Genomic DNA, 140,032 nt, shown 5'->3' on the forward strand with positions numbered 1-140,032 from the left:
ACCTGATTCTTAGGAATCGGATTCCAGGTCTTCCTCAGTGGAGAGGGGGAGTCCCTGCTACTAATGCCAAGGGTTGCATGTAACTCAGACGACCTTTCCATTACAGTCAGTGCTATCTGCAGGGGATTGATTCCAGGATGGGATCCCAAAATTCACTAATGGTGTATTTCCATACAACCTACATACTTAAGGTCATCTCTGAATGACTAATGTGACCTAATCCAGTGCACATGCTATGTTTTATACTGTAGTCTAATCACTTCTTGGCCTTTTGGCTAAGATTGAGTGTGTATACTCTATAAAATGACGTGTTCAGTACAGGGGCCATTTTTGATCCATAGTTGGTTACGTCTGTAGATGCACAGTGTGGACGTTTGGAAAGTGGACTGCTCTTGGAGGATGGTGGCCATATCCAAGAGTCATAGTCTCTGTAGGGAGACCAGACGCAAACCAATCAGCAGACCTTGGCCTGTGGGCCCTAATGGTGTATATCAGCTCCCATATCTCTACTTTCTAACAAGGAAGTAAGGGTTCAGCGATTGTGCTGCCTGCCTGCCTGTGGTCACACCTGACTGGTAGAGGCAAGGTTTTGAACCTAGAAGGTAACGGTGAGCCAGCCCTGCTACCGCCTAGAACACGAGGTGCTTGTGATTGTCCAGCGCCCTGCTCAGACCAGCGGTTCCCATTTCTTCCTCTGAGCTGATTTGATGCCCTATTCAGAGATTCTCGATCTCTGATGGTCTTTTTCTGAAGAGCAACGAAAATCTCCCTATACTAACAGTTCAAGTGACATTGGAAATCTTAGCTGGATCCATGTGAAGCAGATGCAGAGGCGATCACGCCTCTTTGCTCTCTGCGTTTGGGAAGATGTTGACCTTACCAGGTCCGGATAAGGGCTGGGAGCTTGGGAAGGAATAGGCTGTAATCTGGCTGGCATTTGACCTGTAGCTGGGGTTCTGTGAATGAGTGGGCAGAGGAGAGCTGGGGCTTGGAATCCAGACGGGTAGGGATAGGTTGGTTCTTGCTCAGGCTCTGCTCCCTGGCACCTCAGCTTGTGTTGGATCCAAACTCCATACTTGTCTTGCTTCTGACATTCTGGACTCCTCATAACGCTAGCATCTGGAAATGCTAGATGCTGGCTTGGGGTGTGCCCCTTAGCTAGTTGCTGGGGCCTCACCAAACCTGTCAGACTCCTCCCAAATTCGTTCCCACCACACTCCCTTCTTTGCTTGTGTAATCTGCTACCTTCATGATATGCCCTTAATCTTCCAGTAGCTGAAGATTTAGGTAGGAGGGGCCAAATTGGCAAAGTGGGTTTAGGTTTGAAGGGAAGGCCTAAGAAGGCCAACTGTTAAGGTGGGGTTTACTGGGTGGGCCATTGCTTAGGCAGTAGCAGGCCTGGAGACCCACGTGGGACTGGGTGGGTCTGCCTGGGGAGGGGGCAGGGACCCCCACCTCCTAGTCTCTAGGCCTGCAGGAAGAATGACTCATCTGCACATCCTGCCTTCTGTGCCTCTGGCCCTGGTGGTTTTGGTGCAGAGCGAGGGTGGCCAGGTTGTTGGATGAGGCCAGACCTGTACTTGGGGGAGGGCCAGTACCCATAAACTGGAGAGGATGGGGTTATGGCTTCATGATGCCTGGGTTATTGGCCACTAAAGGGGTGGGGGGTGAGGTAGGAGGGCCTCTGCCTTGCCATGGTGGGCAGGGAAGAGGTTAACAGTGGGAGCTGCTTGTGGCAGATGGGGGGCAGGAAAGAAGGGAAGCACATCTGGAGTTTGTTCTGTCCCCGCCCTGCCCCGGGGAGGCCTGAGTCACTGTACTGCCAGCTCAGTGCGCAGCCCTCATCCTGCTGGGGCCCCGCGCTGCAGCCTGGCTTTTCCCTGCAGCCTGGCTTTTCCCTGCCACAGCCAATTGGAGCCTGCATCACTGGACGCCTCCGGTTGCTGGGCAGTTTTCCTTGTCTGCCAGGGACGCTTGTGCCACCGGAGCACTACCCAGAGCTGGTGTCTTCATGCCCCAGGGAGGCTGGGGGTCAAGGCCGGGAAGAGGGGGGCTTGTTGGCTGAGAAGGGTGTGATCTCGGAAAATGGGTCGATTGAGAGGAGTCTTCACTTGCAGGCAAACCCTCAGAGCCTCCACAGAGGAGGGCTGAAACTTCGAAGTAGGAGGGGTCTGGGGCCCCTAGCTCAGTTGACTTCAATAAAATTCAGAGCCTGGAGTGTGAATGGGAAGGGCTGAGACTTGCTGTAGTTTGTAGATAAACCAGTAGATGCTGGTTATAGGCAGCTATTTATTTTAGCTTTGTTGGCACTTCTGCTTAAGTCACTTATTAAGAAGTTGAAAGCCTTTAAAGTTCTTCCAAGAAAGACCTGGAATTGTCTTCATGTCCTGCTTTGAGCTGGAGCTGGACAGCTGCTGTTCTCCCCGGGTCAGCCCCATCCCACCAGCTGCCCACATGCCCCAAATGTGCCACTTCCCCTTTTAAAGGTGGGGGGAGGGTCTAGAATGTTAGAGGGAGCGGAGTGAAGTGCTTTGGAGGCCCCACCCCATCATTTCTGAAATTAATACTGCAGTTTTCATAGCAACTGGCACTGTGTTTGCAGAACCCAGAACTTTCCCTGTGCACACGTCAGATGGAGTTTTCTGCGTGACTGTAGTTTTCTGGGCTCCCTCAGCTAGTATGGCAACAGGCCTGTAACTCCCCCACGTCACTGTAGTCCGCTGTGTACTTGTAGCTCTGGGGGTCCCCACCCTGTTCTCTTCTTCCCCCATAAAGCTGTGGAGCTAAAATATTGGCGCTCCTGAAAGGTTAGAGAAACTGTGCCACCTGCCCTTGTCTGTTTGCTCTGATCAGTCTGGCGTGGCTCCCGGAGCTGGCCGTCGTCTTACTCCAGTGGAATTGCTGGGATGTCCCAGTGCCCCAGCACCCAAGCAAGGGCTGGGTGGAGTGGGCATCATGGGCTTGCTGGAGACCAGCACTTGAATCCCTTGAGTCTCAGCAGAGGACGAATACCTTGGCCAGGTGATGCTGGTGTAGTGTGACCGTGGACTTTTTCAGTGCTGCAGCCCCCCCTCCCCACTTTGTTTTCCCGATTTCCTCAGAATTCCAAGGGAGTCTGTTGACTCTACCTTTTTTTACACAATGGGCAGTGTGCAGATCAGGGGCTGGATGGTCAGCCAGTTCAGGGTTATTTCTGATAGGATCTCCCCTGGAATGCGCCTCTACTTCCAGCTGCCCCCACCCCTCTGCAGCAGGAGCAGCTGTCATGTGAGGGCCTCTCCGCTGGCTCAGCCCTTTTGCAATCATCTGGCTGGCTCTGCTGGGATGGGGGTGGACACGAGGATGGGCAGAGCCAAGGGGTAATTGAGGGGACATGGCAGGGTATGGGGAGCTGCTGAAGCGCGAGGAGAGCTATGGTGCTGAGCGAGCGAGCGAGCGAGCGAGTGAGCGAGCGTGAGGGAAGAAGCATTGCCAGGGTCAGGTAGGAGGAGTGGAAGCAGCTGAGCAGGCCAGGGAGTCAGGGCCCCCATCACAGGAAGTGAGATTGGCAGCTTGCGAGGTGTAGGGGAGTTGGTGATAGCGGGGCCCCTGCCAGTCATTTTTCACGATCCACATTGCCCTTGACTCACAGGGAAAGCCACAGGGTGCTTTCCGGCCAGTCCTCCTCCATGTGAGACCTGAGTCACTGAGTTGCCAGGGTGTTGGCTGCCCCATGGTGACAGTGCCTGTGCCCTGCCCTGCCCCACCCCACCCCCTCCCACTGTTAGGACAGAGGTTAGGGACACACCCCTTTTATAGCGCTCTCTTCAATAGTGACTTTGACTCAGACTTAACAGAATGTACCTCGTGCAAGGACTGCCCGAGACTCTGTCAAGTTCTCTGTTCCACGTGGGAGCAAGCTGGAACCCAGAGAGGGGAAGTGACTTATCAAGGGTGCATCCAAGACTTTCCACTGTTCTTGCAGCCACTCCCTGAGTCACAGAGTCATGGAAACCAGCAGCTTTCTCTGAAAAGCTTAGGAGTCAGTGTGGTGGCCTCAGCACAGAAGGTTTTGGAGGGCGGGGAGAGGGTGGCACGGGGAGGCTTCCAGCAGCCCAGAGGAGCTCTGTGGTCAGAAGCGGAGACGTGGAGGAGCCCCGGGCAGGGTCAGCTGCAAGCAGTCCAAATCCTGGGGCGGGCAGAGGGCACAGGACTTCGAGTGACAGGAACCTCAACTATGTGGTGACTCAGGCTCTGGGCAGCCTAGGCCCTTCCTTCCCTGCTTAGCCCGAGCTTGGGCTGAACCTGGGGAAGTGTGAGAGCTGCAGAGGGGAGGGAGGCCCGTCTTCCCTTCCCCTGGGGGCACTGGAGTTGCAGGGACGGTTGGGAGGAAAAAGCAGATTCCAAGAAAGGGGCGAGGAGGCCGGTGTTCCTCGCATTCTGGGCCCCTCCCTCCTGCTCCCCGCGGGGAGGGGAGCTGGCTGCTCCCTTCATTCCAGCTCCCTCCCTCGGCCGCTGTTTACAGCTCTGCCCGCCCAGTCCCCAGTTTAGTTCTGAGCTCTTCTGTTTTTTCTCTCTCCCTCCCTCCCCTCCCAGCCGCGTGCATGCAGTCCAGTTTTGCCGTTTCTTTTCCTTAATGTCAGGTTCACCTCTCCTCCTGTGTTCCTGCTCCCACAGTGTCCCAATACGCGCCCTCACTGCTACTTGGAATCCAGCATGGCCCTGGGGCCACCCGCTCTCCTCTCCTGACCGATTTCCATTCCTTTCTCTGGCCTAGGCAGTCTTCCCTTGCCTTTTTCCTCCCAGACTTTCTGCTCTGGAGACAGAGCCTTGGGTCTCTCCTTCTGTAACCAGCTTTAACTTGGGTTCTGCTTGGGCCTGAAGATTCCATTAGGATTTAGCGTCATGGGAGTTTCCTGATGTCACAGCTGTCTGATCTGTTACTCAGATCAGGAACTCCTGATCTGAAGTTTCAGGTTTAAACGTGGGCCAGGATTTGAGCAGAACTGGGGAAGGCTGATTTTACTTGACTTCTTAGAGTTAGGGGGTTGGGGTTTGAGAATTGCTTAGGAAGTAATGTTTGCATTCCAGAATCACCCAACAGGTTTGCTATTTGACTGAGAAAGATGACAGATTAGGAAGTGCTGAAGGGAGTGGAGAAGGACCTGTTTGGCAGGGATGCTAAGCCCAGGGCAGGTGGGTGTATGGGGTTGGGAGGTGAGGTCTCTGATTCCTGGGGAAGGAGTGTGCTTCTAAAGAGAGAGCAAACACACACATAAACACACACACGCACACACCACTGACGCACACGTTGCTTCCTTTCTGGGATCAGAGTTTAAAGAACGATTACCCTCTGATCCGCCAGCCTCTTTCCTTCCCTGCAACATGCTGGTTTCAGAAAAGAGGTCGGCCTAGAAAGAACGGGAAGGGGAATCCCCTGGCCAGGGCCCTGCCCACAGAGCTCCCCTCCGTGGTTACCATGGAAACACGCATAATAGGAACAAAACAGAGACGTGTTGCCTGGCAACAGAGCAGCCCAAGGTTCACTGCACACACAATCCTACAGGGAACCCCCCTCCCCCGGGAGGGGAGGGAGTGTCGCCTCTGGGGAAGCTGGGGGATCCCGAGGATGACAGTCCTAGAACTCACTTAGCTTTGCCAGGGAGTCTGGAGGGCTGTGGTGTGGCACAGCTCTGAAGGCGGCAGGAAGACCTGCCTTCTCCCTGATAGTCACCTTATTTTGACAAAGGCGCCTGAAATCTTTGAGATGATAGGTTTTGCTTGCAATGCTGGGATATAGGGTGTGTGTGTGTGTGTGTTTGGGGGAGGTGGCAGTGTAGAAGACCTAGTAGAAAAAATAGCTTCCAGTTTTCTCACAGCACAGGAGCCAAAGAGCTCAGAGGACAAAGTAAAGGGAGTATCAGAGACCCTTCCTTCTGGGAAGAGCAAAGATTCTTGCCGGGTTCTCTATGAGCCCTAGCACCATCACAGCTCCCCCACCCAGTGCTGGACACACACAAAATGTTTGTACAGTTGCCTGGGAGATCTACAGGTAGGGGAATTGCTCCCTGGGGGTTGAGAGCCCTGGGGGAAGATATGACATCAAGAGTGACAGGTTGCATCTGAGCTCACTCAGCCGTGAAGACAGACTGCTGTGTGCCAGCCACTGCTGTAGGCTTGCAGAGGGCAAATGCCCCTGCCTTCACGGAGCTTAAATGCTAGTGGGAGCTCTGACTCCTGCTTCTCCAAGTTTTATAACTTTAGGTTGATCGCTAAGCCTTATTGCCAGCCTCCCTCCCAGGGTGTGTGAGATTAATGAGCTGACATAAAAGTCCCTGCTGCTAGGTTAGACACAATCACTATGAAGGGAGCTTTGGGGGGTGGGTGAGGAGGGCTTCAGTGCTAGGCACAAGAAGAAGGGTTGGCAGTAGCTTCCAAAAGTGTGTATGCTTGCACTTACACCTTGACAACTGCTAAAAGTATTCCACTTCCGCGCGCTGAGGACGCTGATCTAGGAAGCTCCACCTCTGATAGTAGCCAGCATAAACATGGATTTTAAAAAATTGTAAAAATTATATTTATTAAGTTAGATTGTTGGAGAGAGAGAGAGAGAAAGAGAGAGAGGGAGAGAGAGGCTATCTGCTGGTTCACTCCCCAAATGCCGATGAGAGCAGAGGCTGGGCCAGGCTGAAGCCAGGAGTCTGGAACTTGGTCTGGGTCGCCCCCATGGGTGGCAGGAACTCAAGTACTTGAGCCATCAGAAGGTGCACAACAGCAGGAAGCTGGAAGGGGGAGTGAATCCAGGGATTCCCATACGGGCTGCAGGCGTCCCAAGCTGACTCTTAATTGCTACACCAGTGCCCACCTACGATCCCGGGGGGTTAGGGGGCAGGGTGGCGGTTACTCCTTCTCTAACCTCCTAGCCTGGAATGGAGAGGAGCCAGCCTGCAGAACCACATGCACTAAGTGATCCTGACACATTATTCCCCCCCGAATGAAGTACCTGCACAGTGATCCCTGCTCTGAAGCTGCTCTCCAGACCAGCCTCACCCTCCTGCCTTCTTCCCTGTTGACCAAGAGGGTGGCCAGAACAAACAATGGAGCAGATAAGTTGGCTCTGAGCCCAGGACTGCTCACCTCTGCTCTTTAGCTCCCGAGGGCCTGCTGGGGCTGGGGTGAAGGCACAATGTCCGTGCTCTCAGCTTCTCTGTTTCCTTTTCCTCCCTCCAACCTGTGTTTTCATGGCGTATGTCCCACCAGAGCTATCTTTCTGAAAACTTAGATGTCAATCAACTCCTATTTTCATATACACTGAGAACACTTGCTCTTTCAAGGGGTCAAAAAAAAGTTAAAAACATTTTGGCAAACTGTTAAAAACGGTTACTTCGGGAAGGGAGAGGGACTGGGGTATGGAAGGATGTGGATGTCACTTTATTATTCTTTTTGTATTGTTTACATTCTTCACCATATGGAGGTATTGATTTTATTTAAATGTCAACAGAGATTATCTGCCTTGTAGGATTACAGGCCACTTTATCTTAATCTATATTTAAAGAGCCGAAGCAGAAGCAATGTTATTTAAAATAAAATGTAAAAAGCCAGGGGCTGGCGCTGTGGTGCAGTGGGTTAAAGCCACAGCCTGCAGCACGGGTGTCTCATATGGGCATCAGTCCATATGAGAGAGTCCCAGCTGCTCTATTTCCGATCCAACTCCCTGCTAATGCTCCTGGAAAGGCAATGGAGGACGGTCCAAGTGCTTGGGCCCCTGCACCCATGTGGGAGACCTGGAAGAAGCTCCTAGCTTCCATGTGGCCCAGTCCAGTTATTGTGGCCATTTGGGGAGTGAACCAGTGGATGGGAGATCTCTCTGTTTCTCCTCCTCTCTGTAACTCTGCCTTTTACCTGTGTGTGTGTGTATGTGTGTGTGTGAGAGAGAGAGACATAGAGAGAGGTAGAGACAAGGAGAATGCTGGTGGCCGGATCTGCCTCGCCTGTGTGTCTGCATGTCTGTGCCTGTCTGAATGTCTATACAGTGTCTCCACCTTTCTGTGTCCATTACATGAGTGCCTGCATGTCTGTCTGTAGCGCCTCTTGCTGTCTCTTCCCTCCCCCCCAGGGCCTGTACCCTGTGCGGGTAACTGGACCTGGACACAGCCCCCAGGGCTGGCAGAAGAGCTGGTTGACTGCCGGGTATTTTTAGCTTGTAAACATGTTTGCCATTTCAGAGGACAGGGCCAAGCTGGTCTCAGCCCCAGCCCACTCCTGATTCTGCAGAGAGAAAGGCGCTTTGGCCTGCGCCAGGCCTTCTCAGCCCTCCAGCCTAAGAGAAGGAAGGGAAACTGTCTTGGAGTGGGCAGTGGGTGGCCACCTAGAAGGGCAGGATAAGAGGAGTCACTGGGGGGAAGAGGAGGGGGGTGTAGCTTGCACCCCATCATTAAGCATTTAATAAGATCTCCGTGTAGTTAGAAGTGGCTGTGGGAATTGGTTGTAAACTGGGAAACAGAGCCCTGCAAGTGAGGAGGTGGAGGAGGAGCTCAGAGAGGGGCTCCAGCAGGACGGGAGTTGGGGCCGAGGGAAAGCTGTGGCTCTGACTCCCGGCCTTGGGAGGGGGGTGTCTGGAGTGGAAGGTGGGCAGCCGGGGCCTCCTCCAGGGGCTGCCGGCCTGACTCCCGCGAGTCGCTGCAATGCCCCGGTGACCCTAAGCCCTGGAAGTGGGGCCCGCGGCTCTAAGCTGATTCTTGCCCCCCACCCCGAAAGAGAGAACGCGAGAAATGGGCGCGGGGCACGGAGCTCAGGAGCCAGGAGAGGAAGCGCAGTTCCCTGAGTAGAGTCCTAAAACGTCCGCGTCAGGCCGTGGGCCGCGGCTGCACCTCCAAGGTCCCAGGCGCTCTCAGCCCCTCCTGTGAAATGGGCTGATTCCCAGTTCCAGCTGTGAGGATGAGCCTCGGGGAGCTTCCAGGAGTTTCGCACCGATGAAATCACACCCTGCACACATTGGAGGGTGGGTCGCGGCAGCGGGCGAGGGGCGCGATGAGGGAGGAGCCGACGCCCCTTGTCCCCGAGCCCCTTGGCGAACCCGCAGCAGCCCACTGCCGGGTCTCTGCACTGTTGGCCCCACTCGCTCGTCCCAGACCCGTTCGGGCCCCGCCCGGCCCCGCCCTCTCCCCACAGCTCCGGGCAGACCCGCCCGCTGGAGCCGGAGTTACAAGAGCCGCCTCCGCGCGCGGGGGCCCGGCCACTCGGAGCAGCTCTGCCGCGGGGACTGCACCGCCCGCCCTGCCGGACCCGCCCCGACCGGGGCTCGCCGCCGCCAGCAGCCGCAGCACCGCGACCTCGCGCCCCGCGCCGGCTATGGCTGTGCCCTGGGGCTGAGCGCACAGGTAGGGGCTCGGGACGCACCGTGGCGCGATCGGGGGTCGGGGCACGAGGACGTGCGAGGGAGGTGGGTTGCGGGGCGGGCTTGGGCGAGGCGCGTGGGTGTGTGTGCGTGGGGACGGCGCTGTGAGGCTCCAGACAGTTTGGGGCAAGCTGGGCCGCCCAAGGCCTCCCGGGGAGGCAGCGCGTCGCGCCTGGGGAGCGGAGCTCTCGCCTCCGGAGTTGGGGCGCAAGTTGAGCAAAGTTGGGAAAATTGCTCTCAAGTGCGCTTTGCTCCGCTGCGAATTTCGCTCGAGAGCAGACTGTTGGCCCCCCGCTGCATCGCCGGGCGCCCGGCTCCTGGCCTGGGTGTGTGTGTGTGTGTTGTGTGTGTGTGGGGGGGTCCCCGTCCCACACCCTCACTCCTTGGGGCGGTGGCTCCGTGCGCCGCTCCGTTCCTGTGCCTTGTTTACTGGAGAAGTTTCCGAGCTCGCCGCCGCAGCCCCCGGCCCCTCCCCGGCGTCCACGCCCGCGCCCCTGCCGCTGTCCTTCCGTGCTCCCGCACCTCCGCCCGGGCCTCGCGTCCCGAGTCCTCCCGGCCCCACCCGCTTCTGCGCCCGCCGGCCTCTCCCTTTCTCGCTCCTGGCAGCCCCCTCAGCCCCCTCCAGCTGCCCCGCCCTACTCTTGCCCCTCCGCGCTCCCCGCTCCAGAGAACTCCCTTCTTCCTCCAGGGCCGCCGAGCCTGGAAGTTCGTAGCGCGCCTCCCTGCGGGTTGGGTGGGAGTGGGGGTGGGGGCCATAATTAGGGAGATTCCTGCACTGGGGTGGGCGGGGAGGGGGGCTGTGCAGCCCTCAGGACCACCCCTTCCCCTCCAGAGGCGGCACTTTCTCCTCCACCCAACTCCCAAACCCGTCCGGGCGGGATGGCCCCCGCCCCAGCGCCTGGCCCGGCGCCAGCAGCCTGAGGAATGTGGTGGTTGGAGCCGGTGACTAATTCAAACCAGAACTCGGGGGGAGTGGTGAGGGGCAAAGGGGAGGGGGAAGGGGGCCGTGTGTGGGCGGTGGGGGGCAGGAGCCGGACTCGGCGTCGGAGGAGGTCTTAGCTCCCCTCCCTGGAACCGTGCGCCCAGTAGGTGCGCTCCAGGAGTGAGCGCGGGGCAGCGCGGTCCCGCGGCGGGCTGGAAAGGCAGCGTGCTTAGGGTGTGTGCAGAGAACGGAGTTATGTAAGGCTCTCAGGCAGGGAGGGGTGTGCAGCGTGCGGGGCTGGGCGCCCCCTGCAGTGCCAGCGCCGTGGGTGGGGGCGCAGCCCGTAGTGGCGCCTACCAGGAGAGCTTTGAGGGGCCCGGAGCAGGGCTGGCCGCGCCCCTCGTGGGAGGGGGCGGTCAGGGGTCCGGGGGACTTCGCAGCCCTGAGCCCCGACGGCCAGGTGGTGGCCGGCTCTGGCACGTCTCTGCACAGGGCGTGGCGCTGGCCGCAGGGAGGGTAGGGCGAGGTGTTTGGGAGCAGATTTGCGGGAAGGCAGCGTGGGAGCCTCCCACGGACGTGGGGTCCTTAGAGAACGACCCGGAGAGCTACCCCCGTAGGGGGCTCCCAATAATTGGCTTGGAAACTCTCTCCTCCGTTAAAATCCACCCTCTGGCTGCAGGGACCCTCTTCACTGGCAGCCCTTGGCCGAGCACGTGATAGGAGCTGGGGTTGACTTTGTGGGATCCGTGATCCAGGGGGAGGTCGTGGCAATAGGGGAGTATCGGGTGGTGGGGGAGGGAGGGAGAGACTCACGGTGTCCTGGGGTGTGTGTGTGTGTGTGTGTGTGCGAGGGGCTCAGCATCTACAGCGGTGTGATTGAGAGGAGTAGATCGCCCCTTGGTCCCCGCCCCAGTGAAGGAAATCCGCGGGGTAGGGTGTGGCACTAACGCTTTCAGAAGCTGAATGGGGAAGCTTCCTTCTCTTCTTAGGGACTGCAGGGCTGGGGCTGCCCAGAGTAGGTAGAATGTGCAGAGCGGGGAGTAGAGGCGAGCACCGGTTTTAAGGGCTCGGAGTCATGAGCTGTGAGGTGAGGAGGGTGGAGGGGAGCCCTGAGCTGTGCTGGTGGAGGCCTGGGGGTCTCAGGGACAGGAGGTTGGACAGTGGCTGAGCCCCTCTGGGAGGCTGTTGTTCCTAAGAGGTTCTGCATGGGGACCTCACTCACAGAACTAGGACACCTGGAGATCCTCCCGGCTCTGAATCAGGGCTCCAGGTCTGGACAGCTTGAAGAGCTGACCCCACAGAGCCGAGGATACAGTCTCAGGCCCAAGGTGGGACGGGAGAGGGGAGGGAGGAGGCCAGCACTGGTCAGGGCAGGGCATGGACTGGGAGTGGGTGGGGTCGGGGTCTCCCAGTTTCCCTGCCATCACCAGGCTGGATTCCTTTCGCTCAACTTGGAATTGGCTGGCCGACCTGGGCGAGCAGGCGCCTGTGCCTGCGAGCTGCTTTGAGGGGTTGGGGCAAAGCCTGGGGGCGGAAGGGTGTGTGGGGCACTGGGGCGTGGTCACCACCTTCTGTAGAACTTGGGAACCGCCTGGGGTCAGACGGGGAGGAAGACTGGGAGAGCTCGTCCGACTCCTGTTGGGAGCTTTGCCTGGGCTCTCTCTTCTGCTACTCCCTGACACCCCTGAGGTTCTGTCCCCAGGCTGGGCTGACCACGCGCTTGTGCATACTTAGTTTGAGGAAGGGGGGTGGCTTCAGAATGTGCCACTTCCCTTGGGCAGTGGCAGTGGCTCTGTCTGGGTTTCTCTGTCCCCTACTCCCCTTGCCCCCAGCTTCATCCAGGCTCCCTGGGAGCTGGTGTTTTCTGTGGGCTCCTACCTTCCAGCTGGACTCCCAAGCCTCCCCGGAGCATGGACAGCTTCCCCTGCATGGCTGGGCTGTGCCCAAGTGTATGTGTGTGTGTAGGGGGGTGGGGAACAGGTGGGTGGCTACAGCAAGACTTTGCAGGAATGTGTGTATACATTTTGATGAGATTACTTGCCTCGGTTCCCACTGGGGCTATGGCTGTGCTGACCTGTCAGTGCTGGGATCGCTGGTCTGTGTTGGCCTTGGGCCCCCGTGACTGACGGTGTCACAGCCTCTGTGTCTCTGAGTGAGGTGTGTGTCATCACAGGTGAGAGTGTTCCCATGCTGGCTGTGCATGGGGGTCCCTGCATTGCGGTGGGCCTGGCTCTGTCACCTCTGCCTGTTGTTGCAAGGGTGCTGGTGGTGGAAATTTCATGCAAGTGTCAGGAGCCAGTAAGGAAGCTCCAAAGTAGGTTTCTCGATCCTGGACAGGTCTGGGCCCTGGAGTTTGTGTGCAGAGGCCGGAGACAGAGCAAGGACAGCCCTGGGAACACAGGCCTGGCTGAGCGAGGCACTGCACACGGCCTGTCTGGGAGGGGCATCCTGCCCGGTCCCCGGGGGCCGGAGCGGAGGTTCTGGGGGAAGGGGAAGTGCCTGGAGCTGATCCCGGCTACGTGTCCCGGCTGTGCTGGGGGGCGGCACTTTGGCGGCTGAGCCCCGGCGGCCTGGCCCTGCGCCCCTGCACTGGCGTGGCCTGCCCGCTGGGGGGAGCGCGCACGGCGCCCTCTCGGAGGCGGCTGTGGGTGGGGCCTCCGGGCAGCTCCCCAGCTGCTATCAACGCCTCAGGTTAGGACCCCGTGGTTACTCCCCCCTTTCAGCTGAGGAGGCTGCCACCCTCAGAGGTGGCGTCCTGATGTCAGTGGTCCCGAGTGCTGTGTGGCCACGGGTGGGGACTTCCCACCGGGAGAAGGTCGTGCTGTCCCCAGGTTCCTGTCGGGAGGAGGGGGGACAGTCCCTCTTGCTCAGGAGTAGAGGAGGGAATCCCCCTCCCTCCTGGAAATGAGAACTTGGGTGTTTTGGGGCTTGGAGCTCTCTGGGTGAGAAGGAGGAAGCTGTGTGTAGCCAGGGTGGAGATGTGGAGAAAGAGAAAGTGACCAACCGGCAGGGGCTGCCCTTGGAGGGGGCTGCCCTGGAGGTCGCAAACCCCAGCTCTGGGGTGAGGGGCTGTGGAAAGAGCAAGGCTGCAGAGGAAAAAGTTCCTCCTGGTGGGAGCTGTGGGCTGGACCAGCACCTGCCTCCCTCAAGGGCAGGGAGCAGGGAGCAGGGAGCCCACGGCTTGGGCAGGTGCACACACAGAGATGGAGGCACAGCCTCTGGGACTCAGGTCCCAGGTCGAGGGGCCTTGTGACAGGCATGTGCTGTGCACTGGTAAAGGCTGGGGCGGCGGGCCTGCTCTGGGCTGACCCCCGAGGTCTCTGTGTGCCCGCAGCGTGTGTGTGAGTGTGTGTCCCTGTGTGGCTTCCTGTCCTGCAGCGTGTTCTCCCTGGTAATTCTACTCTCTGTCCCCCTTGCTCCCACCACAGAGGTAGGAAGTGCCTCCTTGGAATGCACGGGATGGGTTTGTAAAAGCTCTCAATGCCTCTTAGGTTCCATCAGCTGCCCTTTTCCAAACGGAAGTCTGGCAACTGCATCCTTGGGGTCCGTTGGTGGCTTAGGTCCGGGAAGAGATGGCACCCCTGTATTTCTCCTTGTTTCTCTGGGGTGAGGGTCACCTGCCAGCCCCCAGGTAGTGACAGTGCTTGCCTCGCCCTGCCAGATGAGTGCCTGCCTCTAGAGTCTGGTGTGCATGGAGCCCCAGAAGGGGACGACTGTGTCCCACCTGCTGGGGTGCAAGCAAAATCTAGGGGAGAGCTGGGTTCTGTGCAGCTCGAAGTCCCCAAGGACATGGCCTCAGTGAACCCCAGAACCAAAAGGCCTCTCAGATGCAGGGGCCAGGATGCCTAGGACTGTGCTTTCTGGGTCTGCTCTCCCCAAGCGGGCCTGGGGGAAGGGAGGCTCAGAGTCTGCCCCATCTCCCCCCCCCCGGGGGGGGGCGGTTTCCGTCCCCAGTGCAAATCTCACTTCTGCGTATCTCCCTTGTGCATCTCCCTCTGTGGTTTCTCGTGGGTCTCAGCCTGTGTCCGTCTTCACTGGTGGCTCCATTCCTCTACCTGGGTGAAGACTGTTGGTCCTGGAGACACAGAACTCCGGACTTGCATAGTAACTCAGTTTCACACTCAGGCAAGGGTCTTTTCTTCATGACTTTAAAGTCAGGATTGAATTTTTTTTTTAAAGATTTATTTTATTTATTTAAAAGACAGAGTTACAGAGAGAGGTAGAGCCAGAGAGAGAGAGAGAGAGAGAGAGAGAGAGATCTTTTATCCGTTGGTTCACTCCCCAGATGACCGCAACGTCCAGAGCTGAGCTGATCCAAAGCCAGGAGCCAGGAGCTTCTTCCAGGTCTCCCACTCGGGTGCAGGGGCCCAAGGACTTGGGTCATCTTCTGTTGCATTCCCAGGCCATAGCAGAGAGCTTCATCAGAATTGGAGCAGCTGGGACTCGAACCTGCGTCCATATGGGATGCCAGCACTGCAGGCTGGGGCTTTAACCTGCTGCACCACAGCGCCAGCCACAGGATATGAATTCTTGTCACGCAGGGTTGCTGGGGTGTTGCATGAGACCCCAGGCATGGGCTGCTGGCAGCATGGTCTCTGGTACACACACAGCAGCGAATTCTGTCTCTTTCTACGTGGCGGGAGCTTCCATTGAATGTGGAGCTTCCCCTTGCTCGTTGCCGCCTGCTCGGTGTTTATGAGAGGCCAAGCTTGCTGTGCTGGGTGTGTCTCTGTTCTTTGTATATCTGACTCCTCCTGCTTATTCGAGTTTCGGGCTTTCCCCCCTGCTGGAGGTTTTAACTTTGGGATGAGTCATTTCATTCTTGGGGTGGGACTGCCTCTCTGTGGCGCTGTGTGTGTGGTGGGCCGGTTGACTTGTGTATGTGCCGCTGTGGACGGGTGATCCTCCCTCGGAGTGCTGCCTCCTGTGTCCAGCCTGCGCTGGGTGATGCACGCTTGTGTGCCCCTCTGCTGTGTAGCTGGTGTTCAGGCTTGGTGTGTTGAAGCACTGAGGCCCACGGCGAGTGTCTATCAGTTTCTGTCATCTTGACACTGACGCTGGCAGCAAGGCAGTCTTTAGCTGTTGCAGCAGCCAGCCTGGGCCCCCTCCCTGGTTGCCATCGTGTTGGCTCTGGGGTCAGAGGAGAGCCCTGTTTCCTGAGAGCAGTGGAGGAAGGATGACCCTTTGGAGGAGGTCACCCCTGGCAGAGGCCTGGCAGAGACCCACCTTCCTGGGACAAGGCGTCTCCGGGATCTGCTTGGCATTGCCCTCAGTCCACAGGGGTAGGCCTGGGAAGAGCCCTGTTGCCCTGCACATCCTCTGTGGTTTCCAACTGCAGGGTGGCCAGTTCTTCTGGCTTGAACCACACTCTGTGCCGAAGCCTCGGACACGCGTGCCCGCAGCTTTGGAGCTGGAGTAGCCTTACCGTCTCCCTCTTGTCCTGTAGCCTTTGGCTTCTCCGCTCCGGCTCTGCTCCTTCCTGTGGTGACATGAGCCAGTATCCGGTGGGCTGTGGTAGTAGCAGCTAGGAGAGCCCCAGCACTCCCGTTCTCACTTTCCTGGGCATGCAGTGCTGTCCCAGAGCACGGTCTGCGGTGGGGGGGATCTCTCTCTCTGTGCTGTCTGGTATGGAAGCCAGCAGGCACACGCGGCTGAAATGCGGCTAGTGCAATCAGTGAACCGACATTTCAATGTAATGTAGATGAAAGAGCCACATGTAGTGCGTCCATCGGCCGGCATCTAGCCCTGAAGGCTTGTGCTACTCGGCTGGGCCGAGCAGCATTATTGCCGGTGCCAAAGACCCTCCGTTGGGCGGTAGCAGGACAGAGTCTTCTGCCTCTGGGAAGCTTGGTTGAACCTAAGGAAGGAAAGACCACCGGGCTTGGACCAGGCTCCGGGGCAAAGGAGAGGCTGAGGGCTGGGACCCAGAAGCCCTGCCACTATGGCTTCCTTTGCCACTGCCTTCTATATCCCCACACCTGTGCTAGGAGTGGAAGTGCCCAGATCAGATGAGAAGGGAGTGGTGTTTGGCTGTGCCAGGATGACGGGATCAGAGCCAGAGCAGGCAAGGGGCTTGGCAGCCTCACCTGGCCGGGATGCCATCGAGAGGCCGGCCAGGACCGGTCTGCAGCCTGGCTTGGGTCTACCAGCTCTTGAGAGGGAGGCCGAAGGGAGCCCCGGCCCCTCTTGCCCCTGGGGGTCTGGTCCTGGAGGCACTGTGTGGGCCTCTGGTTCTAGGCGTGATCCTCTGCATGTCTAGAGCTGCTGCGGCAGCGGCTGTGACTCACCGGGGAAGGGGGGAGGGTGGGGCCGACGTGTGGGCGAGGGTGAGCTGGCTGCTCGCTGCCCTCCGCTGACTGCTGCTGCTGGCTCAGCACCAGGATGCTGGGCTTAGAATAGAGGCCCTGCTCAAGGAGGAAGAAGGGTGCCAAGGCCATCTGCAGGGCTGGCTTCAGTTCCTTGTGAGAACCTGGGCTGGAGACGGTTTTCCGTCCGTGCCTCCGCCTCGCTCCGTAGCTGGCTTCTTAGAACTGGACTCTGGGAGAAGGTGCCGCTCGAGTCCTCGCTTCGCTGTGTCACCTTGGGAAGGGTCACCGTGACTAACACATCGGCCCCTGCCTGCTCGGAAGGGAGCTGGTGCTTCCTCACCCCTGTGCCAACAGCCCGGTCACCCCTGTGAACACCTGCGGCGCTTGGTACATAGCGAAGCGATGAGTTGGTCAAATGGAGAACAGGTGTTGAGGGCTGGGGTCTGTGTGTTTATCTCTCGTCTGTGTTGTCATCTGTCTCGGACGGGAACAGCTGAGTGCCTTGAATTTCCAGGAGTCACAGACCTGTCTTGGGGGGGGGCAAAAGCTAACACCTGCCAGGCCCCGTTCATATTTCATCCCCCCAGAAGTCTCCCAAGCCTTCTGGAACATTCAGAGGCTACATTGGTCACCCCCAGAGCACCTTACTCATAGTTCATATCCGGGGCGGGATCTAGGTTTTAACTCTCCCTCTCGTGCATGTGGCAGACAGTTGGGTCAGTTTGAGAGGACCCGGCGTGGCTGGAATCAGCACCAGCCTCAGTGCTGGACGTGCAGGAGGCCAGCAGGACACCCGTTTTGTTGACCAGTTGCCTGAGGCCTGGACGTAAACAACTGCAGGGCGGGGTTTGGGTGAGGCTCCCCCAACCGCTGTGATTTATAGCATCCTCCACACAACTCCACAGACTTGCTTCGGGTGGCTGCCGCCGCCATTTTGTGTGGGTGGCTGCAGGCCGGGCCGTATCCGGAGCCCTGCCTGCCGTCTTCCCAGGGCGCCTCTGCAGCTGATGGCTCATCCTGTGACCAGAGGGCATCCTCACCTATGGGGACCTGGCTCAGGGCCCGGTGTGGGCAGCCAGATGCGCCTTGACTCACTGCACGCCCGAGGCGGGCGGGCTCAGCTGTACTCTGGCCTCTTGGACTCGGGCTGATGGCTGGTGTGTGTGGGGGCTTCTTTTGTTCTGGTTGCAGCTGGCGGCAGGGCTCCCCCTGGTCCTGAGGACCCCTGTTGTCGCAGGGAGGAGGGCTTGTGATCGGCAGCAGACCTGACATGGCGCAGGGCACAGAGTCACTGACACAGGTCTGAGCCTGGTATGGTCGCTCTCTTACTGTGGACCCTGGGCAGGTTGGCCTATCAGAGGCTCAGTCTGTCTGTCTGTGAAATGGGGCGGTCATATCCTTCTCCCAGAGCTGCCGTGGAGAAGCTAAGCAGGGCGTGTATGCTGTGGGGTGCCTGTGTGCCAGCTAAGTGCTTTTTGGCCAGGGTCCCACTGCAAGGAGGGTGCAGAGCTGGCCAGGGTTTCAGGTTGCAGCTGGTTGATGGGGTGTGGAGCTCGCCCACTGTCAAGTGCGAGCATCGAGCATCATCGTTGTGAACTTTCCCCTAGGCTGTGTGACCGAGACTCCCGAAGACAAGAGTGACTGAGAGGAAGAGGAGGAGGGGCGGGCTCCCGGCAAGGCATTCGCTCCTGAGCAGAGTCCTGCAAAGGTCAGTGGCGGGGGGCAGGGGTTGGGGCTGGGGTGCAGAATGGGGTCGGAGAGACACCAGGCCCCAGGCCAGAACGGATGGGTGGGGCCTGGTTGTCGCCTCATCATCTCGGCATGCCTTGGAGGGGCTTCTGCAGTGGGGAGGCAAGCTGGTGCTGCAGGGGCAGTGGCACCAGAGAGAGTGCCCCCCCTCCCTGGACGTTCCAAGCACCAGTGATCCTTGGCTTGCTTTTTCTTAAAAAAAATTTTTTTTTTTTTTTGGATAGGCAGAGTGGACAGTGAGAGAGAGAGAGAGAGACAGAGAGAATAAATTTTTATTTATATATTTTCATTTATTTGAAAGGCAGAACCAAAACGAGCCAGAGCCAGAGCTTCCATCTGCTGGTTTTCCCTCCAGATGCCTGGAACAGCCTCTAGGCTGGGCCTGGCTGAACCCAGGAGCTAGGGGCTCCATTCTGGTACCTGTATTCAGTGGCAGGGACCCAAGTACTTGAGGAGCCACTACTGCTGCCTCCCAGGGTGTGCCTTAGCAGGAACCGGAAGTGGAGCCTGGCTTTCTTATCTCCCACCTGAACTCTGTTTCCTCACTGCGTCCCAGATGGAGAAGGAGGAGGAGACAACCCGGGAGCTGCTGCTGCCCAACTGGCAGGGCAGCGGCTCCCACGGGCTGACCATCGCCCAGAGGGACGACGGCGTCTTTGTGCAGGAAGTGATGCAGAACTCCCCTGCGGCCCGCACTGGGGTGGTCAAGGAGGGTGAGTCACCCCGGGTGCAGAGCGGGCACCGGGTTAGTGGGGGTGTGTGGGGGGGTGTTGCCAGGAAGGGAAGGGAGCAGGGAAGCAGGCAGAAGTGTGTGAGCAGCTGTGGCAGGCCTGGCCCCAGCAGCCCGAACCCTGGTCCTGCCCTCCCTTGCTCACCCCGTGTCCCTTGCTTCTGCTCCTTGGGGGAGGCAGGCCTGTGGGGTAGTGGAAATCTAGTCCTTAGCTCTGGCTTCCCCACCCACCAGCTTTGCAGTATTGGGCCAGTTAGTTGGCCTTTCTATTTTAAAGATTTTATTTATTTGAGAGGCAGAGTTACAGATAGGAGAGAGGGAGAGACACAGAGAGGTCTTCCATCTGCTGGTTCACTCCCCAAATGTCCACAATGGCCAGAGCTGAGCCCACCCAAAGCCAGGAGCCAGGAGCCTCTTCCAGGTCTTCCACGTGGGTGCAGGGGCCCAAGCATGTAAGAAGATAGTCACATCTTCCACTGCCTCCCAGGCCATAGCTGGATTGGAAGAGGAGCAGCCAGGACTTGAACTGGCACCCATATGGGATGCTGGCACTGCAGGCAGAGGCTTAGCCCACTATGCCGCAGTGCCAGCCCCTAGTTCACCTTTCTGAGCCCCATTTGCCTCATCAGTGCAATGGGTATAACATGCTGGTCTTGCAGGGTGGTTGTGAGGGTTAAATGCACATCCATTTAAGTGCCTGGCAGGTGATGGCTGTGGTGTGGCTTTGCTCTGAAACTCAAGGTCTTACCTGCTTCTGGCTCCTTCCTGCTCAGGGGACCAGATTGTGGGGGCCACCATCTACTTTGACAACCTGCAGTCGGGTGAGGTCACCCAGCTGCTGAACACCATGGGGCACCACACTGTTGGCTTGAAGCTGCACCGCAAGGGGGATCGCTCCCCTGAGCCTGGCCAGACCTGGACGCACGAAGTTTTCAGCTCCCGCAGCTCCGAGGTGGTTCTGGTGAGTACCTGGCGGCGGGTCAGTGCCCCGGGTGTCCCTGTCCACAGCGGCTTCCTGTCTGCCTCCTGGGCCTCTCTTTCGATTCTTGCCCCTCCTTTCCCCTCCCTGCATGCTCTGGCGCCCTCGGCCAGCCTGCTGCTTCCTTCTGACGTGTGACTCACGTGTGGCATGTGGTTGAGGCTGCTCGGTCTCTTGAGAGTGCCTGCCGTGCACCACCACGAGAGCTGACTCTTGCAGTCTGGGCCAAGAAGCTCGGGGAGTTGGCTGCTTTGCAAGAATCTTTGACGTGATCTCACAGGTGCCCGCCTTTGCCCCGCAGACGCCGTGTTCTCTTTGAGAAGCCTGAGCTCCTTCTGTGAGGCACAGGCTGGGCAGCAGGTGCCTGCAGGGACGCTGCTGTGCCTGTACAGATGGCTTGTTGATCGAACAAAGATGGGTCCTCCAAGTGCAAGTGTTAGCACAGCACTTGGGCTTTCTGGTGTGCAGGGGCCCCTGGGAGGCCCCTCTTGGTTAAACATGCAAACCATTGAGTTGAGAATTGCTGCGCTGGAGGGTCTGGCTGGAGTGCCCATGCAGCAGGCTGGTTTGATTTCTCTGTGATGGATTGTAAATCCTTCTCCCAGGCTGCACAGTCTAGGAGTCTACACTGCCATGCTCTCTCCAACCAGAATGTCCCCCAGACAATTTGTTTTCCTCCTGTGATGTGGCTGTCAGCCCCTGTCTTCCATCCCGTGTGCCTTTCCCCAGGAGGCTCCCTGGACCTCTCTCTGTGATGGTCCTGGCTTCTTTGGGAACCAGGCAGCCGTGTTGTCGGCTGGGCTGTGGCCGGGCGTCTGGTGACTCAGGCAGACTCTGCTGCAACCTGTGCCGGGCCTGTCTTTCTGCAGAGCGGGGATGATGAAGAGTACCAGCGCATCTACACCACCAAGATCAAGCCTCGGCTCAAGTCGGAGGATGGCGTGGAAGGGGACCTGGGAGAGACCCAGAGCCGTACCATCACAGTGACCAGAAGGGTCACGGCCTACACTGTGGATGTGACCAGCCGCGAAGGAGCCAAGGACCTCGACATCAGCAGCCCTGAATTCATGGTCAAGATTCCGAGGCATGAACTGACTGAAATCTCCAATGTGGACGTGGAGACCCAGCCAGGGAAGACAGTGATCAGACTGCCCTCGGGCTCAGGGGCCGTCTCTCCAACCGCAGGCTCTGCTGTGGACATCCGAGCAGGTTCTGTGTGCACTTCAGGACCAGAGCACTCGAAGCTCCAGGTCACCGTGCCTGGGATAAAGGTGGGGAGTCCGGGTGTCAGTGTTAGCGCGAAGGGCTTAGACTTGGGTGGCAAAGGAGGGGTCCAAGTTCCAGGTGTGGACGTTTCGTCTTCTGTTGGGGGTGGGGCAGTAGAGGTGCAGGGCCCTTCCCTCGAGAGCAGTGACGGTGGGAAAATTAAAATCCCCACCATGAAGGTGCCAAAATTTGCTGTCTCGACAGGGCCTGAGGGCCATGCACCAGAGGCAGGGCTGAGTGTCTCTGCCCCTGAATTCTCTGTGGGGCACAAGGGCGGCAGACTAGGCTCGACCATTGGCGGGAACATCCAGACCCCGCAGCTAGAAGTCAGTGCCAATATTGAGGGGCTAGAGGGGAAACTGGAGGCCCCCCAGATCACTGGGCCGTCCCTTGAGGGTGACACAAGCCTGAAAGGTGCCAAGCCACAGGGGAGCATAAGGGTGGATGCCTCTGCTCCCCAGATCGAAGGCTATCTTTCTGGCCCCAGTGTGGGAGTTCCAGTCCCTGACCTTGATGTTCATGGGCCTGGGGGCAAACTAAATGTGCCCAAGATGAAAGTCCCCAAGTTCTCTGCATCGGGCTCAATGGGAGAGGGAGCTGGCATGGATGTGACAATGCCCACAGGTGAGATGACTCTCCCTGGGGTCTCTGGCGAGGTCAGCCTGCCCGAGATTGCTACTGGTGGTCTAGAAGGGAAAGTGAAAGGTGCCAAAGTCAAGACTCCTGAACTGATTGTTCAGAAGCCAAAAATCTCTATGCAGGATGTGGATCTGAACCTTGGGTCCCCTAAAGCGAAAGGAGACGTGAAGGTGTGTGCTCCTGGAGTGCAAGGCGATGTGAAAGGCCCTCAGGTGGCTGTTAAAGGCTCCAAAATGGACATAGAGATGCCAAACCTAGAGGGGACCTGGACAGGCCCCAAGCTTGGCAGTCCTTCTGGGAAAACAGGAAGCTATGGGATCTCTATGGCAGATGTAGACCTAAATGTGGCTGCACCTAAAATAAAAGGGGGTGTAGATGTCACGCTCCCCAAAGTGGAAGGGAAAGTCAAAGGCCCTGGTGTTGACATCAAAGGCCCCAGAGTAGATATCAGTGACCCAGATGCAGAAGGTCACGGGCCAGAATGGAACCTGAAAATGCCCAAGTTCAGCACTCCAGGGGTCAAAGGGGAAAGCCCAGCTGTACATGTGGCTCTACCCAAGGGAGATGTCAGTGTTTCAGGGCCCAAGGTCAGTGTGGAAGCCCCAGATGTCAATGTGGAGGGTCTGGGGGGCCAACTTAAAGGCCCTGATATTCAGCTGCCTGCAGTGAGCATCAAGTCACCAAAGATCTCCGTGCCTGATGTAGATTTGCATGCTAAAGGACCAGAGGTTAAGGGGGAGTGGGATGTAACAGTTCCAAAGCTTGAAGGGGAGCTAAAAGGCCCCAAAGTGGACATTGCTGCCCCAGATGTGGATGTTCATGGCCCGGACTGGCATCTGAAGATGCCCAAGATGAAGATGCCCAAATTCAGTGTGCCAGGGTTCAAAGCAGAGGGCCCAGAGGTGGATGTGAACCTGCCCAAGGCCGATGTCAACATTTCTGCGCCCAAGGTAGATGTGCATGCTCCGGACATGAGCATTGAGGGACCAGAAGGGAAGTTGAAAGGGCCCAAGTTTAAGATGCCTGACATGAATATCAAAGCCCCAAAGATCTCTGTGCCAGATGTGGACTTACATCTGAAAGGCCCTCACGTCAAGGGAGAATATGATGTCACGACGCCAAAGGTTCAAAGTGAGATTAAAGTTCCTGATGTTGAACTTAAAAGTGCCAGAGTGGACATTGAGGCTCCAGATGTAGATGTCCAAGGCCCAGACTGGCACCTGAAGATGCCCAAGATGAAAACGCCCAAGTTCAGCACGCCTGATGTGGATGTGAATCTGCCCAAGGCCGACATGGACGTCTCAGGACCCAGGGTAGATGTTGAAATTCCAGATGTGAATGTTGAAGGACCTGAAGGAAAGCTTAAGGGCCCCAAGTTTAAGATGCCTGAGATGAATATCAAGGCCCCTAAAATCTCCATGCCTGATGTGGATTTGCATATGAAAGGTCCCAAGGTAAAGGGTGAATACGATGTGACGGTGCCAAAGGTGGAAGGGGACCTGAAAGGCCCAAAAGTAGACGTCAGTGCCCCAGATGTTGAAGTTCATGGGCCTGATTGGAATCTGAAAATGCCAAAAATTAAAATGCCCAAATTTAGCATGCCTAGCCTCAAAGGAGAGGGCCCAGAATTGGATGTGAACCTGCCCAAAGCTGATGTGGACATTTCTGCACCAAAGGTAGATCTTAGTGCTCCTGATCTGAGTCTTGAAGGACCAGAAGGGAAGCTGAAGGGCCCCAAGTTTAAGATGCCTGAGATGCACTTCAAGGCCCCCAAGATCTCCATGCCTGATGTTGACATGGATCTTAAAGGACCCAAAATGAAAGGAAGTCTTGATGTGTCTGCACCAAAAGTAGAAGCTGAGATGAAAGTTCCAGATGTGGACATCAGAGGTCCTAAGGTGGACATTAAAGCCCCACATATGGAAGGTCAGGGTCCAGACTGGAGCCTAAAGATGCCCAAGATGAAAATGCCCAAGTTCACCATGCCCAGCCTCAAAGCAGAGGGCCCAGAAGTGGATGTGAACTTGCCCAAGGCCGACATTGATGTGTCTGCACCCAAAGTGGACATAGAAGCCCCAGATGTGAGTTTGGAGGGTCCAGAAGGGAAGCTGAAGGGCCCCAAATTCAAGATGCCTGAAATGCACTTCAAGGCCCCCAAGGTCTCCATGCCTGATGTGGACTTAAACTTGAAAGGCCCCAAAGTCAAAGGGGATATGGAAGTGTCTGTGCCCAAGGTCGAAGGGGAAATGAAAGTGCCAGATGTTGACATCAAAGCACCCAAGGTGAGCATTGATGCCCCAGATGTGGATGTTCAGGGGCCAGACTGGCACCTGAAGATGCCCAAGATGAAAATGCCCAAGTTCAGCATGCCTGGGTTCAAGGCAGAGGGCCCAGAAGTGGACGTGAACCTGCCCAAGGCTGACATTGATGTGTCTGCACCCAAGGTTGACATTGAAGGCCCTGATGTGAGTTTGGAGGGTCCAGAAGGGAAGCTGAAGGGCCCCAAATTTAAGATGCCTGAGATGCATTTCAAGACTCCCAAGGTCTCCATGCCTGATGCTGACCTGAATCTTAAGGGCCCCAAACTAAAGGGAGATGTGGATGTATCTTTGCCTAAGGTAGAAAGTGAAATAAAAGTGCCAGATATAGATATTAAAGGGCCCAAGGTTGAAGTTGGTGCCCCAGATGTGGATGCTCATGGCCCAGACTGGCACCTGAAGATGCCCAAGATGAAAATGCCCAAGTTCAGCATGCCTGGGTTCAAGGCAGAGGGCCCAGAAGTGGATGTGAACCTGCCCAAGGCTGACATTGATGTCTCAGGCCCCAAGGTGGATGTGGAAGTTCCAGATGTGAATATTGAAGGTCCAGATGTGAAAGTTAAAGGTCCCAAATTTAAGATGCCAGAAATGAATATAAAGCCTCAGAAGATCTCCATGCCAGATGTTGGTTTGCATTTGAAAGGTCCTAAAGTGAAAGGAGATTATGATGTTGCAGTTCCAAAAGTAGAAGGAGAGATAAAAGCTCCTGATGTTGACATCAAAGGTCCCAAAGTAGACATGAATGCACCAGAGGTTCATGGCCCAGACTGGCACCTGAAGATGCCGAAGGTGAAAATGCCCAAGTTCAGCATGCCTGGGTTCAAAGGGGAGAGCCCAGAAGTGGATGTGAACCTGCCCAAGGCCGACATTGACGTCTCTGGACCCAAGGTGGATGTGGACATTGAAGCTCCAGAGGGGAAAATAAAGGGCCCCAAGTTCAGGATGCCAAGCATGAATATACAGACACACAAAATCTCTATGCCTGATGTTGGGCTTAATCTGAAAGCCCCTAAACTGAAAACTGGTGTAGATGTTTCCCTTCCCAAAGTGGAAGGGGAATTGAAAGGCCCTCAAATTGATGTGAAAGCACCCAAAATGGATGTGGATGTTGGTGATATTGATCTTGAATGTCCTGATGCAAAGCTGAAAGGCTCCAAATTCAAGATGCCTGAGATGCATTTCAAGACCCCCAAGATCTCCATGCCTGATGTGGACTTAAACCTGAAAGGCCCCAAAGTCAAAGGGGATATGGAAGTGTCTGTGCCCAAGGTCGAAGGTGAAATGAAAGTGCCAGATGTTGACATCAAAGCACCCAAAGTGGGCATTGATGTCCCAGATGTGGATGTTCAGGGGCCAGACTGGCACCTGAAGATGCCCAAGATGAAAATGCCCAAGTTCAGCATGCCTGGGTTCAAAGCAGAGGGCCCAGAAGTGGATGTGAACCTGCCCAAGGCTGACATTGATGTGTCTGCACCCAAGGTTGACATTGAAGGCCCTGATGTGAGCATTGAGGGTCCAGAAGGGAAGCTGAAGGGCCCCAAATTTAAGATGCCTGAGATGCATTTTAAGTCTCCCAAGATCTCCATGCCCGATGTGGACTTAAACCTGAAAGGCCCCAAAGTCAAAGGGGAAATGGATGTGTCTGTGCCAAAACTTGAAGGAGATTTGAAGGGCCCCAGTGTGGATGTGACAATGCCTGATGTTGATCTTGAATGTCCTGATGCAAAGCTGAAAGGCCCCAAATTCAAGATGCCTGAGATGCATTTTAAGTCTCCCAAGATCTCCATGCCCGATGTGGACTTAAACCTGAAAGGCCCCAAAGTCAAAGGGAGTGTGGATGTGTCTGTGCCAAAACTCGAAGGAGATTTGAAAGGCCCCAGTGTGGATGTGACGATGCCTGATGTTGATCTTGAATGTCCTGATGCAAAGCTGAAAGGCCCCAAATTCAAGATGCCTGAGATGCATTTTAAGTCTCCCAAGATCTCCATGCCCGATGTGGACTTAAACCTGAAAGGCCCCAAAGTCAAAGGGAGTGTGGATGTGTCTGTGCCAAAACTCGAAGGAGATTTGAAAGGCCCCAGTGTGGATGTGACGATGCCTGATGTTGATCTTGAATGTCCTGATGCAAAGCTGAAAGGCCCCAAATTCAAGATGCCTGAGATGCATTTCAAGACCCCCAAGATCTCCATGCCCGATGTGGACTTAAACCTGAAAGGCCCCAAAGTCAAAGGGGATATGGATGTGTCCATGCCCAAGGTCGAAGGTGAAATAAAAGTGCCAGATGTTGACATCAAAGCACCCAAAGTGGGCATTGATGTCCCAGATGTGGATGTTCAGGGGCCAGATTGGCACCTGAAGATGCCCAAGATGAAAATGCCCAAGTTCAGCATGCCTGGGTTCAAAGCAGAGGGCCCAGAAGTGGACATGAACCTGCCCAAGGCTGACATTGATGTGTCTGCACCCAAGGTTGACATTGAAGCCCCAGATGTGAGTTTGGAGGGTCCAGAAGGGAAGCTGAAGGGCCCCAAATTTAAGATGCCTGAGATGCATTTCAAGACCCCCAAGATCTCCATGCCTGATGTGGACTTAAACCTGAAAGGCCCCAAAGTCAAAGGGAGTATGGATGTGTCTGTGCCAAAACTCGAAGGAGATTTGAAAGGCCCCAGTGTGGATGTGACGATGCCTGATGTTGATCTTGAATGTCCTGATGCAAAGCTGAAAGGCCCCAAATTCAAGATGCCTGAGATGCATTTCAAGACCCCCAAGATCTCCATGCCTGATGTGGACTTAAACTTGAAAGGCCCCAAAGTCAAAGGGGATATGGATGTGTCCATGCCCAAGGTCGAAGGTGAAATGAAAGTGCCAGATGTTGACATCAAAGCACCCAAGGTGAGCATTGATGCCCCAGATGTGGATGTTCAGGGGCCAGACTGGCACCTGAAGATGCCCAAGATGAAAATGCCCAAGTTCAGCATGCCTGGGTTCAAAGCAGAGGGCCCAGAAGTGGACGTGAACCTGCCCAAGGCTGACATTGATGTGTCTGCACCCAAGGTTGACATTGAAGGCCCTGATGTGAGCATTGAGGGTCCAGAAGGGAAGCTGAAGGGCCCTAAATTCAAGATGCCTGAAATGCATTTTCATGCTCCCAAGATCTCTATGCCTGATGTTGATTTCAACTTAAAGGGGCCTAAAATCAAAGGGGATGTTGATGTTTCTGCCCCAAAGTTGCAGGGTGAGTTAAAAGGTCCAGAGATGGATGTCAAGGGCCCAAAATTGGATGTTGAGAAGCCAGAAATATCTGTGGAAGGCCCAGAAGGCAAGTGGAAAAGTCCCAAGTTCAAGATGCCAGACATGCACTTTAAAGCTCCTAAAATCTCAATGCCAGACATTGATCTACACTTAAAGAGTCCCAAGATAAAGGGAGATGTAGATGTAGATGTTCCCAAGTTAGAAGCAGACCTCAAAAGTTCACATGTGGACATCAGTGGACCAGACATTGACATTGAAGGGCCAGAGGGAAAATTGAAAGGTCCCAAATTCAAGATGCCAGATATGCATTTCAAAGCTCCCAATATTTCTATGCCTGATGTTGATCTAAGTCTGAAAGGACCAAAAATCAAAGGGGATGTGGATGTGTCTGTGCCTGAGGTAGAAAGTAAAATTAAAGTACCAGATGTGGACATCAAGGGCCCCAAAGTTGATGTAAAAGCCCCTGATGTTCATGGCCCAGATTGGCACCTGAAGATGCCTAAGGTGAAAATGCCCAAGTTCAGCATGCCTGGGTTCAAAGCAGAGGGCCCAGAAGTGGACGTGAACCTGCCCAAGGCCGACATTGACGTCTCTGGACCCAAGGTGGACATTGAAGGCCCTGATGTGAGCATTGAAGGGCCAGAAGGAAAGCTGAAAGGTCCCAAGTTCAAGATGCCCGAGATGAACATCAAAGCCCCCAAGATCTCCATGCCTGACTTTGACTTAAATCTGAAAGGCCCCAAAGTGAAGGGGGATGTGGATGTGTCTCTTCCCAAAGTGGAAGGTGAGATTAAGGCTCCTGAAGTTGATCTCAAAGGCCCCAAAGTGGACATTGATGCCCCAGATGTGGATGTTCATGGCCCAGACTGGCACCTGAAGATGCCGAAGGTGAAAATGCCCAAGTTCAGCATGCCTGGGTTCAAGGCAGAGGGCCCAGAAGTGGATGTGAACCTGCCCAAAGCTGACATTGATGTCTCTGTACCCAAGGTGGACATTGAAGGCCCTGATGTGAGCATTGAAGGGCCAGAAGGAAAGCTGAAAGGTCCCAAGTTCAAGATGCCTGAGATGAACATCAAAGCCCCCAAGATCTCCATGCCTGATGTTGACTTAAATCTGAAAGGCCCCAAGGTGAAGGGGGATGTGGATGTGTCTCTGCCCAAAGTGGAAGGTGAGATTAAAGCTCCTGAAGTTGATCTCAAAGGCCCCAAAGTGGACATTGATGCCCCAGATGTGGATGTTCATGGCCCAGACTGGCACCTGAAGATGCCCAAGATAAAAATGCCCAAGTTCAGCATGCCTGGGTTCAAGGCAGAGGGCCCAGAAGTGGACGTGAACCTGCCCAAGGCTGACATTGACGTCTCTGTACCCAAGGTGGACATTGAAGGCCCTGATGTGAGCATTGAAGGGCCAGAAGGAAAGCTGAAAGGTCCCAAGTTCAAGATGCCTGAGATGAACATCAAAGCCCCCAAGATCTCCATGCCTGACTTTGACTTAAATCTGAAAGGTCCCAAAGTGAAGGGGGATGTGGATGTGTCTCTTCCCAAAGTGGAAGGTGAGATTAAGGCTCCTGAAGTTGATCTCAAAGGCCCCAAAGTGGACATTGATGCCCCAGATGTGGATGTTCATGGCCCAGACTGGCACCTGAAGATGCCGAAGGTGAAAATGCCCAAGTTCAGCATGCCTGGGTTCAAGGCAGAGGGCCCAGAAGTGGATGTGAACCTGCCCAAAGCTGACATTGATGTCTCTGTACCCAAGGTGGACATTGAAGGCCCTGATGTGAGCATTGAAGGGCCAGAAGGAAAGCCGAAAGGTCCCAAGTTCAAGATGCCTGAGATGAACATCAAAGCCCCCAAGATCTCCATGCCTGATGTTGACTTAAATCTGAAAGGTCCCAAAGTGAAGGGGGATGTGGATGTGTCTCTTCCCAAAGTAGAAGGTGAGATTAAGGCTCCCGAAGTTGATCTCAAAGGCCCCAAAGTGGACATTGATGCCCCAGATGTGGATGTTCATGGTCCAGATTGGCACCTAAAGATGCCTAAGGTGAAAATGCCCAAGTTCAGCATGCCTGGGTTCAAGGCAGAGGGCCCAGAAGTGGACGTGAACCTGCCCAAAGCTGACATTGACGTCTCTGTACCTAAAGTGGACATTGATGTTCCAGATGTGAATATCGAAGGTCCTGATGCGAAAATGAAGGGCCCCAAGTTCAAGATGCCTGAGATGAACATCAAGACTCCAAAGATTTCAATGCCAGATTTGGATATTAATCTCAAAGCCCCTAAAATGAAAGGGGAGGTAGATGTTTCGCCTCCAAGTATAGAAGCTGACTTAAAAGGAGCTACAGTTGACATTAAGGGCCCAAAGATAGATGTAGATGCTCCAGATATTGATGTTCATGGCCCAGAGGGCAAGTTAAAAGGTCCAAAACTCAAAATGCCTGAAATGCATGTAAACATGCCCAAGATCTCCATGCCAGAAATTGACTTGAATTTGAAAGGCTCAAAACTGAAGGGAGATGTTGATATTGCTGGTCCAAAATTGGAAGGTGACATCAAAGCTCCAAAATTGGATGTAAAGGGTCCAGAGGTGGACATTTCTGGCCCCAAGATGAATATTGAAGGCAAGTCAAAGAAATCACGTTTTAAGCTTCCCAAATTTAATTTTTCAGGCTCCAAAGTTCAGACACCTGAAATGGATGTCAAAGTTAAAAAGCCAGACATTGATGTAACAGGTCCAAAAGTTGATCTTAATGCTCCTGATGTTGAGGTCCAAGGAAAAGTGAAAGGATCCAAGTTTAAAATGCCTTTCCTGAGTATTTCATCTCCCAAAGTTTCTATGCCTGATGTGGAGCTAAATTTGAAAGGTCCTAAAGTCAAAGGAGATTTCGATGTTGCAGGTCCTAATTTAGAAGGTGATTTTAAAGGTCCCAAAGTGGACATTAAGGCACCAGAAGTCCATCTTAATGCACCTGATGTAGATGTTCATGGTCCAGACTGGAATGTGAAAATGCCCAAGATGAAGATGCCAAAGTTCAGTGTGCCTGGTGTAAAAGCTGAAGGGCCAGAAGTAGCTGTGGATCTACCCAAAGGAGACATCAACATAGAAGGTCCCAGTGTGAACATGGAGGGCCCAGAAGTCAATGTGGAAGGTCCGGAGGGAGGCCTAAAAGGTCCTAAATTCAAGGTACCTGACATGAATATCAAAGCTCCTAAGATCTCAATGCCTGACATTAACTTAAACCTTAAGAGTCCCAAGGTGAAAGGTGATGTAGATGTTTCCCTTCCTAAACTTGAAGGGGATCTCAAAGGACCAGAGCTTGATGTCAAAGGCCCAAAAGTGGACATTGATGCCCCAGATATGGAGGTTCATGGACCAGACTGGCACTTGAAGATGCCCAAGGTGAAAATGCCCAAGTTCAGCATGCCTGGGTTCAAAGCAGAGGGCCCAGAAGTGGATGTGAACCTGCCCAAAGCTGACATTGATGTCTCTGCACCCAAGGTGGACATTGATGTTCCAGATGTGAATATCGAAGGTCCTGATGCGAAAGTGAAGGGCCCCAAGTTCAAGATGCCTGAGATGAACATCAAAGCTCCTAAGATTTCCATGCCTGACTTTGACCTGAACTTGAAGGGTCCAAAAATGAAGGGTGATGTGGATGTGTCCTTGCCAAAAGTGGAAGGTGATCTAAAGGGTCCTGAGGTAGACATTAAGGGCCCCAAAGTAGACATTGAGACTCCTGACATTAACATTGAAGGTCCAGAGGGAAAATTGAAAGGGCCCAAATTTAAGATGCCAGAGATGCACCTAAAGGCTCCCAAGATCTCCATGCCTGATGTTGATCTTAACCTAAAAGGCCCCAAAGTGAAGGGGGACGTGGATGTATCTCTGCCCAAAGTGGAGGGTGACCTCACAGGCCCAGAAGTTGACATCAAGGGCCCAAAAATGGAAATTGACGCCCCAGATGTAGATGTTCATGGCCCAGACTGGCACCTGAAGATGCCCAAGATAAAAATGCCCAAGTTCAGCATGCCTGGGTTCAAAGCAGAGGGCCCAGAAGTGGATGTGAACCTGCCCAAAGCTGACATTGATGTCTCTGGACCCAAGGTGGACATTGAAGGCCCTGATGTGAGCATTGAAGGGCCAGAAGGAAAGCTGAAAGGTCCCAAGTTCAAGATGCCTGAGATGAACATCAAAGCCCCCAAGATCTCCATGCCTGACTTTGACTTAAATCTGAAAGGTCCCAAAGTGAAGGGGGATGTAGATGTGTCTCTTCCCAAAGTGGAAGGTGAGATTAAAGCTCCTGAAGTTGATCTCAAAGGCCCCAAAGTGGACATTGATGCCCCAGATGTGGATGTTCATGGCCCAGATTGGCACCTGAAGATGCCGAAGGTGAAAATGCCCAAGTTCAGCATGCCTGGGTTCAAGGCAGAGGGCCCAGAAGTGGATGTGAACCTGCCCAAGGCTGACATTGATGTCTCTGGACCAAAGGTGGACATTGAAACTCCTGACATTGACATTCATGGTCCCGAAGGAAAGCTGAAGGGACCTAAGTTTAAAATGCCTGATCTACATCTCAAGGCTCCCAAGATCTCCATGCCTGATGTTGATCTGAATCTGAAGGGTCCCAAGGTGAAGGGGGATGTGGATGTGTCTCTGCCCAAAGTGGAGGGTGACCTCACAGGCCCAGAAGTTGACATCAAGGGTCCCAAAGTGGACGTCAGTGCTCCAGATGTGGATGTTCATGGCCCAGACTGGCACCTGAAGATGCCGAAGGTGAAAATGCCCAAGTTCAGCATGCCTGGGTTCAAAGCAGAGGGCCCAGAAGTGGATGTGAACTTGCCCAAAGCCGACATTGACGTCTCTGTACCCAAGGTGGACATTGAAGGCCCTGATGTGAGCATTGAAGGGCCAGAAGGAAAGCTGAAAGGTCCCAAGTTCAAGATGCCTGAGATGAACATCAAAGCCCCCAAGATCTCCATGCCTGACTTTGACTTAAATCTGAAAGGTCCCAAAGTGAAGGGGGATGTGGATGTGTCTCTGCCCAAAGTGGAAGGTGAGATTAAGGCTCCTGAAGTTGATCTCAAAGGCCCCAAAGTGGACATTGATGCCCCAGATGTGGATGTTCATGGTCCAGACTGGCACCTGAAGATGCCAAAGGTGAAAATGCCCAAGTTCAGCATGCCTGGGTTCAAGGCAGAGGGCCCAGAAGTGGACGTGAACCTGCCCAAGGCTGACATTGATGTCTCTGTACCCAAGGTGGACATCGAAGGCCCTGATGTGAGCATTGAAGGGCCAGAAGGAAAGCTGAAGGGACCTAAGTTTAAAATGCCTGATCTACATCTCAAGGCTCCTAAGATCTCCATGCCTGATGTTGACTTAAATCTGAAAGGTCCCAAAGTGAAGGGGGATGTGGATGTATCTATTCCCAAAGTGGAAGGTGGGATTAAAGCTCCCGAAGTTGATCTCAAAGGCCCCAAAGTGGACATTGATGCCCCAGATGTAGATGTTCATGGCCCAGACTGGCACCTGAAGATGCCCAAGATAAAAATGCCCAAGATCAGCATGCCTGGGTTCAAGGCAGAGGGCCCAGAAGTGGACGTGAACCTGCCCAAAGCCGACATTGACGTCTCTGTACCCAAGGTGGACATTGAAGGCCCTGATGTGAGCATTGAAGGGCCAGAAGGAAAGCTGAAAGGTCCCAAGTTCAAGATGCCTGAGATGAACATCAAAGCCCCCAAGATCTCCATGCCTGACTTTGACTTAAATCTGAAAGGTCCCAAAGTGAAGGGGGATGTGGATGTGTCTCTGCCCAAAGTGGAAGGTGACCTCAAGGGTCCTGAAATTGACATCAAAGGCCCAAATGTGGACATTGACACTCCTGATGTCAGTATTGAAGGCCCAGAAGGAAAACTGAAGGGGCCTAAGTTTAAGATGCCTGAGATGCACATCAAAGCTCCCAAGATTTCTATGCCTGACTTTGACTTAAATCTTAAAGGGCCAAAGGTAAAGGGAGATGTGGACCTTTCACTGCCCAAGGTAGAAGGTGATTTGAAAGGGCCGGAGTTGGACATTGAAGGTCCTGAAGGGAAACTGAAAGGTCCCAAATTTAAGATGCCTGATGTTCATTTTAAAACCCCACAAATCTCCATGGGTGACATTGATTTGAACTTGAAAGGACCTAAGGTGAAAGGAGATTTTGATGTTTCTACTCCCAAGCTGGAAGGAGATATTAAAGGCCCCAAAGTGGATGTTAAAGTTCCTAAGCTGGACATCGACACTCCTGATGTTGACATTCATGGTCCCGAAGGAAAGCTGAAAGGACCTAAGTTTAAAATGCCTGATCTACATCTCAAGGCTCCCAAGATCTCCATGCCTGATGTTGATCTGAATCTGAAGGGTCCCAAGGTGAAGGGGGATGTGGATGTGTCTCTGCCCAAAGTGGAGGGTGACCTCACAGGCCCAGAAGTTGACATCAAGGGTCCCAAAGTGGACGTCAGTGCTCCAGATGTGGATGTTCATGGCCCAGACTGGCACCTGAAGATGCCGAAGGTGAAAATGCCCAAGTTCAGCATGCCTGGGTTCAAAGCAGAGGGCCCAGAAGTGGATGTGAACTTGCCCAAAGCCGACATTGACGTCTCTGTACCCAAGGTGGACATTGAAGGCCCTGATGTGAGCATTGAAGGGCCAGAAGGAAAGCTGAAAGGTCCCAAGTTCAAGATGCCTGAGATGAACATCAAAGCCCCCAAGATCTCCATGCCTGACTTTGACTTAAATCTGAAAGGTCCCAAAGTGAAGGGGGATGTGGATGTGTCTCTGCCCAAAGTGGAAGGTGAGATTAAGGCTCCTGAAGTTGATCTCAAAGGCCCCAAAGTGGACATTGATGCCCCAGATGTGGATGTTCATGGCCCAGACTGGCACCTGAAGATGCCGAAGGTGAAAATGCCCAAGTTCAGCATGCCTGGGTTCAAGGCAGAGGGCCCAGAAGTGGATGTGAACCTTCCCAAAGCCGACATTGACGTCTCTGTACCCAAGGTGGACATCGAAGGCCCTGATGTGAGCATTGAAGGGCCAGAAGGAAAGCTGAAAGGTCCCAAGTTCAAGATGCCTGAGATAAACATCAAAGCTCCTAAGATCTCCATGCCTGATGTTGATCTGGATTTGAAAGGACCCAAAGCCAGAGGAGATTTTGATTTGTCTGTTCCTAAGACTGACGGTGTCTTCAAGAGCCCAGATGTAGACTTGAAAGGTGTACGTCTGGATCTTGAGGGCCCTGATGGCAAAGTCAGTGGCCCAGATTTGAAGATGCCATCTCTGGAGATATCTGCTCCTAAATTGACTGCTCCTGATGTAGATCTGCATCTAAAGGCACCAAAAATCGGGGTTTCTGGTCCTAAATTGGAAGGTGGTGAAGTGGACCTCAAGGGCCCTAAAGTTGATTTAGAAGCTCCAAGCTTGGATGTACATATGGAGAGCCCAGATATTAACATTGAGGGGCCAGATATTAAAATTCCCAAATTCAAGAAGCCCAAGTTTGGATTTGGAGCAAAAAGCCCCAAAGCTGATGTCAAGGCGCCTTCCCTGGAGGTGACTGTTCCCGAAGCCGAGCTGAATGTTGAGACTCCTGAGGTTAGCGTTGGTGGCAAGGGCAAGAAGAGTAAGTTTAAAATGCCTAAAATTCACATGAGTGGTCCTAAAATGAAAGCCAAAAAACAGGGTTTTGATTTGAATGTTCCTGGGGGTGAAATTGATGCCAGTCTCAAGGCTCCTGATGTAGATGTTGGTGTCACGGGGCCGGACGCCGCGCTCAAAGTTGATGTGAAATCTCCTAAGACCAAGAAACCTATGTTTGGAAAAATGTACTTCCCAGATGTAGAGTTTGACATTAAGTCATCTAAATTTAAAGCTGAGGTCCCCAAAATGGAGGGTGAAATCCAGGCGCCAGATGTGGATATTTCTTCGCCAGGGATTGATGTGGAAGGACCTGACATCAAAGTGAAGGCTCCCAAGTTCAAGGTGCCAGGTGTGGATGTCTCAGGGCCAAAGATAGAGGGCGACTTGAAAGGCCCCAGTGTGCAGGCAAACTTGGATGCACCTGACATCAACATCAAGGGCCCAGATGCTAAAGTGAAAGCACCATCTTTTGGCATTTCTGCTCCTCATGTCTCCATGCCCGACGTGGACATTAACCTCAAAGGACCAAAGATAAAGGGTGATGTCCCTGCTGTGGGACTGGAAGGACCAGATGTCGATCTGCAAGGTCCAGAAGCAAAAATCAAATTCCCCAAGTTTTCAATGCCTAAGATCGGTGTCCCTGGTGTGAAAATGGAGGGTGGTGGAGCTGGGGTCCATGCCCAGCTGCCCTCTCTCGAAGGAGGCTTGAGTGCACCGGATGTTAAGCTTGAAGGACCTGATGTATCTCTAAAGGGGCCAGGAGTAGACTTGCCTTCAGTGAACCTCTCTATGCCCAAAGTCTCTGGGCCTGACCTTGACCTGAACTTGAAAGGACCAAGTTTGAAGGGAGACATGGATGCCTCTATTCCTGGCATGAAGGTGCATGCCCCAGGGCTTGACCTCAAAGGTGTTGGTGGAAAGGTGGAGATGGGAGGAGACGGCTTAAAAATGCCGGGGATCGACGTCACAACAGCACTTAATGTTGGGGCACCAGATGTGACACTGAAGGGACCAAGCCTGCAGGGAGACCTGGCTGTCTCTGGTGATATAAAGTGCCCTAAAGTATCCTTGGGTGCTCCCGATCTAAGCTTGGAGGCATCTGAAGATGGCCTTAAACTTCCCCAAATGAAGCTGCCCCAGTTTGGCATCTCCACTCCGGGGTCTGACTTGGATGTTCACATCAAGGGCCCACAAGCTGCTGGAGAACTAAAGGGGCCGGGCATGGATGTGAACCTGAGAGGACCTCAGATCTCAGCACCGGATGTGGACTTCAACTTGGAAGGACCAAACGTGAAAGGGAGCCTTGGGGCCATTGGTGAGGTGAAAGGCCCCACCGTTGACTTCCAGATGCCTGGAATTAAATCCCCTGGCTGTGATGTGGACCTGCCGGGTGTGAACGTGAAACTTCCAACTGGACAGATTTCTGGTCCTGAAATCAAAGGTGATCTGAAAGGTGCAGGAATGGGTTTCCACGGGGCTGCCCCCGACATCAGCGTGAAGGGGCCTTCCCTTAACATGGCCTCTCCTGAGGCAGATTTTGGTGTCAGCTTGAAGGGCCCAAAAATCAAAGGGGGTGTGGATGTTTCAGGGGGTGTCAGTGCCCCAGATGTCAGCCTGGGCGAAGGCCATGTGAGTGTCAAGGGCCCTGGGGGTGAGTTGAAGGGACCCCAGGTCTCCTCTGCTCTCAACTTGGATGCATCCAAGCTTGCTGGGGGCCTTCATTTCTCAGGACCAAAGGTTGAAGGTGTGAAAGGTCAGATTGGACTCCAGGGTCCTGGGATGAGTGTGTCTGGGCCTCAAGGTCACCTGGACAGTGGATCTGGAAAAGTCACATTCCCCAAGATGAAGATCCCCAAATTTGCCTTCTCTGGCCGCGAGCTGGTTGGCAGAGAGGTGGGAGTGGATATCAACTTCCCTAAAGAAGAGGCCAGCGTTCAGGCCAGTGTGGGAGAAGGAGAGTGGGAAGAATCCGAAGTAAAGCTTAAAAAATCCAAGATCAAAATGCCCAAGTTCAACTTTTCCAAACCTAAAGGGAAAGGCGGTGTCGCTGGCTCTCCAGAAGCGTCCATTTCCGGGTCCAAGGGTGACCTGAAGAGCTCCAAGGTCAGCCTGGGCTCTCTGGAGGGAGAGGTGGAGGCTGAGTCGTCTTCACCCAAAGGCAAATTCTCCCTGTTTAAAAGCAAGAAGCCACGGCACCGATCGAATTCCTTCAGCGATGAAAGGGAGTTCTCTGCCCCTTCCACTCCGACGGGGACTTTGGAATTTGAAGGTGGGGAAATGTCTCTGGAAGGTGGGAAAGCTAAGGGGAAACACGGGAAGCTGAAGTTCGGTACCTTTGGTGGATTGGGGTCAAAGAGTAAAGGTCATTATGAGGTGACTGGAAGCGATGACGAGGCAGGCAAGTTACAGGGGAGCGGCGTGTCCTTGGCCTCCAGTGACAGTGGGACTAAGGTTGGCATCCAGCTTCCCGAAGTGGAGGTGGCAGTTTCCACAAAGAAAGAGTAGCAGGCCTCTGTATGTGTGTACATATATATATATATAAAAACCACATCCGCCTTGGTGTGTTTGTATATAAACTCCAAGGAGAAACACACCGACAGCCTCAGCAATAATGCAGAGAGCGTGCAGAACCACCGCCTTTAGGCTCCTGTCGCTCTGCAGGTGGGTGCAGTCCTGCGTTCTTCCAGCCCATGTGCAAAGTCAACAGTATTCGCCTTCAGATTTCAGTTGTTTTTGCATTGAATGCTGAGAGCTCCTGTTTCCCAAGCCAGCTTTTGTGTTTATTATCCTCATTTTTACTGAACATTGTTAGTGTTGGGGTAGTGGCAACCGACTTCTTCATTGTCATGACTTTTTTGGGGCTTTTGTTAGGGAGGGAGGGTGGGCTAGAAGGCGGCAGAGGGGGCCGGGTCTCTGTTTGTCCCAGGATTGCAGCAAGCACCCGGAGGTGGCCTCAGGGAGTGGGCAGCCCAGGGTGTGAGCGTTCTTAGACTGGCAGCGTAGCTTTCTCCCCTCTGGGCTAGCGGTTCCAGCCAGGGTGGTGCTCATGGTGAGAGGGAATTAGAAACTGTTTGCAGATTGTCCAACCCACTAGGTCAACATGAGGGGCTTCCAGACTGTGTTTTGTAAGAGAAATGTTTTACTCATGACTGCCATGTTCCAGCTTAGTTGATTTCTTTTAATGAATACGCTCATGATTACGAGATTTTCTGGCACTTTAATGGCAAATGAATTGAGAATGTAAAAAAAATTGATGCTGTCCAAGGCAAATAAAGCTGTTTATTAACCTCCATGTCTGGTGCCTTTGCCTGCTGTGTTGGGGGCATGCAGCCTGGGGAGACTGCACACCCCACCCTCCTCGTGCAGACTCGATCTACCCAGTGGCATTGACTTTGCAGTGCTCACCTCCATGGAGGTGATGGGAGGAATTCTTGGCCTTCTGAATCCCACTTCTGCGAAGTCAAGGGAGGCTTGGCATGTTGGCAGCCCAACCCTCCCCCGACCCCCGTACCCATCTGCCAACTCTGCACCCTCGAATGAGAGTACGAGGTTCAGGAGTGGTTCTGAAGGGTGAAGGGAGGCAGCCGGGAATGGAAGAGAGGCCTAGCTGTGAGTCACAGGCCTGTCACCTACTCCTGGTGGTGGCTTCCAGTCACCAACTCCCTTGGGGCTTCAACTTGCTCTTTAAAATAAGGGCCCTGATCTCATATTAGGTATCTTGATGGTTCCATCTAGTCCATTTTATGGCTAAATGGTGTGGAAAATCTCTTCTGGTCAAAATGTCCTTTGGATTTCTAGTTCTGCAGACGATATGTGGTGGCGGAGCTTTCTAGTGACTGGCTCTCAGTATTGGTCATGGCTGGGAAAAGGGTGGTGCCTTTGTGTCCCACCACAATCAGACCAGGGGCAGCGTGGTGGAGCAGTGGGTTAAGCCACTGCCTGCAATGCCAACAAACCATATGGGTGCCGGTTCAAGTCCCAGGTGGCCCACTTCCAATCCAGCTCCAAGTGTTTGAGCCCTTGTACCCACGTGGGAGGCCTGGAAGAAGCTTCTAGCCTGGCTCAGCCATGGCTGTTGGAGCCACCTGGGAAGTGAACCATTGGATGGAAGATCTCTCTCTCTCTGTAACTCTGCCTTTCAAATAAATAAATCTTAAAAAAAAAAAAAAAGAAGAAAAAGAAACAACAAAAACAAAACCAAGATTGTCCCCGGTGCCATTCCCTAGAGCTGCTGCCTTTTGCCACTGGAGGTGGCGTTGCACCTCTCTGATTTCCCCAGACCAGTGAGAATAGCCTCTGCCTGCAGCGCCAACAAACCATATGGGTGCTGGTTCAGCTCCAAGTGTTTGAGCCCTTGTAGCCATGTGGGAGGCCTGGAAGAACATTTTTTGAATATTCCAGCCGAGCTGCCCTCCCCAGCCCACCCTGGCGGTGCAGTTCTGCACACAGCTGTGGGAGCTTTGCCTCCTGTGGCATCGCCTGTTCTTGCTCGGGTTTCAGCTGCGTATTCCCCAGCTTCATTCCTGCCTACCTCAGCCAGCAGGACTGGGGGTGTAGAGGCCAACTGTGGCTCTTGGCTTTGGGAGAAGCAGGTGAAGAGGGAGGCCCTTGATCTCTTGTTAGTGCATTTCTTTAGATGACTGACCTGTGGCTGCTTCTGTGAGTTGGACAATGTAACTCCTCTGAAGCTCAGTTTTCACACCAGTAAATTGGGAAAGTATTCATAGGACCGAAGGGTCCATTCAGGTGTTTGGGTCACGTCAAGGCTGGAATATCCCCTTATCTGAAAGAACTGTTTCAGATTTTGATTTTTTTTACTGATTTTTGAATATTTTCAGTTACATAATGAGATATCTTAGGGATAGGACTCAAATCTAAGCGTAGAATTCATTTGTGTTTCATATACACGTAACTTGAAGGTAATTTTGTACCATATCTTAATTTTTGAAAAAAATTTATTAATTTGAAAGGAAATTTCCATCCACTGGTTATTCCCCAAATGCCTGCGATGGCCAGGGTTAGACCAAGCTGAAGCTGGAAGCTGGGAGCTCAGCTCAGGTCTCCCACAGGAGTGGCAGGGACTCAACTACTTGAGCCATCATCAGCTGCCTCCCAGGATGCATTAGCAGGAAGCAGAAATCAAGAGTGGAGCTGGGACTCCAACCCAGGTACTCCAGCACTGGAAGTGAGCATTAAGATTTATTTATTTGTTTGAAAGTTTGGGCCGGCGCCGTGGCTCAACAGGCTAATCCTCCGCCTTGCGGCGCCGGCACACCGGGTTCTAGTCCCGGTCGGGGCACCGGATTCTGTCCTGGCTGCCCCTCTTCCAGGCCAGCTCTCTGCTGTGGCCAGGGAGTGCAGTGGAGGATGGCCCAAGTGCCATTGGATCAGCGCGGTGCGCTGGCCGCAGCGCGCCAGCCGTGGTGGCCATTGGAGAGTGAACCAACACCAAAGGAAGACCTTTCTCTCTGTCTGTCTCTCTCATTGTCCACTCTGTCAAAAAAAAAAAAAAAAAAAAAAAAAAGTCAGAGTTATAGAAAGGCGGAGGCAGAGAGAGAGAGTCTTCCATTTGCTGGTTCACTCCCCAGATGGCTGGAGCTGCACCAATCTGAAGCCAGGATCCAGGAGCTTCTTCTGGGTCTCCCATGTGGGTGCAGGGGTCCAAGGACTTGGGGCATCTTCTACTGCTTTTCCCAGGCTCATTTTCAGGGAGCTGGATCAGAAGTGGAGCAGCCAGGACTCAAACCAGCACTCATACGGGATGCTGGCAATGCAGATAGTGGCTTTTCCTGTTGTGCCACAGCGCCTGCCCCAGAAGTGAGCATCTTAACAGCTAGGCCAAACATCTGACCCTATAAAATATTTATAATAATTTTGTGCATGGAGGCAGATGTAGTGGCAGAGTGGGTTAAGCTGTTGCTTGGAACACCTGTATCCCATACTGGGAATTTGAATCCTGGCTTCTCCGCTTCTGATGAACTTCCTGCTGATGCATCCTGGGAGGCAGTAGATGCCCCAAGCTCATGCGCTTGGAGCCCTGTCATCCACATGGGTGACCCGAGTGGATCTCCTTGGTTCCCGACTTTGGCCTGGCCCAGCAACACCACGCGGCTGGCTAGGTGCTTTCCTGTTGCCACTGATCTCAAAATCATTTTCTGCCGACCTCTGTGAACTGAATGACGTGATAGATGTGAAAACCAGAATGCTTTGAACACTGGAGGTACCATGGAAATAATATCGTCTCCCAGGGACGATGGGTCCGGTATCAGTTCCTGAGTTCTCAGGGCAAGACCTCAGTGCTGGAGCAGTTCAGTGGTGGTAGGCGGGACAGAGAAGGAACATGGCAATCAGACATTCAAGCTCCAGTTATCACCCTCTTCTCACTTCAGGCCCAGGCTGGAGGCAGTGGTGACAGAACCGGAACCTTCCCTCTTGAAGTGACCGTCGTTATAGAAAGGGCAGCATGGGCTGGAGTGACATGTGGAGGGCCTATCCCAGGTGGCCGCCTTTTTTTTTTTTTTTTTTTGACAGGCAGAGTGGACAGTGAGAGAGAGACAGAGAGAAAGGTCTTCCTTTTGCCGTTGGTTCACCCTCCAATGGCCGCCGCGGTAGGCGCGCTGCGGCCGGCGCACCGCGCTGTTCCGATGGCAGGAGCCAGGTGCTTCTCCTGGTCTCCCATGGGGTGCAGAGCCCAAACACTTGGGCCATCCTCCACTGCACTCCCTGGCCACAGCAGAGAGCTGGCCTGGAAGAGGGGCAACCGGGACAGGATCGGTGCCCCGACCGGGACTAGAACCCGGTGTGCCGGCGCCGCAAGGCGGAGGATTAGCCTGTTGAGCCACGGCGCCGGCCAGGTAGCCACCTTTTGCCTCCTACCTGCCAGCCCTCACTGCCCCCTCCCACCCTGATCCCCCTCCTGCGTTCGCCACCTGCTTCTGCCCCCTCTCAGGGAGGTGGGATGTTCTAAGTAAGTCCTCCAGGGGCCCAGCTCACACGGCTGAGGCCTCTGAGGCCCCAGGTCCCACGTTCCGGGTGAGAGCAGCATCGGGAGACTGGGAGGGATTGGGCTGGGCTCTTCTGTGTCCTTCCTTAGGAACTCCAGGCCCAAGGTTGGCCTTGTAGGCAGGGGGACTGTGTGTGAACAGTGGTGTGGCTGAGGGTGCATCTGGAAAACCAAGCTATTCAGAAATGCACCATGGGCTGGCAAATGTGAAGAGTTTTCGTAAACTTGAACTCATTTCTGCATCTGCCAGGCAAGCATCCCTCCAGCAAAGGTAGCTCCACTTGTAGACACTTCAGCCAAGCAGGCTTTAATAATGGGAACTGTTTGTGGACTCCTGGGGACAGTGGAAGGCTGATACCAATCCTGGGCCTGAAGAGGCTTGGGGAAGAAACAGTGTCCCAGAGGGTAGTGCGAACAGGAGGTAGAGGAAGGACCAGGAAGCATCAGCAGGGTGGTAGGCTGGGGAGTGGGGGGTGGGCAGGACCAGAGCATCTGTTAGAGGTGTGGCAGCAGGGACAGAGCCCTGACCTCGCTTCCTCCTGCTGAGGGGCCAGGGAGCCCAGGTGTTGCAGGTGATCAGCCTCTGGGGCCCAGAGCAGGGAAGAGCAGCAGGGAGAAGAGCAGAGGGTGGAGGGGGCCAACAGCACCCAGGACAATGTCTCAATTCTCTTTGCTGTTTGCAAAGCTTGAATTTTTATATATCGAGGTTTCATAAAATAGCCACAATAATATGGTTTATGTTTAAGGTGGGGTCATAAAGTAAAGTGATACTTAAAGCACACACACACACACACACACACCTCCCAATGGCTGTTCTGTTCTCAGCTACACAGTTGCTGGTGTGAAAATGCTACTGCTAAGAGTTCCCCGTCTTCTGGAACTGCCCTCAGAATCACCTGTACATAAAAAAAAATGATTTCCTTAGGGGAACACAAATCTGCTCTTGATCTTTGCAAACAGCTAAAGGGCCTGGAAAACACTCTGGGGTTGCCAGGACAGACCCATGGTCTGGGAGTCTGGGATTAGCTGTGGCCTTGGGCAAATGAAGGCCCCTGTCTGAACCTTGTTTTTAAAATTTATTTATTTATAAAAAAAGGACTTATTTATTTATTTACTTGACAGGCAGAGCGACAGAGGGAGAGATCTTTCCTCTTCTGATTGATTCCCCAAGTGGCTGCAACAGCCAGGCCTAGGCCAGGCCAAAGTCAGGAGTCTGGAACTCCATCTGGGTCTCCCACATGGGAGACCTTCTTCCACTGCTTCCCCAGATGCATTAGCAGGGAGCTGGATCAGAAGTGGCAGAGCCAGGACTTGAACTGGCTGGGCCGTATTTTTTTTTTTACTTGTCAGATGGATAAAGCATTGTCTGGAGTCATTGCCAATTCTAACAGGCTGTGATCCCCTAAGAAGCAACTGTTTCAGGTCAGGAGTAATGAATGCAGTGCAAGTCATTTTTCATGTGGCTGGGAAGTTGTCTTGAATGTTTTGAGCGAGAGGTAGCACTGTAGAAACACTGCTACGTCTCCTAAAGCAAGACTCTTTTCCATTGCACTGGAAAATGCATGTTATGTGAAAACTATGCATGGATTCCAAAAAGCTTTCTGCACTAAGATACTCAAGATTCCATTTTTTTCCCATGAACTTTGTGCAATAGCTTTGTACACGTCCCACTTCAGATTCTCATGTGAACTCTTCGGTAGCTTGCGTTAGCTGAGACACGAAGAAATAGTATCTGGGAGACACAGCTAAGTCTGTAACTAGAGGTTTCTTTTTTTAATTAAAAACAAATTTTTAAAGATCTTATTTATTTGAGAGGTAAAGTTACAGACAGTGAGAGGGAGAGACAGCGAGAAAGGTCTTCCTTCCGTTGGTTCACTCCCCAAATGGCCACAATTGCTGGAGCTGTGCTGATCCAAAGCCAGGAGCCCGGTGCTTCTTCATGGTCTCCCATGTGGGGGCAGGGGCCCAAGGACTTGGGCCATCTTCTACTGTTTTCCTGGACTGGAAGAGGAGCAGCCGGAACTAGAGCCGGCACCCATATGGGATGCCAGTGCCTACTGTGCCACGGTGCTGGCCCCAACTAAAGTTTTCTTATAAGTGCATTTATTTATTTATTAAAAAGATTTATTTATTCAATTGAAAGGCAGAGTTACAGAGAGGCAGACTCAGAGAGAGAGAGAGAGAGAGAGGGAGGTCTTCCATCTGCTGACTCACTCCCCAGATGGCTGCAATGGCCGGAGCTGTGCCGATCTGAAGCCAGGAGCCAGGAGCTTCTTCTGGGTCCCCCATGTGGGTGCAGGGGCCCAAGGGCTTTGGGCCATCTTCTACTGATTTCCCAGGCACATTATCAGGGAGCTGGATTGGAAGTAGAATAGTGGAGACTCAAACTGGTGCTAACATGGGATGCCAGCATTACAGGTGGTGGCTTAACCCACAGTGCCACAACGCCAGCCCCAACACAATGAATTTCTTATATCTTTCAATTGGAATCTCCAATTATTTCATTTTTTAAAAACTTTTTTCCATTTATTTTTAGTTTTATTAGAAGGGCTGAGAGACACAGAGATCTTCCATCCACTGGTTTACTCCTCAAGCGCCTGCAACAGCTAGGGCTAGGACAGGTTGGAGCCAGGGACCTGGAACTCCATCTGGGTCTCCCATATGGATGGCAGGGGCCCACGCACCTGAGTCACCACCTGTTGCGCCCCCCCCCCCCCCGCCATGCATTAGCAGGAAGCTGGAATCAGAAGCAGAGCCTAACTTGAACCCAGGCACTCCAAAATGGGATGCAGGTATCCCAGAGCCTCATCCACTGCATCTCTCCCTTGGACTCTCCAATTGCTAACATTTACCTTGTTTGCTTACATATCTCTCTTAAATCGCATATTATATATATGTTATCATTACCATTATTTCTGATGAATCCTTTGAGAGTAAATTGCAGACCTCATGACTCTAAATACTTCAGTACATGTGGACATTCTCTCATGTAACCCAAAAACAAAAAAAAAAAATTTTTTTTTTTGACAGGCAGAGTGGACAGAGAGAGAGAGAGAGAGAGACAGAGAGAAAGGTCTTCCTTTTGCCGTTGGTTCACCCTCTAATGGCCGCTGCGGCCGGCGCATCTTGCTGATCCGAAGGCAGGAGCCAGGTGCTTCTCCTGGTCTCCCATGCGGGTGCAGGGCCCAAGGACTTGGGCCATCCTCCACTGCCTTCCCGGGCCACAGCAGAGAGCTGGCCTGGAAGAGAGGAAACCGGGATAGAATCCGGTGCCCCAACCGGGGCTAGAACCCAGTGTGCCGGCACCGCAAGGCGGAGGATTAGCCTGTTAAGCCACGGCGCCGGCCCAAAACCAAAATTTAAATTCAGGAAACTTGGTACATGATCTCACATATAGTCCACATTAACATCTCACAAATTGCTCCAATCATTTCCTTTACAGCAATGTCATTTTTTTCCCATGTGGGCTTCCATCATCTAGAACCCACTTGGCATTCTATTGTCTTGGTTTCTGTATTTCTTCGATCTGGGACAGTTTCACAGCTTTTTGTTGTCATTCACGATGTTGATGCTTTTACAAGTGTACGGGACCAGTTGTTCTGGAGAAATATGCTTGGGTCAGGTTTGGTCTGACGACGACATGACCCCACGGTTAGGCTCAGGTTATGCATTTGGGGGCAGGAAGACCACACAGCGATGGGGGGTACTTTCCGAGGCATCCCCATGGAAGTGGAAAGCAAAGGGGAGGCGTGTGCATTCCAGCTCCTTGGCTGAGCAGGGGACAGCCAAGCTCCTGTGCAGCGCTGCCATGTTTTCCCATTGGAATGAGCAAATCTGCCTGAGTTTTCAAGCAAGAAGTCCAAGTTTGGGCAAGTTTATTTCGCAGGCGCACTTGAAAGGGCCAGTGGCACACTTGGCCTTGGCGTGCTCCAGGGTGGGGGTTTGAAAAATGGGGTTCTGGCTCTGGGCTTTGCAGCACAGAGCAGCCCTCTGTCTTTGCTCACGAGGACAAAGAATTCCGTGCAGGAATGCCTGCCATGGGCCGAGAATGCCATGTGCTGTTTACCAGCCTCTGAACTGCCCTTGGCGTCGGGCAGCCTCAAGTGCTTTCTAAGACTGAGCGCTCCTAGCAGGAAACCTGCACCGGCCACAGCAGATGTGTAGGGAGCAATCTGCTGGGGAGGGCGCTTTCACTTCCCCTTAATACCTCTGTTATTTTCTAATACAACTTGAGGCCTGGCTCTGCCAGAAATGCTTCCCAGTAGCAGGGCCAGGGGTGGGAAAGGGTTATGGGTGATGAACCCGCTTTGTCTTTGGACGGGGTGTTCTAGCCCACGAAGTACTTTATGTCCTGAGATTGTACCCTGGGTTCTCAGCTCCACCCAGGCAAGGGGGCAGTGAGGCTCACGCTACAGACCAGAAAGGTGAGGCTGGGAGAAGAGAAGTGATTTTTCTCAACTCAGAGAGCTAGGAAGAGATGGCCCTGGCAAGGTTTCAGATCAGGAAATAAATAAATAAATATTTATTCATTTGAAAGTCAGAGTTACAGAGAGAGAAGGAGAGGCAGAGAGAGAGAGAGAGAGAGAGAGAGAGAGAGAGAGAGAGAGAGTCTTCCATCCGCTGGTTCACTCCCCAGTTGGCTGCAATGTCTAGGGCAGTGCTGATATAAAGCCAGGAGCCAGGAGCTTCTTCTGGATCTCCCATGCGGGTTCAGGAGCCCAAGGACTCGGGCCAGAGAGCTGGATCAGAAGCGGAACAGCCAGGACTAGAACCAGCGCCCATTTGGGATGCCAGCACTGCAGGAGGCAGCTTTACCTGCTACACCACAGCGCAGCCCCTCAGATCAAGAAATAACACATACACACACACAGATACACACACACAATTTTTTTTCCCCTTTCCATGTTGCTATTGATGTTTTCCTGAGGAAGGTGGAATTTTTTTCCTTGGGGAGGTTTTTAGGAAATGGGAAGTTTTGTGAATTTTTTAGGGTCTTGGATGTTTTTATCATCACTGAAACGAGTTATTAAGCAGTTTGTTTAAAATTTATTTTATTTGAAAGGTAGAGTTACAGAGAGAGAGAAGGAGACAGAGATCTTCTAGCTGCTGGTTCGCTGCCCAAATGGTCGCAAAGGCCAGTGTTGGGTCAGGCCAAAGCCAGGAGTATCTTCTGGGTCTCCCTTGTGGGTGCAGGGGCTCAAGCACTTGGACCATCTGCTGCTTTTCCCAGGCACATTAGCAAAGAGCTGGATGGCAAGTGGAGCAGCTGGGATTCGAACCAGAACCCACATGGGATGCTTGCATAGCAGGCGGTGGCTTCCCCAGCTACATGGCGTACGCCCCTATGTGCAAAGCATTTGCTTCAGCCAGCTGCTGTCTATTAGGGAAATGATAACAGCAGTAACAGGTGTCAGTTCTGCACCTGAGCCAAACCCTCTGTGCCTCAGTTTCTTGATCTATCAGAGGGATGAGCTGGTACCTCTCTCACAGAATGGCTGTGAGGATGATGTAAACGGCCATACATGATGTGCTTAGCACGTGGTAGATATTCTAAGTGCTACGGATTCCTGTACTCCTATATATTAACTTTGGGTTATGCGATGTGTGCCTCATCTCTTGATTTCCACAACAACCCCATGAGGTGGGTATTATTTTTCTTTTAGTAGGCAAAGTAGCGGAGGCTCAGAGAAGCTAAGCAGTATGGGTAGGGCCACACAGCACTCACGCTGGGGTCTGATCCGACTGAGAAGCGTGCATTCTGCTTGCTCCCCTACCAGGAAGGCTCGTAGCAGTGCACAACTTTGCAAGGTCTGGGGCGGAGGGTGGGGTAGGGCATTCCCAGCAGAGGGACAGCAGGAGTGAGAGTGTGGAAGTCAAGAGCCAGGGCGGGCTGGCCGGAGCAAGAGACGAAGGGAGGGTGTGGTGCGTGTGTCTGTATCCGGAGAGAGGCTCTGGATGCAGGCGGCGGCAGCTTCCAGGTCCACCCTGTCCCTCACACCTGTTGGCCCACTGTGCGCGGGGCAGGTGGGCTCCAGATCTCCCACAGAGGGAAGGTTTGGGGGCTGCCAGCTCCTCCTGCCCGGTACCGCCCCGGTCCTTCCACGGAGACAAACAAGGGGTAGATTACAACCAAGCGTGTTTTCTACTCGGCCCGCCCACTAGATCCCAAGGCCAGGGGCCGGCTGGGGAAAGGCCGCACCGCCGGGAGCTCAGGCCGGGACCGCAGTGCGGCCGGCGGGGGCGCTGTGGGGGGCGAGGGTCTGGAGACGCCAGGAGGACTTGCGGGTAGAGCAGGGCTGTCCGCAGCCGTGACCTGTTCCCCTCGCCTCTCCCCACCTGCCGGCCCCGCTGGCTCCGGGCGGAGGCGGATTGGAGCCTGACGCGGACGCAGGATCTCGGCTTCCTGGGCGGGAGGGAGCCGCCCCGCACCCCCTACCCGGGCGCCCCGCCTCGGGGAGGAGCCCGGGCCGCACAGCCCAGGGTGCAGGCGAGAAGGCCCGGGTGGGGAGGCGCGGCAGGAACAGGGCGTGGAGGGAGCAGGGTGGCGCCCAGGGGGACCATGGGGGGACGTTAGCCCCGCTCCCCATCTGCGTGTCTCCCTGGCGCCCTCAGTCAGTTTCACAAGCTAACTAAAGCAGCGTGCTTGCAACATCTGCGGCGACCAGAAGCGGGCGACGCCCTTGAGCCCCGCGCGCTCGCCCCTCGCCGCCGCGCCCTGCCCTACCCACCGGTCAATGCCCAGGCCGCATCTCCGGCCTCGGCCCGTTGCCAGGCAGTTTTATCCGCTGGGGGTGGCTGGGAGCCCCGTGCCTTGCTGCGCACCCAGCGGGACTGGGCTGGGGAGGAGGAGGGAGCCGGCGGGGTGGGGGTGGGGGGCGGGGACGGGGCTGGAGGGGGCCGAGGTCACACTTCCCAAGGCCTGGCTGTTGGAGGTCACCCCTTATCCTGGTGAGCCCCCAAGCCCCAGACGCCAAGCCTTTCCCTCTATTCAGACTTTGCTCAAACCACAGACTTGTACCCCAACAGACTCCTCTCGTGGACAGTGTCGGGGTTGCACGTGTTCAACACTTCTGAACGCTCGAGCTTAGAAGGGGGCTTTGGGCCGGGAGGCGGGGGTCCCTCCTGGTGGTTATTTCGGGCCAGCTCAGGGTGTTCTGGACAGGAGAGCCTTTTGGCAAAGCCTCACGGCGTGGGTAGAGGCACAGCCTGCTTTGTTCACCCGGGAGCTTGACGCAGCCCCGGGTGCCGACCCACAAGCAAGCACCCACCACGCGGTCCCCGCCTCGCTAGGGGTGGCCTCGCCTTCCCACCCCTCCTGCAGCTCAGCGGAAGGGGAGGGTTTTTGACAGCCTCAGGCCCGTGCGTGTCTGGAGTTTCACCTGGGCGTGTGGTCACCGCCAGGGCCCATAGCTGCCAGCTGGGCCTCCGAGGGCCGGCGTGGGGCGGGCTGGCACGCGAGCAGGCAGGGGGCGAGCAATGACAGGGCATTTTCTATTTGTAAGGCTGCAAGTCTGGCTCACAACTTGAATTTCAAGTGGGCCCTTCAGGCAGATAGGGAAGTCAGGTGCAGTCGGCGCGGATTGTCTAAATTCCTAGAAAATAAATTCTAGGAATTTAACTGTCTGCGGGAGGGAAGAGTGCCAGGTGGGAAAAGTTGGAGGCCTGCCAGGAAGGGGCTGGCTTTTTGCTCTTTTCACTCTACTTGAACACCGTGTTTTTCCGTAAATGACTTGTCTCTTGAATTCTAAGAGATAAATTCAAGCTTTCAGCCAAGGATTTTTTTTTTTAACTGGGCTGCAGTACTCTTATGGTGGAAAACCACTCCCTCTAAATTCTGTTTGTGGTGACTGCTCTTTGTCTGAAGTAATTGTCTCTAAAAATGGGAAGTTACACATTACTGTTTATCAGAAGGAAAAACACCTTGGATTGATCGAATTCTTGCTCCTGCACAGTGGTTCCAGGCCTTGCCAACAACCCAGGTAGAAGGCCCGCCTGCCAGTTCTGGAAACACTCCCTGGCCTTGTTTCAGAATTTCCAGAGGAAAAGGTTGGATCGTGTGTGTGTGTGTGTGTGTGTGCACGTGCGTGTTCCCCTGCCATGCTCCTTTATGTAATTGTGCAGAAGCTTTGATAGGCCTCTGCTGGTAGCAGAAATAAGGGCTAGTGAACCCACAGGAGGTGGGGCCTGTCCCCCGGACCCCCAGTCCGCAGTGGCTTAGAATGTCAGTGGTTTTGTATTTATGGGCAGTTGCTTCCCTCTCACTAAATAAGGAGACTTAAAAGTTGTCCAGGGGCCAGCGGCGCGGCTCAACAGGCTAATCCTCCGCCTTGTGGCGCCGGCACACCAGGTTCTAGTCCCGGTCGGGGCACCGATCCTGTCCCGGTTGCCCCTCTTCCAGGCCAGCTCTCTGCTGTGGCCAGGGAGTGCAGTGGAGGATGGCCCAAGTCCTTGGGCCCTGCACCCCATGGGAGACCAGGAGAAGCACCTGGCTCCTGCCATTGGATCAGCGCGGTGCGCCGGCCGCAGCGCGCCTACCGCGGCGGCCATTGGAGGGTGAACCAACGGCAAAAAGGAAGACCTTTCTCTCTGTCTCTCTCTCACTGTCCACTCTGCCTGTCAAAAAAAAAAAAAAAGTTGTCCAGGAACACTTTATTAAGACGGCCTGGGCATACCGGGTAAAGCTGCCATCTGCAGTGCCGGCATCCCATATGGACGCTGCTCCTCTTCCGATCCAACTCTCTGCTGTGGCCTGGGAAAGCAGTGGAGGATGGCCCAAGTCCTTGGGCCCCTGCACTTGCGTGGGAGACCTGGAAGAAGCTCCTGGCTCCTGGCTTCGGATCAGCACAGCTCTGGCCATTGGTGGCCATCTGGGGAGTGAACCAGCAGAAGGAAGACCTCTCTCTCTCTCTCTGCCTCTCCTCTCTTTGTGTAACTCTGCCTTTCAAATAAACAATCTTTAAAAAAAAAAAAAAAGATGGCCTATGCCACTTATAGGGTCACCCAGGTCACCCAGGGCAGTGAAGGTTGTGGGGGCGGCTCTGAGTGCTGCAGGTCTCAGCGGCGCCTAGGGGGTAGGCATGTTCACCCTGCTCTGCTCCTAGTGAGCCTCTGCAGCCGCACTCAGCTATTCCCAGCAAGCACTCTGCACTCCTTTTTTTTTTTTTTTAAAGATTTATTTATTTATTTGAAAGGCAGAGATAGAGAAGGAGAGAGACAGGGAGAGACAGGGAGGGAGAGGTCTTCCATCTACTGGTTCACTCTTCAAATGGCTGCAACTGCCAGGGTTGGGCCAGGATGAAGCCAGCAGCTGGGAGCTTCTTCCGGGTCTCCCACATGGGTGCCGGGGCCCAAGCACTTGGGCCATCTTCTGCTGCTTTTCCAGGTGCATCAGCAGGGAGCTGGATTGGAAGTGGAGCAGCCGGGACTTGAACCCACCCACTGAGGCTGAGACTTAACCTTCTATGCCGCAGCACCAGCCCTGCCTTCCTAGCTTTCTCCCCACCCCTTCTGCAGCTACTTCATGTGTTTGTGTTGCTTAGCATGTTCTTGTTCTCAGCGCTATTCCTGTTAAACCTTCAGAGACCGATTGCTTGTCAGTCTGCGCCCCCATCAGACTGTCGGCTCTGAAAGGGAAGAAACACAGTTTGTGTGTCCACCATTAATTCTTCGTCACAAGGCCAGGCACCTGTCATGTGGTAGAAACTTGATAAGCCACCAGATCTCTATCTTGCAACTTTTTTTTTGAAAGAAGATTTACTTATTTATTTGAAAAGCAGACTTAGAGAGAGAGAGAGAGAGAGAGAGAGAGAAATATCTTTGATCACCAGTTCACTCCCCAAATGGCTACAACAGCCAGGGCTGGTCCAGGCCAAAGCCAGGAGCCAGAATCTTCATCTGGGTCTTCCATGTGGGTGGCAGGAGCCCAAGCCATCACTGCTGCTTTCCCAGGCATAGTAGCAGGGAGCTGGGTCAGAAGTGGAGCAGCCAGGACTTGAACTGGTGCTCATATAGGATTCCGGTATCACAGGTGGTGGCTTAACCTGCTGTACCACAACACCAACTGCCTTACAACTTTCTACACTTCCCTGGGCACCATGTGGCCTGATCTCCCTTCTGCCACCATTGCTGCCAGCTCCTTGGTCTCTGAGGCACTTGTCTTTTATTTAGGGTAAAAACAAACACAAGTAAACGCTAAACAATAAAGGCAACAAAACAAACATCTGATACTGCTGCAGTTTCCTGTGCCGGCTGCTTTCCTTGCACCATTGACGGGTCCGCCTTCAGCTACAGTGAGGATAGAGAGTTTGCAGCCGGCCGATCGGCAGACTCTTCAAATCCACTCCATTCCTGCACCAGGACCGCTCTGTTGGGGTGGAAAAGGAGGTAAACCAAAAGCATGGAGATTCAAGAGGTGGGACCAGCAGTGGCTTTGAGGGGGTGCTGCTCGTGGAAGAAAGCTGGGGTGTGGAGGAGGAAGGGGAGGAGGAAGTGCCCCAGATCTGGTCAGCCAGCCCCGAACAGGTGGGCAACTTCTGAACCGTCACTCGTGGCTTAAGTCTGGTCAGCATGATGTTGATTATTCTCTCATCCATTTATTGTTTTTATTACTTAAAAAAACCACATCTTTCTGAAGAGTGAAGCTGGCCTGACCTCATTAAGAGAGTTCAGCAAACAAAGCACCTTCATTTGTTCTCCCTCCCTCTCTCCCTCCCTTCCTGGTGAAGTTTTTGGCCCAGATAGCCCAAACAGGGCATGGAGAGACGAGTTTTCCACCCAAAGCAAAGTGGGACCGGCCTTGTCTTTACGGCAGCTACACTGCCCCTGCCCTCTGCCTGCCCCGTGGTCCTCCAAGCCTAGCAGACACAGGCCGGTGTCCCCTGTGTGTTGGCACAGTGTCCACCTCCAGCTGTCAAGAGAGAAATAGGGGCTGGCACTGTGGTGCAGCAGGTTAAACTGCTTCCTGCAGGGCGAGCATCCCATATGAGTGTCAGTTCGAGTCCCGGTTCCTCCACTTCCAATCCAGTTCCCTGCTAAAGTGCCTGGGAAAGCAGTGGAAGATGCCCAAGTGTTTGGGTCCCTGTGCACATGCGGGAGATATAGATGAGGCTCCTTGGCTTCGGTGTGAAAAACAAAAAGAAAAGCAGCTTTTGGGGCTGACATTGTGGCATAGCAGGTAAAACTGCCTCCTGCAGTACCGGCATCCCATATGGGCTCAGGTTCGAGTCCTGGCCGCTCCATTTCCAATCCAGCTCTCTGCTATGGCCTGGGAAAGCAGTAGAAGATGGCCCAAGTCCTTGAGCCCCTGCACCCGCATGGGAGACCCAGAAGAAGCTCCTGGCTCCTGGCTTCGGATCAGCACAGCTCTGGCCATTGCGGCTAATTGGGGAGTGAACCATTGGATGGAAGACCTCTCTCTCTGTCTGCCTCTCCTCTCTCTGTGTAACTCTGACTTTCAAGTAAATAAAAATAAATAAATAAATAATAATAATAATAATAAAAACACAGAGAAACAGCCTGATGATCTGTTTCTCTGGGGCAGTGTTCCCAGCTCCATGCCACCTTGTTCCAGTCTCAGCTACTACTGGTTCCTCATCCACAGACAGCTAAACCTTCCCAGCCAAAAGTGAGATGAAAGGATTGTGTACTATGTGAACAGATGAGTCACACAGGCTCTCCCAGTTCATTTTCCTAGCTCAAAATTGAAAAGAAATGACATTGAGGAAGTTCCTTTTAGCTTGATTTCCAGGATAGTCATCCTGGCTTGGCAGGTTGCACCCTCTTGTATGTTACAAATCACTGAGGCCATTCACAGCGGCCGGCTGCACTCCGGATGGCTCAGTGTTAGGCCCTCTGAGAGACAGCACGTAGGTTTGCAAGAAACAGGTTCAAACCTGACCGGTCGTGAACAAAGCCGGTCTCCTTTAGCAAACAGGAATCTCCGCGCCAATCACATTACTTCGGCCTTCCAGCACTCGTGTGAACTAGAATTGTGGGGAAGCTGGCTGGGCTGGGCTCGGCTCAGGTGGGGCAGCCAGGAGCCTGTAAGGTGTGATTTGAAGGCCTCAGGGAAGGCAGCCCCAGCCTGAAATATCTCCCTTACTGGCTTGTCAAGGATGTCTATAATTTCACTATTACTGAGTCATTCCTTTGTGTTTACCGTGGCCCTCTCCTTGCTTTCGTCTGTGAGGGCAGGATGGTCCGGGCTACAGGATCCTTTTAACCCTCTCATTGTAAATCATGTGTCTACAATTAAGCTATGTTTAATCTCTTAGGTGAGCCACAAATTCAGTTCCACTTTTCCATGTCAGGCCTCTCATGATTCCTTTCACCTACCCTACCCTCTATTCTGTTCAGTTTAAACAGGAAGCCGAGCTGCAAGCCAGGTGGCCTGGTGCAGGCGTCAGAGGAGCAAAGGAAGGAGAGGAGGGGGCTGTGAGGACCAGCAGGGGCTTGCAAAGGCCAGGCCTTGGTCTGGTGCCCGGTGGTGCATCTGGGAGACTTTCGTTCCTCCTCTGGCCCAGGTGGGACTCAGGCTCTTTTTCTGTCTGCCCACAATCCTTCCACTTGCTCACTTCCCTTCACCACACAGGAAGGGAACTCTCATTGGGGACCTGCAGGAGCAGAGCTTGGCCACACCCTTTCCCTCTGGTTCTCTCTCAGTCCCAGCAGGAGCCCGGAGCTGCTCAGCTGCCAGGTGTCTCTGCTTGTGCAATGGATTGGAGTGGACATGGAGACTGATCAGTGAGGGCTAAGCACATGCCAAGGGCCTGCACCAAAGCCTTAACCCCTCCATCCTTTCCTCTTTTCTTGGCATAGAAGATGTGACCAGAGCTCCTCTGTGTCACGCCCTTGCTTTCTGGCATGAACTCCACAAAGGCAGGGATTACTGATTTTTTTTTTTTCTTTTTGACAGGCAGAGTGGACAGTGAGAGAGAGAGACAGAGAGAAAGGTCTTCCTTTAGCCGTTGGTTCACCCTCCAATGGCCGCCGCGGTAGCGCGCTGCGGCCGGCACACCGCGCTGTTCCGATGGCAGGAGCCAGGTGCTTCTCCTGGTCTCCCATGGGGTGCAGAGCCCAAGCACTTGGGCCATCCTCCACTGCACTCCCTGGCCACAGCAGAGAGCTGGCCTGGAAGAGGGGCAACCGGGACAGGATCGGTGCCCCGACCGGGACTAGAACCCGGTGTGCCGGCGCTGCAAGGCGGAGGATTAGCCTGTTGAGCCACGGCGCCGGCCGGGATTACTGATTTTTAAAGATTTATTTATTTGAAATTAGAGTTATGGGGTGGTGGGAGAGAGAGAGAGAGAGAGAGAGAGAGAGAGAGAGAGATCTTCTAACCACTGGTTTACTCCCCAAATTGCCACAATGGCCAGGACTGGCCAGACTGAAGTCAGGAGCCAGGAGCTTCTTCCAGGTCTCCCATGTGGGTGCAGGGGCCAAGCACTTGGGCCATCTTCTTCTGCTTTCCTAGGGAGATTAGCAGAGAGTTGGATCAGAAGTGAGGAAGCCAGACTCGAACCAGTGTCTATATGGGATACCAGCGTTGGAAGTTTTGGGTCTCAGCTTAACCAGCTGCACCACACGGTGCCAGCCCCTAAAGGCAGGGATTTAAAAGTACATCTTTGGAGTCTAGAACAGTGCTTGGGTGTAGCCAGTGCTCAAGAAATATTTGTTGCTTGTACCTCCTCTTGTGGAAGCTGGTAAAGGACTTTCAGCCATGATGAGCACTTGGTTAGGCAGGTGGGTAATTTTAGAACTAGCATGTATGCAGATTTCATTGTTATTTATTTTAGAAGCAGAACTACAGCAGTCTCATTCACCGGTTTATTCTCCAAATACTTGCAATGACTGGGGCTGGGCCAGGCTGAAGCTGGAAGCTGGGAACAAAATCCAGGTATCCCACATGGATGGCAAGAAGCGTCACTTGACTTGCCTTCCAGGGGCTGCGTCAGCAGGAAGCTAGAGTTAGGAGCCGAAGCCAGGCACTCTGCTATGGGATGCAGACGCCCTAACCAGAGTCTTGACAACTAGGCTAATCATCTGCTTCCCTAAGAGATTTAATTAAAATATTTATTGGAGCTGGGATTATGGTGTAGCAGGTTAGGATGCTGCTTGTGATGCTGGTATTCCACATCGGAGTGCTGGTTCAACGTCTTGGCTGCTCTGCTTTGGGTCCAGCTCCCTGCTAATGTGCCTGTGAAGGCAGCAAAGATGGCTCAAGTGCTTGGGCCCCTGCAACCCATATGGGAGACCTGGATGGAGTTCCTGGCTCCTGGCTTCAGCCTGGCCCAACCCTGGCCATTGCAGTCATTTGGGGAGTAAACTAGTGGGTGGAAGATTCTCTCTCTCTCTCTCTCTCTTTCTCTCTCAGTCTCTCTCTCTCTCTCTGCCTTTCAAATAAGTAAATAAATATTTTTAGGGATACCTGGAGGAAACTGCTGGCTCCTGACTCCAGCATGGCCCAGTCTTGGTTGTTGCCGTCCATTTTGGAAGTGAATCAGCAGATGAGAAATCTCTGTCTCTTCTCTCTCTGCCTTTCAAATAAATACATCTTTAAAAATTTATTTTCATTTTATTTGAGAGAGACAGAGAAAGAGAGAGAGAGAGAGAGAGAGAGAGAGAGAGATCATCCACTGATTCACTAGTCAAATGCTCACAGCAGCTGGGGCTGGGCCAGGCTGAAGCCAGGAGCCTAGAATTCAATCTGGGTCTCCCATATGGGTGGTAGGGACCCAACTATTTGAGCTGTGATCTGTTGCTTCTTGAGGTCTACGTTAGCATGAAGCTGGAATCAGAAGCAGAGCTGGGACACAAATCCAGGAACTCCACTATGGGATGTGACCATCCTAAGCCACATCGTAACCACTACACCAAATGCTCAATCCATCTGATTTAATTTTTAATTACACTACGTAGTGATTAATTTCTGTAAGATATTCACACAGTGCAAAGGAAGTTCCCTTTGTCCCTAGCTCAACTGCGCTCCTCCTTAGTGACAGTCATTGCCATCTTCTCGGCGTGTGCCCTGCAGACTCTGCTCCTGAGCATTTAGGCACCCATGTGTTCACATCCACGGCTATAATTTGGTGGGTTAAAAAGATGAGAAATCAGATAGAGCTGCATTGTGACTTGCCTTGACCCTACCCCCTTAACAATGTGTTTGGAGTTGTTGTGGATCGGTAAATGCAGATCTGTGCCATTCTTTTACAGTGTTGTGAAATGCGATTTGGGAATTCCTCTATTGATGAACCTGTGAGTCATTTCCAGTGAAAATAGACGTGCTTGCACTTCCACTTTGAGCACATGGGATACTGAGAGATGGAAATCCTGTGTGTTAAGTGTAGGAACCCACGCGTTTAACATTTTAGTAGGCACTTCCCAATGGCCCTCCCAAAAGACTGTGTGCCTGAGTATTCCCTCTTCTGGATAGAAAGTCCCTGTTTCCTCCATACCCGTGTTAGTTTACTGGTCTCTTGTTTACCAGTCTCTGTGCCTCATCGTCAGAATAGAAATTTCAGTTCTCTTTTAGCCAGGAAACTGTGAGTGATTTGCATTAGTAAGACGATCACATGCTCAGTAATGATACTCTGTAACTCTGCATCTTCTGTTACTTAGTAACTGTTTTATATGGCCTGAGCCAGCTCTCTACAGACCTCTTGATAGGAGTGGTTAAGTATCAGTTTTCTCTACACTTTTCACCATGAGATTTAGAAGTGAAAATACCAAGTCTGGGGCTTTCGAGTGCTATAGGGGAATGACCTCCTATTTCACCTGCTTATCTTCTGTTTTCTGGAGTGGCTCCAGGGAATTCTTCAGTGTCACAACCTGCTCTGCCACCACCTCCTTTCCTGCCACACAGTGGCCCTGTGTGGGAGTGACAGTGCCTCTGGGCCTCTCCCTTGATCAACTCAGATCCACCAGCAGAGGTGGCTGGTCCTGTCCTTTGCTTGGTTTTGATATCAGGCCCTTTTTTTTTTTGCACCTTTCATGGTACCTAAGAAACAACACCACAGGCTGGATCCTGCCTTATCCTTTCCACGCTCATGTGACGTTCTTCATGGAGAGGTGCATTTTATGTATTTTTAAAAAAAATGTTTATTTTCATCTACTTGAAAGATAGAGTGATAGAGACAGAGAGAGAGATATTCCAACTATTGTTTCATTTCCCAAATGCCCTCAGTGCCTGGGGCTGAGCCACTCTGAAGCCAGGAGCCGAGAACTCAATGTGGGTCTCCCATGTGGGTAGCAGAGATCGAATCACCTGTGCTATTACCTGCTGTCTCCCAGGGTACACACCAGCAGGAAGCTGGAATTGGGAACAGAGTGAGGTCTCGAACCCAGGAACTCTGATTTTGGGTTGCAAACATCCAAAGTGGGTATCTTAACTGCTGTGTCAAATGCCTGCCCTTCATTGTTTTGTTTAATAAACTGAACAGAAACCGAGTTCATTTTCTATTCCTTTATTTAGTCCAGCTACTATGGAGTCTTTGTTTTGCTGGCTTTAGTAATATTACAGTTATTTCTAGCACACTCTATTTTGAACACAACTTACACCAACAGGGCATTGGGAGCTAAGCTATGTGTTAGCTAAGAACCGTTCTTTCTTCAGGACAGCTTCTTACCTTGACCATACTGGTAACTTGGCTTGAACATTTCCCCTTCTTTTATGTTTTCCAATATATGCTATGAAACACCAATGGATGGGCTAGCAGCTCAGGGTGTGGATTCGTGGACCGGATGGCCTGGGTTCCAACCCCAGCTCTCCCACTTTACAGGTTTATGATCTTGGTACTTAAGCTCTCTTCTGTAAAGTTTAAGTTTCCTTTTCTGGCAAGTGAGGTACTAATAGCACCAAACTCCAGAGCTGCTGCAAGGAGCTGTGAGTGAAAACTGTTTGGCACGTGGTAAGTGCTGGTGTGTTTGCTGTCATTTGGCTGCTGTTTCTGAGTAGAAAAAAGATTCCTTTCTTCTGTGATTATTTGGGTTGTTCTAAATTTCATTTTGTAACTGAACACTAAGCAAATTGAAATAAAAGGAAGAGGCATCAAACGCTTTATTACTCAGTCAAATGCTTTCTGGGAAGTGAAAGATTTTTTTTAAAAGATTTATTTATTTATTTGAAAGGCAGAGTTACGGAGAGGCAGAGGCAGAGGGGAAAGATCTTCCATCTGCTGGTTCACTCCTCAAATGGCTGCAATGGCCAGAGCTGAGCCCATCCAGAGACAGGAGCCAGGAGCCTCCTCTGGGTCTCCCACATGGGTGTAGGGGCTCAACCACTTGGGCCATCTGCCACTGCTTTCCCAGGCGCATTAGCAGGAAGCTGGATCAGAAGTGGAGCAGCCGGGACTTGAACCGGCACTCATACGGGACGCCGGTGGTGCAGGCGGTGGCTTAAACCACTATGCCACAGTGCCAGGCCCTCCCTGAATATTTTCTATCTGCAGTTGGTTGGCTCCCTGGGTGCAGAACTCCAGATATGGAAGGCTGGACTGTAGGAGTACCCTGGTCCTATAGCAAAACTCTCCATTCTTACTCCCCATTCATGTGACTGCCTGTCACTCCTCAGTAGTGCTGCACTCTCTCTGCTGTCACTGCAGGATTCCTGAGGACAAGCACAGGCGTTGTCTCTGAATGGGAATCTCTGGACTTTGACAGATTGATGCCTGTCAGGTGCTTCCTTGGGTTTCCACTGTCCTCGCTTTCACAGCCAGAGCTTCCAGCCCAGGGTGGAGCGTGGGCTGGGTCGGGTGTTGGAGGTGATGGTGGCATCTACTTATGTAGTAGGCATTTGAGAAATGTTAATTGATTAGATAATTTGATGAGTGACCTGCCGATAATCTTGATCCCTGTTGTTAGAGCACATCACAGCCATCAGCCCTGGAATGCAAGGACCAGAATAAACCCAAGGAAGCCACCACCTGTGCAGGGACAATTTCAGCCTCCGCCCCAAATCAGGTGAGAGAAGGTGGTGGGGACTGACCACCTTCATTATCGTAATGATACCCTCTCTGCAGAGATAAGGTTCAGGAGCACTGGGCGGGGGAAGTCACATGGGGACGAAGCTGGCTCAGCACCCTACGAGCCTAAAGTTCAGTCCTCCTACCTTCCTTTCAGCTTTTTGAAGAGCTTGGAGGAGATGCGCTTACTACGGTGGAAGGGCGTCTTACTGCTGCAGCTGGATTCCCAGGGTCTCTCCACATGCAGCACTGCCTGCAGCAGCCACACATGCTTTTGGGGCAGCATCTGTTACACTCAGAGGCCAGGGTGGGGCAGAGCCAAAGACTGAGAATTACAGTGTTAGATGCTACTGCTGGTTGAAGGTCAGCCAGAGAGTAGGATATATATATGTACACATATATATATATAATTAAAAAAATTTATTTACTTAAAGGCAGAATGACAGAGAGGGAGAGACAGAGAGATCTTCCATCTGCTGGTTCACTCCTCAGATGGCCACAATAGCCAGTGTTGGGCCAGGCCGAAGCCAGGAGCTTCTTCCAGATCTCCCACGTGTGTGCAGGTGCCCGAGTACTTGGGGCATCTTCTGCTGCCTTTCCCAGGCCATTAGCAGGGAGCTGGATTGGAAGTGGCACAGCCAGGCCATGAATCGGCACCCACATGCGATGCTGGCATCGCAGGTGGTGGCTTTACAGGCCACAACGCCAGCCCCACTTCTGCCTTTACAGAGCTCCTCCCTCCAGCCTGGTCCGGCCTGCGCGTCTGCTTCCTTCTGGAATGCTTGTCCTACTTGAAAGGGTGGCCCATTTGCATTGTTGCCTCTTCCTCTTCTTCCATTCACTCCAGTGCCCCACCCTTCGGCTCCACCCCCTGCACTGGAAACTGCTCTTGTTTATTGCACTTCATTCTGCCTAGGGCCCTCTGGGTTCCCAGAGTCTGCTCTGCGTGCTTGCTGACTGCATGGCTTTGTCTCCACGTCTGTAGCGTTAGGACGATTTTGCCTTCCCTGGCTGCCAGGCCCTCTGTGGGCCCCTGTCTTCTCATGAAGTGCAGAATTGTCCTGAGGGTTTTATTTTTATTTTAAAAGATTAATTATATGAAAGAGAGAGAGAGAGAGAGAGAGAGAGAAAGAGAGAAGTATCTTCCACCTGCTGGTTCACTCCCCATGTGGCCACGATGGGCAGGGCTATGCCAGGCTGAGGCCAAGAGTCCAGAGATTCTTCCAGGTCTCCTACATGGGTGCAGGGGCCCAAGAACTTGGGCCATCTTCTGCTGCTTTCCCAGGCCATTAGCAGGGAGCTGGATCAGAAGTGGAGCAGCTGGGTCTTGAACCAGCGCCAGTATGGGGTGCCTGTGTCACCCAGCGGTTTTTTCTTACACAGTTGACTTCAACAGTGTCTGGGGATTTACAAGAGACTGATTTAAAGATTTCACCAATTTAAAGGTGATCCAGAGATGCATAGCGTCTGCTCATTGCCCAGACACGTCTTGAGCACTTATGAAGAGCTGGGTGCTGAAGGCAGCAGAACTGAAGCAGCCAGTAACAGGGATTCAGATCAAGGCTGCTGAGCTTGGAGGAACTTCTGTGTCTTTTCACCTTCGTATGCCTTGGCTGAAGCTACAGGAGGAAGCTTATAGCTACCCCAGTGGGAGAAACCTCTTCTCTTCTATCACAGATGTTTCCTTAGAAACCAGTGTGTACCTCCCTCCACGGTTATGGACATAGATGCTGAGTTTTGTGTAATGTCCCTTTGGTGGAATGCCAGAAATGAACCTTTTCTGCTGCTGCCCTTGGCCTCCAGCTCTCTCTAACGCAGCCTCGCAGGATCCTGCTGTTCCCTTCATAGCTGAAAACCCATTTGAGCAGAACGATGCTTGCATGATTTTCCCATGGTCAGCTGTTGTCAAAAGGAATCGTCTTGGTAAATAAGCAGAAAACCAGCCCGGTTCTCGTGGCTAGACCATGAGATACGAGTAGCAGAGCTTTGGAATCATGACATCTACTGGGCACACAGTGTCCTAGACGCCCAAGGGGGTGTTGAGGGGCAGAGTGCTGGAGCCGCGTGCAAAATCCGTAACCTCATAGCGTTGGGTGTCACGCTGTTCCCTGTGAGAGCCCTGCAACCCTGTGGTTAGGGACCCAGCCGTGGACCGGGGCTGCTTGGGTTTTAATCCCGTTTCTGCTGCTGTAACCCTCTTCATCTGAGAGAATAGGTGGATAAGCGCCCTTGCCATATGTGCAGTGCTGGGTGTTAGTTGGTGCAACATGTTAGTTGTTGTCATTATGATCCTGTATCCACTTCACTCCGGACAGGCCACCAAAGCTGTCAACAGATCTCCCCTGGTGTCTGTAGTCCACCGAGTTCTTGTTCCTGTCATTTCACCCCCTGTGCTTCTCTGATCACCTCATTGTCAGTCCTGCCCTCTTTCGTCGTGTTTTCCCATCTTCACTTTGAATCCTGAATCTCTCCATCTCCCCCAAACCAACGGTCCCCTGTTCTGCATTCTGATGCCCTCAGGGTAGAGTGGAGGCCGATATTCCGTGCTCATAGACAACCATGGGTAAACTCCAGGGTAAATTATTTCTGTTTGTACTTTAACATCTCTAAAACCTTACAGCATCTTGCCAGTGGAATAACCTGTGAATCTGTTTTGTTTTTTATTAAAAAAATTTACATGACAGAGAAAGAGTGCATCTGTCCACTGGTTCACTCCCCAAATGCTTGCAGTGGTCGGGGCTGGGCTGGGACCAAAGCCCTGAGCCAGGACCTCCATCCATGTGGGTGGCAGGATCCCCATTACTTAATCCACCCATCCTGCTTCCCAGGGTCTGCGTTAACAGGAAGTAAGGAGTCAGGAGCTGGAGCCAGGAACTGAGCCTGGGTACTCTGATGTAGGATGTGGGCATCCAAACTGGTAGCCTGAATGTCCCCCTCCCCCATCTATTAAAAAAATGATGGTAAAATACACACACCATAAACTATCGTTTCTTTAAGATTTATTCATTTATTTGAAAGGCAGAGAGTTACAGAGAGGCAGAGGCAGAGGCAGAGAGAGAGAAATACATCTTCTGTCCATTGGTTCACTCCCCAAATGGCCACAATAGTCGGAGCTGGGCTGATCTGAAGCCAGGAGCTTCTTCCAGGTCCCTCATGCAGGTGCAGGGGCCCAAGAACTTGGGCCATCTTCTACTGCTTTCCCAGGCCATAGCAGAGAGCTGGCTCGGAAGCAGAGCAACCAGGATGAACTGGCACCCATATGGGATGCTGGCACTGCAGATGGTGGCTTTACCCACTACGCCACAGCGCTGGCCCCAACTTTATCATTTCAACTTTTTTTTTTTTTTTTGGTTTACAGTTTCAGTGGGGTTAACTAATTCACACTGTTGTGCAGTCATCATCACTGTCTCTTGATCTCCAGAACTTTCTTCATCTTCCAAACAGAAATTTTTGTAACTACTAAAAAATAATTCCCCAATTCCTTCTCCCCAGCCCCTGACAACCATGGTCTATTTTCTAATTCTGAATTTGATGACTCTAGTGCCTTATTGAAGTGGAATCACTCAATATTTTTCCTTTTGTGTCTGCTTACTTTACTGGACATAATATCTTTAAGGCTCATCCATGTTGTGGCCTGGGTTGGAATTTTATTTCTCTTTGAGACTGAATAACACTTCATTGCATGGATATGTGCCTTTTCTTCATCCATTAATCTGCGGTCGGTGATTTCCGTTGTGTCTGTTTTTGGCTGTTATGCTCATCGCTGTATATGAATCTCTCAGAGTCCCTGCCTTGAATTCTTTTGTGTATCTACCCAGAAGTGAAATTGCTGGATCATATGGTCCATCTCTTACTCAAGGTGGAGTTTACTTATTTATTTTTAAAGATTTATTTTATTTGAAAGGCAGAGTTACAGAGAGAGAGACAGAGAGAGAGAGAGAGAGAGAGAGAGAGAGAGAGAGAAGATATTTTCTATCTGATGATTCACTCTCCAAATGGCTGCAATGGCCAGGGCTGGGCCAGGCTGGGTCAGGAGCCAGGAGCTTCATCCAGATCTCCCATGTGGGTGCAGGAGTCCAAGTACTGAGACCATCTTCCACTGCTTTCCCAGATGCATTAGCGAGGAGCTGGATGAGAAGTAGAGCAGCTGGAACTTGACTTGGAGCCTTAGGGGATGCTGGCACTGACGGTGGTGGCTTTACCCAGAACGCCACAGTGCCACCCCCACAAGGTGGACTTTGTAAACCGGGAAAGGAATTTGAGCACTTGGGAAAATTATCTCCCCCTACCCTTACTCCTCTGTTGGTGTTTCCCAAAGACTTCATTGTTATTGGTTGCAGAGGGGAAAGTGGTTGCCAGAGTGAGTTTTTTGGGAAATAAAAAGTATGGAAATAAAAAGCCGGGAAACAATTTGCAAAGAGGCAGAAATTTTTATTTGACAGAAAAGAAACTTTTATTTGATTGGCAAGCGACAGAGAAAGCGTCTGGTCCGAGAGGAGAGCAGGCGGAGTGCCGGAGTGGGACACTGGCTTTGAGGAAGTGGGCGGGGTTTTTAAGGCATTCCTGTTGTTTTCATGGGGCATGCTGTGGGTTGCCCATTGGATGGGGGTTTCACATACGTATGTTGATTGGCTTGGGGCTCATGGAGATAGCGGGGGTCTCCTGGAGACAGCCTGTCTCCCCCTTAGGGGCTCAGCCCCTTCCCCTGCCAGCTCTGGGTGATAGATTGCACCCACCCTGAAGGAATGATTTAAAGCTGCAAGGTCACACGTGCAGCACAAGAAGCTATTAGTGGGGGAGATGCCAAGCTGGTCTGGAGACAGGCTTTCCAGGCACAGCTGACAGCCTGCTTGTGAAGGACATTCCACCTGAATCTGTGGGCTCCACAGACCCCCCAGCCCCACTGGCCGGCCTCAATTATCTCAAAAAATGTCGTTATGGGGCTGGCATTGTGGCACAGTGGGTTAAGCCACTGCTTGCAATGCTGGCGTCCCATATTGGAGCAGCAGATTCAAGTCCTGAGTCAGCTCCCTGCTAGTGCACCTGGGAAAGCACAGGAAGATGGCCCGAGTACTTGGGCTCCTGCCACCTATGTGGGAGACCAGATGGAGTTCTGGGCTCCTGGCTTCATCCTGTACCAACCCCAGCCATTCTGACCATTTGAAGAGTGAACCGGTGGATGGAAGATCTCTCTTTCTGTCTCCCCCTCCTTTCTGTCACTCTGCTTTCAAACAAAATATCTTTAAAATATATCAGGTTGTTTAGGTTAAAACTCTGAAATTATTTTGGACTCCTTTTATTCTTTTGCATCTGATATTCAGTCCATTAACAAGTCCCAGCGTATGTATCTGGAATCCAATCACTTCTCCCCATTTCCACTGTTCCTGCCCTAATCTGAGCTATCACTTGTCTCTTGTTTGGATCATGCTTGTTGCTTCCTAACTGGTCTCTCTGTCTTCTACCTCGAGCCTTTCTGGGCCCCTGGTCTCAGAACAGGAACAAGCTTGATCCCTTTTAAAGATTAGTCATTGTCATTCCTCACTCGTGACCTTCCGTGGCTTCGTGTCCTGCTCCAAGGCGTAGCTCGGGTGCTCACAGCGAGCTGAGGCTTCTGCATCGTCCGAACCTCGCTGACTTCTGACCCCATCTCCCCCTCCTGCACTGAGCTCTGGCCACAAAGGCCTCCTTGGAGTTCTTGGTTGGGCAGCCAAGCTACCACCGCACGCTTTGGCACTGGCTGGGAGCTATGCCCGGAATGTTCTTCCCCTTGACACGTCCTTCCGCCTAACACCACCTCCCCAGAGGGGCCTCCTCTGACACCTCCCTCCCTCCCCTCCTGCAGGCACCACCCATGTGTTCTACTCTGTAGAAAGTCCCTGTGTATGGTTCCCTCTCTGATGGGTGTTAACTCCTGAACTCACTCACTTCTTTCTCCCTTGCTAGAATGTAAGCTCTCTGATGCCAGGGGCTTTGCTTTCTTTCCTGCTGTAGCCTTTTTAGGTCTCAGTTCCTTGTTAGGCCTTGTTAGGCCTTGGCTCTGCCACCCATTTGGGCAGAAATGTCCACCTGGATGTGGGGAAAGCCCGGGGTAAGAGGATTCACAGAGACTGCAATGACCGGGGTCTGCTCAAGGCTCACGGACCCCCACGGCTTTGTCTGAGGAGTCTGCAAAATCTCACCCCCATCCCTCCCACTCCCCTGCCTTGATTTCTCCTCGTACTTTTTTCCTGTGCATTTATGGGAACCCTACTTTTATAGGTTTTGGTTATTTTTTATTTTTATTTTTGGCAGGCAGAGTGGACAGTGAGAGAGAGAGAGAGACAGAGAGAAAGGTCTTCCTTTACCGTTGGTTCACCCTCCAATGGCCGCTGCGGCCAGGGTGCTGTGGCCAGTGCTCCGCGCTGATCCGAAGCCAGGAGCCAGGTGCTTCTCCTGGTCTCCCATGGGGTGTAGGGTCCAAGCACTTGGGCCATCCTCCACTGCACTCCCTGGCCACAGCAGAGAGCTGGTCTGGAAGAGGGGCAACCGGGACAGAATCCGGCGCCCCAACTGGGACTAGAACCTGGTGTGCCGGCGCCGCAGGCGGAGGAGTAGCCTAATAAGCCACGGCGCCGGCCTGGTTATTTCTTATTATTCTCTCTCTCTCTCAAATAAAAAATAGTGTTGTTGTTGTTGTTTTTAACAAAGTACATTCCCTGAGGAGCGGACTTCTGTTGTCCCCAGTGCTTTAGAGAAGCATCTGTCATTTGGTGCACACCAGATGCGCACCTGCTGAGTGGGCGCAGGGTTTGAGCACATCTCTGCTGCAGTCCCGTGTGGAATTTACTCTTTGTGGTTTACTCCATGACAGCATGCAGTGAATGTTATCATTGACTTTATTATCATTGGCGTTATATAGTGGCTGGAGGAATGGAGGCTTCACCACATTAGGTAATTTGTTAGTGCCAGAGCCGGGATTCAAACTCAGGTCAGTCAAACATCTTGTTGTACTCCTCAGCTTTGGTATCAACCAGCCAGGTGGGCTTCAGGATCAAATGCATTAAGGGACAGTGGGTTATCCTGTGGCTCTGCTTTCTAATCCCTTATTTTCTTTTTAAAGATTTATTTAGTTATTTCAAAGGCAGAGAATGAGAGAGAGAGGGAGAGGGAGTGAGATAGAGAGAATTGATTGTCTATCAATGGGCTCACTCCCTAAATAGCCTCATCATTTGGGCCAGGCCAAAGCCAGGAACCAGGGGCTTCATCTGAGTCTCCCACGTGGGTGCAGGGGCCCAGGCACTTGGGCCATCCTCTGCTTCTTTCCCAGGTGCATTAGCAGGGAGCTGGATGGGAAGTGGAGCATCTAGGACTTGAACTGGCACCCATGTGGGATGTTGGCCCTGCAGGTGGCGGCTTAACCCACTGTGCAACAAAGCCGGCCCCTTATCCCTTCTTTCTAACACTGCTCTGTGCATCCTCTGCTTGTTCTGGCTGTGCAGAGCACACTCTCTGCCGATCCTCTGGGCACAGGGCAGACTTGCAGAACTGGGCGACATTCCGGATCCTCCAATCCCCTTCTGTCTAAAGCTGAAGAGGAGGAGGGCTGAGGAAGTTGAGTGACCCTGACCCTGGCATCATCCTGGGCGCTGAACTGATTGACTCAGGAGCCTGCAGCACCCTCAGGTAAACGGAAAGGCTCAGGCCAGCCCCACGTGATGCCATCACCCTCATGTGGGCACTGAGCCCTGAGGGTGCGGGGTCTCCAGTGACTTGGGTGCTGCTCACTTTCAGGGGTTGCAGATGCTGGCTGAGGTCCCTGCTTCTGAGTAGGTCCCTCTCCAAGCAACTCTTCTTGGTATGAAAACCATGTCTTTGAAAATGTCATTTTTTTGGTGTTCAAGTGCACCAAGAGGGTGAGTGTCAGGACCACTCGGTGGGTATAGCCTTGCCATGTCGTGTTCCTAGAGCTCTGTCCCCACCTCTTCCTTCTTGGTCTCTCAGGTGTTAAATGCGACCAGGAGGAAGCAGAGCAGGTTCTCCCAGCTGTGTTCTGCACTGCGGGAATGAGGACAATTGCAGGGTCACGAATAAGCTGTTGCTTGTTGCTGGGACGTTGGCCAATAGCATGCTCTTGCTCCCCTTTTTTGCACATGAAACTGCAGTGAACAGTACGGATGTGCTTGGATGGTGTGGTTCCAATCACGAGGGGTACTGGTGTGGGGCACTGGTGTTTGGGTGACATGGCCAGATTAAAGTCAGCCCTAATCCTTATCCTTGTCCTTATCTTTATCCTCCCCTCCCCTCCCCTCCCCTCTTTCTTTCTTCCTTTGTCTTCCTTCCTTTCTTTCTTTTCTTTTTTCTTTCTTTCTTTCTTTCTTTCTTTCTTTCTTTCTTTCTTTCTTTCTTTCTTTCTTTCTTTCTGATTTAAAAAAAAATTTTATTTGAGAGGTAGAGTTACAGACAGAGACAGAAAAAGACAGAGAGAAAGGACTTCCATCCACTGGTTCATTCCTCAAATGGCTGCAACAGCCAGAGCAGCGCCGATCTGAAGCCAGGAGCCAGGAGCTTCTTCCAGGTCTTCCATGGGGGTGCAGGGGCCCAAGGACTTGGGCCGTCCTCTACTGCTTTCCCAGGCTATCACAGAGAGCTGGATCGGAAGAGGATCAGCTAGGACTAGAACTGGCGCCCATATGGGATGTTGGCACCACATGCAGAGGCTTAGCTCACTATGCCACAATGCTGGCCCCTTGTGTAGTTTCTATGTGTCAGGTGTGACACACATGACTTATGTGACTTAGTTAATTTAATCTTCACCATAACTCTATGGGGCAGGTACAACTATATCCCAGTTTTGAGGTGGAGGAAGCTGAGGTACAGAAAGATTCATTAGTCCAAAGTCATGGAGAATTAACTGGTAAGGGCACAGCCAGGGTTTGAATACAAACTTGCTGTTTCCAGAGTCCCTTCTTTCTCTCTTTTTTAAAAGATTTATTCATTTATTTATTTATCTGAAAGACAGAGTTAGAGAGAGAGGGAGACTGACTTTCCATTTGCTGGTTCACTCCCCAAAATGCTAGAAAAAGCCTGGGCTGGGCCAGACCAAAGCCACAGGCCTGGAACTCCATCTGGGTCTTCCGCGTGGGTGCAGGGCCCCAAGCACTTGGGCCGTCTTCCACTGCTCTCCTAGGCACATTAGCAGGGAGCTGGATGGAAAGTGGAGCCCTGAGGATTCAAACCAGTGCCCATATGGGATAACGGGGTTGCAAGTGGTGGCTTAACCTGTTGTGCCACAATGCCGGCCCCAGAGTCCTTTCTATATAAGAGTACATCCTGTGGCTGCGATGAAGGCTTTTTAGAGGAGAGACTCGAGCTGACCCTTCAAGGCCAGGTCCCAAGCAGGGGGACAATCCGGGTGACAGTCCAGGGATGGTGTGAGCACAGTAGACCCAACAGGGAAGGAGAAGCTGACCTTACCTGGCAAAGGTCATGCTTTGAGGAGCAGTGGGGAGGATGGTGGGGCGGAAGGCGGGGACAGATTATACAAACTCTTAACATCGAGGCAGAGGGGTTAGACTTGATCCAGAGCAGACGCCCTTTGACAGGTGTTGAAGGGTGGCTTGCTAGAAGCCGAGGTTCGGGGAGGTTTTTGGGTGGCAGTGGCAGGTCTGAGGCAGGAGATGTGGAGATGAGGAATGAGGCACAAGGCTGAGCCTGGGACGGTGCGAGAGGAATGGAAGGGGAAGCCCGTAGCACCTTCCTCCCATCCGGGAAGCCTCAGGGTGGGAGCAGCTCGGCCACTTCCTGAGCTGCTCCTGCCGGCTGTGTCCATTGTGCATGGCTTCCTGGGGGAAGGTCAGGGGCGTTGTTCGCTGAGGTCTGTTGTCTTGTGGATGGCCATCCTTGCCCGGCAAGGAGCATTCCTCCACACCATGCATTCCAACTTGGCCAGGTCAGAAGGCAGCAAATCCAGGGGGACATTTTTTTTTTTTTTTTTTTTTATGTGCAGAATTCCTTGCATAGCACAGAGCTCAGAAAGGAAGGCCCTGTTTGGGGACAGAGGTCAGGGCTTCAGCGGTCAGGGCTTGCAGAGAAAGGGCTAGGCACTGCCACGCTAATCCCAGGCCTGCTTACTTAGCCTCGAATGGTGAACATGCAAGGACCTCTCTCACAACCAGTCATTTAATTTGATGCCTGAGCTTTATTTTCCCCGACCCCTAAAGTATCAACTATGAAGCGGATTTGGGAAGGAACAAAGAGGCAAGAATGACAGTGGGGAGGGCTCTGGGGCTCTCATTGTCCGGGAGAGCCGGTCACTGGGTCCAGCCTGCTCTCCCATGGGCACAGGCAAGGGACACAGGGCTGACCTGCTGGGCAGCCAGCAAGCACTTGTTGCTGCCTGCTGCCCTCTCGCTGGGTACTGGGGGAGAGGTTTATGGTGCCCCCCTACCAGCCTGGTGGAGTGGAGCCAGCAGGAGCACCGGGTACCTTCTCTCCTCTCCCCTGGGTGCCAGCTCCCTGGAAGCAGCCAAGCTCGCCTTAACTTTTAATTGAATCAAGAAAACCAGTCGAGATATGAATATTCCCTACAGCCACTTTGGACTGCATTCAAGAACAGTTTCACAGCAAAACAGGCAAAGGACAGCGTTGCACACAGCGCCGGATCACCCACTTGGAGCCTGTGTGGAAAGGCAACTTTCGCTCTGCTGCCTCATCCATTTCCTGCATGCTGGAAGGAGGGGGTGGAAGGCATTTGGTGGGAGGAATGGGGGCCTGGTGCTTGTCTCGCAGGTTCTGCTCTGCTTGTTGACAGATTCTTAGGGAAAAATCTTTATAAAAGGGGCAGGAGTGGTCTGGCTGCCTTCCAGTCCTTGCTGGACCAGGACACAAATGTCAGTCCGGCTGAAATGTTTTGCTAGTTTCCCAGAGCCTCCACCACTTTACAGACCCTTAAGTGCCCAAGAACGATGCTCTTAAAGAAAACGAAGCTCTTAACAAATTTGTTGAACTATTACAGAAAGTGCTCAAGTAGGCAGATTTTGCCATCTTAACCGTGTCGACATGAGGGAGACCCGTGTGGGCTGTAAGACCTCAGAGGGGTGATTTTCTTTTTTAAATTAAATTAAAATTTTTTTATCTTTTATTTAATGAATATAAATTTCCAAAGTACAGCTTATGGATTACAATGGCTCCCCCCCCCATAACTTCCCTCCCACCCTCAACCCTCCCCTTTCCCACTCGCTCTCCCCTTCCATTCACATCAAGATTCATTTTCAATTCTCTTTATATACAGAAAATCAGTTTAGTATATATAAATATTTCAACAGTTTGCCCTCACATAGCAACACAAAGTGAAAAAATACTGCCGGAGTACTAGTTATAGCATTAAACAACAGTGTACAGCACACCAGTGACAGAGATCCTACATGATATTTTTTTTAAAAAATTGATTAATTTTCTATGTATAAATTAAATTTTTTAAGAAGATGTATTTATTTTATTTGAAAGGCAGAGTTACAGAGAGAAAGGGAGAGACAGAAAGAGAGATCTTCCATCAGCTGGTTCATTCCACAAATGGCCACAACAGCTGGAGCTGGGCCAGACCAAAGCCAGGAGCCAGGAGCTTTTGGGTTTCCCATGTGGGTGCAGGGGCCCAGGGATTTGGGATTTGGGCCTTTTTTTTTTTTTTTTTTTTTTTTTTTTTTTTTTTTTGCTGCTTTCCCAGGTGCATTAGCAGGGAGCTGGATCGGAAGTGGTGCAGCCAGAAATTGAACCGGCGTCCATATGGGATGCCGGCGCTGCAGGCGGCCTTCCCGGCTATGCCACAGCATCGGCCCCAGAGGGCTTATTTTCATGAGAGGTTGTAAAGTGCACGCTTGCCTCTTTTCTAAGCATTGCTGGGAATGATTAATTTTGGAAAAGTGAAAGAAGAGAGAAAAATAAAAGAAGAAGCACTTTTCCATCAATGCTCCCTGGAGGCCTTCACTGTCCCTGGTTGCAAGGGAGGCCTGGGCGAGCCCTGGGGGTGTGCAGTCTGAGTGTGAAGGGGCCTGGGCCCGAGCACCACCCTCTGCCTCGCTGGGCTCTGGCTGAGAAGGGAAGGTGTGTGCTGAGCAGACCTGCTTGATGAGGCTGTGGGCGTGCTGGGAGGCCGTCCCGAGACACCACAGGGAGGAGTGTGAACAGGGCTCTTCAGTCCACCTGGTCTCCTTCTCAGAGGATGTCCCGGGAGCAGAGGCAACTGAGAGATTCCAAGTTAGCTCCCGCCTGGGCTGCTGATTTCTTGGCTTCCTTTATTAAATAATAATTAAAAATTTTTATTTGAGAGGCAGAGATAGATAAATGGATGGATGGATGGATGGATAGATTAGATAGGTAGATAGACAGAGTGATAGAGTGCCCACCCACTGGTTTTCTTCCAAAATGCCCACAATAGCCAGGGCTGGGCCAGGCTGAAGCAGGGAGCCAGGAACTCTATCCAGGTCTCTGGTGTGGGTGATAGGAACTTTTTTTTTTTTTTTTTTGGACAGGCAGAATGGACAGTGAGAGAGAGAGAGAAAGGTCTTCCTTTGCATTGGTTCACCCTCCAATGGCCGCCGCAGCCAGGCATCGTGCTGATCTGAAGCCAGGAGCCAGGTGCTTCTTCTGGTCTCCCATGCGGGTGCAGGGCCCAAGGACTTGGGCCATCCTCCACTGCACTCCTGGGCCATAGCAGAGAGCTAGCCTGGAAGAGGGGCAATCGGGACAGAATCCGGCGTCCCGACCGGGACTAGAACCCGGTGTGCTGGCGCCGCTAGGCGGAGGATTAGCATATTGAGCCGCGGTGCCGGCTTGGGTGATAGGAACTTAATCCCTTGGCTGCCACCATTGCCTCCCAGGGTCTGCACTGGTGGGAAGTGAGTCAGGAGTCAAATCCGGGCACTCTGCTATGGGCTGTGGGCATTCTAACGAGCATCTCAGCCTCTAGGCCAAACACCTGCCCCTGGGCTACTGGTGTCTGAGGGTCTCTGGGTTCTGGAGGCCTCTGAGTGAAACCAACTGACCAGGCTTGGCTTTATTCTCAGTACTCGATGTACATTCCCCAGCCCTCATCACCTTGGCCTCCTCTCTCTTCCTCAAGCTCACCAGGGCTTCTGGGCCTTTGCACACGCTCTTGATTGGCCACAGATGTCAAGTCAATCGCTGAGCCAATCATTCTTCAGGTTTTGGCACAACCATCACCATCTCAGGAGAGCCCTGACCCAGGCCTCAGACAGTGTCTCTGCATCTGGCCCCCGCACCGCTTCTCCTGGGCTCCTCTCCTTCATCAGGTTATTACCCCAGCCTCTAAGGTTAGGGACCGCCTTACCTGCCACCAGGTGTTCTGCTTTACAGAGGCCAGGAGGGAGACCCCTGCTGTCAGTAAGCGTGGATGCTAGGAGTTGCCTGCTCCCCTTGTATCCCTAGGACTCAGCATGGGGCCTGGCACCCGCAGGGCTTGGTGGGTGTTTGCAGATGGACGGAAGCTCAAGCTCTCTTTGGAAGGGCACCTGCCACGTGCCTGGTGCTGTATGTTCCATATCTCATGTAACCCTCATGAGAGCCCTGGGTGGACGGGACTGTGTGTGTCAGCAGACAAGGTGATTGAAGCTCGGTAGGTTCAATTGGCTGAGATCACACAGCTAACAAACGGCAACAATGCTCTGCTCTTACCCTCAGGATGCATGGGAATCCTGGGGCAGGGTGGGGGTGACCACTGTAGGTTTCTGAGTCTTGCTCCCAAGATTCTAATTTTGTTATAGTATCTTTCCTCCCTCTCTCCCTTCCTGCCCTCCCTCCTCCCCCCTCTTTTTTAATTAATACTTTTTTTTGGGTACTGAGTCACAACTGTATACATTTATGGGGTACAATGTGATGCTTTGATACATACACACAACGCAGAATGATTAAATCAAGCTAATTAACATATCTGTCACTTCATTTACCTGCCATTGTTTTTTACATAGCGTTCTAAAATTTTACGGTAAAATACACACAACGAAATCTACCATTTTAGCCACTTCTGGTGTACATCGTGCACCAGGGACACCCACACTGTTGTGTGACTGCCACCACCGTCCATCCTAGAACCTGTCTGCCTGCACTGAAACCCTATTCCTCCCAGTCCCTGGCACCTGCGTTTTACGTTCTGTCTCATGAATCTGACCACTGGAGGTGCCTCCAATGAGTGGAATCACACAGCATTTATCCCTTTGGTCTGGCTTATTTCACTGTCTTTTTTTCTTTTCTTTTTTTTTTTGGCCAGTGAATGGGAAAATAACTGTTTCACTTTGGAGAGCAGGTGGGCGTCTGATCTCAAAGTTTCTGGAGCTGCTTTTTGGTGCCGGTGGCCTTGGTGACCTTGAGCACGTGGAAGTGCACCGTGTGCTCAGGGGCCAGCACTCGCCCACCTTGACGATGACTCCGATCCGGACGTCCCTGACGCAGGGGCACAGGTGCGCGGACATGTTCTTGGGGCGCTTCTCGAAGTGGTTGTACTTGTGGATGTGGTGCAGGTAGTCGGTGGAGGACGATGGCTCTCTGCATCTTCATCTTGGTCAGGATGCCAGACAGGATTCTCCCTGGGATGGAGACATTTCTGGTGAAGGGGCGTCCTTGTCGATGTAGGTGCCCTTAGTAGCCTCCTGGGGTATCTTGAAGCCCAGACCAGTGTTCCTGTAGTGCCTCAGGAACTACTTGCTGTTTCTCCCAGCAGGACCCTCTTCTTGTTCTGGAAGATGGTCGTCTGCTTCTGGTAGGCATGCTGGCTCTGAATATCCGCCACCTTGCTGGCTGCCTGGAAAAAAAAGCTGCCAATTGTTTTTTTAAAAGATTTATTTATTTACTTGAGAGGCAGAGTCAACAGAGAGAGGGAGAGACAGAGAGACAGGTCTTCCCATTCATCCCCCAAATGGCTGCAACGGCCAGAGCCAGGTTGATCTGAAGCCAGGAGCTAGGAGCTTCTTCCAGGTCTCCCATGTGGCTGGCAGGAGCCCAAGGACTTGGGCCATCATCTACTGCTTTGAGCGGAAGTGGAGCAGCCTGGACTTGAACTGGCGCCCGTATGGGATGCTGGTGCTTGGGCGGATATGTAACCTACTATACCCCAGTGCTGGCCCCCCACTGTCATCTTTTAAACAAGGGCCCCTGGCATCCTAACATGGAGAGTCTGACTACCATGAGAAATTAGGGTAGAGAAAGGAGGTGGGTGTGGGCAAGGGCTGGCCTGGCTTTGAGGGTTGAGTTGATAGGGATGGCCAAGGCTAGGATGAGTCTGGGAGGAGGTGACCAAGGGGCCTGGGCTAGGGGACAGCTAGTTTCTAGCAAGTGGTAGGAGTGTTGGCTTAGGCCAAAGAGCTCAAGGTGGGAGGACAGTGGGGGGATGGTTGTGCTGACTGGTCAGTTCAGGGAGGGTCGGAGAGCCCTGGGTCACAGGCTGGGGTGGGGAGGAGCAGGGGTGAGGTGTGAATGGCATCTCCAGGGGTAGAGGAATTGGAGGGAGAGTGGACGAGAGGCACACGTGTGTGTAGGTATGAGTGTGTATGTTTTTAGTATGCCTTTGTGTGTGGTGGGGTGGTTTGCAGGAGGTTGGGTCTCTAGCGCAGCTGACAGAGGCAAGAGCCGGCAACTTCTGTGTTGTTGCTGTCAAAATGGCCCTGACATTAACCCCAGGCTAGGGTGGCTCAGGCAAACTTAATTTGCACATTTATTCATAAAAGATGATTTATGATATTCTGGCTGAAAATCTGAATTTTTCTCTCTGTTAAAATTAGATCTAAGGGTGGGTGTTTGGCACAGTGGTTAGGATGACATTTGGGACACGTGCATCCCTTATCTGAGTGCCTGGGTTCATGTCCTGTCTTCACTTTCCATTTCAGCTCCCTGCTAATGTGTGCCCTGGGAGGCAGCTGGGGATGGCTCAAGTATGGCTCTCTACCATCCATATGGGAGACCTGTATGGAGTTCTGGGGCTCCTGGCTTCAGTCTGCCCCTGCTCTGGCTGTTGTGGGCATTTGGGGAGTGAACCAGAGGATGTGAAATCTATGTCTCTCTGCATTTCAAATAAATAAATAATTAACTAAAAAATTAAAAGTTAGATGCAAACTGCTTTATAAAAAATCTTATTTTTAAATTTTACTCATTTCTTTATTGAACCAGGAGCCCAGAACTCTATCTATAGAGTCTCCCATGTGGGTGACAGGAACCCAAGTACTTGAACCATCACTTGCTGCATCCCAGGTCTGTCTTAGCAAGAAGCTGGGTCAGAAGCTGAGTAGCTGGGTCGTGAACCAGGCACTCTGGTTTAGATGCAGGTGTCCCAAGTGGTGACCTAAGTGGCTAAAGTCACCACTGAGCCAAATGCTCATCTTCAAGCTGCTTCTGAATTTATGAGGCCCTTGATTTTTTTTTCTTTTGGGGGATAGCAGTAGATCTAGATTTTGCTAATGTTTCTTCTTTCCCAAAGAAGAAACTTGGAGAAGCCCTCCAAGGCAGGGTCATCATAGTCTTTCATGTGGACCACATGACTGCCAGCCTCGCTAGTTCCACAGGCACCCACAGTCCCCACGTGCCCCGCCCTGGTGTTTCCCAATGTCCAGTTCACAGTGGGGTTCTCCCTGTCCTTTGTCCCTGCTTCCTCTCCTAGGGCAGTGGCTTTCCACCAGGGGTGATTTCCCTCCTGGGGGCGTTTGGCAGTGTCAGGCTGTGGGTTTGGTAGACCCTGGGGGTTTCTCCTGGCATCCTGCAATACACAGAACAGCCCCCACAAGAGGAGTGGTCTGCCTGTGATGCTGAAGGGGTCACCGCTGAGCCACACTGCCTCAGAGTTGCATGAGCCATGTCTGTAGTCAGAAAAGGATCTTCTGAGGTCGCCAGCCTCCCTGTGGCACTAGGTACCTACGACTCTGTCCTCGCCCCAGCAGCTGCAGGAGGCTGAGGCTCTTGCCCATCAAGAGATCCTCCCCAGGTCCTTCTCCTGTATTGGTGTAAACAAAATTGGAAATTCTTTCCACTCACAGGGGTTGGCTATAGGTGGTTGGAGCGTCCTGCTTGGCCGGCAGGGAGGGTCTGTCTGGAGGGATTGCAACATCTCAGCATTCCTGATGTCTGCTTAGTCTTGAAATCCACCAGCTGCGTAGTAGGGATTATTGTTAGCAATTTGGCTACTTGGAAATTTTGTTTTTTCCTGAAAGAAAAAAGAAGTGAGAGATGGAGCTTGACGGGTGGTGGCAACCTGATTGGTATAAACCGTGGTCCAGCTTGGCTGACACCACAGGGCTCTGTCATGACACACAGGCCTCGTTCTGGGGTCATGCAACATGACATCTGGTTGATGCCATTATTTGTGTAAATTAGAGAGAGAGAGAGAGAGAGAGAGAGAGACAGGGAGAGAGACAGAGAGATAAAGTGCTCTTATCCATTGGTGTACTTTTCCAAATGCTCTCAACAGCTGGGACTTGGCCAGGTGGAACAAGGAGCCAGGACCTCCCACTTGGGTGGCAGGGACACAAGGACTTGAGTCATCCCTGCAGCCTCCCAGGATCTGCCTTGGCAGGAAGCTGCAGCGAGGAGCTGCAGCCAGGAATCGAACCCAGAACTCTGATGTGGGTGTCCCCACCAGCATCTTGTCCGCTAGGCCGAACGCCTGCCATGGATGATGTGTTTCGAACTTCCCAATGGTTTTGGTGGCTGGCAACCAGAGCTCTAGTTGCAAGAGTTATTTTCTAAACCCTATGAAGATTTGCCCTGTGATTTTGAGTTTATGATCAAGCACTCACCCATGGGTGAACTGTGCTTTCTGCTTCCTTATCTTGTCACCTTCCCTGTCCCCAACACCTTCCCCCTGGTGAAACCTGTACACACACCTTATGCACCCCTCAACCACAGCTCTTAAGGTTGTCTGGCTATGTGAATTAAGTCCCATATCACTAATGCAACTCATATTTTTGTCTCTAATGGAAGGAGATTCTGAAGCACAGGCCCATGTGTTGCTCACTCATCTTTGCTTGCTTGGCACCTGCGCTGGGTCTGATTCTGGATAAGGCTACAGGAAGTGCTTTGTGGGCTGAGGGGAACTTCAAAGAAGTGAACCAAATGCAGTAATTTGATGGGGAGAATAGCAAATTCTGGGCCACTGAATATTTACTAGGAAAAGTATTGCTGCAAGACTGTTTTTTTTTTTTTTTTCTTTTGAGAGGCAGAAGGAGCTCCCAGCTGCTGGCTCACTCCCCATGTACCTGCAAAGTCTGGTACTGAACCAGGCTGAAGCTAGGATCCAGGAACTCAATGTAAGTCTCTCACGTGGGTGGCAGGGACCCAACTTGAGCCATCACCTGCTGCCTCCCAAGGTCTGCATTAGCAGGAAGCTGGAATTGGGAGCAGAGCTGGGACTCAAACCCAGGCACTCTGATCTGGGATGTGGGTGTGTCAACAGCTAGGCCCAAGGCCCCACCCCTGCTGTCACTGTTTCAGTGAGATACACTGGTAAATGTCTGAGGAAGTGTCCCTCCCTGCCTTCCAAACTTGTCACAGCTTCTAATATGACTTCCTTAGTGTCAAAAGACTTGACTGTTTCAGGAAGCATTTTTGGAGTAGTGGGCAAGATGTGGTGAACACGAGCAACACCTAGAATTTAAGGGGCTCTAATGAGACCATTGCAAAAGTCTGAATTGTAGAATGTGTATTTTATTTTTACTTCTTTAAAGACTTAACTTATTTGACTGAAAGAGAGCTCCCCAAATGTCTGCAACAGCCAGGGCTGGGCCAGGACAAAGCCAGGAGCCCAAAATTTCATCTGGGTTTCCTACATGGGTGGCATGGATCCAAGAACTTGGACCACCATTCATCGCTTTCCCAGGTGCATTAGCAGGAGCTGGATTGGAAGTGGAGCAGCCGGGACTCAAATCAGAACTCTTATATGGGATATGCAGGCATCCCAAGCAGCAGCTTAACCTGCTGTGCCACCCTTATGCATTTTCTTTGAAATGCAATTACATCACTTTCAAGGATATCCTTTAAATGTATTAAAATAGGATGTGTGAGGAGTGATCTAGGCTTTGCATAACCACCAAGTGAACTAGATCATTTAAGAGAGACATTTGGGATGAATCACGAGTACACAAATGACTCATAATTAGTAGATGTGTTGTTTGTAAACAGTTATTATCCTACATAGTTAAAATGCTTCCTTATCTGATTTATACAGTTAATTTGCCTGGCATCCTGTGTTTAAATGAGCATAGATTCTCAATGAGGGGACATATTTGAATTAATAAGGTTTTACTTCATTGATCTAACAAACATTTCTTATAAAAATTACTTATTGATTTATTTGAAATTGAGAGAAATATCTTTTTTTAAAAAAAGATTTATTTATTTTATTTGCAAGTCAGAGTTACACAGAGAGAAGAGAGGCAGAGAGAGAGGTCTTCCATCCGATGGTTCACTCCCCAATTGACTGCAACAGCTGGAGCTGTGCCGATCCGAAGCCAGGAGCCAGGAGCTTCTTCCGGGTCTCCCACACAAGTGGAGGGGCCCAAGGACTTGGGCCATCTTCTACTGCTTTCCCAGGCCACAGCAGAGAACTGAATCAGAAGTGGAACAGCTGGATCAAACCTGTGCCCATATGGGATGCTGGAGCTTCAGGCCAGGGTGTTAACCTGCTGCGCCACAATGCCAGCCCCAAGAGAGAAAGATATCTTTTATCCATTAGTTCCCTCTTCAAACTTCTGTAGCAGCCAGGCCTTCAGGGAGGCTGAAGCCAGGAACTGGGAACTGCCATGTGGGTGGCAGGGGCCCAAATACTTAAGCCATGACCTGCTGCCTCCCAGAGTGCAAAACGTGCATTTCTTGAATGTGTTACGTCCCAGGCCCTGGAGGCAGCAGTGAGCAAGACCCAGTCCTTGCCTTCTTGGAGTAGTCTATAGAGGCAAGACATGATGATGGTTGGCAGAAGGAGAAGAAACATTTTTAAAAAATATTTACTTATTTACTTGGAAGTCAGAGTTATAGAGAAGGAGAGGTGGAAAGAGAGAGAGAGAGAGAGAGGGAGAGAGAGAGAGAGAGAGAGAGAGAGAGAGATCTTCCATCTGCTGGCTCACTCCCCAGATGACTGCAATGGCTGGAGCTGAGCTGATCTGAAGCCAGGAGCCAGGAGCTTCTTCCAAGTCTCCCATGTGGGTGCAGAAGCCCAGGCACTTGGGCCATCCTCCACTGCTTTCCCAGGCGCATTAGCAGGGAGCTGGATCAGAAGTAGACCAGCTGGGACTTGAACCATCACCCACATGGCATGCTGGTGCCAAGGTGCTGGCTTTACCCACTATGCTGCAGCGTTGGCCCTGGAAGAAGCATCTTGAATGTAGAGCTGACGGAGACTTTGGTAGTACTGGATATGCTGGGGGGAAAGGTGAATGAAATCTAGGATGACTCCTAAGTATTTGTTGGGAACAACTGGCTTATTAGCCATTTGTGTTGGAAGAAATGGTAAAGAAAAATTAAAAGTCCAGTTTCGGACATGTTAAGTTTGACCCTTCGTGTACAGTCAAGCAGAACATGAAGAACATAGCTGGATGTGTATGACTGTGATGCTCGGAGAGCAGCCAGGCAGGAGGTAGAAACTGGGGGTGTGTTAATTCTTGTGGCTGCTAGAACATGATCACAAAACTAGGAATCTATTGTTGCACAGTTCTGGAAGATAGAAGTCCAAGGTCAAGGTGCTGGCAGTGTCATGTTCCCTTGGGAGATTCCAGGGAGGAACCCCACCTTGCCTCTTCTAGCTTTGGTAGTTGCTGGCAACGCTTGGCTTGTAACAGCACAATTCCAGCTTCTGCCTCGTGCCTGTGTACCTTTCATAAGGATGCCAGTCATTGGTTAGGTCTCAGGCTCATTCTAATCCAGTATGGCTTCCTGGTGAGTTAATCACACCTATCTTTATTTCTACATAAGGTCACGTTCATAGTACTCAGGATTAGGACTTGGACATACCTTTGGGGAGTAACATTCTATTTACTACAAGAGCCACTAATGGCGGGGGTGGGGGGGGGAGGGTAGTGCTGTGGCGCAGTAGGTTAATCCTCTGCCTGTGGCGCCAGCATCCCGTATGGGTGCTGGTTCTAGTTCTGGCTGCTCCACTTCCAATCCAGCTCTCTGCTGTGGCCTGGGAAAGCAGTAGAAGATGGCCCAAGCTCTTGGGCCCCTGCACCCGCGTGGGAGACCTGGAGGAAGCTCCTGGCTCCTGGCTTTGGGTCGGCTCAGCTCTGGCCGTTGCAGCCAACTGGGGAGTGGACCAGCGGAAGGAAGAGCTTTCTCTCCCTCTCTCCCTATCTTACTATATGCAGCTCTACCTCTCAAATAAATAAATAAATTCTTAAAAAAATAAAAGAGCCACTAATGGATAGATGGGATTTACAGCTCTCCAACATGGCAGCCAGGAGAAGCTGGAATGTGAGGCAAAGGAGGCAGAGAATTAGCAAATGTGGTAGAAGTCCAGGAGAAGGTGGGATCAAGAGCAGTGTTCCTTCAAGAGGGGTTCCTGGACTGCACCTGTCCACAGACCATTACTGGTCCACGGGGGCACAGCTTACAGAAACAGAGAGCAGGCGTTCTGCAACTTTTAGAGCAATTTGACATTGCTGTGTCAGCCAAGCATGTTCTTTCCCCTTGGCTCATTCATCTTTTTAAAAATATTTATTTATTTGAAAGAGTTACACACAGAGAGAAGGATATACATATATGTATATATGTATATATATATATATATATATATATATAGAGAGAGAGAGAGAGAGAGAGAGAGAGGTCTTTCGTCCACTGGTCCACTCCCCAATTGGCCACAATGGCCGGAGCTGTGCCGATCCGAAGCCAGGAGCCAGGAGCTTCTTCTGGGTCTCCCACGTGGGTGCAGGAGCCCAAGCACTTGGGTCATCTCCTGCTACTTTCTCAGGCCATAGCAGAGAGCTGGAATGGAAGTGGAGCAGCCGAGACTCGAACTAGTGCCCATATGGGATGCTGGCAATGTAGGCGGTGGCTACGCCACAGTGCCGGCCCCTGCTCATTCATTTAAAAATGATTTACTTATGAAAGAGAGAAAGAGGGTCTGGCACTGTGGCGTTCATCTGGGTCTCACACATGGGTACAGGAGCCCAGGTACTTGGGCCATCTTCTGCTTTCCCAGGCACATTAGCTGGGAGCTAGGTTGGAAGCAGATCAGCCAGGATTTGAATTGGTGCTCCAATACCAAATGCCAGTGTCACAGGTGGTGGCTTGATCTTCTGTACCACAATTCCAGCTCCAAAACTCTTTTTTTAAAAAAAATTTATTGAACAGGTGGAGCTATAGACAGTGAGAGAGAAAGACAGAGAGAAAGGTCTTCCTTCCGTTGGTTCACTCCCCAAATGGCCGCAGGCGGTGCTGCGCCGATCAGAAGCCTGGAGCCAGGTGCTTCTTCCTGGTCTCCCATGCAGGTGCAGGGACCCAAGCACTTAGGCCATCATCCACTGCCCTCCTGGGCCACAGCTGAGAGCTATACTGAAAAAGGAGTAACCGAGACTAGAACCCAGCACCCATATGGAATGCTGGCACCGCGGGCGGAGGATTAACCAAGTGAGCCACGGCGGTGGCCTCAGTTCCAAAACTCTTAACTTTTTTTAAAAAAGATTTATTTGAGGGGCCAGCGCTGTGGCATAGTGGGTAAAGGTTCTGCCTACAGTGCCTGCATCCCATGTGGGCACAGGCTCATATCCTGGCTGCTCCTCTTCTAATCCAGCTCTCTGCTATGGCCTGGGAAAGCAGTAGAAGATGGCCCAAGTGCTTGGGCCCTGTACCTGTGTGGGAGACCTGGAGGAGGATCCTGGCTCCTGGCTTCAGATTGTCCTGCTCCAGCCGTTGCAGCCTTTCAAGGAGTGAGCCAGTGGATGGAAGACCTTTCTCTCTGTCTCTCCCTCTGTCTACCTCTGAAATAAATAGATCTTTAAAAAAAAGAGAGAGAGAGAAGGGGTAGGGTTCCCATCTATTAGTTTACTCACTAAATTCCTTGGACTGGGCTAGGGCTAAAGCCAGGAGCTGGGAACTCAATCCAGGTTTCCCACGTGGGTGGCAGGAACCCAGTTACTTGAGCCATCATCGCTACCTCCCAGGGTCCGCAATAGCACGAAGCTGGAGCGAGCAGTCGAACCCAGGCACTCTAATGTGGGACATGGCTGTCTTAACTGGTAGGCTACCCTCCCACTCCCGTCTAGGCATTCATTTTTTTTTTTTTTTTGACAGCCAGAGTGGACAGTGAGAGAGAGAGAGACAGAGAGAAAGGTCTTCCTTTTTGCCGTTGGTTCACCCTCCAATGGCTGCCCTGGCTGGCGCGCTGCGGCCAGCGCACCGTGCTGATCCGATGGCAGGAGCCAGGTGTTTCTCCTGGTCTCCCATGGGGTGCAGGGTCCAAGCACTTGGACCATCCTCCACTGCACTCCCTGGCCACAGCAGAGAGCTGGCCTGGAAGAGGGGCAACCGGGACAGGATCGGTGCCCCGACCGGGACTAGAACCTGGGGTGCCGGCGCCGCAAGGCGGAGGATTAGCCTATTGAGCTGCGGCGCCGGCCTCATTTTTTTCTTCTCAAAAGTATTGGTCTGTCACCAGTGGAGTATAAACATGGAAAGATCTGGATCCCTCCGGCTTGCGAGTGATTGGGGAGGAGTGGGGGGGTTGTCCTCAGAATTCCTCTGGGATTTGTCAGTGTGGGCGAAGGGCACTGAAGCCCAAGTGTAAGCTACTAACCAAGAACAGCAGAGTGAGGGGAAGAAGGCTGGGCGGGCACAGAGGCAGAGAAACTGGTCGGGAGGAGGAGACACTGGTGGGACCACCGGGGCTATTTTTGTTCGTGACCGGGGGTGTCATCAGGACTTTCTGCATGTCCGAGGGAGCGATTCAGAGAGGGACAGATGATAACAGACGAGACCAAGGCGCAGGCTTTCAGCTCTTCGGCCAGCAGAGGAGGGGATCCCGTGTGTCCTGGAGGGTAGGTCTCTGGCGGGTGGAGCAGGGGATCTCCTCCAACTTTAGAGTAAAAGCTCCACATGCCAGGGGTTAAGTAGCCACTTGAGACTCCTGCATCCCGGATAGGAGAGCCTGGTTCCAGTCCTGGCTAATCTGCTTCCAGTCCAGCTTCCTGCTGCTGCACACCTTGGAGGGCAGCAGGTGATGGCTCAGGTGCCTGTCACATGGGAGACCAGACTGCATTTCAGGATCCTGGCTTCGGCCTGGCTTAACCCTGGCTGTTGCCCGCATTTAGGGAGCGAACCAGTGGATGGAGGATGTCTTTCTGTTTTTTAAATTAAGTGAAAAAGAAGAAAAATCTACATCCCAGGATTCCCTGTAGTCTCAGGTAAACCAGGACTGTAGGTCCTGCTATCAATGTATCAGGCCAGCCGGTAGCAGACACACAGTCAGCTGCAGAGCGGCCAAAGGTTTGATGGAAGGAAGACGGAGGAGCTCTTGAGTGTGGCTTCTATTTTCTTGGTGACATGGGGTGAGATTATGGACTGAGTGTAGTGGCAGAGAGGGGGGCTGGTGGCTGCAGGACAGAGGAGGAGGTGTGGCGTCTTGGGAATGGGAAAGAGGACTTCCTAAGAAATGTTGCCGCGTTTCCAGGCAGTGCTGGGTGGAGATTGAGACCTGTGGTCACAGATTTAAAGTGATGCCGGTCAGTGTGATTGCGGGGTGTGTACTCTGCCGAGAGCCAAACGGCTAACATCCTGTTATAATTAATTTGCTGGAACATAAGACGCTGTTTGTTGTCCCGGACTATGGTTTAAATGGATACATTATGAAAAACACATTCTTGGTTTTGTAGACTGTGAGATGCAAACGGAGCAGATCCCAAGTCTCCAGAGTAAATTCACGACGCCTCCATCTTCACCTTCGATTTCTTCCATCAGGGGCTGTTAACATGGACAGTATAGACCTCGTCCTGTTGTCCAGACCCTTTGTAACCAGATCACCAGCTTTTCTGGATTCTGTCCATTCTCACGGCCGGTTTTAGGGAACTGATCATCAGAGCAGGTGATTCACGAAGTAGCAGGGGATGTGGATGGTGGATGTGGATTCAAGCAATCCACCTGCCATGCACTGGTCGGGTGCCCTTGTAGAGCTCATCTAACCTGTGAAACTTAGTTTTGTCACAAAAATGTGGCTAACACTACCCATGCTGGCTGCTTTCCAGGGTGACAGGACTTCATGAACTATGTAAACGCAAGTGGTTAGGGTTAAGGCATGTTGGCTGTTGCTATGGTTATTCATAGCATTTGTAGCATGGTTCGGGAACTGTCTTCCCGTAGTTCCTGGTCCTGTAGCTTTAATAAGGAGGGCCAGAAAACTGCTGATCCACAGGGCGAGGCAGCTGGGCTTTGAATACTGACAGTAATGGGGAGGGCTGGGCCTGTGGACGAGAGACCAGATATGGAAGAGAGGTGGAAGGAGACAGGAGAGCAAGGAGCTGGGGAGGCACGGGGGAGGGGGCAGGGCAGGGAGACCGTGGTAAGAGAGGGGAAGTTCTCTGCAAGATCCTGACATGACAGTGGAGTGATTCCAGGTGCTGGCAAGCTCTAGGGTGCCACCTTGAAACGGGATTGCTGAAATAATGTCCCTGTGTTCTGTTTTAGAATGCAGGGTGAGCGGTGTTTGAGACAGGCTTCTGTTTACAAGTGTGAAGGCCCAGGACGAAGAGTTTTCACCTTCAGCTACCCAGGAAACCCCACCCCAGAAAGTGCCTCGCTTGTTCCCCACATAGCCAGGCTTTTCCCAGGCCAACCACAGAGACATCGGCTCCTGGGAGATTGTTCCTATTTGGTCATGGGATGTGACTTGGAGGTAATATTTTTGAGTTCTCCGTGAAGGAGGACTCAAAATACTTTTTAGGAGTTGGTTCTAAAATCCTCAGGTTTTGCTGTTGAGTATAAGAGGAAATGCCTTATGACCCCAGGTTAAGTTCACATTTCCTCTTAGCTGTCTTAGAAAGGCAACTCTTGAATCCAGCTCCAGCATGCCACAGCCACCTCCCCAGACCACCTCATCCCCCACTCCCAAGGGTCCTGTGTGTTTCTTGCCTTGATTTTTTTTTAAATTTATTTTTATTTATTTGAAAGGCAGAGTTACAAAGAGAAGGAGAGAGAGAGAGAGAGAGAGAGAGAGAGAGAGATGTTTCATCCACTGGTTCACTCCCCAAATGGCCACGGCGACCGTCCCCTCTTTCCTTGATTTTGCAGGTGACTCTCCCTCCCCTAAATTCCCACCATCCTTAGCGCCTTACCTGTCTGCTTCAGAAACTCTGGGCTTGATCCGTTGCTTTTCTGGCATTATCCATGAAGGGGAGAGATTTTTCCCCTTTCATCAGTGTTTAAAGATGTGACAAAATGACAAATTCATATCACTTCGTGCAAAGCAGGTTACAGGGGAAAGAGGAGTCATCCTGCCGCTTCCTCTCCCCTAAGCCCCCCCCCCCCCCCCCGCCCAGCAGCTCCCCAGGCTGAAAGCATCTGCAGAGCCAGGTCCCCAGGCCCCTCCTGATGCTGGAGTCCCCTGTCTCTGCACCTTGTCACCAGAGTGTCCTGTCTCAGATAGGGCACACCTTGATTGGGGTGGCTAAGTGGGCAGGACCTCCGGTTCCTTTCCTGCTCTTGTCACTGTCGCCCAGCGGGAGGGCTTGTATGGATGCCAGCCGTGTCCGTCTGGCACACCTGCTGGCCTGTCTTGCTGGCCACCGGGCCCTTCCGGCCTTTAGTGTTCTCATCTGAGAAATGGGGGACCAGGGATTCTGATCTTCAGGGGGCTGTCAGTTCTGTCGCCCCTGATTCTCACAGCTCCCCTCCTCCCTGGGGGGACCCCTCTGATCTCAGAGGAGTGTCGGCTCAGGAAAGGTGTTTACTGCTTTGGGTGCAGGGTGGTGACTGACTGGGGAAGCTGGAGCTGTTTCCAGTGTCCCTGAGTCAGTTCCTTGTGGTCTGACTTCAGCTTTTCATCTGAAGTGTTGTGAAATCCCAGAATGCCAGTCACGCCCACTGGAACTATGAGCGTGTTTGTGGTGCATCTCCATTTTAACTCTGAGGGTTTGGAGATGATCTCTCACCTGTGAGCTTGGGAACTCCTGTTCCTTCTCCTTGTGTGGGGAGTTTTGAGAGGTGGCAGGTGGGGGACTACCAGCCCACACTGCTCTGAACTCTCCAGGTTGTGTGTGTGTGTGTATGCATGTGAGTGTGTGTTTTAAAGATTTATTTATTTAGGGGCCGACACTGTGGTGCAGTGGGTTAAAGGTCTGGCCTGCAGTGCTGGCATTCTATATGGGCTCTAGTTTTAGTCCCAGCTGCTCCACTTCTGATCCAGCTCCCTGATAATGCACCTGGGAAAGCAATGGAGGATGACCCAAGTCCTTGGGCCCTTGCACCCATGTGGGGGAACACGAAAGAAGCTCCTGGCTCCTGGCTCTGGATTGGCTCAGCTCCTGCCATTTTGGCCATTTGGGGAGTGAACCAGCGGATGGAAGACATCTCTCTGTCTGTCTCTACTTCTCTCTGTAACTCTGTCTTTCAAATAAATAAAATAATTCTTTAAAGAAAGAGATTTATTTATTTATTTGAAAGGCAGAGTTACAGAGAGAGAGACAGACAGACAGACACAGAGAGACAGAGACAGAGAGATCTTCCATCTGCTGGTTCACTCTCTAAATAGTTGCAACGAAGCCAGAAGTCTGGAACTACATCTGGGTCTCCCACAAGGGTGTCTGTGGCCCAAGCGCTTGGACCATCTGCTGCTGCTTTTCCAGGTGCACCAGCAGGGAGCTGGATCAGAAGCAGAGCAGACAGGACTTGAACCCATGCTCTGATATGGGAAGTCAGCATTGCAGGTGGTGCAGGCTCCAGAACTCTAGATTTTAGCACTGAAAATCTATGTCCCAGGAAACACCCTGCTCTCCCCAGGCCAAACCGGGCCGGGTGGTCATCCCAGCTAATAATACAACAGAGCCTGCCTGCCTTCCTTAGTGGGAGAGGCTGCAGTTAAGTAAAGGAGACAGCAGGGCGGTGGACTTCAGAACCAGCTGGGGCATTTGATCAGTGCAGATTTCCGGGCCCCTCCCTAGAGGATCCCATTTAATGGGACTGGGAATTCCCATGGAGAGGCCCTCCAGATGAGACCAGCTCAGGTGGTTCAGGTACTACACACCTCCAGAGACCCTGTGCTGGGGCAGTGGAGGGGACAGAGCCAGCTCCTACCCTCAAGGGGCTTATGACTTGGGCTGAAGAAGCCAGAAGGGAACTAATGACCCCGACACACAGTGGAATGGAACAAGAGCTGTAAGTGAGCGCCAGCCAATGTTTTCCCCCTCCTCCTACTCTCCGAAGTAATTCAGGGCACACAAAGCTTGGCTTTGTTCATTATAAGGGGTGACTTGGCATGTTCTGGCTGGGGGCCCACAGGGAGGGTGAGAGTGTCCACTCCAGCGTACACCAGGCCCTCTTGTCCCAGAACAATCCAGCTCTCCCTGCTGCCTCTTCGTGGCAGCTTGGCCTCCTGGCATGGGGCTGAGGAAGTGGCCTCGTTCTTATTTTTGGTTGGCACTGGTTGGCTCTGTAGCCTTTTTCTAGGTGAGCCGATGACCTACTGTCCTCAGGGGGGCACTTATTATAGGAGAGACCTCTTGGAGCTCAAGTGACTTTATTGCAAAGGGCTGGTTTGTTCGCTGGGCTCCGGGAGGCTGCCTTAGCCCTGCTGACAAAGCACAAAGAGCCAAAGGAAGGCAACAATGGCTACCTGCCCCACCTGCCCTGAACTCACCTCGGGGGCTCATGAAACACAGTCTTGGTCTCTGCTTTGGATCTACTGCAGGGCGGCGCCACTGACCTCTGCTGGTGGGGTCCCTGAATGACTTGTTGTCAAGGGCAGCCTGGGAGCATGGGCCCCACCCATGCATCAGGCCAGGGGGCAGCCCACTCAGAGGACCCAGGGATCAGTGCCTGAGTGTCCCCCGTGCTGTGGTGGGGAGGCTTCCGGAGCTAGAATCTGGTCTGAGTGACTGGTCAGCTGACCGACCAATGGTACAGTCACGAACTTCTCTGAGCCTCGGTTTCCCCGTCTGTGAAATGGGGGCTACTATGTTCCCTGTGTTGTTGGGAGGTTGCTTAACAGAGTGTCTGATGTGTAGCTGAGGTTGACTTTTTTTTTTTTTTTTTGACAGGCAGAGTTAGACAGTGAGAGAGAGAGAGAGAGAGAGAGAGAGAGAAAGGTCTTCCTTTCTGTTGGTTTATCCCCCCTCAATGGCCACTACGGTCGGCGCGCTGTGCCGATCTGAAGCCAGAAGCCAGGTGCTTCTCCTGGTCTCCCATGGGGTGCAGGGCCCAAGCACTTGGGCCATCCTCCACTGCACTCCCTGGCCACAGCAGAGAGCTGGACTGGAAGAGGAGCAACCGGGACAGAATCCGGCGCCCCAACTGGGACTAGAACCCTGGGTGCTGGCGCCACAGGCGGAGGATTAGCCTAGTGAGCTGTGGCGCCGGCCACCAAGGTTGACCTCTGTGGTTATTACTTGTGCCAGAGACCGGCCAAGGCGGGGGTGAAGGTTGCAGTGAAAAACGTTCCACAGACTGAGTGGCTTAAATGACAGTCATTTCCTCCTGGTTCTGGAGGCCGGGACGTTCAAAGGGCAGCACCGGGTTCTTCTGAGGCTCTCTGGCTGGCTGGTGCTACCTCCATGCTGCCTTGCGTGGTCTTTCCTCTGTTCTTGTGTGTCCCTGGTGTCTCCTTTAAGGTCCAAATTTCCTCTTATTAGGTCACTGGTAAGATTGAATTAGGGCCCACGTCAACAGCTTCATGTTAATGCCATAATATCTCTCTCTATTTTTAAAGATTTTATTTATTTATTTGAGAGGTAGAGTTACAGAGAGAGGGAGAGACAGGGGAAAAGGTCTTCCATCTGCTGGTTCACTCCCCAAATGGTCACAATGGCCAGAGCTAGGCTGATCTGAAGCCAGGAGCCAGGAGCTTTTTCTGGGTCCCCAGGGGCCCAAGCACTTGGGCCATCTTCCACTGCTTTCCCAGGCCATAGCAGAGAGCTGGATCAGAAGAGGAGCAGCCGGGACTAGAAGCAGTGGCCAGAGGGGACGCAGGCACCGCAGGCAGAGGCTTAGTCCAGTACACCACAGTGCCAGGCCCTGCCATCACCTCTTTAACAACGCCGCCTCCAAGTGCAGTTGCATCTGGAAGGACTGAATGCTGGGGCTCCCACACACGAACCTTAGGAGGACGTATTCAGCCCAGGACCAGAATCTCTGAACGTCAGACAGAAAAGGCCCTCTCCGCAGGCAGAGCAGGGCCTCAGTCGTGGCCCACGCATATGTGGGGGAAGTGTGCAGGCTGCTGTGGTCGCCCAGGCAGCCTGTCCGTCCCATCAGACCTGGCCACGGTCTGAGTGTGGTGCATTTGTGTTGAAGGTGAAAGGCAGGCGGCTGAGCTTGCCGCAGCCCCAGTCTGGCAGGTGTGTGGGGGTCAGCTCCATGGGTGGAGTGAGGAAGTGAGTTTGGGTGGCTCTAGAGGAGACACAGAGGCCACATCCCTACCACGCTGTGGGGCAAGGTCAAAGGTGAGGTGAGGCTTGGAGCCAGCTTGGACCAACAGCTGCTCCAGCCCTTTCAGGTTCACGTGACTTGCTTTCCTCAGTAATCAGAGGATATATATATATATATATATATATATATATATACTATTTATAAAATATTAATGTGTATTAATATTATATATTAAATATGTATGGCAGAGTTACAGAGAGAGAGAGAGAGACAGAGAGAGGTCTTCTCTCTGCTGGTTCACTCCCCAGATGCCTGCAACAGCCAGGGATGGTCAAACTTCATCTGGGACTCCCATGAAGGTGGCAGGGACCAAAATATTTCATCCACTGCTTTCCAGGGTGTGCATCAGTAGGAGCCTGGATAGGAAGTGGAGTAACCAAAACTCAAACCTTGATATGGGATGTGGGTGCCCCAAGCTGCGACTTAAGCTTCTGTGGCAACTGCTCACCCCTTAGCTGATGATACTTGGCTGTGCACATGGTGGTGGAGTGTCTTGTTACTGAGATCCGTTTCCAGAACACAGCCCACTAAATCCAGACCTGGAATTCAAACTCCACCTCTGGCTTCGGGTCTTCTCAAGTCCCCACTTTTCTGGGTGAGCTGAAGCACGTTGAATGTGCTCTAAGCTTTTACAGATGTCAAATGGTGACCTTGGAAGGCAGGGGTGAATGCCAAGTTCAAGTCTTGGGTTCAAATCCTGGCTCTGCTGTTGACTTTTTGGTCTCCTGGGGGTGTTCGTAAGCTCCAGTTTCCTCACTTCTGAGTTGTCCTGTGCCTGATGTACTGTAAGCACTCAATAATTATGGCTAATCCTTATTCTTATTAATTTTACTGCTCATTGAACTTCCTCAATCCAAATGCTACTGAATATAGTGGTATCCTGGGAATGGGGCTGACGTGGAAGGAATTACCCGGGGGCCATAATGCTCATCAGAGAAGCCAATGACTAGTTGGGTAAGAGCAGTAATAGCTAACTCCAAGGCAATGACTGATGAAAGACCAGACTGAGTTGTGGGGGAAAGGTAGAGGCAGGTTTAAAATACTCAGGCATTCCTTCTGACGTGCCAAGACAGTTCTGTCTACTCCTCTAGAAACGAACTACAGGCTTGGGAATGGGTTTGGTGGTGTATTGTCCCAGGGACATCTGACTGCTCTGGGCATTTGCTCTGGGCATCTGGACATAAGGCTTTCCTATTACTCTCACATAATTTACTGAGACACCTTTTATAATTTTGCATGTCCTGTTCTGTGAGACCAGGAAGAGTTCAGACTCAGGGGATAAGGGGTTATTGGAGACACCTGCTGTCATCAATCTCTGTCCTCTCCAAGGCATCACAAGTCTTATGTGGAGGCTGAGATGAAAATTTGGTGTCTACTATGAAGGCCCTAATAAGGCAGTCACTGGGCATCTGTTCCCACAGTTCCTTCCTACCTTGACCACCCCCTAGACAACAGCAGTTAGTAAGAAACCACAGGAATCCTACTGGTCCCCCACTCCCTGCCTCATGGAATCAAAGTCCCTCTCTGCAAACTGTGCAGTGTGTTAGGTTGTGTAGCATAGTGGGTAGAACTGCAGGCTCCACAGGGGGATGGCTGTAACCTGTTCTGGCCTCCCCACTTACTGGGTACTATGATTTGAATAAGATATGACTCCCGAACTCATGCAGATGGAGAGTCCCCAAGGTCATTCATTATGGTATAGGGATGATAGAAACTTGATCCGCTCCTAGTGACCCTTTAGGTCACTGAGGCTGTGCCCTGGGAAGGAAGTTCTTGCCAGAGGGTTGGTTATACAAGCTTGGGTCCCACAGTTCTCTCTCTGCTTCTTGGCTCTCCCTGTGACCCTTCCTCTCCCACTCTCTGCACCATTTCCATTCTCCATCCTCCCCAGACGGCTGAACCAAAGGGGTCCATCCTGGGCTTGAGCCTCCAAACCTGTGAGCCAAAGTGGACCTCTCCCTTCATAATTGGCTTGTCTTGGGTATATTGTTACAGCGATGAAACGGTGACTAATAATACACTGGCTGTGCTTCCTTAGCCTCAGTCTTCCCTTACTGAAAATGGGGATAATGATGCTGTACACATGATGGTATTGTTCCAGGGCTAACACAAGCTACATATAAAACACTCTGCATGAAGGAAGTACTTGCTAAATGTTATATGCTGTTGTTATTACTCCCTTTGGAGTGTGCTTTGTGATCTTCTGGGCAGAGTTTTAAAAGATTTATTTTATTGGGCCGGCGCCGTGGCTCAACAGGCTAATCCTCCGCCTTGCGGCGCCGGCACACCGGGTTCTAGTCCCGGTCAGGGCACCGATCCTGTCCCGGTTGCCCCTCTTCCAGGCCAGCTCTCTGCTGTGGCCAGGGAGTGCAGTGGAGGATAGCCCAAGTGTTTGGGCTCTGCACCCGCATGGGAGACCAGGAGAAGCACCTGGCTCCTGCCATCGGATCAGCACGGTGCGCCGGTCGCAACGCGCTACCGCGGCGGCCATTGGAGGGTAAACCAACGGCAAAAAGGAAGACCTTTCTCTCTGTCTCTCTCTCACTGTCCACTCTGCCTGTCAAAAATAAAAAAAAAAAAAAGATTTATTTTATTTATGCACTTATTTGAGAGGCAAATATTTATTTGAGAGGTTGGGGGAGAGAGGAAGAAATAGAGAGAGAGATCTTTCATTTGCTCCCTAAATGGCTACAACAACCAGGGCTAGGCCAAGCCCAGGCCAAAAACCAAGAACTCTATCCGGGTCTCCCATGTGGGTGGCAGAAGTCCAGGCATTTGGACCATCTTCTGTTGGCTTCCCAGGTGCATTAGCGGATAACTGGATTGGAAAGTGGAGTAGCCAGGACTCGAACCGGAACTCTGAGATGGGATGCTGATGTTGCAAGTTGTGGCTTAACGCTTTGTGTCACCATGCTGGCCCTGAGGGCAGGCTTTTAGAGAATATCATGCTAATGGTTTGTCACAGGTCATGCAGTATCAGCTATCATATGATACTAGCTTTTATTAGAGACAAAAGGTTCTTGGACTTTGAGAGATTCCTATTACCGAGCAGCCGTTCCGAGCAATGACTAACATGTGTTCTGCCAGGTGGCCGGCAATGGGCCTAGTGTGAGGGTCTGGGAGCCTGGAAGAGAAATGGGGCTGGAGGACGGCCTTTCTCTGACCCAAACACGGTAGGTGGTGTTCTTGTCTAAGCCCAAGTCTCGCCGTGAGCCTTGTTCTGGAGTTCTGGTGAAGAAGACGGGGCCATCCAGGGCACGTGGAGGTGATGCCGCGGGCCCACAGCGAGAAGGGCAGGCCCGAGATGCTGGCTTCTTTCTGGGATCTTGAACAGAGCCTCTGCCAACCTTCCCAGTGACTGCTTCTTAAAACTGTAGCGAGCTTTGCTGTTGACTGCAGTCGGCATCTGTTGGGTGTCTGGGGCTGTGCCAGGTGCCTAGAGTATTTACAGGTAGAGCAAACTCACCTGCCTTTAACTCCCATAGCCAAGAGCTGGTGGCTCTCAGACCTCTCTGCTGATGTTTCCTCTTGGCCCCTGGTGGAGAAAGATGAAGAGGACGCTCCAGGCAAGGGGATCAGCAGAACAAGGGCTCGAAGGGGCAACAACACATGGCGCAGTCAGGGGATGGTGAGCAGCGTGGCACGGCCGGATGAGGAGATTGTGCAGTGTGCCGATGGCAGGATTTTACCTTTGGGGAATGGGAAGTCACTGAAGGTTTTTTTTTTTTTTTTTTTTTTTAAACAGTAAAAAGACAGGAGTGTCTTTTATTTTAGTCATAATAGCGGCAATTACAATGGCTGCTATTGAGTACTTTCTTTGTTCTAGGCATGAGCTAGAATGCTGTAGTTATCTCATTGGATTCCACTTTACAGATGAGCCTTGGAGAGTTCATGAAACCCAACTACATAGCCGCAGAGCTGGGGCAAACCAGCTCTCCAACCCTGAAGCCTCTGCTATTGACTGCTCCCCGTGCTCAGTGCACTCAGCTATAATATCTACCCCCCTGAGTTGCTGTAGTTAAGTTGGAGAGCATATGTAATGCACTTGGTACAGTTTCTGGCATGATATGAGAGCTCAGTGAATTTTAACTGTTGTTATTTTTATTATCATTGCTATTATCTGTCTAGAGAATGTAGCTTGGCATGCCAGATGCTGGGTGGTTCCTTTATTGCAGGAATTGGCACCCAGTCAAATGGGCTAATAAAGCCACTGGCCAGAGTAGGGGGCAGAATCAGGCACACTCCCAGCAGCATCTGCCCGCCCTCCCTGGTTGCCATGGGTTCCGATCCGGGCAGCTGGTTCTTCTGTTGCTGGGACCCCTGCAGCCCAGGTCGGAGTAGCCCTGTCCCACCTGGAGTTGTTGCACACCTGGTCCCCTGGGGTTGCCTCCTGCCTTCCTCTCTAGTTTCAGGTTTGCTACAGCTGGGTAGGGGTAGACCCCACAGGTGGAAGAAGGGAATGAACCTGTGGGACCAAAGGCCAGGAGACCACTGGAAATTAACAGGAGACTAGAGAAGGTAGGAAGGGCCTGGGCCATAGGACCAGAGGTGGGGGGGGGGGACAGATCTAAGAAATATGTACGGTTTAGACGTGGTAGGCTGTGATGCTCTGACACTGAAGAGAGGAGAGAGGGAGAAGATAAAAGTAAGTGGCGTTTCAGAGCTGGTGCTGTGGTGTAGCAGGCTAAATCTATGCCTGTGGTGCCAGCATCATTTTCTGGCTGCTCCTCTTCCCATCCAGCTCTCTGCTTATGGCCTGGGATAGCAGTAGAAGATGGCCCAAGTGCTTGGGCCCCTGAACTCCCTGTGTGGAAGACCTGGAGGAAGCTCCTGGTTTCTGGCTTCAGATCAGCTCAGCTCCGGCCACTGTGGCCATTTGAGGAGTAAACTCCAGTGAACTCTACCTCTCAAATAAATAAATAAAATCTTAAAAAAATAAGTGATGTTTCTAGTTTGAGCGCTATGATGGCTCTCTTTTCTTTTTCTGCTTTGCCCAGTGGACCTCAACCACCCACTCCACTGGCCTCAGGTGTCACCTCCAGGCTGACACCTCCCAGCTGCCTGAGCTCCAGGCATGAACCCTGGGCTACCCCTCCCCCTTCCCTTGTGTGTCTCTTAGGCCTTTCAAGTTCCACTCTTCCAAAGTGGAGCTCAAAATGGAAACCCTAAATGATTTGTCTTTCCTACCTCCAAACCTGCCTACCCATCTCAGTGAAAGGTACCACCGCTCCCCCCACCGCCCGCCCCGCAAGCTAGAAAACCCGAGGGGCATCCCCAACACCACCCTCTCTCTGCTCCGTCATGCGTCATGCGTACCTTGGAAATACATCACAAAGTGGCCACCTGTCTCCATCTGCATTGCCCCCATGGAAGGTCAGTTACCACCGTCTCTCACCCGGCCTCCTTCTTCCGCTGCAGCTCCAAATTACAGATACAGTGATCCTGAGGAAAACAAATCTTACTCAATGACTTCCAGCTGTTCCTAGGGTAACTACCATCTTTTCACAACTTACGAGGTTCTATACCAGGGGCAGGCGTCGTGGTTAAGGCACTGCTTGGAACATCCACACCCCGTATTGGAATGCCATTTTGAGTCCTGGAACCTCTGCTTCTGGTGCACCTTCCTGCTAATTCATCATGGGAGGGAGAGGATGATGGCTTAAGTGCGTGGGCTCCTGCCACCCACGTGGGAGACCTGGATTGAGTTCTGGGTCTCCTGACTTTGGCTTGGCTGTTGTGGTCATTTGAGGAATGAAGTAGCGGATGGAAGATTTCTCTCTCTCTCTTTCTGTCACTCTGCCTTTCAAGTAGATGAAAATAAATACACGTTATAAAAAAGAATCAAGAATATTTTTAAAAAATTTATTTGACAGACAGAGATTCAGAGAGAAAGAGAGAGAGAGAGAAAGTCTTCCGTCTGCTGACTCCCTCCCCAAATGGCCGCGTTAGTCAGGGCTGGGCCAGGCTGAAGCCAATGGCCGAGAACTCCATCCGGGTCTCTCACATGGGTGGCAGAGGCCCAAGGACTTGGGCCTTCTTCTACTGCTTTTCCAGACACATTAACAGGGAGCTGAATCAGAAGCACAGCGGCTGAGACTGAAACTGGTGTTCCGATATGGAATGCCAGTGTTGCAAGTGGTGGCCACAGAGTATTAAAATAAAAAGTTCTATACCAGCTCTCAGTTTCCTCCAATGGACCCTCTCCCTGTCACTCATTTCTCCTTAGCTCCATGGCTTCCTTGTGGTCTCCACAACATGCCAAATCTTTCCTTCCCCGGGTCTTCATCCATGGCTCACCGTTGCTATCGCCATCTGGAATATTCTTCCTCGCCTTTGTGTGGCCGGCGCCTTCTCATCCATTTAACTCCGGCTTAATTTTTCACTTAGTTGATCACTGCCTGTAAGCTACCTAAGTTCCCCATCCTCCTCCGCATCCTCTTTAGCCAATCATTTCGTGAAGAGCTTGCACTGATCACAACTTGAAGTTTTCAAATTTGTTCTTCTTGTTTATTGTCTGCAATCCCCACTAGAGCGTCAGCTCTGAGGGCAGCCTGACACATGGGAAGTGTCACCAAGTGTCTGTTGAGTTAGCAAGAGGGAGACAATGGGGCTGTGAGAACACTGATATTCAGGGGGTGGACAGAGGAATGGTCAAGGTGGTCTTTGAGCAGTGGACAGAAGCTTGGATGTCAGTCACCAAGGGAGGAGCAATGCGACAGCTGGGGGGTTCTTTGGACTGCAGGTGAGAGCAAACCTGTCCAGAACTGTTTTTCTCACAGTCTGGCTGTTCATCAGCAAAGCTCTGTGTCAATGTCATTGAGGTGCACTTGGCCTTCCCTCAGCTTTGGGCATCACGTCTGGACTGAGTTCAAGTACAATGCAGGAAATAGTGGGGAGCATGGAACAGAGGTCTCCTCACGACTCCTGCTGGTAGGATGTAGGGTTGGTCTCCGGAAGACCCCAGCCAACCTGCCCCTGTATTCTGCCCATCAGAAAGGACACATGCGCCCCCTGGAACCTGGGGCTATGTCTGTCCTGCTGAGGTTAAAAATTCTCTTTCCTGTCCCTGAATAAATAGGATTCTTTCCACTAGGGATTAAGCATCAAACTGTGCTCGCCTCACACACTTTTCACAGAGAAGAGTCTTCCTGCTGGGCTAACGGATACAAGACGTCAAGTGGGGTGGATGTGGAGAAGCGGCCCTTGGGTTTGACACGTGGATGAGGTGTGCCCCTCAAGGGGACACATTCTAAAGAGTGATTGGGCGAGCCTGCAGATGCAGAGGCTCAGGAATTACTGGAAAGAGCTCAGGAGATGAGAATAGACCACCTGGAGTTGTGAGGTTAAAGCAAAGAGAGGAAGTGGGACAATCCCTTGGTGCAGGAGGCAGACACAGTGGTATTTGCAGTTCCGGGCAGACTTGAAGATGGTAATTGAGCAAGAGGAGTCAGCAGGAGGGAGGGAGTAAAGATGTTGAAGCAACACGGGGTAGTTGATTCCCTTGCCCATGGGGTTGGGATCAAGTGCACGGAGCTGATGGCTGTTGCTGGAACAACTGGGGAGACTTCTCTAAGAAGACTCAGTGGCTCTCAGGTGGGAGTTACGAGGGTAGAGGTAAAACACCAAGATGCCCAGTGACGATTGCTCTGGCTTTCCTTTGTGTGATAAGGGACTCATTCAGAGATGGCACCTGAAGCCTTCACCTGTCTGTCACTTTTGTTTTGACATCCTGATATAATAGACTCTGGAAAAAAAAAAAAAAAAAAAAAACCCAGCTCCTATCTATGTGGTTGTGCACTGGAAAGTCCGAGGACAAAGCCCATCCTTGAGCTTTCTTGTTCAGATCAGTGGAGCCGCCCAGTGCATAGTCATGGGTGTGGCGATTATGGGATGCAATCCAGAGGGTGCAGGTCACTCAACAGACAGCCCGGGACTGCCAGATCTTTCAGAGTCAGATGGGCAGAGGGTAGAGCTGGGAGAGAGAGCCCTGGGTTGGGCAGAGAGTACTTGGGATCCAGGTCCAGGCCCTGCACTTAGAAGCTGGAGTTCACTGGTGCCCTTGGAGCCCACGACCTCATCTGCAGAGGATAGGGCGGGGGTGGCTCGTCTCTTCCCTCCCCTCCTGACAGTCATAGAATGTGCTGGCTCCTTGCAGGGAATTCATGGAAGGCCCTCTTGCTGCTATCACCGCCCTTCCCCTGGGGAGCCTGACCCTGCTCTGGGCGGGCCCAGCATAGGATGCGACTTTTTCGGCACCACTACCCCTGGTCTCTCACTTCTGGCGTCTTTCTCCATCTGTTTGTGGGCTGATGGCATAGGGCCCAGCGTGTAGGGTTGGGAGCCAAACCCTTCTCCTAGATCTATTTATTCAGATGGTAGCTATGGATGCAGTAAAAAAGCAAACAGAAGTCTGACTAGAGATATGAGCTCCGTATTCCACAGCAGTTAAAGCCTATGTCCACTTACGTAGGAGACATAAAACACAATGCCGTTAAAATGAATAATGGCCCCAGTGGAAAAAATGCATTTGTAAGAAAAGGTTCTTGGTGAGAACGTTCAGATCCATGCGGGTCTGATTGACACCAGCTTCGTGTGGCTCTTCAGTGGCTCTCCGAGTCTACATCATTGCTGCTTCCCCAAGCAGGGAGACTGGAAGGGACGCGTTTTCTCTTAGGCCACCCTGTCTGCCCAGTATGTGGGGTAAGACTTGGACCTGGGAGGGGCTCCGAGGATGTCTCCCGTTGTGATTGGGGGAGGTTGATAGTGGGAATAAGTGAGGCGTAAGATTGCTTGGTTCCATCAGAGCTGTCCCATGCATGCCTGCCACCATGTGGGAGCCCTGGCTTCCAGCTCCTGGCTTCAGGCTGGGCCTGCCTTGGCTGTTGCAAGCACTTGAGGAGTGAACCAGCGGACGGAAGACTTCTCTTGGTCTGTCTCTCTGTCGTTCAGATAAATAAATAAAGAAAAAGCTGCACCAATCAGGTCAGCCCAGACTCTGGGCTCAGCCACTTGGTCTCCCTTAGATGGGATTCGCAGTGGTTTCCTCTTCAGGGGATGGCTCTGGGGATTCAATGAGCTTTAGACGCGCAATGTTTAGGAGAGTGTCTGGCACAGCATCAGTGCTCTTGGGCCACCGCATCTGCCCAGATGAGGTCAGTCAGTCATTCGGCAAACACAGGGTGCCAGGAGCTTGCCCCCATGTGCCCTGCGGGTGGCCTCTGTGCCCTCCAGGAATCAGGATGCAGCGGGAGAAAGGAAATGGCCGCTTCAGAAAGCACAGGCGGCCTCCGGGACTGGCCCTTCCCCGCGGCTCGGACGTCCTGGAGGGTGAGCTGGGCTGGGCGGGCCGCGCTGTCAGCTGGCTCTGCTTAGTCCGCTGGCGGCCAAAGCCGGGAGAAGGGAGGATCTGGTATTCATTGTGCAGTTGTTTCGAATTTTCTTCTGCTTTCGAGATCCTCTTCTAAGGGAGAACAATGCCTTGAACAACCTGGGCACCCGCGAGGAGACAACGGCCAGGCTCTTACAGGCCAATGGCTTTGGTTCAGTCCTCCTAGAGTGGCTGGAGACCATGGGGGTCAGTGGCTCCTGTGAGCCCCAACCCATGGAACAAGGCGCCCTAGTCTCACGCACAACTGTTTAAACCGTCCCTGTTTGCCAAGGAAGGGCAGGCTGCTGTGCACCAGTGGGGTTCTTGTGAGGCTGGGCGGGTGGGGACGGAGAATCTCGGAATTCCCCGGGGGGACCCAGATCTGGAGCCAGGAGCCTGCCCCTCGCCTCTGCACCCCAGCAGGAAGAGGCCGGCCGAAGCTCCTGGAGAAATCGCCCCACCTGGCTCGGCTCACAGAGCAGCAGTTGCGAGGGTCCCCAGCACAGGGCCTGGGGCTGACATTGCCACAGCCAGCGCTCCTCAGAAGGCCAGCTGGGGGCAGAAGGCCCAGGGCTGTGTCCCAGGAATGGGGCGGGGCTTCCTCATTCCTTCATTCTTGGCTGTTCACTTGAACATCAGTACATTCATCAGCCTTTCTGGGTCCTTCTTTCATCACCAGGAAAAAGGGCGAATCCACAAGCATGGGGCCCGTGAGTGGAAAGCGGCAGGAGACGCTAAACGGGTCTCTGCCTGTGACCTTCAGGCTGAGGAAGACAGTGTGGGAGCAGCAGGTGGGAGGGCAGGCTTGAGGGCGGCATGGCCCCGAGCCACAGCAGGGGTCAGCTATCTTTCAGATGTGACAAGTCTGGAGCCAGGGTCCCCAGACTTATGTCACCCAAGAGCCATCCTTGTTACTTCTGCCCCTGCCACCTGCATTCCCTACGACTGTTTGCTTAGTATCTTTCTCTAAGTACATTTAGTTTTGCAACCTTGCACTGGAAGAGAAAGAAATCTTTTTGTCACGGACTCCCAGCACGTGTCTGAAATGTGCTGGGACAAGCAGGCCACAGTTAGAAGTCTTTCTCACTGTCCCCTGAAGTCATCCTGACCACTGCCCCGGGCTTTCCTTGCGTTCTACACACTAGGGGTCTCCAAGGCTGTCTGGTGGTGATGTTGGGAGTGCATTTGTTGTTGGCATCAGTGCAATTATTTGTGCCAACTGTGTCCCCATCTAAGATGTTCCTGGGACAGCATGGCTGCTCCTTGACCAGTGGCTTCCTGGGCTCTGTATCAGCGTCCCCAACACGAGAGAATGACAGTGAGGGCAAACTGAAGTCAGATATTTATCACATGTTTGGAGAGAACAGTGTCGGGTGTGTAAGAGCTCCACAAACGTTATCACCCACTGTAAATTGGGTGGGGGGTGGGGGGTATCTTTCTTAATCCACTCTCTGTTGCTATAACAAGTGCCTGAGGCCAGGTGATGAGTTATAAAGAAAAGAGGTTTGTTTTGGCTCATGGCTCTGGAGGCTGGGGAGGTGTGGCTTCTGGTGAGGATTCCTGCTGCGTCCTGTTAGGCAGAGAAGTGGAAAGAGGAAGTGGCTTGCAGGGGAGGAGCCCGTGTGCCAGAGAGAAGCAGAGAGAGGCTGCCCTGTTGTATCAAAGCCCACAGTCCTGCCACACACAACTCCCTCCCACAGACCTAATCAGTTGTGGGAGAACTCTCTCGAAAGACATTGATCCTTGGGGCCGGCTCTATGGTATAGTAGGCTGAGCTACCACTTGAGGCTCCAGCATCCCCTATGGGCAGTCGCAGCTGCTCCTCTTCTGGTCCAGCTCTCTGCTAATGGCTTGGGAAAGCAGTGGAAGGTGGCCCAAGTGCTTGGACCCCTGCACTGCGTGGGAGACCCGGAAGAAGCTCCTGGCTCCTTGCTTCAGATAGGCATAGCTCCCGCTGTTGCCGCCATCTGGGGAGTGACCCAGTGGATGGACATGCTCTTCTCTCTCTCTCTCTCTTTCTCCTTCTCTCTGCCTGTAACTCTACCTCTCAAATAAATAAATGAAATCTTAAAAAAAAAAAAAAAAAACAAACAAACCAAAGACGTTGATCCAGGGATGAGGGTGAAGCCCCCTGGTCAGTCACCTCCTGCCTTTCCATGCCATTGTCTTGGGGACCTTGCGGTCAGCACATGAAACTTTAGCAGCAGGAGGTTCTGGCTGAGGGTCTTGCTGCCAACTGCCTTCAAGGAGACAAACACAGGACAGATATTGTCCCGGGCTACCCCCCTGCCTCTGTGCGTGTCTGCTGCTATCTCCACGGGGACAGGTGCGGCCAGGTGGCCTGACTGTCCTTTCCTTCGTGATTATAGGATTCAGCTAAGATGTGGTCTTGACGTCAGTTGTCGTGAAATCTCCCCATTGTAATCAGTGGCCATCTTTGTCCACTGGGTGGTTGTCAGTTCTGGGCCTGCCACTCGCCCTGGACAGCCACGGGCTGTTCCTGGAATGGGACTCATGACTTGGAGGGAGAAAGGAGCTGTGGGAAGCAGGCCCAGGTTCCCCTTGTGGGGCTGGAAATTCTGCTTCAGGCGCTGGAATTCTGACTTCCTGTTTGGCCTGGCAATCGATCCCCCACATTTTCGGCCTTGACGCATCCTCTCCCGCCCCCTCTCAGGATCTGTCTCCTCATTTGCAAAACGAAGGGGTTGCATCAGATCGCATCCAAGGCTCCGCCTGTTCAGCTGGAGAAAGCTATGATTCTGTCTCCCAGCTACCTCCTCACTTTTCTCTCCGGCCTCTTGATTGACAGTGGGAGGGAGGGAGGAAGGAGGAGAGAGGGGGGAGGCCGTGCGTCCTGCATGCCCAAGCCAGCCCCTGGCCCCACCAAGAACAGGACAGTCAGAATGGCGCCAGTGCTGAGGCTGAGAATCCCTGTCTTAGGGGAAGGGAGACAGAGGAGGTGCGGAACAAGAGTTAAAAGGCCAAGGCATAAAAATGCCCTAGAAATAACAAACGGTTAGATGCGTGGCAATGAAAGGGAAAATTTAGAGAGAAAATAAAATGCATGGGAAAAGGGGTTTTTAAAAGGAGAATAGGGGACTGGCATTGTGGTGTGGGTAAAACCGCTGCCTGTAGTGCTGGCATCCCATATGGGCACCGGTTCTAGTCCCGGCTGCTCCACTTCCGATCCAGTTCTCTTCTATGGCCTAGGAAAGTGGTAGAAGATGGCCCAGATCCTTGGCCCCTGCACCCATGAGGGAGACTAGAAGAAGCTCCTGGCTCCTGGTTTCGGATCGGCGCAGCTCCAGCTCTTGCGGCCATCTAGGGAGTGAACCAGTTTTGGAAGACCTCTTTCTCTCTCTCTCTGCCTCTGCCTCTCTGTAACTCTGCCTTTCAAATAACTAGATGAATCTTTAAAAATTAAAAAAAAAAAAGAATAGGAAAAAATCTTCAGGGAGGGGGAAACTGAGGTTTGAAGTGATGGAAGTCTGCCAGTGATGACCTCCCATGGTGCAGGGTCAAAGGTCAAGACCTTCTGCAAGCTGGCCAGGAAGCATGGGCAGGCCAGGCCCCAGCCAGGGGCAGGACATCCGTTTTCCTCTCTGCACTGGGAAATGAGAGGGCTACTCAACCCTACGTGAGTGGTAATTCCAGGTTGTTGGAATTCCAGAGGCAGGTGGAGTTCTGGGTTTAGGGCCCTCGGGCCCAAGTGCCATCCTCTCCTCTCCCTGGGCCTCAGTTGTACTTGTTGTCACTGGTAAACTCCACCTGCTTTGCAAAAACGATTTCTTTTTATTTAAAGATTTATTTATTTGAAAGGCACAGTCAGAGAGAGAGAGAGAGAGAGAGAGAGAAAGAGAGAGAGACAGAAAGAGAAAGAGAGAGAGAGAGAGATCTTCCTTTTATTGGTTCTCTCCCCAAATGACTGCAACATTGGGGCTGGGTCAGGTAGAAGCCAGGAGCCAGGAATTCCATTTGGGTCTTACATGTGGGTGGAAGGGTCCCAAGTACTTGGGCCATCTTCCTCTGCTTTCCCAGACACATTAGCAGGGAGATGGACTCCAAGTGGAGCAGCCGGGACTTGAACCAGTGCTCACATGGGATGCTGGCATTGTAGCAGCAGCTTAACCTGCTATGCCACAATGCTGGCCCCCGACAAGAGATTTCGCACTTTCTAAATGCTTCATTTACTGAATGGATAAAACCATAGCAGTTATAGCAAAAGTAAACGAAGTCACAGAGAATCCCAACAAGAATCCCAACAGCTTAAAAAAAAAAAAGAGTGCAACCAAATTGCAAAAAAAAAAAAAAAAAAAAAAAAAAAAAAAAAAAGAAAAAGAAAAGAAAGAAAGCAAAGCTTGTCAGGGCAGGAAGGAAGTGTGTCAAGTGCTCTCAGCTGGGTGGATGGAGTTGAAACTGCTGGCCCCAGAGCCGACACCAGTGTTGAGGGGATTGGTGTCTTCCCATTTCCTTCCTGGTTCACTTTGGAGATGCCACCGCCTGTTGGGGACCCTCCTATGGAATTTCTGCAATGCAGTCAGCAGTGGTGCCCCAGATCACGGGCTGGACGGGCCGGCGACAAAGGCGGTCCTTACCCTTATCATGAGTGTTATCATGTGAGCCAGCATGATTAGTTTTTCTGGGAGACCTTTGCTCCTTACAAAACAGCAACAGATCCGTTGTCTCCAGTGCTGGAGGCAGAGCCCACATAAAGCAAGATTAAAGGAAATAGACAGAAAGGAGGTCTTCGTGGTTTTAGGGAGGGGCAAGGAGGTCCACAGCAGAACACACAAAAGTCCCAGCCACAGAAGAAAAGTGAACAAATTGGACTTTAGGAAAATGAAAAGCCTTTTGTGATCCGAAGGCACCAATCAAAAAAAAAATTAAGAGGCAAGTTACAGACTGGGAGAAGATAGGTATCTGATGCAGTATTCATCTCCTGACTACATGAAGAACCAACAGATCAATAAGAGGAAGAGAAAAGGACCCGATGAAAAACGGGCAAGAGACAGTGGCACTGAGGCCACTCGGCTTGGGGGCAGAAGGGTGATTCTGTGCGGTTGCAAAACTTCCTGCTACCCACCCCGGAGACACAGTGCTCGGGGGCCTTCACCCCGTGTCCTGATACAAATCCCTCCACCCTCTCGAAAAAAACGCGCCTGGGAACCCAGTCCTTTTATGCACCCTTTCCATCAACCTGTTCCAACTGGGAGAAGGACCCATGACTTCCTATTCACCCTGTTCTGTTTGAAGTTCTCTAAGAATGGAAGTGCGTGGTTGTAGGTATGGATATTGTAAGCCAGGTTTGAGTTACAACTCTGCTCCTTTTCTTTATTTTTAAATATTTATTTATTTGAAAGGCAGAGTGACAGAGAGAGAGGAAAAAGAGAGAGAGAGAGAGAGAAAGAGAGGTCTTCCATTCTTCCATCCAGAGGTGTCTTCCATCCACTGGAACTCCATCCAGGTCTCCCGCGTGGGTGGCAGGGGTCCAAATACTTTGGCCATCTTCCTCTGCTTTCCCAGGCACATTCGCAGGGAGCTGGATGGAAAACAGAGCAGCTGGGATTTGAGCTGGTGCTCATATTGGGTTCCAGTGTTGCAAGTAGCTGCTTAACCTGCTGGGGCACAATGCAGGCCCCCAGGGAGGAAGTGGGTCTTAACAAAGGTGGATTTTGGTGGAGGCCGAGGTAAGAACTAGTGGCAGACAAAGTTGGAGAGAAAGGCTGGCTCCAGACGTGGTCCCACTAAGAAAGCTGGACTTTTCCTATAAGAAAGGAGTAGGTGAATGTTGTGAGCACAGGAAGTGGAGGGTGCAGCCCGGGCTGGGCAGGCCCACATGAGAGGTGTGAGACCAGGGCCAGGAGGTTTGTGAAGAGAGCAGTGCGCAAGTTCAGGTGCAGGTGGATTGGGTGTGGTTCAGGGCAGAGATGGTAGGATCCAGAGGAAGATGCAGGAAGGTGATGGGAGACGGGGGTTGGGGGGGAGACGGGGAGGGGAGGTGAAGGAGCCCTGAAGCCCGATGCTTGGGTTTCGGAAGCAGGAGGAGGAAAGGGGTGGCACCTCTCTTCCTGGGTCCTCATTTTCGTGTGCTATTTGGGGGCTCTCAAGAACACACTGTCTTCTCTGCTCTCTGATGTGCGCGGGGCACCCAAAGGACAGACACCGACTTTCCACAAACTTCCTTTCCACCCCTGCTGCCCAAGAACCGCAGAGGAGGGCGTGCAGGAGCCGAACAGACTCACAGCTCATGCCCGCCCAAGGCCTTCTCCCACAGCCCAGGGTCTGTGCAGATGCTGCACCCCGGGGTTGGGGAGTCAACAGTCAGCCTCCTGATTTTACAGGGAGATGCAAATGGTGTTTTGAGTAAAAATCCCTTTGTTGTTGTTTCACAGGGCTGCAGCAGTGGCCAGGAAGAAAACCGCCCCCTCTGAAAGTTGTTTTTGTGACTGTTCTTTGGAGCATTGTTCTAAAAATGGGAAATTACATGTTGCCGTGCCAAAGGAAACAAACACCTGCAGTAAGAGGAATACCTTCCACAAGGCGGCTTCTGGGAGCCTGCACGCTCACAGCCTGGCTGGCTCTGGTTGGAGAGCTGCTGTGCACACTGCACTGAGAGCATTTCTTCCTATCCAGGGGCAGGGGCAGGGGCAGGGGCAGGGGCAGCTACAGGGCTCAGGTTGCTTTCTCTCCTTCGCTCAATAAACATCTGTCAAGCATCTCTTCTGGGTTAGTCCTGTGTGTCACTCTTCCTTTTCCTGGAAAGCTCTTTTTTTTTTTTAAATTATTATTATTATTATTTGAAAGCCAGCACTACAGAGAGGGAGAGACATAGATCTTCCATCCTCTGCTTCCCTCTCTAGAAGGCTGCAGTGGCCAGGGCTGGGCCAGGCTGAAGCCAGGGGCCAGGAGCTTCTTTTAGGTCTCCCACATAGGTGGCACTTGCTTTACCTGGGCCATTAACAGGGAACTGGACTGGAAGTGGAGCAGCTGTGACACAAGCTGATGCCCATGTGGGGCGCCGGCGTGGCAGGCAGCAGCTTTACCCGCTGTGCCACAATGTTCGGCCCCTCCCGGGCAGAGTTGGCTGCAGGTGAGTGGCTTTCTCATCACTTGTTTTTCACAGCAATGCAACATATCTGCTGCCCCCAGATGCCTGGGGAGCTGAGAGAACCATAGCATGTTCTCTCCTTCTCCTCCTCCTTCTTCCCACTCTCCCTTGTTCCTCTTTTTCCTCTTGACTAGTCTAAATGCATGCAATCTCATTTTTAGCATGTCAATCAATATACTTCTTCAGGCACATGGTCTTTCAGTTTCCCACCACTGGGGTGCAGTCTGAAATTCCTGTCTGCAGTGGTAGACATTAACAGATCACTTTTTTTTAGCTGGTTAATATTTAACATTGAACAGCATTCATATAATTGCAAAATAATCAGGCTTTGAAGATTGTCAAGCAAGAAGTAAATGCAGTTCAGATGGATTTGTGATTTAGGATGATCTGCTTCCATAAACTGATTTCATCTTCATTCTGAAGAACAAGAAAGAACAACGGGACAGGACACATTTCAAACTTTTTGAAATTTTGGTTAGAATGTCCTGCCTGAGTGTATGAATTTTGCAAATGTGTTGGACAGAGAGTACTGCGTGGGTGGTGGGCAGAGGGAACTGTAGGACCACTTGATTATCGACATGGCCCTGCCTGGCTGTAGAGACGTGGAATAAAAAGGGTTTTGGGTCTCATCCTATCCAATTGTCCTCAGTATCCATGGGGAATTGGTTCCAGGACCCCCTCCGACACCAAAACCCTCGGATGATCAAGTCTCCTTTGAAATGGTGTCTGTACACCTCCTCTTGTGTGCTTTAAGTCATCTCTAGGGTGGGTGCTTGGCACAACAACTGAAGTCACCACGTGGGACGCCTGCATCCTGTATCAGAATGCCTGGTTCAGTTCCTGGCTACTCCATGTCCCGGCTGCTCCACTTCCTATCCATCTCCCTGCTAATGCGCCTGGGAAACCAGCAGATGATGTCCCAAGTCCTTGGGCCCCTGCACCCACGTGGGAGATACGGAAGAAGCTCCTGGCTCCTGGCTTTGGTCTGGCCCAGCCCTGGCCGTTGTGGCCATTTGGGAAATGAACCAGTGGCTGGACGATCTCTCTGTGTCTTCTTCTGTCCCTCTACCTTTCAACAAATAAATAATCTTTTTTTTTTTTTAAAGGCAGAGTTACAGAGAGAGACAGAGACAGACACAGAGACAGAAACAGAGATCTTCCATCTGCTGGTTCACTTCCCAAGTGGCTGGGGAAGTTGGGGCTGGGCCACCAGGCCCAAGCAAGCTCCATCTGGGTCTCCCACATGGATGCAGGGACCCAGGCACTTGGGACATATTCTGCTGGCTTCCCAGGCACATTAGCAAGAAGTTGGATCGGAAGTGGAGCAGCCAGTACTTGAACCAGTGCTCATACGGGTTGCCAGTGTTGTAGGCAATATCTTAGCCCACTGCACCTAATGCCAGCTCCTCCCTTGAATATTTTTGATCTGCTGTTGATTGACTCTGTGGATGCAGGACCTGCAGAGCTCAATGTGCTAAACGTACTGTCCATACTGGCTTCAGCTTTTCCATTAGAAGCTCAGAAAATAGGGTCCTGGGGCCAGTGCTGTGGTGTAGCAGGTTAAGCTGCTGCCTGCGGCGCTGGCATCCCATATGGGCTCCAGTTTGAGTCCCAGCTGCTCCACTTCCAATCCAACTCCCTGCTAATTCTCCTGGGAAAGCAGCGGAAGACAGCCCAAGTGTTTTGTCCCTGCTATCCATGTGGGAGACCTGGAAGAAGCTCCTGGCTTTGACCTGGCCCAGCCCAGCTGTTGTGGCCATTTGGGGAGTGAAACAGTGGTGAGAAGATCTCTCTCTCTCTGTCTCTCCCTCTCTCTCTCTGTAAGTCTGCCTTTCAAATAAATAAAAATCTTTTAAAAAATACAGATATGTTTCCAGCAGTGCAAGGATCAGGAGGGATGGAGAAGGGTTTTTCAGGGGACTTTGGGAAGACGAGGCACTGCTGTCAGTCAAGATATATTTTATTTATTTATTTGAGTGACAGAAGGACAGGGAGAAACAGAGATGCATAGACAGAGGGAGCTCCCATCTGCTTTTCACTCCCCAGATGCCTGGAACAGCTGGGCCTGGGTCAAGGCAGGAACTCAAGCCAAGTCTCCCGCACGGGTGGCAGGGGCTCAGGCACATGAACCATCACCACTGCCCCACAGGGTCTGCGACAGCAGGAAGCTGGAGTCCGGAGTCAGAACCCAGCTCTCTAATGCAGCAGGCTGGTGTCTTAACCACTAGGCTAAATGCCACCCCTGTGGAATTTTTTTAGGCAGTAAGATTTGTTCCAGCAGCCATAGGCCACTAGTTTAGAGGCTGTTTGCCGTATTTTAGGCCACAGATGGTGGAGGCCTGGCGGTGGCAGTAGGGTAGAGAGAAGGGGACAAATTCAAGATAAACAGAAGGATTTAGAGACTCACGGATGTAGGCCTGCCCCTGTACTGATGCCCTGTGGCCTGTTCCTTGTCCATCCCTCCTGGGGAGCCGCTGATCAGCTCTCCACCCTGTCCTAAAGTGAGGGGTACCTGCTCTGGGACAGGGGAACGAGGCCATCCTATAGGAAGCTGAAGAGCTGTGTGCCTTGTGGTTACACAGAGCGGCTGGGTGCCATGAGCACTTAACTGCAGATACAATATGTTTTTAAAGATTCATTTATTTACTTGAAAGGGAGAGAGAGAGAGAGAGAGAGAGAGAGAGAGAGAGAGGAATCTTTCATTTGCTTGGTCATTCCCCAAATGGCTACAATGGCCAGGGCAGATCTGGGCCAAAGCCAGGAGCTTCTTCCAGGTCTCCCACATGGGTGGCAGGGGCCCAAGCTCTTGGGCCATCTTCTGCTGCTTTCCCAGGCACACTAGCAGGGAGGTGGATTGGAAGTGGACCAATCGGGACACAAATGGGCACTGAATAGGATGCAGGTGTTGCAGGAGGAGGCTTTCCCTGCTGCCCCACAACACCAGCCCCAGCTGCGGCTATCTTCCGAGTTAACTGGACTTTTGTGATGGGAAGGCTGGGAATCCACTCACTTGACAGAGGGACAAATGTGAGGTCCAAATTCCTGGCTTGTCAATTCCGGAACTGGAAACCACACTGACTTAGCTGAATCTATTGTCAGGATTTTTTTTTTTTTTTTTTTGCATGGACCACGGTTTTATAATTTGAGTTTGTTCATGGAAATGTGTTGGGTGGCTAGCTGCCGATGACTCACCCCCACATTACTCCCACGTGGCCATCGGTGGATTCTGCAGGCGCTGGGGAGGAAAATGCCCTAATTGCACGTTTCGGAATGCACTGTCTGTGTGGTTCCATCATCAGCCAGAAGCTTCCTTATCAACTCTCTGAAGCCATTGGAGCGGCCATCGCCCTGCGGTGAATTACTATCCACAAATCCCCTGGTATTCACAAACAGCAAGCATGCCTTGCATCAGCCATAAACTGGAGGCGATTGCATCCACATCATCTTGATAAAGTTGGTGAGGGCTGGTTTTGCTTCCTCTTCCTGCCTGGTGAGTCACACATAGCTTTTTTGCCAGGCCAGCCGCGGCCATCTCACGTACAGCACTGTAGCCTTCCCACCCGACAGTTCACCCAGGCCCCACGCGGACACGCAGAGGGACAGCCCTCGGATTTGTCCAGCATTTGGTAGTTTCCATTCCTCCTTGGCTTTCGGCGAGAGTGAAGCTCCTTTGCGTGCAAGGGATGAGGAGTAACAGGCACTTTTCAAAAGCAATTTCACCCAGATTTAATTTTCTTGACAACGGGATCAAGAAGCATGGTCTTTTCTCCTTTGAGCTTCCCAGAGGCAGGAAGACTCTAAAACTGGTGGAGTGCTTGAAATACATTTCTTATTGTCTGTCTTTGTTTGCTTTGTGGAAACACCATTTTAAGTTTTTTCTGCACTCAGTTTGTGCTTACGACTGCCCGATTGCAGGAAGCTCATACTGGTCTCTGTTTTAGACTTTGGCATAGTGATGCCAAATGACTAAGGCTGATTATATTAATATACTTATATATTTATATATATATATATTTTTAATTAAACTTTTATTTAATGAATATAAATTTCCAAAGTATAGCTTATGGGTTACAATGGCTTCCCCCCTCCCATAACTTCCCTCCCGCCCGCTACCCTCCCCTTTCCCGCTCCCTTTCCCCTTCCATTCATGTAAAGATTCATTTTCAATTCTCTTTGTATACTTTATATAGTAAAAATATAATACATCAGTGGACACTTTTTTCCCCTTCTCTTCCTCCTCTTTTTAAAAAAACTATTTATTTATCTATTTGAAAGGCAGAGTTACAGAGAAAGAGAGATTTTCCATCCACTGATTCATTCCCCAAATGGCTGCAATGGCCAGGGGTAGGCCAGGAGCTTGGAACTCCACCTGGGTCTTCCACATGGGTACCGGGGCTCAACTACTTGGGTCAACCTCTACTGCTTTCCCAGGCACAATGGCAGGGAGCTGGATTGCACGTGGAGCAGCTGGGACTCGAACACGTGCTTGCGAGGCAGGGGGCAGCTCAACCTGCTGTGCCACACCCATGCTCACCCTCCCTCTTCTTCAAACATAAAACCATTCTTCGTCCATGCAGAAAACGGGCCAGGCCTGGGCTTGGCCTGCCAGCTGTAGTCTGTGGCCGGGTGCCGTGCTCGCAGTGTGCTTAACTCGGGAGTAACCGCATGCAGACAGAGCCCACCGAACACCCCCAGCTTGCTCCTGCGTCCCCCCAGCTCGCGTCCTTCTGCCCCTGAGAGCAGTCTTTGCACTCAGCTCCTCTGCACCTCAGGTGCTTTTCTGAGAGCTGACAGCCGGCACATTCCTGCGGCCGCCTGCACCCCCGCAGGCGGTCTAATTGCGCGCACTTCCTTCTATCCTCGGATACCTGCCGCGTATTTGCCCTCTTGGGCTGGGAATGGCTAATTAAAATTCTGAACATTTTATGGCCCTGGATCCTTATCCGCCTGAACAACACTCACCTAGGCCAAGGTCTGTGCTGATGAGGACCCCGCTGCGGGTCCTGGCGGGGAGTCGGGCAGCCCTGGATCCTTATCCGCCTGAACAACACTCACCTAGGCCAAGGTCTGTGCTGATGAGGACCCCGCTGCGGGTCCTGGCGGGGAGTCGGGCAGGCCCCGCCAGGGTTTGCTTCGCCCTCCGCCCACTGCCCTGACCTGCCTCGGAATTTTTACTGTCCCGGTCCCTCCTGGGCGCAGACAGCGCCGGGCGGGCGTGGCGGGTTACAGCCCCTGTGCACAGAGTGTGTTGCGGGGGTGGGCGGCTGTTGCCGCCGGTTCCCCGGCTCCAGAGTCGTGCCACAGGGAGTCCACGCCTGCAGGGCTGGACCCGGGGCCTGCGCTCTGGAATCCCGGCTGCGTCGGCAGAATAAAGGAGAAATTGTGCACACACTGGCCAGGGAGTCAGCAATCGATAAAGGCTCTCAGGTTGTCTCCGCTTGGAGACTCCACCAGCCCGGCAGGGACGGGCCAAAGGTCGGCCCTGCCAGCTGCCCTTCTGGGCCAGCGCAGATTCGAGTCCCCTGTGGGAACATTCCGGAATCGCAGCTAATTCCAACGGGGCTGATTCACGCCTGGAAGACTCCAACCCGCCCCCTGTGTTTCCTCAGAATTCGCATGGAGAAAAATCTTCAAAAATAAAATTCAGAGATCCTATGGCGGACAGAAGTTGCTGAGAAGACGGCCAGGGTCCTGCGGCTGCCCCGCGGACGGGCCCGCGCCTCCCGCCGGCAGGGTTAGAGGCGGCGTGGCCCACACTGCCCCCTGGTGGCCACGGGGCGCGGGGCGCGGCCCCCGGCCGACCACGTAGCTTCCCCAGGGCGGGGACTGCAGGGCTGGCGCTCCCGCCTGGGCCGCCTCCTTCCCAAGGCCTTTCCATCCCCGCCACGCCTCTGCCCCAGGCCGACAGCCGGGGCCGGGGAGGCTCTGTGTTTCTTAAAATTTTTTAATTTTTATTTTTTTAATTTTTAAATTTTTTGACAGGCAGAGACGCCTGTTTAGGAGAACTTTTTTTTTTTTTTTAAAGAAAGTTTATTATTGATTTAAAGTTTTATTTATTTGAAAGAATTACAGAGAACGAGAGGCAGAGGCAGGAAGAGAGAGAGAGAGAGAGAGAGAGAGAGAGAGAGAATCTTCCATCCTCTTGTTCACTCCCCAAATGGTTACAAAAGCAAGGCAAAGCCAGGAGCCTGGAGCCTGGAACTCAACCTGAGTCTCACTCATGGGTTTCAGGGACCCATGCACCTGGGCCATCTTCTGCTGCTTTCCCAGGCGCATTATCTGGATCGGAAGCCGAGCAGATGGGACAGGAACCTGCACTTGGATTTAGGGTGCCTGCATTGCTGGCATTGTGGGTGCTGGTTTAACCGGCTGCACTACCACACCGGGCCCCTGAATGTCAGGTTTTGTGTTGAAAGCACTGGGAGCTTTGCAGGATAGAGTGGGCAGCTCCGAGAGGTTGCGTGGGCTGGGTGTGTGGAGAAGGCACTGCAGGGCACTGGAGTCCAGCTGGGGTTGTACAGGCAGAGATGGGCGGTTCTGTCGGTGGACTTGGAGGGAGTGGAGGGTGCCAAAGCCCTTCAGAGGTCACCTCGCACACTGGAAGCTGAATGGTCAAGGGTGGCCCTTAGGACCCTGCCCCTAGCGCCCCCAGCTGGAGGATGGAGATAGAGCTCCTGGATTAGGCCCAGACCTGGGCGGGTGGTGTTTGAGACGTAGGTGGTAGAATGTAAGGGGAGGGGGCTTGGCTTTTTGGGTGGCCAATGGCAGAAACCTAGAGGAAAGGACTTTGGAAAGCGTCAGAGTTTCCTCGTGGGGTCCAAGGGCAGGCTCCGCCGCCTTCCTGGGGTCCTGGCTACCCTTCCCCCCCAGGTGCACGCCTCTCCCCCTCAAGCAGGAAAATAAGAACTCAGGACGATGGATGTGAGATGCTTGCAGTTTATTGAAAGCAAAGGCTGGCTGGGTTGGGTGGGTGGGGGGACCCAAGGGGCCAGGGGCAGCAGCAGGGGCTTCAGCAGGTGGAAATCTCTGGCTTCTCAGTCCGCAGGGCCTCGGATTCCTCCATCCTACATACACAGTGGGCTCTTGACTATTTTTTCCTGAAAAAGAGAAATAAAAGCCCCAGTGAGGCTGCAGGTGAGGCAAAGATGTGGAGACACAAACATCAATGTCAGTGGAGATGTCCAGTAAACTCTGGGAGGAATGATGGTTGTAAGGGCATTTTTTTTTTCTTCTTCTCAAAAAGCCATTTTAGAAACGGGTAAGGGGAAATGCCTGGAGAGGTGGCTGTGCCCGTGAGGACATTGGTACTACGGGGACGTTGGTATTGCAAGTCTTTTCTCTGGGTTAGGAAAGGGTCTCAGCGTGGGATGAGACCACAGCTGAGGGGCTTGGGAAGCCACTTGTAGGTGGCGTGGGCAACAGGCGCTGGTTACCGTGAGCTTTATGATGTTCTCTCTGGTCGTCTGGGGCAGGGTGTCCAACACCTTCTTCATCTGCATCCCTGCGTCTTTCATGGCGTCGTCAGGTTGGAATTCCTTCAGGGATGTCTCGTAACTGGAGGGCGTGCCCAGGAGGAGGTTTTCAATGACGTGGGCAAATCCCGGGCAGATGTCTGCAGATGCTGAGAACAGAGCAGGAGAAGCCCGGGAACCAGGGGCGCACAGCCAGGCTCGTCAGTCAGTTTGAGACTGGACAGCTTTTCATGGACGGGGAGGGGGAATCGGCTCTGCTGGTGCTCTGAGCGCTGGGTGAATTCTCTCTAGGTTACAGCTGGTGTTTTTGCGGTTGGCCTGAGCCTTCCCTGGACTTCCTGGGCTGGCGTGGGCCAGGGTGCCATTTGTTCTTTATGCTCATGTTCTGGGTGGAGTCTTGATAATAGAAGCTGCTGAGCTGATTTTTAATGCAGGGTGGGGCTGGGAAGAGGCCACTGAGAGCTTTGGTTCCTACCAGGACCTTGCCTGTCATCTGTGGTCCGTGGTGGTCAGAGCCATGTGTCACTGAGGGGATGTGGCAAAGCCAGGCTGGGGCTGGTACCAGCCCAGCATGGGGCTCCCCACCTGGCACGGGACAGGTGTGCACACGTGAGTGGTGGGCCTTGTGGTTCGCTCAGCTCGACACAGACCAACCACTTGTGAGTGTTTCTCAGGTCCCTGCCCTGAGGTTGGGGGGACACTCACCATTCCCCACCTCTATTTGCCTCCATCTTCCCATGAAGTCTCAAATCCCTGTCTTTGAATTCTCTGCTTCGTGTGCCAGCTCAACGTCTGCTCTCAGACTGGAGGCCCTACTCAGGGTGGCCATTCCAAACCACACCCTCTCCAGAGCTCAGATCCACCTTGCAACTTACTATGCCCTCAGGAGTTACTTGATCTTACAAAGTGCTAAGTAAGTAGCTCAGTTTTTATCATCTGTAAAATGGGCATGATGTCCCCTCCTCATGAGGTTGTAAGAAGGAAAAGACGGCCGGCGCCGTGGCTCACTAGGCTAATCCTCCGCCTTGCGGCGCCGGCACACCGGGTTCTAGTCCTGGTCGGGGCACCGATCCTGTTCCGGTTGCCTCTCTTCCAGGCCAGCTCTCTGCTGTGGCCAGGGAGTGCAGTGGAGGATGGCCCAAGTCCTTGGGCCCTGCACCCCATGGGAGACCAGGAGAAACACCTGGCTCCTGCCATCGGATCAGCGCGGTGCGCCGGCCGCAGTGCGCCTACCGCGGCGGCCATTGGAGGGTGAACCAACGGCAAAGGAAGACCTTTCTCTCTGTCTCTCTCTCACTGTCCACTCTGCCTGTCAAAAAAAAAAAAAAAAGAAAGAAAAGAGGTGTACGTCAAAGGGTTAAGAATAGACGTTATTACATGTGTGCACACAAAAGTACATGAATGGGTGTTGTGTCCCTGATCCACCCCTTAAAGGGTTTCAGTCCAGGGTCCAGGGCTGGTGCTGTGGCATTGTAGGCTAAGCCTCCGCCTGCAGCACCAGCATTCCGTATGGATGTCAGCTCATGTCCGGCAGCTCCTCTTCCGATCCAGCTCTCTGCTTATGGCCTGGGAAAGCAGTGGAAAACTGCCCAAGTGTTTGGGCCCCTATACCTACGTAGGAGACCCAGAAAAAGCTCCTGGCTCCTGGCTTTGGATCGGCCCAGCTCTGCCACTGCGGCCAACTGGGGAGTGAACCAGCAGATGGAAGATTCTCTCTCTCTGTCTCTCCCTCTCTCTGTAACTCTACCTCTCAAATAAATAAAATATTTTTTAATAAAAGAGGGGGGGTGTGTGGTTCAGTCCTGTCCTCCTGAGTCACCACCTCTATACTCGGCACCCAGACTTTCTAATTCATACATTTCAGCCCCAAATGATGTCATTTCCCACCGGAGAAACAAGTAACGCTCTCTGCCAAGCAGTTGTTCCCGCTCCCTCTCGGTTTGGTTTTTCCAATCCCCCAGGGTCGTCAAACTCACATCTAGGAGTTGTGTGAAACTTTCCGTTGGGGTTTGTTGATGAAAACAACAACAATAACAACAGCAACAGCATTTTCGGATGGGAGTGGAAGAGGCTGATGCAGAGTGAAGAGCCGAGTTAGGGAACCTCCTTCCCAAATGGCGGGGCGCTCGGAGGGAGATGTGAGCCCTCCCCTCTTCTCCGCTGCCTCCCTCCCTGCTTTCTCCTTTCCCATTCCTTTCCTCCTAGCAACAGCAGCAGCCACTTGGAGACTCGCAGCCCTTTTCGCAGAGAACAGAATTGTTTAGAAAACTGCACTCTGGGCTGGCATTGTCCCAAAGGGAAGATCCTTTTTCTGGAATTGTCCTTTACGCCCAGACCGGGAAGCTGTGCCTTGGCTTGGGTTTCTTTTGGGGGTGTCCATCTCTGCAGCTCCCCTTTCCGGCCCTGTGGCTGCCAGAGTCGGGCGGAGACCCCAGTGGTCCCTGGGCATCTTGGGGTCTGCACGAGTCTGGGCTTTGAGAGACTGTGTTCTTCTCCCACTTGCTGTTGCACTGTTCACCCGCAGGGGCCTCCTCCCTCCCTCCAGCCTGTCCTGTTGCCCGGAACGCGGAGGTTGTTGGATGTGGAAGAGGGCATCCTTTCTGGTTTCCTTACAGCCGCAGGGCCCTCCCCAAGTTCTCAACGTGGGATCGCTCACCAGACCCCATTTTCCGAAAGCCCACGTTCTCAGGCCCTGCCAGCTGCTGCAGGGAGGGCACAGGCAGCTCACCCCTTCCTCCGAGCAGAAGTGGGTGGTGGAGAGGGTTGTGTGGGGGAAAGGGACGCTGGGCACTCACCAGGGCTGCAGAGGAGAGCCAGGGTGACCAGGGCGAGGGTGATGGTGAGCTTCATGGTGGCAGAATGGGAAGGCTCGGGGCTGGCTCTGGATCCAGTGATCTTGGGGGAGACAGCCGTCAGGTGCCTTTTTGTATTCTCCGGGCAGTGCCCAGATAGAAGAGGGCAGGGCCTGGGCTCCACTTACTTGACTGCAATATTTACTTGGGCATTGGCTTGGTGGGATAAGTAAACATTCCCTTTTCTCAATCCAGTTTCCGTCCCTATTGAAACTGAACTCACACAATGGGTCCCTCGGGGGGAGGGAGAGCCCGGAGTCTTGTGTGTGGGGGGAGGTGGCAAGGGGTGCCCGCACCCGAGGGCGTGGTGACCTGGCCACCTGCGGCTTCCTTTTGAACCAGGGCATTGGGGCAGCCCAGACCAACAGAAGCAAGCATGTGTCCTGTCACCCCAGGAGAAGCTGAGGTCCAAGTGGCCGAGACAGGACAGGAGCACCCAGGATCCTGCGGCTGCACTGGGCTCCTCTGCTTCCCCCCTCCAAGGAAGGTGGCTGGACGTTGAGCCATGAAGGTCACTGGGTTCAGAGCATTGCTGTGGTCAGACCTGGAGGACACCCTGGCCTGAACACGTGGACGGAAAAAGGACTTCCCCAGAGCACCCACCGAAGACCCAAACCCCATACCTGGCCGAGCCAATGCCCTGCCCGGGCTGGGTCTGCTGTGGCCTAGAAATGCCCTCAAGCTCTGCCCTTCCAAGGGCCTCTTCGATGGGCACCTGCAGTCCTTATCACCCTGACCTCCTAATGGCCTTGACCCTCTTGGCCGTTTCCTCCTTCAGCCATTCTCTCCCCTGCTTTCCCACGGCTCGGTTCTTTTCCTGTTTTCCCTCGCTGACCATTTCTTCTTGTTCTCTTCAGATGTTTGCTCGTCCCTGACCGTTTTTGAGTGGTGGTGGTTCCCAGGCTTTGACCTCAGCCCTGCTCTTGCCTCTGCTGGCCGCGCCTCGTGCTTTCTCTCGTCTCCAACGCCCAGGCCTTTAACGCCTGGCTTGACCTTGTGGACTCAACGCCTGCTTGGCCTCTGGCCTCCCACTTTGCCTTCCTCTGACCTTCTCTGTAAGGTCATCGAGATGATCTTTCCAAAACCCACTGGTCATGTTGTTCTTCTCTTTGAAACTCTTTCTCCAGCAGGATGAGATAACTCAGGTGTAATTTACACGGCTCTTACCCACTGGCCCCTGCCTACCATTTGAGCTTCAGTCATTGGCTCCCCTGCATGGTGGTTTAACCTGATCTTACCAATATTTAGGAATATTTCATGTATTTTTCATACTTTTCTACCTTTGCACAAGCTAAGACTTATGCCTAGAACAAACATTTCCTGCCATGTCTGCTTCTCCCAGTCTTATTTGTATTTCAAAGCTCAATCACATATCCAACCATCCACCCATTCAATAAATGCTGAGCACCTACTGTGTGCCGGGCACTGTGCTGGGAGTGGGACATTGGGGTGGATGTGGGGGAGGCACTGCTTGGAGAGCCTGTGAGAACTATGGTCAGCAGAGAGCCTCACACTTGCCAGCCACCCCAGCTGCAGAGAACTGTTTGGTCAAGGTCACACCCTTCCTAGGGCTGCTCCTAACTGGTGGCCCAACAGGAAGATGACACAAAAAAGCCTGGGTGTTTCGGCACCAGGTGGACACCTTCAGGGGTCTCTGCCTGGTTGGCTAAGATTTTGCTGAGCCTGTGTCACACTGTAGTTTTCCCCTGTGCCCAGTCTGCTTCCGCCTCCTTGCTTCACAGGGGCTGACCCCTTCCTAATAACAGCTGTGCACCCAAAACTTCATTTCAGCATCTGTGTTCCCGACAGGGATGTAGTGATGGCCGAATCAAACCCAAACCCCTGCCACCATGAAGCTCCACTTTGAGGGGGTGGGGGAGACAGACAAGCAAAGGACTAAGCATATGATGTAATTACAGCTTGCTGGTCATGCTACAGGGGAACTGAGCAGAGTGTCAGGATGGAGAAAGGTGGAGACCTTCTTAGGTGGCCTTCCCGAGCAGGTGGCATGGAGAGGATTCTGGGAAGGGGAGACCCAGCACCAAGGCCCTAGATGGAGAGGACCCTGGGGGGCTTGAGGAGCAGAGAGTGCTCCTTGCATCTGGGGGAAGAGTCTGTACAGGATGGGGAGGGGTGAGATCACCCAAGGCCTTGTGCTCAGAGAGGTGGAAACTCCAGAAGCGTTTATTAAGTCAGGGGGTGATGTGGTCTGAGTTCATTTCTGATGCGATGACCCTGGCTTGCTCGGAGCTGCTCTGGGACATAGAGAAGTCTCGGGAGGAGCAAGATTGAGAATGAAAGCCCAGGAAGCCCAGTATGATGGGCGATGCTGCCAGCGACAGCTCTCACTGTGCACCTGTCCCCACCCCTTTGGTTAGCCGACCCACCATACGGTATTTTACTGGCATGAATCCTTCGCTTGATTGGCCCCACAAAGCCAAGTACCTGATGTTCACTAAACAGGCACCTTGGAACGAATCAATGAACAAGGCCTTTGTGTCATGTGCTGTTTGCAGGCCATGGAGACACGTAGTTAAGAGCACGGGTTCTAAACTATCCACCAATCAGGACTTGCCAGGTGAATTACTGTGTGCCCCTATGACGTGGCTGAGAAGACAGGGAAGAAAGATCTTCTGAACTGATAATGAGATGATTGCCAACGCAGGCTGCAGAGTGAAAAACAAGGCATAGAACAGAGTGAACGGAGTGGAAAGGAGCAAAAGGACTCTGTGTCTGGGTTTGCTTGTACATGGAGGGGAGAACAAGACTGATACTTTTTTTTCCTTTGTGCTTTTCCTAGGTGTTTTTTGGAAAGATTTATCTTCCAATCTCTGCTTCACTCTTCAAATGGCTGCAATGCCTGGGGCTGGGTCAGGTTGAAGCCCGAGTCTGGCACTTTATCTGGGGCTCCTACATGGGTAGCAGGTGCCCAAGCATTGGGCCATCATCTGCTGCCTCCCAGGTTGCATTGATAGGAAACTGGATCAACCGTGGAGGTGTCAGAACTTGAACTGGCACTCTGATATGGGATGTGGGCAATCTAAGTGTTGGCTATGCTGCAACATCTGTCCCACTTGGGTGTGTAAAAACATATTGTTGATTCAAAACAAAATTTTGAAGAGAAAGAACTAGGGGCTGGCATTGTGGCACAGTGGGTTAAGCTACTCCCTGCCATGTTGGCGTTCCTTGTTGGAGTACCAGTTTGAGGCCTGGCTGCTCTGCTTCCAATGAAGCTCCCTGCTAATGTGCCTGGGAGAGCAGCAGAAAGTGGCCTAAGTACTTGAGCCCCTGCCGACTATGTGGGAAACCTGGAAGGAATTCTAGGCTCCTGGCTTTGGCCTGGCCCAGCCCTGGCTGCTGTGGCCATCTGGGGAGTGAATCAGCCGTTAGAAGATCTGTCTGTCTCTCCCTCTCTCTCTGTCATTCTGACTTTCAGATAAATAAATCTTAAAAAAAAAAAAAAAGACAAAAGACAGAACACAAAACTAGAGCAGGTGTGGTTCAGTGGGTTAAGCCACTGCTTGCAATGCCTGCATATCATATTGGAACACTCGTTCCAGTCCTGGCTGCCCAAGCATTTGCACATCTCCAGATTGCCTGTGCACAAGCAGTTTCCTTGTTCGAGTCTACACATGAGTGACTTGGCAGCAGAGGATCTGGGCAAACACTGCAGGGCTGGGACCTTAGAGGGAGCTTTCTCTTTGTTCCTGAAATGCCCATCTGTACCCATCAAATAACTCCTAGGTTTAGCTGACTCCCGTGCCCCTGGCCTGACCCTAGGGCCTGGATTGATGGGTGAGATTATGGCAAGAATACCGAGGTTGTCCTGGAGGACAGCTTGGAACGCCAAGGAGTGTTTTGTGTGCGGTCTTTGGGTTGTAGAATGAGGGAGCCTCCTTGTTAAACAATGGGTGCTTCCTGGCGTGACCACCAGGTGTCACAGCCCAGTGGCTGTGCTAGGGTCACAGAGATGGCTCCTCGGGCGTGAAAGACTGCACAGTTTCTCCCCACAGAGAATTCCATGTGCTCCTCTCCAAGGCTGGGTGGCTGGGGCCAGTGCATCCTGGTCTTGTTTCTGTCCGCAAGTCCCTTCCCTGCCTCCCTGGCTCTTCCAACTTCATTCTTGGGCCCTCTCTCCTCTCCCTGCCCCTCCTCTGCCATCCAATGAAAGAAGACGTGTTCCATGTGCTTCTGCCGGTTAGGAGCGTCCCTGGCTGTGCTGTTCCTGGGGCCTGTGACTTTCCAGGCTCAGCTGGTGGAGGCTGAAGGTCCATCCTGGTTCTGGGTGGCCTTTGATCACCACCTCCAAGTGTCCCAGACAGGCTCATCCAGCCCTGGCCCTTGGGAGAACCCTGGGGCAGTGGTGAGTGTTTCTCTCCCCAGCCCCAAGATCCTGCCAAGCTCCTCACATGGGTCAGTGAGGCAGAAAGTATCAGTCAAGGCTGAGAGCACGACCCCAGCTCCTCAAGTCCTTAAACCCCACACTGTGAGTCCCAGGCTGGACCCTGCAAGCCTTCCTGAGTGTACGGCGAGGGCTGGGAGCTGGCGTTTCTGGCTACACATGGGCCACTCTTTTGGAGGGAGACAAGCCACCCCATCACTGGCACAGTGGGGGTGGCAGTGAATTGGCACGGCTCCTGCAGGTACTTCCAGCCCCCTCAATCCATGCAATCGGCTACACCTCGTTCTGTGGGTGCCTTGTCCCCCACTCCCTCCACCCTCTGGGGTTGCTGGAGCTTTGCTGGCCACAGCTGGGGAGTGGCTGGGAAGGCTGCTCTGAACCTGCTCACCCCAGGTTCCAGCTGTGATCATCTTGGTCATGACCAGCCTATAAGAAAGTGCCTCGCCCAGAGTGTGGAGGTGGCAGGGTGCCCAGGGACCTGGAAGCCTCGCTTGGCTCGGGGGACTGTGAGACCCTAGATGTGCTGCCCTTTTCCATGCATGGAGCATGTGTGGGTGCACGTGTGGGTGCACCCTGTCAAGTCATGCTCAGTACCCCTCAGCAACCCCAGGTCCAGGTCCCTACTTAGATGTCTGGTGGCGATAGTGGGTGTGAGGCATTGGGCCAGGAGCAGCCCCCAGCCCATATCTGCTACAAGGAAGCGACGGGGACCAGATGTTCTCCCCTAGGCTCAGAGCTTGGCCTATCCTTTTGGGCAGGAGCTGGGCACAGCCTGTGCTGGCAGTTGGCTTGCTGCAAGTCCTGGCATGGCCCAGAAAACAGGTTGGCCTTGAGTAGGATGTTCTGAGCCCTTGTATCTGGCTGGCCGCTGCAGGAGGACTAATGAGGCTTGGGTCAGCTCATGGGGCCACCTCCTGGGGCAAGCTGTACAGTCCAACTCCCTCCCTGCAGCCTGGGTGGCCGGCTCAGTGCTTGCTCAGGAAAGAACTCCCAAGCAGAGCAGGTATCTGTCCCCTTGTAGATCTCTCCTGCCCTGGGGACTCCTTCTCTGGGAGACATGCTTGGATTTAGATGGGTGCCCGCTCTTTGTTTGTGTCACCTCTTCCAAGCCTGGAAGCCTTGGTGCTAAGGCAGGCCTGGGGAGGTAGGAAGGGCAAGGTTTCAGAGGCAAGGGAATATATTGTGCTCGCTTCGGCAGCACATATAGAGGCAAGGGACTATAGATAAATATTGATCCGTTTCCCAGTTTGTCCATCAGCCCACAAACCAGAGTGGCTACTGAGAGTCTGCAGAGATGGTTACATCCACCCAGCGCCTGTGTCCTCGTGGACAGCAGAGTGGCATCCTGTGGGCACCTGTCACCCCTTCCTCCTGCTGCCAGCTGTACCCAGGTGTGAAATGACCCAGGTTTTGCTGTTTCTAGAACCCAAGCATTTCAGGGAGGGTGGGGGCAGCTCCGGGCACTGCTTGGCTCCCCAGCCCGGCAGGCATGGGGCTCTGAGATGTGCCTTCCACAGGTCAGGGCACCTGGCACACCCGGCAGGTTCTTTGTTCTGGGGTGGAGACGGTGAAGTTGATGGAAGTCCCTGTTCTGCAGGATGGAAACTGGTTCCCTTCCATTGTGTAGGGCAACCCGGGGATTTGGGCAGCGGAATCGGGGGTTGGGAGCAGAGCGACAAAGTCACTCATTGGGCTTTCCCAGGGCGCCCGCTCTCACGGTTGCTGACTTCTGCAGTTCTTTGTTCTGTGCTGACTCACCCGTGTCCTGCCCTCCCTGCCTGTCCGCCCTCTCCCACCTCCCCTGCCCGGAGCGTGTCCCCACTCATGGATTAGGGAGGGTGGACTGTACAGCTCTGTTCTGGGTCACCAGGGGAGGATGAGCTGATATAGCTGCAGACAGGGGGCAGCTGCTGGCCGGCTGAGTGGCTTTGCAGGGCTGCAGCTGCACACACAGGCAGGGGTCGACACCTTGGGGTCCTTCTGGCCCTCAGTCTGAGACCCAGTGAGCTTCTACCCAGAGGAGCCTGGTGAGCCCCTGGCCCTGCCTCACCAGCCAATAGCCCGATTCTGTCCTCTCTGGGCACCTCACTCCTGTTTTTTTTTTTTATTTTATTTTTTTAAAGATTTATTTTATTTATTTGAAAGGCAGAGTTACAGACAGAGGCAGAGAGAGAGAGAGAGAGAGAGAGAGAGAGAGAGAGGTCTTCCATCCTCTGGCACACTCCTCAAATGGCTGCAATGAGTAGGGCTGGGCCAGGCTGAAGCCAGGAGCTTCCTCGGGTCTCCCATGTGGATGGCAGGGGCCCAACCACTTGGGCCAACCTCCACTACTCTCCCAGGCACACCAGCAGGGAACTGGATGTGAAGTGGAGCAGCTGGGACTTGAACCAGGGTCCACATAAGATGCCAGAGCCTCAGGCTGGGGCTTTAACCTGCTGCACCACAGCACCGGCCCCACCTCATTACTTTTGGGTCATCTGCATGTAGGGGGGCAATACAGGGTCCTCAGACACAGGTGTTCCCAAAATGAAAAAGAACATTTGTCATCTATCATCTGTTCACCAATCACTTACCTATCATCTGTCTTATCCATCTATCGTTGTCATCTATCAGTCACTATCAATCATCTACCTATCAATCATTTACCTATCATCTGCCTATCAATCATCTATCTTTTCTATTTTTATAGCTATTTTTATGTAGTTATATATAGCCACTTATATATACTTATATCTCATATTTATATATAACATATGCAGTGATACCATATATATTACATATATGCATATGTACTATATTATAATACTAACATAACGAAAATAAATGTAATTTCAGTCTCAAGCTTTTGTTCTCTAAGGAGATGGAGTCCCCCTTCCTGGGCTTGTGCCTGACTTCCTGTTGCTGAGGGCACCTGGCGCTTGGCAGCTTCTGTCACCAGCCTGTCCCTTGTCACTGTCCAGCAGCTGCGTGGGCTGCTCGTGGGCGTCCCTGGGCACTGGCCACAGGCCTCAGCTCACTGCTTTCTCTGCCACCCCAGGGCCACTCCTGGGTATACAGGAGTCTTCCTGCTCCCACACTGTCGGGGTGAGGGGGGCCCTGCCAAGTACGTGAGTGTAAACTCACAGCAACAAAGATAAACAAACATTACAGCACACACAAGTGCATAGGAAAACACAACTGTTTACTCAGTAGTTTGTGTATTTATCTAGCTGGACTTTGAGTCATTGGTTATTGTTTGGTCTATTAATATCTTACGTAAGTAAATTATCCAGTAACCAGTAAGTGAATTTTTATGAAATCCAAGTATCTGCAAAAAGTAAAGTTCTGGAAACTACTAAATTGGACAGTTTTATTTTTTTATTTTTCTTAGTTCTATAACAAATAACAGCTGAAAAGAACATATTTTTTCTCCAAAGATATTAAAATTCAGTATAATATATTCTGTATGGACTAACATGTACACCTACCAAGCAGAAATACTATACATTATGCTCTTTCGTTATTTTATTTCATTTTTAAAAATATTTACTTATTTATTTGAAAGGCAGAGTGACAGAAAGTGAGAGATTTTTTTTTAAAAATATTTGTTTATATATCTGAAAGTTAGAGTTACACACAGAGAGAAGGAGAGGCAGAGAGAGAGAGAGAGAGAGAGAGAGAGAGAGAGAGGTCTTCCATCTGCTGGTTCACTCCGCAGTTGACCACAATGGCCAGAGCTATGCTGATTTGAAGCCAGAAGCCAAGAGCTTCTTCTGGGTCTTCCCATGCAAGTGAGGGGGCCCAAGGACTGGGCCATCTTCTACTGCTTTCCCAGGCCATAGCAGAGAGCTGGATTGGAAGTGAAGCAGCCGGGACTCGAACTGGCGCCCATATGGGATGCCCGCACTGCAGGCAGTGGCTTAACCCACTACGCCACAGCGCCGGCACCCAAGAGATCTTTCATCTGTGGGTTCAGTCTCCAAGCGGGATAAGCTACTACCTGGCACCCCATATGAATCCTGGTTTGAGTCCTGGCTGCCCTGCTTCTGATCCAGTTCCCTGCTAATGCATCTGGAAAAGCAGCAGAAGGTAGTTCAAAGGCTTGAGACACTGCCACTCACGTGGGTGACCTGGATGAGCTCTGGGCTTCTGGCTTTGGCCATAGAAGCCATCTGGGGAGTGAGCCAGCAGGTGGAAGATCTCTCTCCCTTTCTCTCTCTAATGCTGCCCTTCAAATAAATAAATAATCTTAAAAAAATGCATGTTGTACACCATAAATATAATTACTTTTCAAATAAATTCATAAAAAGGAGAAGCAACATCTTGGGGACCACCTGTATAACTACGGTTCTTAGAAATAATTTCTTTCTTTTAAAAGAATCTTTTCCTATTTAGAGTTACAGAGAGAGAGAGAGAGAGAGAGAGAGAGAGAGGTCAGTCCACCGTTTGCTGGTTCACTCCCCAGATGCCTGTAAAGATTAGGGCTGGGCCAGGCCGAAGCCAGGAGCCTGGAACCCCATTCAGGTCTCCCACATGGGCACAGGGCTCAAAGACTTGGGCCATCTTCAGCTGCTTTCCCAGGTGCATTAGCAGGGAACTGGATTGGAAGCAGAGCAACTGGGATTCTAGCTGGCACTCCCCTGTGGGATGTCAGCGTTGTGCCACAATGTTGGCCCCAGTAATAATTTCTGTGTAAAATGGGATATTTATTTAAAAACAAGTCACAGGGCCAGTGCTGCGTAGCAGGTAAAGACGCCGCCTGCGGTGCTATCATCCCATATGGGCGCTGGTTCGAGTCCTGGCTGCTCCACTTCCAATCCAGCTCTCTGCTATGGCCTGTGGAAGCAGTAGAAGATGGCCCAGTCCTTGGGCCCCTACACCCGCATGGGAAGACCCAGAGGAAGCTCCTGGCTCCTGGCTTCTGATCGGCACAGCTCCTGCCATTGCGGCCAGTTAGGGAGTGAACCAGCAGATGGAAGACCTCTCTCTCTTTCTTCTCTCTCTTTCTCCTCTTTCTCTCTTTCTCTGCCTCTCCTTCTCTCTCTGTGTAATTCTGACTTTCAAATAAATAAATAAATCTAAAAAAAACAAGTCATAAATATGTGATAATTGATTGAACTTTTTGTATGCACATTATTAGAACCTGACAGTAGCTGCAGCAAATCTTTAGAACCGAAGGGAATTGTCCAGGTAGGAGATTTTGGCTGCTCACAGTGTAGGGCGTCGCAGGTATATGGTGATGAAAAAAGCTGACCACATTCAGTGGATTTTATCATTGCTTTAAAATCTGCCCCAACCTGCACCTGCAGTGGACAAAGTACTCCAGCCTCCACAGGTACCATCAGCTCTCAGTGACACCTGCTCTTTACTTCCGGGCCGCCTTGGGCCTCCTTGTTTTGTCTGGGGGTATGGCAGGGGCTCTGGAAGCCTTTCCCCTCCTGCCCAGGCAGAGGCTTTTGAGCAGCCATCACCAGGACAAGCTCTCCCTTTCTTTGCCTTCCCTGTCACAGCCTTGGGGCTGCTTTAGCTGCCTGAAGCAGGGGAAGAGCTAAGAGAGGGAAGGAAAATAAGAGGGGAAAAAAATGGGTCAATTGTTTCCCACAGCACGAGGATGGTTTGGGAGGTTCCACGGGGCTGCCCTGCCCCAAATCTGAACTTGCAGGAACCCGGGACAGCGGTCTGGCAGCTGGAGGGGCTGGGGCAGACCTAGGGCAGGCTGGCTCCACCCTCTGCCCCAGGGTGGGGAACCACAGGCTTGGAGAGGGGTTGTAGCTCATTAGAGGGTCAGAGCCAGGACTCGAACCTGGGTTCAGGGCTGAGTCCAGGAACCTTCTTGCTGTTTTGAAGCGTAGAGTGTGGCTCTGTCTCTCATTTCCCATCCGGCTCTGAATACATCCAGTGTCTTAGGAGCAAAGTCCGTTCAGGGCACATATATATGCTCTGAGCTGAACAGAGCCAACGGGCCTGTCATCACGCTGACGACAGCCAGTGCTGGCTGCGATTGGCTCTCCGCGGGAGTCACTGGTGGGTCTTCTCCCAGTGGAGTCAGCATGCCGGGAAGGGGGATAACAGAGCCCTCAGGCCCAGAGGCTGGCTGTGGAGACGCTTAGGTCAGACAAGCGGCAGTCAAAGCAGCCTGTTCCACAATGACCCAGTGGGCGGGGTCTTGACGGTTAGAAGGATTTCAGCAGGTGCGGAGGGGACGCAGGTAGGAATGAGCCGAAGGCAAGACAAGGCAAGACAGCTGAGTGCACCTGGCCTCACGAGTGGTGCTGGACGCAGATGCTGAGTGCTTAGCACGTGCCAGGCATGGACGGCTAAGTCCACTGCACCAAGGCTCACAGGACACCTGCCAATGAGGCGAGTGGGTCAAAGGTTCAGAGTCCCACTCACTCATTCAATAAATATTTAGGAAGCACTCACTGCGTGACTGGGCCCTGGAGAATCAATGGGAGCTGAGGGAGGGGCTTACATTCTGGAGGGAGAGACATGACACAGAGGTAAAGACACAAAGGAGAGCGTTATAAGGGTGGGCGTTGTGGCAGTGAGTTAAGCCGTCTTTGGGACATCCACATCCTGTACCAGAGAACCAGTTCAAGTCCCGGCCACTCTGCCTCTAATCCAGCTTCCTGCTAATGGTCTGAGGAGGCATTAGATGATGGCCCAAGCACTTGGGCCTGTGCTACCCACATTGAGACTTGGATGGGGTTCCAGACTCCTGGCTTCGGCCTGGCTCAGACCTGGCTGTTGCAGGCTTTGGGGAGTGAACCATTGTATGGGAGATCTATTTCTTTTTTTATTTTTATTTTTTCAAGACTTATTTTTATTTATTTGAAAGACAGAGTTACAGAGAGAGGTAGAGCCAGGGTGGGGGGCATCTTCCATCCAAAAGTTCACTCCCCAGAGGACTGCAACAGCCAGAGCTGAGCTGATCTGAAGCCAGGAGCCAGGAGCTTCTTCCAGGTCTCCCACATGGGTGCAGGGGCCCCAGAACTTGAGCTGTCTCCTACTGCATTCCCAGGCCATAGCAGGAAGCTGGATCAGAAATGGAGCAGCCAGGACTCGAACAGGCACCCATATGGGATGCCCGCACTGCAGGCTGGGGCTTTAACCCGCTCTGCCATAGTGCTGGCCCCAGTGAGATCTCTTTCTGTCTGTCTCTGTCATCTCTCTGCCTTTCAAGTAAATTTAAAAAAAAAAATTAAAGATGGAGAAATCAGGGTTTAGAATGTTGTCCAAGACTTCCTGGTCAGCAAGCGGAGGAGCTGGGATTTAAACCCTGGGACGTTGACCCCAGACCTACCCTGTACACCCCCTTGCTGGGTTGGCCACTCGCCTGCCCCACGTTGCTGCTCCCTTTACCTGCAGCTTCCGTCCCAGTTGTCTGCCTTGACCAGAGGCAAACAGAGCCCCGCGCTGACCCCCCCACCCATCATCATCGTGTCCAGGCTCCGCATCCCATTGCTGGGTGGATCTGCGCTGAGTCTGGCCCTTTACGCCCCAGCCCACCCCTAGCACCTGTCTTTTCCAGTTCCCTTTCTGGGGTGGTGACAGAGGAGCCTCTGTCTTTTTTCACTTCATCCTTTGTCATGTTATTTTCAATAAAAGTTGGCTGCATAGGACGAGATATGCAAATTTTGAAGGCTGGGAAGAGACCGGGAGAATTTGGCAAACTGAAGACAATTACTGTAAATGTCACCCTCGCATTTCTGTGTCATACTTCTCTGTAGTCCGAGTTACTAAATACATTTTACAATGTAATCTTGGCTGATCTAATTAGGTCCTGTCTCTGTGTCTTTCTGTCCTCTGCTTACAACTGCCGCTTGTCTGACCGAGGCATCTCCACAGCCAGTCTCTGGGCCTGAGGGCTGCACACTCTCTGTTATCCTATTTCCTGGCATCCTGAATCCACCCACGGGAGACCTGCCGGTGACTTCAGGCGAAAGTGAATCACAGGGCCTAAGGCCAGGGCGGTAGGCTGGACGCTGCTGGGGCTCTGTCTCCTCCACAATCCACACAGTGCCAAATGCCGTCGGCCCTCTGTACCCTTGGCTTCCATATCTGCAAATTCAACCAACAGCAGGTGCAACGTATTCAAACCAGAACTCTGGGGCTGTAATGAACACAGACTTTGTCCTTGTCATCATTCCGGAAACAAGGCAGTATAACAGCTGTTTATGGCGCACATGCATTGTGTTCGGTATCACAATCACCTAGGGACGATTTAGAGTACACAGGAGGGTGTGCAGAGATTCTAAGCAAATGCTATGCTGTTTCTTAGAAGGGACTGGAGCATCCGTGGATTTTGGTGTCCTTGGAGGGCCTGGAACCAATCCCCCAGGGATACGGAGGGATGGCCATCTGTGAGTATTTAGAAGAATTGCAGGAAGTTTGGACGGCTTTTCTCTTCTCTTCAGAGGTCTTGCCCAGCTAACTGTGGCTAATGGAGGCCCCCAGCTCTCAGATCAGATGGGATGTCAGAGTTCATTAAATGATAAGAGGAAGTCAAACTTCCCCCACCCCAGTGCGGGTGTTGGAGAGTGCCCTAGGCTGGAGAGGGTCAGGGACTGTTATTGGTTGGGCCCAGAGACTTGGTGCTGCTGCAAGGATCTCACAATCATATGGGGACACAGAGGGACAAACGTGACCATGGCAAGTCCCTGAAGAAATGCTCTGAGGAGGAAAAGACGACTTCCAGTGGGCACGGAAGGCTTCCTGGAGGAGGTGACTTTCAGGAGGGTCTGGTGGATGGAAGTAGCCAGGTCTGAGCTGCGAGAGGCTGGGGGGCCTCCTTCCACTGTCTTTGGTCCAGCACACACATGTGCAGGGCCTACTGTGTGCCAAAGCACTGTCTAGGATGAGAGACAGATGTGAACTGCAGCGGCGACATTGCCAGGAGGAGAGATGAAGGATGTGAGAGGACCACGGGTGATGGTGGCCTTCAAGGCACAGTCTGGGGAGAGACAGGCAAGGAGCACCTGGGCGGAAGGGAGAGGGAGAGGGTGTGGAGACTGGTGGCCTGGGGAGCAGCACGCACGAGAAGCTCGTGGGTGATGCCGAGCGGAGCTGTGTGTGCTGTGTGGCTCAGGGCCTCAGGGCCAAAGGGGCCTTTGGGTTTGACCTGGCCGGCAATGGGACTCCACAAAAGGCACTGAAGTGGGGTCAGGGACGCTGTGCCTGCAAGAGAGGAAGTGTGCCGCCTGCTGCTGGGAGGAGGGCAGGGTTGGCTGGGGTGTGGGGAGGAGGGCAAGCCAGGCCCCCTTGCAGAATCCGAGTCGCTGGGTCTTTTAGAAGCTCTGTGAGCTCCGAGCTGGGCAGCATGGCACTGCAGGGCCGGCTGGGATTGGGGTGGGGCTTGGTTTCATGTTATTTCTGCTTTGTGGTCATGGCTGTCATTATGTTTGATAAACGAATGGGAACAGACCCTCTGCTGGGGCTCAGGAGCTTGGATTCCACCTCACACTGCCCATGCAGGCCTCCGCCTCCCCTTGCTTTGGCCTGGCTCTGCCCTTGGCCCTACAAGCCTCTTATCACGTGGGCTGCAGAATCGGCCCGAGGAATGGCCCCGCGGGGGACCGTGTGCAGCGGGTTCCCCCTCTCTGTCCTCAGGTTCTCACCTCCCACCTTGTTCCACCTGGCCCCTCGTACTTGCTTGGAGCTGGGCACCCTCATCTTCCCCCAGATTCTGACCTGCTGGAGACACTGCTAGCAGAGCCTGGGCCAGAGACTGGGAGCTGACCCCTCTCCCAGAAACGAGGAGGCAGCAAGGGCAAGTGGCCCCTGACCCAGTGAACTGGACCATGGGAATAGCAGGCCCTGGCCCTGGGCTGGTGGGGTGGACAGGGCTGGCTGTTTGTCCAGGTCTCAGGGTGAGTCTGCCCTGGCCAGGCACCCTTGCCTGCAGCATAGACTGTAACCCAGCCTTCCTGATAAATATTGGTTGGACATGGCTGTGGGCCTGGGTCTCCAGCTATAAGCAGAGGCCAACAGAAGACTGCCCCCCCCTGGGGTGCTGGTGTCACCCCTCCAAGGCTTGCCTGAAACTGCAGTCCCACAGCCATAAGCTCATGCCCCCACATCCCTACTTGCTAGCTTGGAAAGTCACATTTCTCCAGGCCTTAGCTTTTTCATCTGAACAATGGGTGTAGCATCTGGTGTGCAGGCTGGGGTAAGGTTGGAGAGAGTTAAAGGTTGGCCTCGGACACTCCTCGTTCTGACCCTGACGCGGAGCAGCCCTGAGGCCTGGCCCAGCCCTGGGAGGGCTCACCAGGCCTTCCTCAGTGAGCAGCTCTGCCTGCCAGGAGGTGAGCTCATGGGCAGGGCTGCTGCAGGGCCGCACCCAGCCAGCTGTCCTCCCTTTCCTGGGAGCCAGTCCAGAGGCGAGGGGCAGGGCGTCTGGCTTTCACTGTGCGCCTGTCTCTAATTCCTTTGGCATCTGAGTGTCTTTTTGGAGACGGGGGCTGCGCTTAACTTGTTGTGACCCAGCTCAGTGCTGGGGAAGAAGCTCTGGGCTCGGAATGAAGCAGAGCTGGTTCTGAAGCCTCTGTTGGCCACTTCCTGGCTGCGCGGCCCGGGCAAGGCTCTCAGAGGCTCTGAGCGTCGAGGGCTCTGTCTGGAAAACGGGAAGAGGATTTCCGCCCTGTCCACTCCACAAAGCAGAAATAAATGTGGAAGTGTTTTGTCAACGAGAACATGTGAAACTGGGGCTCTCCTCTGTGTGGTGTCAGAGGGCAGGGCCTTGCTCCACCTGGGAGCAGCCTGGTTCCTGGGGGTCAGGTACCAGGCTCACCTGTCTGAACGGTCAGAGCAGCTTTGGGGTCCAGGGCACAGAGATCCCAATGTAGAAGCCGCCGGCTGGTGACTCTGAGGAGGGCCAGGGGCTCAGTAAATGAAGCTAAGGCATGCCACCTGCCGTGCACCACAAAGTAATAAACCTTCATTACAACCCCCAGAGCCTACGCTCATTCTTCCTTTGAACACTGATGGGGGGGGGGGCAGGGCAGGAAGCGGGAAACCGTTTCTGGTCTGGAAAGGGAATTGTGGAACCTCTTGCACGCTGCAGGCAGTGGGGTGGCCACCTGCAGTCTTGAAAGCCAAGGGGGTTAGGGCCGAGCTCACAGCAGCCGGGAGCTGAATACCGGGACGGTATTCAGCGATCTACTCTTTGAGGGTGGGCGTGGGGTTCCTGGAAGGGCCAGAGTGGTGTTCTGGAGCCTGGTCCCTGTCCTGCCCATGCCAGCCCTCACAGGCAGCTCTGCTGGGGCTGACCGCCGCCTGCCACCTGCCATGGCAGCTGACTCTGGGAAAGGCAGGGTGAGGGGGGAGGATGATGGTGCCCCCTGGGGTCAGGCAGGGGTGTCAGGCGCTAGCCATGGTGGTGAGGCAGGAAGCAATGTTGGCATCTTTTCATGTAACAGTAGAGTTGGTGGCGATTGAAAGTGCGCTTGCATGCTGCCAGGTACCCAGACAGCAGGTGCATTGCATTGGTACATCCGGGCAAGGACTGGGGGCCTTGTGTGCGGGGAGACCGTCCCACCCCGAGTCCTGACTCTTTCCGTCTGAGAGCAGTTGCTAAGCATCCGGTGTGTGATTGTGGCTGTGCCAGAGCCAGGTAAGGCAGACAGAGATGGCTGTGCAGGTTGGGGGAGCACGGGACACAAGGTCCGTATTGGGGTGAGGCCGCTGGGAGGCACATGCATGGACACCCATGTGGGCCCAGGTGAACGGCAGAAACAGACGAAGAAGGAAGAATTGGCCGTGGTCCGTGGTGCTGATTCCTGGATTTGGTGTGAGTGGAGTCTACCTGGGCCGCTTTGTAAACACTTCTGGAAACTTGGCTCTGCTGTAGCTCTTGCACACTGTGAGGGAGCAGGCCCTGGGGGAGGCCGAAGGTGAGGGGAGCTGGAAGGATAAAAGACACCCTCTGTGGGAGGGGCAGCTCCCCGGGAGGGAGGGAGGGCAGGAGTCCTTTCCTGGACCGGCCCTCGCCTGCTCTTCCCACTCCTGGTCATCTTTCTTGAAGCTTCTGGGTGAGGCTGTGGGCCTTGGGCGCAGCACATAATTCCCTTCCAAATCTTCCGCCCGGGTCCATCCCGTGGCCCAGCACTGCTCGGCTTCTGCCCAGAAGGGACGTCAATTTCTCTGCTGGAAATGGTCGGCCTGGCACCCAGCACCCACTGTGTCCAACCAGAGGCTCCCCTCACACCTCTAGGGGTACCCTGATTTACTGAGCAGGTGCCTGGGGCCCCAGCTTCCCTGGTCAATGCTACTGAAAAAGGTGCAGGATCTGGAAAAAACTGAGCAATAGGACATTAAAAAAATGGGAGATTTAATATTGATCAAGTATCATATCAAGTTAAAGATGGAATAACGGGCTGGCGCTGTGGCGTAGCGGATAAAGCCGTTGCCTGCAGTGCCAGCATCCCCATATGGGCTCCAGTTCGAGTCCCTGCTGCTCCACTTCCGATCCAGCTCTCTGCTGTGGCCTGGGAAAGCAGTAGAAGATGGCCCAAGTCCTTGGGCCCTGCACCCATGTGGGAGACCAGGAAGAAGCTCCTGGCTCCCGGCTTTGGATTGGTGCAGCTCTGGCCATTGTGGCTACTTGGGAAGTGAACCAGCGGATGGAAGACCTCTCTCTCTTTCTCTCTGCCTCTCCTTCTCTCTCTGTGTAACTCCAACTTTCAAATAAATAAATAAATCTTTTTTTAAAAAAAGATGAATAACTGAAAAAAGTTAAAAATAGCATGTATGATATGATCTCATTTTGGGAAAATATGCATATATATGCCTAAAAAAAGACTGGGGAGAAATTATGAAGGGGATTCCAAAAGTTAGTGGAAAAGTAAAATTAGAAGATAAAAACAGGGGCCGGTGTTGTGGTGTAGTGGGTGAAGCTGCAGCCTGACATTCTGCCATCCCATATGGCTGCCGATTCAAGTCCTGGCTGCTCCACTTCTGGTCCAGCTCCCTGTTAATGGCCTGGCCCAAGTACTGGGCCCCTGCCACCCATGGGAGACCTGGATGAAGCTCCTGGTTCCTGGCTTCTGCCTGGCCCAGCCCCAGCGGCCGTATGGGGCATGACCAGCAGATGGAAGATCTCTCTCTCTCCCTCTTTGTAACTCTTTCAAATAAATAAATCTTAAAAAAAAAAAAAAAAACCCCAAATCCATAAAAATACAAAATACAAACTTAATTTCTTAGCAAAAGCTCCAACAAGCTGCAGACACTTGTAGATGACACCAGCTTTTTAGTCCTTCCCTAAAGAACTGAGGGTCCGGGAAGTCTTTTTTTCCATTAACTGAAGAAACATGGGCATCCTTCAAAGATCAGGAAGCAGAAGAAGCCAAAAGGAGCCAAATCAAGACTCGGGCGGATGCCTGATGACTTCCATGGAAACGCTTGCAAGATCGCCCTTGTTTGATGAGAGCGACGAGCAGAAGTATTGTGGTAAAGGACTCCCAGGTGAAGCTTTCCCGGGGCGTAGCCTGGCGAAAGCCTTGGCTAACTTTCTCAGAACTCCCTCACAATAAGCAGACAGTATTTTCCTATAGCCTCCCAGAAAGTCAACAAGCAAAACACCTTTGGCATCCCCCAAAACCTGTTGCCGTGAGCCTCGCTCTTGATCGGTCAGTCTGCTTTTGCTTTGACTGGACCACTTCCACCTCTCGGTAGCCCATGCTCTGACTGCTTTGTCTTCGGGATCACGCTGCAAAGCTGGGCCTCATCTCCTATTCCAGTTCTTCAAGGAACTGCTTCAGCACCTTGATCCCACTTGTTCTAAGTTTCTATTGAGAGCTCTGCCCTTGACTGCAGCTGGTCTGGGTGCAACAGTGTGGGCACCCATTGGGCGGAGAGTTTGCTCCACTTTTTCATTCAGGATTGTGTAAGCTGACACAGTTGAGAGGTGCATGGTGTTGGCTGTTGTTTCTGCTGTCAATCATTCATTGATCCTCTTTGGTTAGGGCACAAGGAAGATGAATTTTTCCCTCACAAATTGGTGTGAATGGTCTGCCCTTCTGGGCTTCAACATTGTCTAGTCCCTCCTTAACATCTATTATCTATTTGCAAATAGCTGGTTTTGGGGGGCATTGTCCCATAAATTTTTCATAAAGCACCAGTGATTTCCTTTTTTTAAAAAAAAAGATTTATTTGAAAGGCAGAATTACAGAGAGAGAGAGAGAGAGAGAGAGAGAAAGATTCTCCATCCGCTGGTTCATGCCACAGTGCTGGCTTGGAGGCTGTTTATAAACTGATGTCTTAGTGCCTCAAAGTAGGCATGTCATAACAAATTAGCATGAACTTATTCTAGTGCAAAACATTTTTGGAATTCTTATGTAGTGTTTTCATAATCTAAAATACAAGACCTTCCCTACAATAAGTTATTAACAGTGAAATTCATTGGGTGATAGGAAATTTTCACCCCTTTTTGTTGTTGACATGTTCTTTGACTTTATTGTTATTTTAGATTTTATTTTTCCACCTTATACAATCCACACATACTTCTTTTTGATACAATAAAAGTTTATTTTTATGTTTAAAAAGATTTTATTCAACTGAAAGGCAGTTAGAGAGAGATCTTGCATTCGTTGGTTCAGTCCCCAAATGGCAGTAATGGCTGGGGCTAGGACAGGCTGAAGCCAGGAGCCAGGAACTCCAGCTGGGTCTTCCACAGGAATGGCAGGGAGTTAAGCACTTGGGTGATCATCTGCTGCTTTCCTAGGCGCATCAGCAGGGATCTGAATTGGAAGTGGAGCAGCCGGAACTCGAACCAGCACTTACATTGGACGCTTGCGTCGCAGGCAGCAGCTTAACCTGCTGCACCACAACGCTGGCCCCATTAGGCGTTTAACTAAAAAATGCTTGGTAACCAACTGCTACCCTTCCTTCAAGAGAACCCACAGGTCTCTTGTGCCAGGTAGTCGAGGGTGGCCCCTAGGGGAGGAGCCTCAGTCTCAAGGGGTGGGAGGACCCAGCTGCTTTTCTCCTCGGCTCCCAGGCAAAGTTTTGAACTTAGAATTCTGCACAGGACCCAGAAAGTGTGGACAACCGCATAGCCAAAAACAGTTAACTCTGAGATGATCAGTGATTGGAAAACAACAACAACAACAACAACAACCACCCAGGTTGCTTTCCTCTATCAACCCATCTATGAATCCATGCCTGGCCCGCCTTTCACCGGAAACCCAACTTCATTTTAATGGTGGGTTGGGAAAAACCCTGGAATTTGAAGGACAAAGTTGTCCAAATGTGCTGGTCTTTCCTGCCTCTCACTGAGACACTCCTGAGGCTGTCCCTAGATCCAGGAGGACGCTGGCTGCTGGCATGAGGATGGTCAGGTCAGGGCCAAGAGCCACAGGACTTGGGTATGGGGAAGCAGACAAAATCCTCAGGTTAGCAATGTGGAGCAAATGGCTGGGAAGAAACTCCAGTTTATTTGAGCCTCATTTTTTCCCCTATCCTTCGAATGGACAGAATAGTCCCTGTTCTTCTCCTTGTATTTATTTTAAATTTATTTTAAATTTGAAATGCAGAGCAAGGGTGTGAGAGAGACAGAGATCAATCTTTCATCTCATTCCCTCCCTGAATGCCTGCAACACCCAAGGCTGGGCCTGGCTGAACCCAGGAACCTGGAACTCCATCTGGGTCTGACGCACAAGGGTTGCAGGGACCCAAGCACTCGAGCCATCATCTGCTGCCTCCCAGGGTGTGCGTTAGTGGAAAGCTGGATCAGAAGTGGGGTAGCTGGGGCTCCAGGCAGGCACTCCGATGTGGAACGAGGGTGTCTTAAGCCCTGAGCCAAAGGCCTGGTCCTCCTTGTGTTTTTAGCCTCTCAGAAGACACAGGTGGTAGATGACTATGGCTCAATTCTTTGTGGGTGTCTGTGTTTGGTGTGGGGTCAGGTAGAAGTATTTATATTTTGGAGGGAGCCACTAATTGGCTCCCACACCACACCCACCCCTGCCCCAACCCTACCAGTGTCCCAGGCCCAAACTTCCTCCCAACCCCATTCCTAACCCGGTTCTGCCTCTGTCCCTGGGCTGCGCCTCATGTTTTTCTGGGTCATGCCGACATCATGCAGAGCAGAGAGAGGACACCTGCCTTCTTCTTCAACGGCCCAGCTCTGTGAGGCCGCCTCCTTATTTCCTCACAACTGCTGTAAAATCCAAATTTGGTGGTGGTTTTAAAAGGGATGGGAGGACCCCGGAGAGGGTAGGGGCTGAGAGGAGCCCCCTGACCAGCCGCCCCCAGGCCCCAACCTCCAGAGACAGGGACACTGCCAGCCCCTCTCATTGCCAGCACTCGGAGTTTCTCATGCTGCAGAGAGGACATTATCTGAAAAACAGAACAAGAAGTTTATTGTTCTTGGGCTCCTTCACATCTCCCCATTGTGGTGGGTGGAGGCCCGGTTACCACCTGTCTTCCTGGCTGGAAGGCAGGCAGCAGGCCCTGGGGCAGAGTGGGGTTCAGCTGTTGATTTGGATGGGCTCTGTGTGGCCTCTGCTGGCGTTCGTTCTTTTTGGACAACGCTGCTGTAAACTAAATCGTAGTACTTGCGTGGAAAATGAAGGGCAGGAACCGGAATCCTCTTTTGGCTCCAAATTTTCACAAGAGACTTCAGATGCTACCGGGGAGGGGAGGCGTGGGGGAGATCACCTCCCTTTCCAACTGCCATGTTTTATGGTTTGCTGCCACCTAGTGGCAGAGAGTGATAAAGGCCGTCATCCCCTCAGATAACACCTCACTCATTGGTTTGGTGAACACCTCACGGAGCAGGCCCCAGACAAGTGGGATCCCAAGGCTAGTGGAGGTGGCTTCTCATAGAACCGAGGCCCGAGAGCTCTGCCCAAAGGGGCTGACAGCCTTGTATTCCAGGACTGGGCCACCCAAACAGATCAAGTGGCCACTAGCTGAGTGGCCACTAGCTGAGCCTCCAAGAACCTAGTTACCTCCCCCTGTGAATTGGAGAACTGATGAGGAAAGCTCCAAATCAGATGCTCCAGGGGGCCTTCCTTTTCCATGTAATGATGTCTATCTTCTCCACAGGCTTTCCCCTTCTCGGATTCTGCTTTGCCTTCTGCCACGGGCTGAATTCTCTCCTCTTCCAAATTCATGTTGAAGCACGAGGCCCTAGCAGCTCAGACTGTGGCTGTATTTGGAGATAGGGTCTTTAAGAGGAAGTCCTCACTCACAGGAGGGGGACCAGGGGTGTGCATGCAGGTGGCAAAGGCCGTGCGGGGACACAGTGAGATGATGCCATCCACAAACTCAGGAGAGGCTGCTGGAGAAACCAGACCTGCAGACCCCTTGGCCTTGGGTTTCCAGCCTCCACAACTGAACAGGAATTCTTGTTGCTTGAGCCGCTCAGTCTAGGGTGTTTGGCTGGGGCTGCTCTAGCAAACTAATATACCTCCTAACCACAGTACTTTTTTCTAAAATATTTCTTTGAAATGGAGAGAGCGAGACAGACTGATCTTTCATCTGGTTTGTTCCCCAAATGGTTGCAACAGCCAGGACTGGCTCAGGCTGAAGCCAGGAGCCAGGAGCTCCATCTGGGTGTCCCACATGGATGGCAGGGACCCAAGGACCTGTGCCATCTTCTGCTGCCTTCCCAGGCACGTCAGCAGGAAGCTGTATCAGAAGCAGTGTAGCCTGGGACTTGAACCTGCACTCTGATGACAGGAATGCTGGTGTCCTACGTGGTAGCTTAGCCCACTGTGCCACAACGCTCGCTCCCCAAATGCTCGTTCTAAAGGGGGCAGTTGTACATTGAGGTTTTCAGGACCATAAACACAGAAACCCTCCCCCAGGCCTGGCCACAGCTTCTATGTTTGTCCGTTGGATCCCCAAGACGAAACACTAAGCATTTTTCCTTTACTTTTATTTAATTTCATATGTCATAGGTGAAAAAGGCCTGCAAGTTAATTTGCCCAGGTTTCCAGGGTCACGTGGGGAGTGGTAGAAGCAGGATCTGAGCTCAGTTCTGCAGCAGTTCAGAGCCGCCGATGTGGGTCCAGCAGGGTCTTGGGATGGGAGCCAGAGCTGTGTGAATCTGTCTGGGGTGAATATTGGCGAACTGCAGGAAGACTGAGCTACA

The 140,032-nt window shown here is 52.5% G+C and overlaps 2 protein-coding genes and 1 pseudogene across 7 annotated transcripts; 1 reads left to right on the plus strand and 2 right to left on the minus strand.

Moving 5' to 3' along the window:
* Nucleotides 1-9,266: 9,266 nt before the first annotated feature.
* Nucleotides 9,267-106,759, plus strand: AHNAK (AHNAK nucleoprotein). 6 transcript variants are annotated; one of them, XM_062196007.1, is made up of 7 exons: nt 9,267-9,359; nt 18,214-18,314; nt 18,912-19,068; nt 19,859-20,046; nt 60,064-60,162; nt 78,355-78,445; nt 106,518-106,759. In XM_062196007.1, exons 3-6 carry the CDS (start codon nt 18,912-18,914, stop codon nt 78,421-78,423), a joined length of 513 nt encoding a protein of 170 aa, XP_062051991.1. In that variant the 5' UTR covers nt 9,267-9,359; nt 18,214-18,314; the 3' UTR covers nt 78,424-78,445; nt 106,518-106,759. The 6 variants fall into 6 exon arrangements, with proteins under 6 accessions (XP_062051991.1, XP_062051990.1, XP_062051992.1 ...); XM_062196006.1 differs by having other exon boundaries at nt 78,359-78,445; XM_062196008.1 differs by lacking the exon at nt 78,355-78,445 and having other exon boundaries at nt 106,518-106,757.
* Nucleotides 74,475-77,107, minus strand: LOC133764834 (small ribosomal subunit protein uS17-like; annotated as a pseudogene).
* A 7,437-nt stretch (nt 106,760-114,196) lies between the features above and the next one.
* SCGB1A1 (secretoglobin family 1A member 1) lies at nt 114,197-117,631 on the minus strand. The gene is made up of 3 exons (XM_062197829.1): nt 117,501-117,631; nt 114,667-114,854; nt 114,197-114,330 (listed from the first exon to the last, which is right to left on the minus strand). The coding sequence occupies exons 1-3, from the start codon at nt 117,553-117,555 to the stop codon at nt 114,298-114,300; spliced, it is 276 nt and encodes a 91-aa protein (XP_062053813.1). The 5' UTR covers nt 117,556-117,631; the 3' UTR covers nt 114,197-114,297.
* Between the last annotated feature and the right edge of the window lie 22,401 nt (nt 117,632-140,032).

Source organism: Lepus europaeus, chromosome 7 (assembly GCF_033115175.1).
Source record: "Lepus europaeus isolate LE1 chromosome 7, mLepTim1.pri, whole genome shotgun sequence".
Classification (NCBI taxonomy): domain Eukaryota; kingdom Metazoa; phylum Chordata; class Mammalia; order Lagomorpha; family Leporidae; genus Lepus; species Lepus europaeus.

Bases quoted from the DNA above. Each gene is read 5' to 3' on its own strand.
- AHNAK (XM_062196003.1), top strand. From the start codon at position 18,912: ATGGAGAAGGAGGAGGAGACAACCCGGGAGCTGCTGCTGCCCAACTGG. The intron at 19,069-19,858 runs GTGAGTCACCCC...CTTCCTGCTCAG, and splicing joins CACTGGGGTGGTCAAGGAGG to GGGACCAGATTGTGGGGGCC. The intron at 20,047-20,933 runs GTGAGTACCTGG...GTCTTTCTGCAG, and splicing joins GCAGCTCCGAGGTGGTTCTG to AGCGGGGATGATGAAGAGTA.
- SCGB1A1 (XM_062197829.1), bottom strand. From the start codon at position 117,555: ATGAAGCTCACCATCACCCTCGCCCTGGTCACCCTGGCTCTCCTCTGC. The intron at 114,855-117,500 runs GTGAGTGCCCAG...CTCTGTTCTCAG, and splicing joins GGCTCTCCTCTGCAGCCCTG to CATCTGCAGACATCTGCCCG. The intron at 114,331-114,666 runs GTAACCAGCGCC...TCTCTTTTTCAG, and splicing joins AGAACATCATAAAGCTCACG to GAAAAAATAGTCAAGAGCCC.